General features: G+C 33.5%; 8 protein-coding genes and 1 long non-coding RNA gene across 13 annotated transcripts; 4 read left to right on the forward strand and 5 right to left on the reverse strand.

Annotated features, from left to right (window-relative positions):
- Positions 1-4751: 4751 nt before the first annotated feature.
- Positions 4752-5282, reverse strand: LOC120200097 (probable RNA-binding protein 19). Its single transcript, XM_039201017.1, has one exon. It carries the CDS (start codon positions 5280-5282, stop codon positions 4752-4754), a length of 531 nt encoding a protein of 176 aa, XP_039056948.1.
- Positions 5283-8365: 3083 nt separating this feature from the next.
- Positions 8366-12517, reverse strand: LOC120204547 (protein ACTIVITY OF BC1 COMPLEX KINASE 3, chloroplastic-like). Its single transcript, XM_039204607.1, has 7 exons — positions 12072-12517; positions 11755-11982; positions 11194-11529; positions 10315-10870; positions 9734-9920; positions 9272-9638; positions 8366-8556 (listed from the first exon to the last, which is right to left on the reverse strand). The coding sequence occupies exons 1-7, from the start codon at positions 12348-12350 to the stop codon at positions 8431-8433; spliced, it is 2079 nt and encodes a 692-aa protein (XP_039060538.1). The 5' UTR covers positions 12351-12517; the 3' UTR covers positions 8366-8430.
- Positions 12518-15480: 2963 nt separating this feature from the next.
- LOC120198859 (uncharacterized protein At5g39865-like) lies at positions 15481-16287 on the forward strand. Its single transcript, XM_039200108.1, has one exon. The coding sequence runs from the start codon at positions 15481-15483 to the stop codon at positions 16285-16287; it is 807 nt and encodes a 268-aa protein (XP_039056039.1).
- Positions 16288-26103: 9816 nt separating this feature from the next.
- LOC120204598 lies at positions 26104-48233 on the forward strand. The gene is made up of 4 exons (XR_005523956.1): positions 26104-26118; positions 38011-38020; positions 45595-45599; positions 48106-48233. It is a non-coding gene; the product is annotated as an uncharacterized LOC120204598 (long non-coding RNA).
- Positions 41275-43908, forward strand: LOC120204574 (probable mediator of RNA polymerase II transcription subunit 26c). 2 transcript variants are annotated; one of them, XM_039204643.1, is made up of 10 exons: positions 41275-41972; positions 42066-42134; positions 42225-42307; positions 42395-42468; positions 42553-42599; positions 42695-42728; positions 42835-42956; positions 43308-43401; positions 43504-43617; positions 43716-43908. In XM_039204643.1, exons 1-9 carry the CDS (start codon positions 41595-41597, stop codon positions 43611-43613), a joined length of 1011 nt encoding a protein of 336 aa, XP_039060574.1. In that variant the 5' UTR covers positions 41275-41594; the 3' UTR covers positions 43614-43617; positions 43716-43908. The 2 variants fall into 2 exon arrangements, with proteins under 2 accessions (XP_039060574.1, XP_039060568.1); XM_039204637.1 differs by having other exon boundaries at positions 43504-43908.
- On the reverse strand, positions 46839-49696 carry LOC120204590 (F-box protein SKIP5-like). Its single transcript, XM_039204654.1, has 5 exons — positions 49543-49696; positions 48304-48448; positions 48144-48222; positions 47572-47630; positions 46839-47269 (listed from the first exon to the last, which is right to left on the reverse strand). The coding sequence occupies exons 1-5, from the start codon at positions 49655-49657 to the stop codon at positions 46924-46926; spliced, it is 744 nt and encodes a 247-aa protein (XP_039060585.1). The 5' UTR covers positions 49658-49696; the 3' UTR covers positions 46839-46923.
- A 7922-nt stretch (positions 49697-57618) lies between these two features.
- Positions 57619-66429, reverse strand: LOC120198869 (BTB/POZ domain-containing protein At1g01640-like). Of its 2 annotated transcripts, none has more exons than XM_039200123.1 (6): positions 66293-66429; positions 66039-66099; positions 64563-64584; positions 64316-64462; positions 63766-64223; positions 57619-57721 (listed from the first exon to the last, which is right to left on the reverse strand). In XM_039200123.1, exons 1-6 carry the CDS (start codon positions 66402-66404, stop codon positions 57703-57705), a joined length of 819 nt encoding a protein of 272 aa, XP_039056054.1. In that variant the 5' UTR covers positions 66405-66429; the 3' UTR covers positions 57619-57702. The 2 variants fall into 2 exon arrangements, with proteins under 2 accessions (XP_039056054.1, XP_039056049.1); XM_039200118.1 differs by lacking the exon at positions 57619-57721 and adding an exon at positions 62688-62976.
- Positions 66430-134183: 67754 nt separating this feature from the next.
- On the reverse strand, positions 134184-136069 carry LOC120198884 (BTB/POZ domain-containing protein At3g56230-like). Its single transcript, XM_039200131.1, has 3 exons — positions 135873-136069; positions 135508-135684; positions 134184-134573 (listed from the first exon to the last, which is right to left on the reverse strand). The coding sequence occupies exons 1-3, from the start codon at positions 136017-136019 to the stop codon at positions 134184-134186; spliced, it is 714 nt and encodes a 237-aa protein (XP_039056062.1). The 5' UTR covers positions 136020-136069.
- Positions 136070-137610: 1541 nt separating this feature from the next.
- Positions 137611-141441, forward strand: LOC120198894. Of its 3 annotated transcripts, none has more exons than XR_005523405.1 (4): positions 137611-138016; positions 138326-138461; positions 140610-140751; positions 141032-141441. XR_005523405.1 is itself a non-coding variant. In XM_039200139.1 (4 exons), the coding sequence occupies exons 1-4, from the start codon at positions 137683-137685 to the stop codon at positions 141057-141059; spliced, it is 561 nt and encodes a 186-aa protein (XP_039056070.1). In that variant the 5' UTR covers positions 137611-137682; the 3' UTR covers positions 141060-141441. The 3 variants fall into 3 exon arrangements, 2 of the variants coding, with proteins under 2 accessions (XP_039056070.1, XP_039056077.1); XM_039200139.1 differs by having other exon boundaries at positions 140689-140751; XM_039200146.1 differs by having other exon boundaries at positions 138362-138461; positions 140689-140751.
- Positions 141442-144179: the final 2738 nt, after the last annotated feature.

Genomic DNA, 144179 nt, shown 5'->3' on the forward strand with positions numbered 1-144179 from the left:
AACAATTTATTCCTACATAACCAAACAGACCACATAACTGCTCCTGGAATAAATTTTCAAATATCAGAATTCGGAACTAAATCAGCCCACATGAAAATGAAATCAGTAGCACAATTGGGCAAAGTTGAACAAACATTCCACATCCTCAGAAATCTCATCCATACCCCCCCCAAAATATTCTGCAATAAAAGAACAAATGACTAACCAATTCGACATTCGAACCACACAACTGGCAAAGAGGATCATCGATTCCACTAATACCCCGCCTAATTAAGGCAGACTTAACTGTCATCTTCTGGTGAATAATCTGCCATAGAAAAATTTTGACTCTAGTAGAAGCCAAACCAGCCCAGATAAACTCTGACCAAAGCGAATTCGGAACCGATGATCTTGATACTGGTTTCATGCCTGATTTTACTGAATACACTCCTTCACTATTCCCTCTCCACACTAAGCAACCATCATCACCTACTCGAACACTAACTTTGTCCAATATCGAAAGCAATTTCACCCAAAGATCCACCTCCCAATCCAACAAAGTCCTCCTCAACTGAATATCCCACACCCATCTTCCATAAATAAGCGACCCAAATTCTGCTATAACCCCATATTTATTAATCGATAAAGCAAAAAGCCTATGAAATCGTAACCTCAGATGAAAGTTTTCGATCCATACATCCTGCCAAAATCTAATAGAATTCCCTTTCCCTAGTTGCAGCACCAAAAGATTATGAAGCTCTATGCTAAACAAGTCCTCTGACTAGAAATTATTGAAAACTCTCTTCCAAAGCCAAAAAGATTGGGTAGACAAACTACTTGTCAACCTTATCTCCTTTCTATCCAAATCGTACATAGAGCAAACCATCTTTTTCCACCAGGTTTCTTTCTCACTTCCAAATTTTCAAACCCACTTACCTAAAAGAGCTTTATTCATAAGCTTTAAATCATTGATCCACAGCCCTCCAAACTCCTTTTGTTTACAAACTTGCAACCATTTAACCCAATGAACTCTATTCTTCTATGATGAACTACCCCATAAAAAATTTTCCATAACCGAATTCAACAATCTAGAAACTTGAGAAGGAATTTTAAACAAAGACATATAATATATTGGAAGCGCCGAGAGGACAAATTTCACAAGCACAACCCTTCCAGCAAGTGAAAGCGTTGAAGCTTTCCAACCAGCTAATTTCTGATAAAAGTTGTTAATAATTGGCTCCCATAAAACTGTCGAGTTTCGCTTATATCCAAGAGGTAGCCCGAGATACTACGTTGGAAAACATATGCTCTACACCCAATAGACATTGCCCAATTTTTAACAATCGATGTCTCTAAATTAAACCCAAAAATTCTATTTTTCAAAAGATTTAACTTTAAACCTATGCACATCTCAAAAACAACTAAAATCCTTTTAACATTCTTCAATTGACCTTTATTCACACCACAAAAAATAATTAGATCATCAGCGAATTGTAGATGAGATAACTTAAAAGAATTCTGTCACAACCAATCTGAAAGCCATTGAACAAACCCAACTCAACCGCCTTTGACAACATCAGATTAAGCAACTCTCCCACCAAGTTAAATAACATAGGCGAAATACTACAACCTTGACGTAAGCCCCTCGATATGTTAAAACTTTCTGTCGGAGAGCCATTTACGAGGACTGAAATAGTGGAAGAGGAAATACACTCGAAGATCCAGGAATTCCATTTCTATCCGAAACCCATTTGCTCCATAATCTTCATTAAGACATCCCAATCAACTGAATCATAAGCTTTCTTAAAATCCACTTTGAAAGCGATACATTTCATACATTTTCTCCTCCAATAGTCGATGGCTTCATTTGCAATAAAAGAGCAATCGGATATTTGCCTACCTGGTATTAATGCGAATTTTTGAATGACCAATCAACGAATCTAAACACAACCTTAGCCTCATTGAAAGCACTTTCGACAAAATCTTATACATTCCTCCCACCAAGCTAATCTGCATGTAGTCTTCTATTCCAACCGGATTTTACTTCTTCAAATCATAGTGATAAACGTATGGTTCACACCTTTTCGCAATTTCTTACCCAAGTAAAAATCCTCAAAGAACTTCAAGATATATTCCTTTAGTGAAGGCCATATATTTTTTTAAAAATCTCATGTTCAATCTATCCAGACCCGGTGCCTTATTACTATCTGAGGAATTAATAGCCTCCCAAACTTCCTCCTCTGAAAACTTCCTTTCCAGCAGTGAGCATTCATTCTCGGATAAGTACTTGAAAGGCAAATCAAAATTCAACACCTTCAACGTTGGCTTCAAATTGTAGTTTCTCTTGAAAAACTCACAGACATTAGTTTTGATCTCTTCCGGATTCGAAATAATCTTACCATTCACTTCCAATATCTTCATACCATTTATTCTTCTCATATTTGTTGCGCACTGATGGAAATATTGAGAATTCCGATCTCCATCTTGAATCCATTTTGCTCTAGAGTTTTGAAACCAAATATGTTCCTCTTTTTTGTATAACGACCACAACTCCTTCTTTGTTTTCGTAATTGATTCCATCGACACCTGAGCAGACCCCTGTTGCACTGCTTCCTCCATTTCAGAAATGGAATTTTCCATCCTCGTAATCAAATTCGGCAACTTCAGATAATTATTAGTGGACCAACATTTAATTGATTTCTTCAATTCTTTAAGCATAATTTCAATTCATCTGCTTTTAACCTTCTTTATCTCCTTAATCTTTAACTGCATCATGTGTTGGAACCCCTCCTCTTCCATAAGGTAATTGAACAATTTAAAAGGCTTCAGACCTCAATTAACATATATTCTCTCCAGTAGTACTGCATTATGGTCCGATAAGGACTTCGGAAGGAGGAGTTGATCAATATCTGTAAACATCGACAAAAACATTGCATTCACTAGGAACATGTCCAATCGAACAAAAGTAGGATCATCCCTATTGTTGTTCCACGTGAAATTACCACCCATCATCGGTAAATAGACCAATTTTGCCTGAAATACAAAATCCTGAAAAACTCTCATCGAATACAAATTCTGTGATTTACCTCTCTTCTCCTCCCGAGATAAATACGAGTTAAAATCACCACCCATACATAATGAACAGTCCACATCGCCTAAAAAACTGAGCAACTCCTCAAAAAAGACATTTTTCTCCGATTCTATAACAGGTCCATATACGTTCACTAAACATACATTCTCATTAGCATCCATGAATTTCCCTTTTATTTCCACAAAATATTTCGAAAATTCTATTTCTCGAGACTCAAAACAGTTTTCATCCCAAAGGCTCATTAAACCTCCTGAAGATCCTTCTGCTGGAGAAAACTGCAATCCCTGTAAGCATCTTCCCCCTAAACGTCTAACCAAAGCTAGTCTCACCACTAAAACTTTCGTCTCCTACATGAATAAAATCTGTGGCTTTCTGTTAACAATCATCTTTCTTACTGCCCTAACCTTTTCTTTCCTCCCTAAACCCCTAATGTTCCATGTAGCACAAGAAAACTTACTCATACTTTTAGTAGATTATACACCAGAAATAGGGAATGAGACTAAGTCTCATCCTCAATCACCTTGCTCATTTTCGAATACTTCTGAGCAAACTCCTTTTTTCCACCCTTAAATTATACACCCAACATCCTGCTAACCTACCAAGTAGAAACTAATTCATTATTTTCTGTCGAAGCATCCAAAACAAAAAATCCCATATCTGATTATTCTGCAGGTTTTTTCCTATTCGATCGGTTGTATACTCTGTCACAAAAAACAGTAGCAACACTTCTCGATCTTCTCCGGTTCGAAGGTAGGGATGATGAACTTCTTCTGGTTCCCAATTTCTCTGACATTGCACCACTACTACCCTCGTCAGCTAAGACATTTCCTCGTTCAATTCCCATTGGAGCGGTATTATTTAATTCTCCTGAAGGATCCACCCGTATCTCATTAGTTTTTCTAAAATCCATTTTTGCAATGTTTAACACAGACCCAAACTGTACTATTCTATAATCTGTGTAATTGGGCTTACTGTTATCTTCTGAGTGGGCTCGATTATTTCCCTCTAAATTGATTGTTTTCCTTAACCCTAAATTGATTATTTTCCTTAACACAGACCTCCTCTGTTACAGTTCCTTCTTCTTCTTCCTTTAAAGCTGCAACCTTCCTGAACACGTCCTCTGCTGCAACTTCAGATGACATTTCAGACATAAACTCTTGTCTTCTATGAACCGAACCCAATTCAACTTTTACTTTGAAAGATCTTTCGTAAGATCCCAACGTGATTATTTCAGGTACATCAAAAGGACTCTTCACCTTTAACAGACACATTGCTGCTGACATGTCCTTTTTCTTTTTTGTCGACTCCTGGATGTTCATCAACTTCCCCCACCGACCAGCAATCTTTTCCGAAAATTGGACATTCCAACATAACAAATGAACACCGATCAGTTCTACCGAACAAAATGCCATAGGAATTTCATCCTCATTCAACAAAGGTTCTAGCCATTAGAACCAAAATAAAAGTTCCTCATTTTTTTCAACCATATCTCTGCTTGTTCTTCAACCAAACTGAAAGTGACAATGCAGGAATTCCAAGCATAGCCCCAGCTGGCTATCCTAACATTAATTCCATCACTAGCCAAACCCTTTTCGACCAGTTCCAAATCGAAGAGAGGTTTGATGATCCCTGTTAAAGACCTTTTTACCCAATCTGATTCCACCGAAGGAATGTGCATCTCCTACACATTTCTTATCCCAGAAATCTTCCCCTTATTACCGTCACTTTTATCTTCAACCACCAGATCATCCCTCATCCTTTCATTTAATACCAGAGCATCTTTGTATGATATTTCATCCCTCAAACTGCCTGAAAGCTCTGCTCCCTCATCCCTTCTCCTGAATACGCCCTTTTTTGAGTTATCTACTTCCTTTTGTTTATTTGAAGTAACAACTAAACTGGATTGATGACTCTGATATTTTGCAACCCCAACATTAATTCTTTTACCATCTATCCATGTTCCATTAATATTCATAATCGTCTTCCTTAAACCTTCCTCCTTCTCGAACTGAACAAAAGCAAATGTATGGTTCCTGTATTTTGGCTTATTGGAAATATTCGGAATATATACCCGTAACACCTTACCTTGACAATGGAATAGTTCCCTGATCACTCTCCTAGAGACTCTCTTGTTAAGATTATCGACAAAAGTCGTACATTCCTCACCGGAGGACTTTTTACCTTTCAGATTTTCTCTCACTCTTTCACTCATATTTTCTCTCACTTACCAAAATTTGGAAAGAAGAGACTGATGTCTATCACTCAATAGGAATCATAGGAATTCAATTGTTTTCGAGAACCAGGTTTTGGATAGGTCTTCTCTCTTCTTCATTGTAAGATTTAGATTAGCTAAGTGGTTTCTAGCCAAGTTTCATCAAGTTTCGATCTCGGTTGACTCGTTAATGGTTGATCACTCTCTAGCAAACGGTTTTAACTGCTCAAAGATTTAGAGTAGGGTTGTACAGAAATCGCTTCCTCCTCTTGCGGATTTCTACAAGTTCAATGTAGATGGTGTTGTTAGAAACGATGGGTTAGATGGTGGCATTAGGGGTATTCTTAAAGATTCAAATGGTTCCACTCTAGCGTCGTTTTCAGAATGTGTTGGATCTGGCCCTCCTCCATTGGCAGAATTGAAGGCAATTAGGAAAGCAACTGGAATTTTCATTTCCTCGGTTAGGTCTAAAAAGGGAGATTGATTCTGGAAAGTGATTGCAAAATAGTTGTGGAATGGATCCAGACGACTTCTTCTGCCCCTGTGTATTTTAGTAACCTAATTAAGGAGATCGAGTTTTTTGTATTATCTAGGGTGTTGATAGTGAAGTTAATTCCTAGGGGTTGTAATTGGGAGGCTGATAAGTTAGCAAAATAAGGGGTTGGGTGACTGTGTAGTTTTATTGAGGATGTTTTCTGCATTTTTAGGGGGTAGTCTTTTCTATTGTAATGTGAAGGTTTATGGTTGTAAGAATTTTATATCAATAAAATGAGGTACTTTTTTCCTCCTTCCGTTGGTTGCTTCTTTCCTCTTGAAAAGGGTCAATTATGAAGAGGGTTTTTAATGAGACATCCTACTTTTATCAACAACAACAAAACATGACTCATTTTATCTATTATCTTCAAAAAAAAAACAATTTCCTTTAGTAATCATATGCACTTTCTTCCTTTTTATTTCGCATCCGGAACTAGAAAGTAGAAAGCAAGTACCAAAAGCACAAAATAAATGGATCCTAAAATCTTGTTCGTTAAAAATTCCAGTAGCAATTATGCTTTCTTTAGGCATCTTTAAACGAACCCTAACCTACATGTGACGCCTACTGAACCTCAAGTACACACTCTTTTTTACAAAGTTCTAGACGTGTTTAAGGTATGAAATCACCAAAACTATGAATTTCTAGAATTTAATAACTATTTTTCAAAATTATTTTTTTCATATCATTTGAATTGAAAAAATACAAAATAAAAAAGAAATTGATAATTATTATACTACCTTCATAAGGCGGAATCTGAGGAGGAAGACCAGGGCGGTGATACTCTGAGTTAAGAGTAGTGGAAGAAGCATAGATATATTGGTGAGTTGTGTATTTTTTAATGTCTGGAACGTTGTATTGATGACCATAGTCGGAATTCCTTTCTCTGGCAAAATTTGAAAGGTTGGATCCAAGATGGGTGACCCAGTTCGCGTGTATTATTTGGAAACTATGGACAGAGCGATGCAAACGAGTTATGGAGCTTCATGTGTATGTTTATGATGAGTGCAGTTTATGGCATAAAATCAACTCTTCAACAGAGGAAGTCTTGAGGGAATGGATGTACTTCGAAACCCCTTGCTCTTGTTGCTTGGTTACCTCCTCCAAATGGACTTGTAAAACTGAACAGGTGAGTGGATCCTTGGTTTTGCTTCAAATTTAGGATTTTGTTCGAGTGTAGCAGCAGAACTCTACGCCATTAGAACGGGACTATTCATTGTGTGGAAGTATGGTTATGACAAAATCGTCCTTAATTCTGGCGACGCCTCCTTACATCCGTTGGGGTGTCATTATTGAGGGTATTTAAAACTTGAAAGCTCGCAATCGGAATTTATCCTTCCACCATACATATCGTGAAAGTAATTTTTGTGCTGATACACTCTCTAAGATAGGACTCTCTAAGATAGGATGTAATCTCAACATAACTTCGATTATCCACCTTCGAAGGTCGTCTCTCTCTTAGAAACGGATGCAAGGGGTATATCTTTCTCTCGAGGCTTCTCTCTGCAGTAGTTAATGTTTTTTTTTTTTTTTTATCTTTTGTAACCCAAAAAAAAAAAGGTTATGGGGACATGTTTTTGTAGAAGATTGTAACATCTCATATTTAACCCGAACATAAATAAATAGAAGATGCTAACTATTGATATATAAACAATTATTAATGTAATCCTGATTTTATTATAACTTTTAGATCTCAAAATGTAATGCAAGGGCAAAATATCAGCAACTGACATATATATGATTGATTTTAATTAAGTTCATACGTTTTAGTATTTTGAGAAAATATTGGGAAAAATATATGAAATTTTATCAAACCTATTGGTAACTTCTGATAAATTCTATATTAAAATTTTATCAAAATTATAATATGACTTTAAAATTTATGTAAATTATATTATTATTATTATTATTATATCAATTTATTATGATATAGATTTGGATTATCATATGAATTTGAATGTTTAGTGTTTTTGTTTTTAAAGAAATATAATGATTAATTTATTATTATAATTTATTTTTTATAAAAAATTAAATGATTATAAACTAAGTTTTTAAAGTTTATGATATTTTTTAATGAAAATTCACGTTCAGAAAATTAAAAATGGGTGAAATAAAAATTTTAGGTCCAATGATCATCGATAAAAGTGATCATGACGACAACCAAATGTGATCAACCACGGTGATGAACAATAATCGACGGAAAAAACTTCAACTGGATTCATAGATTAAATTAGTATTTTGTCCAAAATTTGGAAATCAAATTAAAATCTAAATATTCTTACTGATGTGTCACGTCATCAAACTAACAGGCAACTAATGATCAAAATAAGACATAAAAAATAAAAATGATCGAAACATAACTCTTTCAAAATTAATAACCTAAATAAGACAAACCAAAATAAAAAAGAACCACCGTCGTAGTTGAATAACCTAAACTTCTGTTATTCATTTGATAAGATCATACATTCCCCAAAGCTTATTGTTTTTGTCATAATTTCTCTATTCCTTTGAGTTGAATAACTAATCCGGAAAAGAAAAAAAAAAAAAGAAAAAAAGAATGGCTGTAGATTTTCAGGTTTACAACATACATTTATCGGCTTACCAAGAGTCTAAAGCTCATAAACTTGAAGTAGGAGCCGACGGAATCTGAAGTACTTGTTGCAGTAAGCGAGCTGCAAGACGCTGGGTGATCTCACCAACTACACGGCCTCCTAGACTGCGTGCCTCGGGTTGTTGAAGTACCTGCTCAAGAACCAGTAGTCAGTCAGTTGTATTGGATATAATTATATTTGTGTAAAGAGAAATGGTTTGAGACTAAATGAAACATCAAGAGTTGGTTCCTCATTCAATTGCAGGGTATTTGTATCTTAAAAAATGGTTCCTGCAAATTCAGGATTTTCCACAGGTTAAGGTATGCACTGCTAAACCATTGATCCGTACTGGAATTCACACAACTATACTGCTCAATTCACCTAGTAACAGCATACGTTCTGAAAACCTATGTTGCTTTGACTCTTCATTTTTATTGAAATATCCGCGTTTGTCATATATTTGGACATCGAACAATTTAGATGAAATTAAACATAACTGCATCAAACAAATACCTATGTCCAACACTCGCACAAAAATCCAAGTAATATAGCTAAAATAAATACCTTCCACTGCTGGATCCATGAAAAAGGGTTCATGGTGAAGACCCAAATACTTTTGCACCTTATGCAATTTTAAACTATATGTTAACAATTAATCTTTGCAATCAAATAAAGCATGTGTATCAACCATCCAAAATATTTTGGCAAAAATAACTGATATAAGACACAAAAATCAATAAAAAAATAAAGAAATTATAACAGTAGCTTGTAACATTGGTGCTTTGATTATGACTTCTGTATTTGCGTCTGTGTATGTTCTTTTCTACCATTATCACTAAACTATGCCACAAATAAGGTTTACTTACTTGTAAAATAGGTTGCAAAAGAGATGGATCAAAGCTTTTAGAGGATTGCAGAAGCCCCCAGATTCGAAAGACTTGGTTCCGAAGCTCCATCATGCCTTGCAATTCATCACTGCTCATTGCAAGGGCTCCGTTTCCATTGCCATTGAAAATTAGAGTACGCATAAAAGATGGTACGGCGTTGTATGTATCAACAACTGAGCCTAGAATAACAGCTTCAGTAACACGAACAGCCTCTTTAATGACCAAAGTCCTAAGTTCTTCACCATCTGGTCCCAGTAGTAGCTTTAAAACGGGTTGCAAAGCATCTTTTGCAGAGAAATCTCGGTCCTTGCTTCCCTGAACAAGAAGGTTTTCTAGTCTATTCCACCTGTAACAAACCAAAATTACGTATTAACTTGACAGATTTCATCAAGAACTGAATACACAGAAAAAAAAGAAAGAGGATGTACAAGTTATTTGTACCTAAACCTCCCATCCTTAAAGAGCAACTCTATAAGAGCATCTCTCAGATATGGATTTGGATCTGTTAGAAGCCTTTTAGCAAAGTATGGGTATGAGGCAGCTAGCACCTTAAAATTTGGATCGGCATAAATGGCCAATCCTTCTAGCACAGTAAGCGACCGCAATATCAGTGCATAATAGGGAGGCACTGCATGCAAATTAAAAATCATACCATTAGACGACATAAAAGGAATTCAGTCCATATCCTCCGCTCCATCCTCACTCGGGCTCTAGAGGCATGTTAAAAAGAACGGAGGTTTTTTAATTAGACATTGGAATTTGAAGATATAAAATGATGATAGTGGTCGAGTGTTTAAACAAAACTACAACGACATATATATTCAGTTTATATCATCTACTTCCATGTATTTGGAGGAACACTGGAAGATCATATTCTTATACCCGTGTTCGAACACGGGTACTCAAAAGAATGATCAGTCAGGAGCAATATAGACTATAGTAAAAATAATCCATTTAAGAAGCATACACTAACTAAACTAGAGGATAAGGCTCCAAATTATATGGAAAAAATATCAGCTCACCATTAAATGGGTATTGGTATAAAACAGTACCCAAACCATCAACTATTGTTTTGAAGTTCAGTTCGCTCACGGTGTAGCTAAGAGCGTCATCAAAGAAGTCCCTAAGTGCTGGCACAATTGGGGAAACATCTACATCAGTTGACAAGAAATTCAAAGCATAGTAATCATGGGCCATAGCTTCATAATCCCGATTAACCATGTGTACAACATGACCGATTATAGCAAATCTTGCTTCCTCTGGGGTCTCACTCATCATTCCGAAATCTAGAAAAGCAAGCTTTCCTTCAGGTGTTGCCAAAAGATTACCAGGATGGGGATCCGCATGGAAATATCCATACTCTAGTAGCTGCCTGAGGCTGCACTGGATACCTGCGGTCACTAAATCCAAAACTTTCAAACCTTGCCTTTCAATGGCAGCTTGTTCATTTAGTTTCACTCCATCAACCCACTCCATTGTCAATACTTTGCCACTCGTATAATCCCAAAAGATATCTGGAACGAGGATATCCTCCTTGTCAGCATACAACATCTTGAATTTCCTTGCATTTTGTCCCTCCTGCAGACACCTGTCAAAATTAACACTCATACCTCCAAAATTGGCATGGAGAATAAGAGAGAGAACTTCTTTTTTGTTATTTTGTTTCACAAATTCAGAAAAGATGAGTATATCAATTCTTAACTAATTTGTATCAAGCATATGCATTACATTCTCAGAATTTATATAGCAAACTAAATCTAAATCCACTTCGGACTTCCTCAAATTAATTTTCCCGAACATACAGAAAAAGGGAAGCATGTTTGTGGATAGTTCTGTTTTGAAGAAAAAGTGGGGAAAAATTGCATTAGGATGTAATAAGATCGGTGATAAAAAAAACTAACCTGCACATAGTTGAGCTCTTGAAAAACTCGACCTGCAAATTCATCAATGACGGCAACAGCATCGGTAGTGATTATGTCAACATACTTATTAATGAAAAATCCTAGACCTCTTATGAGGTAAAAATCAAGTCCGATGACCTCTTCAATTCCAGGTCGTTGCACCTTGACAGCAACAGTTTGACCCGAAGTCTTAAGTCGAGCTTTGTACACTTGACCTAAACTAGCAGCCGCAATAGGAGCAGGGGATATGACAGAGAAAATGGAGTCCAGTGGCAACCCCAACTCTGTTTCGATGCATGAGAATGCATCAGCATCAGGAAATGTAGGCAAAGAATCCTACGAACATATCAGACTTAGTAAAATTGACCCAAGGAGCAAAACCCCGAGAAAAGTAGATCTCGCAATATCAGACACCACACAACACAATTACATGTTCACTGACAAAATAATGCAAACACGAGTACATGAGTGTATCAAAATGCTCATATTATTAACATATCAACATTTATACAAATACAGAACATCTAAACATGATTATGAGACAATAAAATACACCAATACCTGCAGCTGAGCCAGCTCCTCGAGATATTCCGGTGGGCACAGGTCCGGCCTAGTGGATAAACCCTGACCCAATTTTACAAAAGTAGGGCCTAATCTGGTGAAGATAGTCCTCAATTCAGCTGCTCGTTTTCTCTTGTTTTGATCCAATGTCCGGTACTTTTGATCCAAAAACAGTTTGAAAGCAAAAAAACCCAAGGCTACCAAGATTTCCAAAGTCCTTTTCACTGCCTAAATCACAGGTAATAGAACTTAAATCCAGACAAAATTCGCTTCTTTTATAATGATTAAATCATAAATTTCAAAAAGCAAATCATCACCTTGACGGGTCGAGACCCATACTTGTTGGCAAGCAATTCGGGACTATAAACAGACGCACCGGCAGCTCGAGCAAGGGCCCGAGCCTCCGCTTGTAGGTCTTCCGCTCGGTCAGCTGGTAACAACCGCATAGACATGGGCGATGGCGAACCGTTGACCCTGGGACTGGCTTCCACCAAAGCAGCTCGAGGACCCAATTTGTAGCTCTGGGGTTTGGATACTGAAAACCCTTTACCGGCCAGTAAATAGGAGTGGCCCCCGGCTGAAGCAACAAGACTCATGGCGGCCACTGCAACTACTTCACCCCCTTCAATCAATGGTCTCTCCCTCTCTCCCTCTCTCCCTCTATATCTATATACTTTCACCCTTTTGATTGCCTCAATGAAGGTTGGAACTATTATCTTTTTTTTTTATTAAAGGCTCATAGAGAGAACTTCCATAAATGGATTTCGTTTCGATTTTCGATGGCCTTCTCAAATTTTCTGATTATTTGCCATTTTATACATGAGGGCAATGCTTAAGTGAATAAAAACCGCCATTTGTCGGTAGTCCAACCCATTTCTGTGGGAGGGATTATAAGAGGGTAATGAATCAAGTTTTTTTTAAAGATGTTTTATGTTCGGTTTATGTTCGTTTAAATTTTTAATATTGTATTCGTGTTTGTTTATTTATTTTTAAAGGTGTTCGTATTCGTTTATTTATTGTTCAGGAACATATTCATTTAATATTCACGAACGTGTTTATTTATATATCCATGAACGTGTTCATTTAACGTTCATGAACATATTCGTTTAGTGTTCGTTTATCACTCGTTTATATGTTTGATTTTTAATTTTATCCTTTCATTTGTATGCTAAAGAAAATGGTAAAATTATGTCACTAGTTCTTAAACTCCTTAAAATTTATAGTTTATATTTCATTTTTTACAATGTGTACAATTTAATCTCTACATTCAACAATATTTAAAATGTAACAAAATTACCAGAAAATGAACTAAAATTTTTTTATAAACAAACTCATAAATGAGCACACCTCTGTTCGTGTTTATTCGTTTATTAAAAGAACATAAAATTTTTTGTTCATATTCATTTATTTAGCTTATCAAACGAACGTTATACGAACAGTTCACTAAACGCTTTATTCATTTATACTGTAAGTGAAAAGATGTTTTGGAAAGTTAATTTGATGACTGCTATGTTTTTGTTTTTTTTTATTCCACTCAAGTAAAATAAATAGTTAAAAGGTGACCGCCTAAATTTTATTATCCACATGTTATGTGATAAAAAAAATAATGTTTAAATTAGGTATTTAATTTTTAATGATAAAAATCAAGCATTTTTTATAATTCTAGAATAAATATAAGGGATATTTAACAATATTTGTTTATAGATTTCCAATAATTTGATAATGAAAATTCATACTCGTAATATAAATAATGTTTGAACGTGAAATTTTAAAGGATAATAACAATCTCTTAACTATTGATATTGGATGATTCGTGTAGTGTTTATCTTTTTGAACGGTGTAGTTAGGTATTAAATTTTTTCAAGGTGCATACTTTTAGTTTCTGATATAGTTAGATATAATAAATTTTCAATCGGAACGTTTTGATTTGGTCCATACTCAATCATTTATTTTATGGTGTCTAAAAAGAATTCACTTAAATGATATATTTTCTGAGATTTTAAGATGCACTACTAAGAGTCATATTGATGATTTTCTACACCTCTTCTTAACATGCAAATACTTTTATGCTACTTCTAAGAGTATGTATGTATTTGTAAATATATTACTCATCTTTAAACTTTTATTTGCTAATTTTTTGATTATTTTTTCTATAATTTTTTATTTGGATGTCAAATCTTTCGGTATATCATTAAAATCGTTAAATCAGATGCGTTGATCATCAAGATCCTAAACAGATTCAAACAGTAAGAAATGAAAGATTATATCTATTACATTTTATATTTCACATATCATACACGAAGTTCTATCTGAACAATGATGTTGATATTACTAGGGTGATTGACACATAGTGTGTCAATTTCTTATCTAATGTGGAGTTGCGCATGTAGTTGGTTGAGGTTGAGGTTAGTTGTTCAAGTTCAAATACTAAACTAGTACACATCGGTGTCACAAATAAAGCAAACCTAAAAGGATTGTTTCATGAGATGTATAAGAAACTAGAAGAAAAGGGATAAGGGGTTGAAGAACTTAATATAACTTCTGACGAGTCTACAAATTATGATGACTAAAGTTTTTATATAAGAGTTATGTGTTTATGACTAAGTAGAGTGTGTTATTTTCATCTTCTTATGTATATAGATAGAGAACTCTTTTAATGTAGTATGTTAGTCTTATCCTTACTCAACAACAATTTTTGTTATGTTTTTCCCTCTAAGCCCACTGATAGAAATTTATTTGGTCTCTCAATTGATATTTCTCCTCCATTCAATCTATAATTTGTTTTTTTTTTTACAATTTAAACATTTTATTTCAAATTAAATAAAACATTTAAAGTATTCATATATTCTTTTCTACTTTGAATTACATGGATAATTTTTAGTTTAAATTTATCTTTCAATGATCAAATCATAATTAGTAGGTTAACGTCCATCTTAGACAAACGTCAATTTTTAACAGAAATCTGTAAATATAATTGAACAAAAAATCAATTGATGATCCGTAAAATATAATCAAACAAAAAATCAACTGATGACCAGTAAAATATAATTGAAAAATAAATCTAACAGAAAATTGGATTGAGAAATTATCGGTAAAAATAACATTTTTTTAACATTTTTTGTAAATTTTAACCTTTTTTTTGTCGTATTGACTAATCTGAATATACTCGTGTCGTACACCTAATTTTAATAGATAAATTTTCATTTTTTACATACACAGACGAGAGCAATTTTAGATAAAAATAACAAAATTTGACCATTTTTTTAACTTTTAAACCCTTTTTTTTTACTTCCCATTAGTTAATAAAAACAAAATGTTACTTAAATAGCGTAGGGTCAATATTTACCCAGCAAAAAAGTATGGTAAAACAATCCTTCCATATCCAACCTTCCATATCCAACCTGTGCAAAAACAATTTCAAGTAATGAAATTTTTTAATTCATATAAAAATATTTTCAAGTCATTTTAAAATATTAAATTGCAAATTTATCCTAAATAATTTATGTAAAATTAATTTGGAAGTGAAATCCTTGCTTTGAAGTTTTCCCTGCAAAAACCAAATCTTTTTCTTTTCCCTCCATTTTTGTTTCTCAACAAAAACAAAAGGCAAAGGACAGAATAAATCCATTGAACCCCAATAAAGATTCATTGCAAAATCTGAAAATTTTGGTTTTTTTTTTGTCGGTGAAAGCAAAAAAAATTTGATTTTTTCTTTGCTCTGGGTCGATGGCAGAAATGAGGAAGAACAAGGCGAAATCATCATCTTCATCTGGGTTTTTAAATCGTTCCTTTACGATGCACGCTCCATCCAAAGTTGATTCCAATCATCCCAAGGTTCATTTGTTCCTCAAGAATCAACACTCTCAAAATCGACCGGCTCCGATTCCCAAATTTCACGATTCAATGGATTCCGTCAAGGGTAAAGTTCAAAAGCTTCGGAGTTTGTTCGAATCAGGAAAATCTTCATCGTCTTCATCCAACTTGCCTAGTCCTAAAGAACATGCCTCTAAGCCCGTTTTAAGACCCACAAAATCGATGATTTCATTGGGATTTATTAACCCTTCGATAAGATTACCCGAGACTGAAGATCGCATCGTTGTTTATTTAACCAGTTTACGAGGAATTCGAAGGACGTATGAGGATTGTTATGCGGTGATGATGATTTTTAGAGGATTCAGACTTTGGGTTGATGAAAGAGATATTTCTATGGATGTTGCTTATAAGAAAGAGTTGCAGAGCATCTTGAAAGTGAAGAATGTGACTTTGCCCCAAGTTTTTATCAAGGGAAAGTACATCGGTGGTGCCGATGTGATCAAAAGCATGTTTGAAATGGGTGAATTGGCTAAGATTCTTGATGATTTTCCCAGGAGAAAACCTGGGTTTGCTTGCAATGCTTGTGGGGATGTCAGGTTCGTGCCATGTAGGAATTGCTGTGGTAGTCGAAAATTGTTCGACGACGATGAAGGCTTGATCAAGAGATGCTTCGAATGCAACGAGAACGGCCTGATACGATGCCCTGCTTGCTGCGATTGAAGCTTTGGATGCTACAACAACGTGTTAAAGGTACACAATGAAGCTCCTGATCTTCATCTGTTAACGAATATCGATAATGTGGACAATGCATTATATGCTAAGTAATGAAGCTCCCGTTCTTCGTTCATTCCATGTCTTGGATATTGGCAATAATAGTATGATGTAATCAAAATGTCATAGCATTTTAATCGTCGAGGAGATTGTTTCTTTCTTTCTTTATGGTATTGTAAATACTTAGTGTTATCTTAATGTAATATGTTGTAAGTGATGGATTGGGATGAGAATAGACTATTATTTATGCTTTACTTGTGTTCTTGAATTCACTTTTGTCATCAAAGAAAATTAAGATGCATATTTGCCCAAATTTTCATTCTTTCATAGGGAACCAAGAATTCAGGAACTGTTCCTAGTTCTTGGGTTTAGGGTCTATTTGGTATGCTAGTGCAATCAATGGTTTTAGTATTGACCGCTTATATCGTTTGATTTACGTGCTTGTAGAACAATACAACTTAATCATGATTTATGAGAATGATAGATAGATAGATTCTATATTTTATATTAGCAACTTAGATAGGAGTTTTCAGCCAAGACAAATAGACATCTAATTCTCTAAGGATGTTTTCTTTGGTCGGTATAGAAAAACACTTTAATGTCTCACAACACAATTAGATCTACGCACCCCTAAACCTTAAATCATAAACTCTAAACCCTAAACCCGAAACAAAAATAAGATAAAATCTCGAACCAAAAAATGAACTCTCTCAAGAGACTTGGAAGAAAGAAAACTCTTGTTGATATGTGAACTGGTTGTTTGGTGTATTTTCGTAAGGAAAGTGCCTATTTGTAGGTTTCAAAATTTTTTAAAATAGAAAAATCTAATATGTTTTACATTAATGTTAGATATACTTGAAAAAAATAATGCATTTATTTGAGCATAAAATAAACATAATTTTAACTGAGTAAATAAATTATAAAATAAAATTAATATTAAATATTACTTAAATTATTTAAAATAAATAATGAAAATACCAATAAATTTGTTGGTCTAGTGGGACGAGGTATTATATCTCTTAAGCAGAGTCAGGAGTTCAAATCATGATGTTTGCGAATAGAGCAAACTGGGTTGGGAGGGTAACCCTTGCCTCTGCAGTACCCGATCCGAATTAGTCGATTAATAAAATCAAAAATCGGTGATTATACCAAAAAAATTAATAATGAAAATTATTAGGTTGAATTTATTTATAAATAATTAATAAAATAATTAAAATTTTGTAATAATTTAAAATTTTTATATTGGACTCATTTAAATTTTTGTACATACTATCTCCGCTAAAATAGATATATCATGAGTTATTGACATTCGAATGAAGTATTTTAAGATGCATTAGAAATATAATTGAAAACCTTCTATACGTAAAAAGACAACTAGACAAAAAAAAAAGTGTGAACCCCATTCAAAAGGCATGCAAGCTAGATTATATATTTTTAACAAATTCTTGTAAAAAAAACAACACTAGTGATATTTGTATTATAGTTAATCCAAAAGAGTCTCTTTTTCGTTTTTCATTTTTGCACATCTCTTGTATTTTTCTCTCATTAATATTGTTCCTTAATTTTCTAATTGTCCCCTTCTTTTGATTCATTCTCGTTAAAATACTATAAGGGTGCGTTTGGTTCACGGAATGTAAGATTACCAGTGGGAATAAAAGATAATCAGGGAATAGGATTACTGGGAATGTTATATTTTGTGTTTGGTTGGTTTAGCAGGAATGTAAGATTACCGTATTTGGTTAAAGGAATAAAAGATTATTGAAATATATATTTGACCAAATTGTCCTTATTATATATTTGTTTTTAACAAGTTAGAAAATATTTATATATTTTCTTTAAAAAAATTAAATTCATAAAATTTATATAATTTTTTTACAAAATTAAAAATATAAAAAGGTTTAATGAAAGGGTAAAATTTTATTTTAACCCCTGAACCTTATAAAATTTTAATTATAGATTTTTTTTTTGTAAATCTAAAATAGTTTAAGGATAAATTTGTAATTTAACATTCGTAGAATTTTTATTATTTAATGATAGAATAATGATAATTTTTAAAGAAAAAAAATTAAAGGCATTTTAGTCCAAAATGCCGGTAATCCAACAATACCTAAGGAAAGGGAGGTAATGATATTCCCTATAATATACCCCAAAAAATCTACTATTGGTAATGTAAGATTATCGGAAATGACATTCTCGGCTAACCAAACGGGGGAATGTGTATTCCATTCCCGAGGGAATATGTATTCCATTCCCATGGGAATCTCACATTCCTGGGGGAATGTGTATTTCATTCTCATGAGAATCTCACATTACCTCAACCAAACACACCCTAAGGGTAAACTATATTAAATGGTCACTAATTTTTGAATAAGTTTTCATTTTCTCTACTAAAACTTCAAAAGTAATAAATCGATCACTAATGTTATCGATTTGTAACAAAATGATCACTCCATCATCATTCTGTCAAATTGATGACGTGACAACATTAACAAAAAAATTAATATTAGTTTTATCCTTAAATTATTGTTAAAACATTAAATAGGTCTTTAAACAATGATGTTATATCTAATTTAACCCTTAAAACTTTCTAATTTTATTCAAATTTACACCTTATTTTCATATCTCATATCGCTTTTTAGAGTATTGAAAGTGAAAATCAAACAAAGAATTTAATTTCTCCCATGGTTGCTCCATCACCCTTTGATTCTAAATTTTTTAGGGATAATTCTATGGCTTTTATATTGGATTGTATTATGCGATAAGGCTTCATAACGTGTAAACCTCATAAGCCTTTTTGAGAAAAAGAAAAGTGAGCTTTTGACGGCAAAAAGAGGAAGAAAGTCCCCATATTCATCTTGCTCATCATTCAACATCAATGATTAAATACTAGTGATCTCGGTGGAAAAATAATTATTGTTAGTCCTTAAGGTTTCGGGTTCGAGCACTGACAATGTCATAGATATGAGCGTTCAATGCCAAATGATTAAGAGTTATCTTTAAACATATTCTACCTTATACTTACCCTCAATTATTCAAAAAAATAAAATAAAAATCATCCTTTTTTTCTTCCTTTATTTATTTTCTATGATTAATTTTTTATTACTTTTAAAATGTCCTTTAAATCTTAAAAAAATCAAACTTTATTTATGTTAATATACAACAAGACGCTATTTTCGGTTAATACAATTACGTTGATATTAAAAATAGTATCCTTTAAATCTTCCATGAACTATATATTTTTGAGAAAATAACTTAAGTGACCGAAAATGCCTTATAATATACGATTTTAACCAACTTTTTTTGGATTTGCAAAAATAACCAACGAATTCGCAACGCGATTTCAAAATCGCAACACGAACTCCAATTTCGCAATACAGTTTCCAAATTCGCAACACGAATTTAGAATTCGCAACACAGAAGTAAAATTCGCAACTCGAATTTGACAATTTCGTAACACGAATTTCTTTTTCGAAACACGATTTTTAAATTCGCAACACAAGAGTCCTTTTAGCAACAAGATTTTATAATTCGCAAAGCGCGTTTCAATTTCGCAACACGAATTTTATTTTCGAAACTCGATTTTCGAATTCGAAACACGAATATTAATTTCGTAACACAAATGTAAATAGTATATCCCGTAAATCGCAACTCAAAACATAAACCTCTAAATCGCAACTCAAAACCTAAACCCCTAAATCATAACTCAAAACCTAAACCCCTAAATCGCAACTCAATCTCATCTCCATCTCTCACTCTCTACGGCGACATCCGTCCCCATCTCCGACGACATCCGTCCCCATATCCGACGACCCCACTCCATCTCCATCTCTCACAGCCACCCTTTCACAACCATTCACGGCTACAAATGGAAAATCAACCACCGAGGGTTAGTTTTTTCTCTTATTTTTATTTTTAAATTTTTGTATTATTATTAGATAATTAATCATTTTCATATTTAAATTGATGTTAAATTTACTCATAATTTCAATATATAGATTAACCATTTCACTTAGATTGCTTAGTAAATTCATTGGGTTGTTGCCAATACTGCTAAATAGTTTAGTCTTTAACCCTGTGAAGTTAGTATTTGTCTTTTGGTTGAAGTAATGCAATTCATTCAAGTTTCAATTTACAGAAGAAGAGTAGTTTATTCTTGAAACTTAAATTCGTAACACGAAAATCGCAGCTCGAAAATTAAAATTCGCAACGCGAAAAAGAAATTTGAGTTGCGAATTCAAAATTCGTATTGTGAATTTCATTTTTGAGTTGCGATTTTCGTGTTGCGAATTTAAGTTTCAAGAATAAACTACTCTTCTTCTGCAAATTGAAACTTGAATGAATTACATTACTTCAACAAAAAAACAAAGACAAATACTAACTTCACAGTGTTGCGAATTTAAGTTTCAAGAATAAACTACTACTCTTCTAGAATGTTGTCCTTGAACCTGCACTAAACCTATATGTTATCCTCTTAAATGTTTATATAAGTGCTTACTTCTGGAATGTTATCTGATGCATTTTGTGAACTATGATAGAATAATGACTTGGGTGAATACCGGGTTAGTTTGAAACATATTTGGCTATATTTTCCTTGTTTAATATCATGTCTATTTATTGTGTATAATTTGTAGTTTTTGGTATATTATTTTTATATCTAACTTGATATTTTTATTGTTTTTGTTAGGAATTTTTTTCGGCTGCATTGACTTTAAGGAATAAATTAAGCCTAGTCACTACAATTGCGTCGACACTTACATATGTCCAAAGAAATTTGTTTGAGAATACTTGTTTCGGGCCATGGCTGAAAGTACAACATCCAAGTGGAGATGTTTTGTTGACTCATTTGTTTCTACAGACCATGACTAACGATCTACCTGAGGGGATACAACATGGCGATGAGGAGATATGGTTTCATTTTCCACCGACGTATACTCGTTTTGGGCGGGAGGAGTTTTTCTTGGTCAATGGTCTACGTTTCGGATGACACGATGAATTAGGTCCGTACACTAATCATATCGCTCGCCCATCATGGTTATTTCGGGTTTTTTGTGAGCTGGCAAAGGTGAAGGCCACTTTACACATCGATGATTTGAGAAGATTACTTCTTAAAGATGATTTTACTCGAATGGATGACCTTGATGTTGTCCGAGTATGCCTTTTGTTACTTTTGTATGCCAGTTTTTTAGAAAAAAAGGATAGATAACCTATTTCCCAAGATTTAATATTATTAGTAGATGACCTAGATGCATGGAACGTGTTTCTGTGGGGTTCATATCTATGGAAAGCTACTTGGAAAAAATTGTCGTCTGCCTTTGAGGACCGTCGTAGTTTGCGTGGGCATGGTTCCAAATACACTTTGGTAGGCTTTATTTGGGCCTTCAAGGTAATAATTTCTATATAATGTTTCCAAAATTAATTATTTAATAATTACTAAAATTAATGTTTGTGTATTATATTGTAGATTTGGATATTTGAGCCATTTCCTAGCATGCGTACTTATGCCATCAAGAATTCAAATGATATTCTTATAACTATTACTTGGAAGAGGATCCGTCTGTTGGATTGGGAAGATTTACTACCATATATGACGATCAATGATGTAAGTTACCACAAATACTACCATATATAAACAACTTATTACTAGTAGACGTTTGACTTTGTTTGAGCTTTTATATTGTTAGGAGGTAAACTATCCATTACAGACATTGAGACCCACAGAGGCTGAGGTTGCCACTGATTGGTGCCAAGCTAGTAGGCGTTTTTTATGAGATGGATGATGAGCACCCCCTACTTTTTCATCGAGTCGATTCTTCACTTTGACACCGAGATCCATCACCTCATCGAGTCGATTCTCCACTTCGACACCGAGATCCATCACCTGATCGAGCTGATTCTACACCTCGACACTGAGAGCCATCACCTCTAGCCGACTCTACACCTCGACACCAAGAGCCATCACCTCTAGCCGACTCTACACCTCGACACCGAGATCCATCACATATTCCATCACATCATCGAGCCTCTTCTCCACCATCACCTCATGATAGGCGACCGACAAAGATGCCACGATATTTATCTCCCCGTTCTCCACCTTTACGGGATGAGTTAGGTTCTTTACGTGATGAGGTCAGTTTTACGTGATGAGGTCGGTGATTTACGTGATGATAATGGTGCATGGCGTGATGAGGTAGGGTCTTTACGTGGTAAGGTAGTTATTTTACGTGATGATAATAGTGCTTTACGTGGTGAGGTAGCTGCTTTACATTATGAGGTAAGTGCTCTACGTGAGATTATTTCATCGTTGCAGAATAAGGTTCATACTCTACGCAATGAGGTAAGTTTGTTTAATTTTATAAGAAATATTATACTAAAAATGCAAATAACCTTTTTTCAACATTATTTATTTATTTATTTACTGATTTATGTATTAATTTATTTTTAGCGGCCCGATGAGGTAAGTGCTTTACGTTAGGTTTTTCTTGTACGACGGGGTTCACGCATCAGACGTCGTTGACCTGCCATTACGTCTCCTTTCACCCCAATAGTTCCAAGACTGCGTAAGAAGAAGCCTGATCCACCTACCATTGTTCAGGATCCACCTCCCATAATTCAATAGGCCCCTTCCATCATTCAAGAGGCCCCTCCCATCGTTCATGAGGGCCCTCCCATCGTTCACGAGAATCCTCCCATCGTTTAGGATCCACCTCCCATCGTTCAGGGCCCACATTCTATACTATGTCAATATATTGGTAAACCCCCTCTTGTGTCCGGTATGATGGATCAGATATGGCTTTCGTATCAGTTACTGGCCAGTACCATTCCTCAGCACGAGATATGCACACTACCAGACACAATTAAGGATAATACCATTTGGGCTAAGACAGTAGTTGATTTTTATCTACATGAGCAGAGCCAGAGGTGCTTCACCGACATATGCTAAATCAACAATACACATTTGTTTCTTGAGCGGTCTTGGTGGGATGTTTTATTAGGGGTTGAAGAGAATGACTATTTCAAATGGGGGGTAAGTATTATATTCTTTTTATATTGATTTTGATTATTTTTTTTAAATTTATTAAATTCACTAATATATGTATTTTTTATAAAACAACATATTGATGCATGGGTAACACAACTTATGATTTTAAGGAAATTGAAGAAACTCTAAACGACGCGATGAACTATTATGCCTTCGTCTTTTCACGCAGCTTATTTGCAGGATCAGAGAGACGCTTCATATGCGTTAGGTAATGGAAAAGCTATCATTTATCCTGCGTGGTGGGAGGTCGATAAGGTTAGTATTTATTTTTGCATATTTAAAGGTGTTCATAAAATTTATTTGATGTGCGCAGTTGAAGTATTATTTATTATATTGCAGGTGTTTATCCCTGTTATAGAACGTCGTCATTGGTTTCTCGTCGAGCTTCAGCTCCCATCCTTGAAGACGATAGTATATGACAACATGATGAATTACATACCATTGTTTGATTTGAAAGATATTATTTGATTTGAAAGATATTATTTGCAGGGATGGATCGATCTTTTGGCTAAATACTTGGATGTGATTTCTTATTGGACTAATTCAGGAAACAAGAAGACAAATAAGTTAAAAGTTACAATGATGAGAGACGAGACAACGCCACAACAAACATCAATAGCCAAAGGGGATTGTGGTCTGCTTGTATGCATGTGCTTGGAACGTATGACGAGATGAGGTAAATAGTTTCTACCTCTTACAGATAGAGATAGAGGTACAGTAGGGTTGTAGTTTTGACATTTTATGGTTAGAGAGATATATGCAAGACGTGTCCTACCTGCATCCAGTGGTTGATATGCAATAGTATGACCATGTGAGAATTTCCTTTCACTTGTATATATGACTTTGAACTGTGATTAGAATGTACATGATTTTCACTTGTGATTTTTATGTATAGGTTTGAAGCCGAGAAATATTGAGATGCTTACAACCTCACCAGGTGCTGAAAGTGTGCATAAACAACCATTTGTTATTGGTAAGTTTGAACAAGGGTTGTTAACCTGTTACTCTTTGTTTAGATGAAATATTGATCAAAAGTAGTTTGAAAATGTTTGGTTAAGTACCTAGAATTCAATAATTTCAGCTCATATTTGTTGGTTTTGGATGTGTAGAAAATCTCATGGCCATAACATTTCTACAGGTTAATCCTTCCAGATGCTATAATTTTGGAAGGGATTCTCATTTTTCATGACCCTCGTGTCAGAGAGTTGATGAACATGAAAATATTTGTTGATACAGGTTAAATAATTAAATTTATCTCAGTTCATTGGCTGATCATATCCATTTACAAGTTGTATATAATGATTGTCAACCTAAATTATGTTGTACATAGTGAACTGTGGTATATATATTAGTTTTCTGACCAATGTCTATAAGCTCCCTATTGTTAGGAGCATTTTAGGTTGGAGGTACTGTCTGGGGCAAATTGATGTTAATGTGTTGTAAAGTGTAAATAATTTTTTTTTGTTTAATTGATTTGTTTAATTTCAATCAGCATTATGTTGAAGGCAAAAAAGACCTGTTGAAGGCACACTATCTTTAAGAAAAAAAAATCGCAACGCGAAAATAGCAACTCGATATTCAAATTCGCAACTTGCAGTCACTGGTGCTCAAATCCATGAGCTTTAGAAACAATAAAGATTCATTTAAACATTAAGATAAGTTGGTTCGTGCTTCTATGAACTAATTTTGTCCCCCTACTATTACAATAAATTTCATGTGATTTTTTTGTTTCCATACATTTTATTCTTGTATTATAAACTTGACAAAGTCTAAAAGAAATATAAAATAATTTTTAAGAATGAATGATTTTTTTTATCTAAAGTAGTTTTCATTCTTCTATTTTAATTCTTTATAATTATTTTGCTTCGTTCGATTATATAATAATATTTATTTATTATTGTTATTTTTATCTCGGATCAACATTTTTTTCTAATAATCTTAAGACGTATTCCTTTTATTTTTTAATCCGAAACGAGATTCTTTAAATTTAACGAACGAAGTAACAAAAATCAGAGATTATTTGTGAGTTCGAATCAATTTGCATGTTCCAAAAAGAAGCAAATTGCATGTCATTAGGAGGAACCACACCAAAGTGAAATTTCTCAAGCAATTTGTCGTTTCGAAAGCAAACGAGTCTTCTTGTTGACTCCAAAAACTCACGTTGATTCCAAAAACTCGCGTTGATTCTAAAGTGAAATTCGTGTATTGGAGATGGAATGTACAATGGCGCAGATTTCCAAACTTTGATAAAGTGCACATGACTTGTTTTATAATACCATCTTAATTTTGGAGAAAGATGCATATCTATTGGAGTTTAAGCCATATTGAAAATTCATTAATCTATTTATTTGTTGGTGTTATACGGATTTACTCGAGGAAATAAATGTTTGATGTTGATGCCCTTCTTAGAGTTTGATCATGTAACAAAAGAAGATTTCTTCAATTGATATGAGTTTTCACTTTGGGATTTGATCAAAAGCAAATTAACCATGAGGAAAAGTGTGATCTATTGTGATCCCGCTCTGATGAGCCCGATGACCACTCAATAAGGAAGGAATCTGTGCAAATGTTTTCTAGTCAAGGGATTTCCTAGTCAGTCTGCAATCCAAGTTCGAGAACCCATTGTTCACTCCGTTAATTGGCACAACCATACCAAAGAATCAAGAAAAGTAAGCCACTTCAAAGGACAATTGACAAATCAAAACAATACGGGGTCCTCCATTAGTAAAGAGGAAACATATGTGCAAGGTATGTTGAATCGATTGTTATTATTATTTTTTAATCATACGAACAATGAAGGGTAAAATTTTGAATTTTGTATACGAGCATTGGAATCGATTCTGGAGTACTAAGTTATTTGAAGGTAACGAAAGTCCGACACTGGATTTTTAGCAAGGCTATGGCCATAACAATGTTGTTTTTCAAGAGAATAATTATCTCTAGATTGATGATGATACACTAAACGGAGAAATAACGTCTGTGGATGTATCAACAGATGAACAACCTTGTAGAAAACAACTGTTTCACATATCAATGTAGGCTCCAACCATTACGAACTAGTCGAAAATGGTGGCTCCAATACAGAAGTACTGCAAATGTATATGCATAATTAATTCATTTAAGAATTTATCAAATTGTTTGCAACCAGTGGAAATAATCCATTGAGGCATATTTATTTGTTATAATTATTGCCTAACAAAATGTTTTGTTTTGCATTTGTTTCGTAAAATGCATTGATCACAAGCCAACTTTTGATGAAAAGTTGAGCAAAGTGAAACTTTGGTGATATAGATCAAGGCATCAAAATTTTAATTTTATTAAATCATGCTATTAATAGTTTCAACAGAATGATGTTGATTGTGAACTTCTGTTTCGGGTTTAAGTTATACTAAATTCCCACCGTTTAACAAAAATTACTCAATTGTTGGATTTTAATTTTGACTAAAATTTGTTGCGATAAATAATGTACCGAACAAAAAATTTTGACTAAAATTTGTTGCGATAAATAATGTACCGAACAAAATTATGATATGTCTGTGAACAAAAATGGGGCTATGATTCTGTTTCAAGATTTTAATTTCTAATTATATTTTGTTTAACATAAGCAAATGGTATGAATTAACTTTTGTAAACACTCATTTTTGTCCGGGTCTTGAAAAAAATATTATTATCATTATTATTATATTATTATTATTATATTAACAAAATTACATTTTTTGTGTAGGCCAAAATGGAGCCCAATTACAACAATTATACCCAGACCCAATTACAAGCAAGCCTCAACCCAGCTGCAACCCGAAACCTGAAGCCCAGATCCGAACCGGTCCAGAGAGAATATTTGACCTGGCCCCTAGGGTTTCTAAAACCCTAACCCTAGGGGTATGATTTGTTGCCGCCACTGCCCTACTCTGCTGCTGCCGCCACCTGCACCTTAGTCAGCCATCATTTCAGCATAAAAAAATAGAGAAAAGCATATTAGAACAGTAGATCTAGGATTTTATTTTAAAACTTATGTAAAATACGGTTATAAAAATCGGACCATGTAACAAGCGAAGGAGGTCTCTTCCTCTCGATTTTTTTCCAGAGAAATACAAAGTAATATTTGAAGGTATATTTTCTTGTGTTATTTTTTTGGTGTTCAAATTACAAGCAAGCAAGTTTTTTTGTGTTCGAAATATAAGCAAGAAAATTATAAACAAATAATGTTTTTAACAAGTAAAAAAACCATGCGTGTTATCTAATCTAAGAGAGAATAGTAAGGATTTTTACCTGAACGGGTGTCGGTTCATCACCACGGTGGTTGGAGTGTGAGAAAGCCTAAACGTCTAAACATAGTTTGGTTAGTTTTCGAGTGATTTTTGTTGTTTCTAGCCTCAAATAGGGGTAAAAGGGGGTAGATCTAGGTTCGGAGGAGGATTTGGGTTAGTTTGGAGAATTCCAGCCACCGTACGCGGTGACCGGACGGAAGCCGGAGGCTGTGCAGGGCGGCCGACAGTGGGCTGGCCGAGGAAGCTCTCGAGAGCTCTCGACCTTTTTTCTGATTTTTGGGAGAAAATGAAACAAAAACCAAAAGATTGATATATATATAGGAAAAGTTAATGGTTAAATTGCATTTTAAATACCTCCATTTTAGTCGTGTTTTTACATTTTTGTTCTTGTAGGGACCAAAATTGATATTATACCAATTTTTATGCATATGTTAATTATTTGGTAAATTAACTATTTTAGTCCTTCAAACTTAGCCGTATTTTTACACTTTGGTCATTGGACCTTTCATTTTTTCATTTATTGTAATTTTATTACTCAATTTTATTTTATTTTCAATTTAGTCCCTGTTAGTTTTTTTAATTTAGCCACTGTTATTTAAATTTTTACATTTTGATCCTTGTTTATTTTTTATTTAGTTACTGTAGCATCCTAAACTATGGGTTAGTGACTAAATCGTAAAGTTTTAGAATTTGGTGACGAAAGTAGAAGAATGGAATAGTTTAATGATTATTTGGAAATATTACTTGAAAGATATTAGTAATTATTAGATGAATTGAAGGGCAAAAGGGTCATTTACAGGGAAAATAATTAAAGATGGATATATATTAAACATGTGGAAGAAAAGAGGAAAAAAATTGGTTTCTAGAGTTCTCTTCATCTTTCTTCTTCCTTCACGCGTGAAAACCAAGAGCTAAAGGTGGGTTTTCTGATTTTTGAGTTTCTGGTTAAATTTAAGGTTGAGTTTTGATTATTAGGTGATAATTAAGCTTAAGGAGAGCTTAAATTGTTTTTAAACAATAAGATGAAGAGAATAGAGGGAATTAAAGAAAATAGATGAATAAGTGAAATCTTGAAAGAGGGTTCTTTAATAAGGTTTAAGAGTGATTTGACTTGTCATCAATCTAATTAACATGTATGAAGTGTTAGAATTGGATTTGTAACATGTTAAAATTTGGGTCTGATTCTTGAAATTCATAATGAGGAGAGGATATGGAGGTTAAAGAAACGATTATTGAGTAGAAATGAGTGCAAGTATGTGTATGAAAGTTAGGAATATTAAAGGAGGTGAAAGATGAGGATTTGAGCTGAAAAGAGAGTGAATTTCGTGCTCAAGATGTAATTTCTGGGTAGTGTGCATCGATGCATATTCAATGTGTATCGATGCACTCTCAAATGAATGAACATCGAATGCAATTAGTGCATCGATGCACCCCATTAAAATACAAACATCGAATGTAAATTGTGTACCGATGCAGGGGTAGTGCATCGATGCACATGTAAAGGGATGCATCGATACACTGTAGAGTGTACCGATGCACTTCAATGGAAATGGAATAAATCTTTATTTAAGTCTAAGAAATGATAGATTATAGTATATCAATTGGAAACTGATAGTATCAATACATGATTTTGTAGACATCGATCGAAAGCAAAGTTCGAATAGGTCGGTAGAGTAAGATACGCAATGAAGAACAAGAGCTCATAAGTATTCATTGAGACCAGGTGAGTACATGATATTAAGTGTACGTTATATATAGGGAATGAAGTATTGCGATGAGTCTAATTCCAATATTATGTGATCAGGGGTACTAAAGCACAAACATATAGTGATAATTGAAGCATAAACATGTAATGATATGGTGCTAAATGTATTGTATATGAGTAAATGCATATGTTTAATTTATTGAATTTATCTTTATATGTGACCTATGTAAATGTATGTATGTATGATAGGTTATGTGATCCCGGAGATAAATATATATGAAAGTGATATGACTTATGTTCTACTAGAATGTTACATGATATGTTATGTATGCTAAATGAGTGTTGTGAACATGATAGTGTAATAGCTAGGTTAAATGTTATAACTGAATGAAGGGATGTATGAGAGCATGTATATGCGAACATGTGTTATGATAAGAATCATGACTATGAAATATGTGAAAAAGAATACAAGTAAAGTAAGAAGCTATGTGATAAGAATGTGAATTACATGGAACTACGCTACGTGAAGTAAACTATGTGTCTACGTGAATATTTTAAAAGATATAAAAGGTAACGTCTATGTAATGTGTTATTATATGCGAACATGTGTTATGTGATAAGAATCATGACTATGAAATATGTGAAAAAGAATACAAGTAAAAGTAAGAAGCTATGTGATAAGTGAATGTGAATTACATGGAACTACGCTACGTGAAAGTAAACTATGTGTCTACGTGAATATGTTAAAAGATATAAAAGGTAACGTCTATGTAATGTGTTATGAGAGTTATAGGTATAGTTTTCGTGCCAAGAGTCGAGGGTTCTACGTGGTCCTACGGGATATAGTAGTCCTACGAGACATATGTGTTCTACGTGGTCCTACGAGACATATGTGCTCTACGTGGTCCTACGGGACATAGTGGTCCTACGGGAAAAATTCTACGCGCCACTAATGGGAATTATACGAGCTGTGGTGATAGCATAGTGCACAACCTCTATGTACTCACATACCTTAAGTTCTCAGTAGTGTGCATGGGCTAACCAAAACGATAACGATAAAATGTGAGTTGTAATGAGAAATGTGTTACATGTTTTATATGATGATATATGTGAATGTGTGTATATGTTACAGGAAAGAATGTGTGTTATGGGTTATGACATTTGTTATGGGATATACATGAATATATGTTAATGTATATATATATGAATGAATATTAATGACTCATATGATGATGTAAGAACATGTTATAAGATATAGAATATGAAAATAAGAGATCATATGAACAAGAGATAAGAGATAGAAAGGATAATCATATAAGAGTATGAGAAAATATAAATGGTGACATGCATGTGTGTATGTAATTGTTACATGAAAAAGTATGTATACCAGTATGACGTTGTATTACATGATATGTACATGCATTTGATAATTTAAATATGTATTTATATGTCTCACTAAGTCTATGACTTAGCGTGTGAGTGTTTCACACGTAGGTTCAGGAAAGCAGGAAGAGGAGCAAGACATGTTAGTTTCTCCTTACCGAAGGTCAGATCAGAACCTAAATGAATAACATGTATTTTTTATAGATAGAATCTAGTTGGCATGTAGTTAAAAGATTTGTATTAGATACGCTCTGATCAGTTTTGTAAAAGCATATGTTTTATATCATAGAAAATAAATGGTTTTATTAGAAATATCAAATTGAATCTTGGGTATTTTGTAAAAGTAAATGTTTTGAGAAGTCAATATGACACCTCAGACTCGTATTCGGGTCGGGTACGGGTTGGAGGTGTTACATTTAATGGTATCAGAGCTAAGGTTTAGTCGATCCTAGGCTTAAACCGAAGGTAAAGGAATTTTAAAAATGTATACATGCCAACATAGAGTGAAAAAAATATGATCTGATAGTTTAAGGAGTATGTTGTCTTGCTAATAGAATAAGAATAATATGATATAGTAGAAATCTGATTGCAATAGTTTCGAAATGAAGTGAGAGGTAATCCTGATTGTGATAGCAATTCACCTGCCCTGGCCAGGTAGGATGAAGAGCGGATACATCAGGAAGTGTCTCGTAAGATTAAATGTTGTTTTCAGAAAGTTGAAATCATATCAGAATAATGATAGAATGTATTCATTGTTTCGAATTATAAAAGTGATATGGAATAATTTTGTTATTTTGTGGATAATATAGAATATGGTGAACGAGTGTCACCATAAGAGCATTAAAAGATCAAATGATGCAGTGAGAATTGGTAGAAGAGTTCAAAAATAAGTGTATTAGTGACAAGCGTATAAGATGTATAAAGTCAGAGCTTATGGGTTTGAAACGAAGGGATAGTATTATGTATAAGCAAGAGTGTGTATATGATAAGGATTTGCAGTTAAGATGGAAAGAGTTAGTGTTGGCTAACAAGACTATGTGACGAAAAATGTATTAGAGTTATAAGATTTTAAGAGATTGTCAGGTTGTGATAACTAAATATAAAGTGAATCTGAATACAATTGTATATTTGGATTATAACAATGTGATATACTGAAGGAAGTGAGGATTAATATGTTTGAGTAAAGTTAAGGATTGATAAGAAGAGTTTAAGAATAAATACATCAGTAATCAGTTTATGAGGCAAAAGGATCATTTGCAGGGAAAATAATTAAAGATGGATATATATTAAACACGTGGAAGAAAAGAGGAAAAAAAGTGGTTTCTAGAGTTCTCTTCATCTTTCTTCTTCCTTCACGCGTGAAAACCAAGAGCTAAAGGTGAGTTTTCTAATTTTTGAGTTTTTGGTTAAATTTAAGGTTGAGTTTTGATTATTAGGTGATAATTAAGCTTAATGAGAGCTTAAATTGTTTTGAAACAATAAGATGAAGAGAATATAGGGAATTAAAGAAAAGAGAGGAATAAGTGAAATCTTGAAAGAGGGTTCTTTAATAAAGTTTAAGAGTGAATTTGACTTGTCATCAATCTAATTAACATGTATGAAGTGTTAGAATTGGATTTGTAACATGTTAAAATTTGGGTATGATTCTTGAAATTCATAAGGAGGAGAGGATATAGAGGTTAAAGAAACGATTATTGAGTAGAAATGAGTGCAAGTATGTGTATGAAAGTTAGGAATATTAAAAGAGGTGAAAGATGAAGATTTGAGCTGAAAAGATAGTGAATTTTGTGCTCAAGATGTAATTTCTGGGTAGTGTGCATCGATGCATCTTCAATGTGTATCGATGCACTCTCAAATGAATGAACATCGAATGCAATTAGTGCATCGATGCACCCCATTAAAATACAAACATCGAATGTAAGTTGTGTACCGATGCAGGGGTAGTGCATCGATGCACATATAAAGGGATGCATCGATACAAGAATAAATCTTTATTTAAGTCTAAGAAATGATAGATTATAGTATATCAATTGGATACTGATAGTATCAATACATGATTGTGTAGACATCGATCGAAAGAAAAGCTCGTATAGGTCAACAGAGTAAGATACGCAAGGAAGAACAAGAGCTCATGAGTGTTCATTGAGACCATGTGAGTACATGATATTAAGTGTACGTTATGTATAGGGAATTAAGACTTGCAATGAGTCTAATTCCAATATTATGTGATCAGGGGTACTAAAGCATAAACATATAGTGATAATTGAAGCATAAACATATAGTGATATGGTGCTAAATGTATTGTATATGAGTAAATGCATATGTTTAATTGATTGAATTTATCTTTATATGTGACCTGTGTAAATGTATGTATGTATGACAATAGGTTATGTGATCCCATGAGATGAAATATATATGTGAAAGTGATATGACTTATATGTGTTTCTACTAGAATGTTACATGATATGCTATATATGCTAAATGAGTGTTGTGAATACATGATAGTGTAATAAGCTAGGTTAAATGTTATAACTGAATGAAGGGATTGTATGAGAGCATGTATATGCGAACATGTGTTATGTGATAAGAATCATGACTATGAAATATGAGAAAAAGAATACAAGTAAAAGTGATAAGCTATGTGATAAGTTAATGTGAATTACATGGAACTATGCTACGTGAAAGTAAACTATGTGTCTACGTGAATATGTGAAAAGATATAAAAGGTAACGCCCATGTAATGTGTTATGAGAGCTATAGGTATAGTTGGCATTCCAAGAGTCGAGGGTTCTACATGGTCCTATGGGACATATGTGTTCTGCGTGGTCCTATGGGACATAGTGGTCCTACGGGACATAGTGGTCCTACGAAACAAATTCTACGCGCCCCTAGTTGGAATTATACGAGCTGTGGTGACAACATAGTGCACAACCTCTATGTACTCACATACCTTAAGTTCTCAGTAGTGTGCATGGGCTAACCAAAACAATAACGATAAAATGTGAGTTGTAATGAGAAATGTGTTACATATTTTATATGATGATATATGTGAATGTGTGTATATGTTACCGGAAAGAATGTGTGTTATGGGTTATGGCATTTATTATGGGATGTACATGAATATATGGTAATGTATATATATGAATGAATATTAATGACTCATATGATGATGTAAGAACATGTTATAAGATATAGAATATGAAAATAAGAGATCATATGAACAAGAGATAAGAGATAGAAAGAATACTCATATAAGAGTATGAGAAAATATAAATGGTGACATGCATGTGTGTATGTAATTGTTACATGAAAAAGTATGTATACCAGTATGACGTTGTATTACATGATATGTACATGCATTTGATAATTTATATATGTAATTTATATGTCTCACTAAGTCTATGACTTAGCGTGTGAGTGTTTCACACGTAGGTTTAGGAAAGCAGGAATAGGAGCAAGACATGTTAGTTTCTCCTTACCGAAGGACAGATCAGAACCTAAATGAATAACATGTATTTTGTTATATATAGAATATAGTTAGCATGTAGTTAAAAGATTTGTATTAGATACGCTCTGATCAGTTTTGTAAAAGCATATGTTTTATATCATAGAAAATAAATGGTTTTATTAGAAATATCAAACTGAATCTTGGGTATTTTGTAAAAGTAAATGTTTTGACAAGTCAATGTGACACCTCAGACTCGTATCCGGGTCGGGTACGGGTTGGGGGTCTTACAGTTACTATTTTTTTTCTAGCATTTTAATCAATATAATTAGATTTTATTACAATTAGGTCCTTGTATTTTTTTTATTTTATATTTCTTTATATTTTTTGTTGTTTTTTATTTTAATTATTTTTAAGTTTATTGTGTTTCATAATTTTAATTTTCTAGATTTAGTTTTTAAATTAGGTATCAGGTTAGAAATTAGGTGGACACTTTACTTTAATTAGGGAATAATTCGATTCGAGTTTTCGCACTAAAAATGCCAGATTATTCGAATCGATTATTCGAATCCTTAAAATATATTAATATATTTCATTTATTTAAAAAAATATTATGACTTTGAGTTGAATTAATCCTTTAAATTTTAAGATTTATAGACTCAGGTCCTTAAGTTTTAGATTTTTACATTTAGATCTCATAATTTTAGTTCTTTTATTTTAATCCTTTGACCATTTGGTCCCCAAGCTTAATTAGAACTTTATCATTTACATAATCAAATAGGATTAATATTAGAGCCTACGTTTTTAGATTTGAGCCCCTAAGTTCCTTAATTTTCATAATTTGACACCTTAAGTTAGAAAAAACCTTAATTTACCTTAGATTAATTAGGATTGAATAAAATTTTGATTGATTGCATTTTATCTTAACTTTAAGGAACTGTACACTTATTCAAGGAATTAATAGTATATCTCCCACAATCATGCTCAGGGGGTGACTACTGGTAATTCCCTAAATAGGTAGACATCCTTTTTAAAACCGCATCATATTTTTCTAAAAATGAGGCAATGTTTGGTTATTAGGCACAATAGCTAATCTCCCGCATTTACGCTCGGGGACGAATTCTATTGGTCTCGATAAACGGATACCATTTTCAACTTTGCATCTTTAATGATTTTTAAATTAAATAAAGATCGAACCCAAGATTTATTATTTTAAATATAGGGTAATCAATTAGGTACCAATTTTTGGGCGCTTATGGGGGTGCTAATCCTTCCCCACGCATAATCGACTCCCTAACCTGATTTCTGGATTTTTGTAGACCCTAAAACTTGATATTTTATTAAAATAAAATGTTTTATTAAAATCACCCAGTTTTTACGGTGTTCCAATCGCGCCTTAAATGATTGGTGGCGACTCCTCACATTTCAAAACACTTTTCAAAGAGAAAACCCTCAAGTCGGTATTGGTCTTTCCCGACCTGGGAGAAAAATGATGTCGACAACTTTCAATTTATTGTTAGAATATTTACAAATTTTGGTTACGTGTTTCAAATGAAATAATGGTAAACCCACTGATTCACCTAACTCATGATTTGAAGTATTAATTCCTATTCAGACTTGGAATAAATTCAACGATGTCAGTGGTTGTGAGCCACAATGAGAAGCATGTGAATTCATGACATAGCGACATAAAATGTTATATTTAATAATGCCGAATATGGTCAAATATAGGATGTTTCTCCTATTTATAGAGAAGATGAGATATACATTATTGTCATTAAAGCTTGAAACCATTCTAAGTTTTTATGTCAGAATTACATCTTGAATGGATTGTCAGATACACCATATGAAGTGTATAGTATCTATAAGATTACTAAAGAATTATGAATGACGTTTGACCTCGTTCTGAGTTATCATAGAACATGTGGAGGAAGCTATTTTATTAACAAATTACCTTTAAATAAGTTAACTTACAAGAAAATAGGCGAGACAGTTCCTACAACTACATTAAAGTGTGGGGTAGGTGCCTTGTATAAGTATAATGGTAAGTCGAGACACATACGTCGTCGACATAATATCATTAAACAATTGATCTCAACTAGAGTTAACTATATTGATTTTGTAAGATCAAAAGATAACATTGTGGATCCACTAAATAATGTTAAATCGAGATCAAGTTTATAAACATCAAAAGGAATGTGAATATAGCCCATTAATATTTAAGGCGCTATGTGAAGGAAAACCCAACCTAGTTGACTGAAGATCCCAAGATCTAGGTTCAATAGGACAACCTACTTGCATAGACCTTGTGAAGTCACTGTAGGAGTCATTATCCCAAGTTCATTCCTATGATGAAAATAGTGGCTAAAATGTGGAAAAGGTTAAGTAATTCTTTTAATGACCACTATATATTTCGTTGAATTAAACAACATAAGTCACGTATGTGAGAGTGAAGTGGGGATGCTTCAAAGAGACTATTGGGGCATAGTTCTCTAAGATCTTGCAGAATCAGGAGATGTCCACGGCTATATGGACATAACCATGAGAACCAAATTCTTGTCAATGAGATATTTGTGTGAGGTATGTCATCGCTTACACCAACGGCAGGACAATTCAAGGACATCACGTCTACTGGACTATAACATCCCAAAAATAGGGCTAGTGATCGAATGAAAGTTTTTGAAATTCGATTATCAATTTAGGAAAAATTAAAAAGTTGAGGGACTTAAATATGAATATTTTGGTATTGGATTAAATAACAAGGAAGGAAAGAATGAAGGGTAATGTGGTCTTTTTATTTAAAGGATATTTATCTCTTTATTAATAGATAAGTATGTGGGGTGAAAGTTATCTGGAAGCTTATTTCTCTTGTCTTCTTCTTCTTCTTCTCGTTAGCCTCAAGTCAAAGGTAAGTTTAATTGTAGTTGTTTATTTCTTGAACTTGTAAGTTGGTTTTTGTTCTTTAGGTGTTATATAAGCTTAAGGAAAACTTATATAATATTAAAACATCAAGAGAAGAGAATTAGAAAGGAAATTGTAATAAGGGTGTAGAAGTGAATTGTTAATAGGATATAGTTTTTGAAGTTTTGTTGATAAACTTGACATGTCATAAGAATGATTAAGAAATCTAAAGTATTAGAAATGAGTTTGGAACATATTGAAAGTTTAGTAAAATTCTTAAATTCAAGAGTTACAGTAATATATTGAAGATAATGAAGTGTTATAGTGCTAAAATATGGTTTAAGTATGTATAGTTAAGTTTAAAGGCATGAAGAGAGTTAAAAAAGTAGAGTTTGGGGTAAAGTGTTGAAATTTTCGGGTTTAAGGAAATATATTTTGGGTAGTAGTATCAGTACTGGTTGAGTTAGTACCGATACTATAAGGTAAATTTTGTGATAATTATACGTAGGGTATCGATACTGTATGAACAGTATCGATACCATAAGGAAGAAGAGTGATAAATCTTCATAAGGTATTGATACTGAAGTGATAGTATCGATACCAGGGGTATCGATAACAATAGGGAGGTATCGATACCAATTTTGCAATGAAATTATAGAATAGAAAATAGGTATCGATACCATGGAAGGGTATCGATACTACAAGCATAGAAGTATCGGTACTGTGCTTGTAGTACTGATACTACTTAAGTTGGAAAGTTAAAATTAATGTTTTATTTAGTTGGTATTGGTAAGAATCTTTTCGAGTAATTCGAATCTCGATAATCATTGGATTGTATATTTGTGTAGATATCGATCGAAAGCAAAGTTCGGACAGGCTGTCAGAGTAAGATTTACGAGAGGGAGTTAAGAGATTGGTATTGTCAAGTGAGACCAAGGTGAGTACATGATATCAAGTATAAGTTATATTAGGGAATTAAGATTTGCGATGAGTCTAATTCCGATATTAGATTACATGAGTAGACTCAATGAGAATTTTACATGATATATACGATATGAAGCTATGAGCTTATATGACTATGTGATATGAAGGTGTATATATGAAAAACATAAATGATAATGCCCATGTTATGTGTTATGAGAGCTAGGGGTATAGTTGGTATACCAAGAGTCGAGGCTTCTATGTGGTCCTTCGGGATATATATGTAATCATTTGGAACATATATGCGGTTCTTCGGGACACATATTTGGTCCTTTGGAATATGTATGTGATCCTTAAGGAGTGGTCCTTCGGGACATCTCTACGTGGTCATTTGGGACAAAATCTATGTACCCCTAGTGGGAATCAATGTACTCACATATCTTTAGTTCTCAAAAGTATACATGGGCTAATAAAGAAATAAAACAAATACATTGAATGTGAGATATAGATGATGTTGTGTTTATTAATTGGTTATTATACGATATGATTATGAAGGGTATGTATAAGAGTATATAATTATAAGGACTAATGATAAGATTGGTAATAATGAAAATGATGGTACACGAGTATGTGTGAATGTGTATATGATTTGGTATGATATTATGGTATTTAATGTACATGTATTTTTAAATAGTGAAAGTTTTCATAATTCATTTATATGTCTCACTAAGTCTATGACTTAGCATGTGAGTGTTTCACACATAGGATCCGAGAAGTTCCAAAGAAAAGATAGGCAGTGGAGATAGCGTAACTTCAGCAAAGATCAGATCAGAAAAATTATAGTAGGTTTCCATTTTGTATTATAGTGTTGGCATGTATTTAAAGAATTAAATTGTATACGCTCTGAACATTTTTTGTAAACTTTTTGAGTTGATATATGTAAATTATTCAGTATGTTTAAATTTTAAATATAAATTTTTCCTGTATTTTATATAAGTAATGATTTAAAAGGTTGATGTGACATCATATACTCGTATTCGGGTCGGATACAGGTTGGGGGTGTTACATGGATAGCCAGTAAGGTAAACATATTTTCACAAAGGAAGGTTTAAAGGGGGACTCCTGTCTATCCTATGCAAATATCAAACGTATAATCTATCACCATATCGAGTCAGTGTTTGAAATTATCAATTTCATTCATGTGGAGGATTGTTGGAAAAATAATGGTATAATTGAATAAAATTGATGCTATTTATAATAAGTCATGTCACTTGGTGAATAGAATTATTATAATAAGTCATCTCACTTGGTGAATGGACTTAATTTTAGTTGCATCCATTCAATTATACTTATTAGCTTTTAAACAATTTTTTTAATGAAATGTTTTAACTATTTATCAAAAGATCCTAACCTTTTTATTCATATCCCATTGCCTATAAATAGGTTAATTGAGGCACAATCTTAGACACAACTTTGAGATACATTTCACAAAGTTGAATTAGGAAATCACTTAGAAAATTTATTTCAAATTCGTTCTTTCCAGTGATAGAAAAAGACAAGATTGTGTTCGATTAATCACTACGGTTGTGCTTACTGTTGTGATCATTAGTTGTTGTATCTTGGGAGACCGACACCCAACGTTACTCAAAGTACCTAAGAGATGACGATTCTGTCTTAACGAAACTGTTCTTACATGCCCCAACAAAATTTTTCTTCGATTTAAGTTACTCTACTCATCCGATTCAGTGTCTAAATATGAATAAATTAATTTATTGCCTCTACTTTAAGTTTTATTTATTTTGCATTGTTCGATTATATAATAATAATATTTATTATTATTATTATTATTATTTCGGATTAACATTTTTTTCTAACATTTTATCTAAAATAGTTGAATTAATAATTTTTTGAGTTGATTAACTATATCATTTTTATTTGAAACTACTTTTCAAATAAAAATTATTATTATTTAGGATTAACATTTTTTGAAAAGTAGTTTCAAAAGTACATACTGCATTAAATGATTTGCTAGAGTTTGGATGTGATATTCATGAATTATCTTTTTTAAGGAAACATAATTTATATTAAATTGATTAATTATAAAAGTTTTTTTAATTAATCACTGATATTCGATTTATTGACTGACTAATTCAGATCGAGTATTACAAAGACAAGGGTGATCCTCTCAACCCAATTTGCTTCATTCGTAAACACTAAGATTTAAACCCCTAACCAAGTGGTTGTTGGTTATAAAAGTTCTTTTTAAATGTACTTATCGTTGAACTTTATGAAGTGTATTATTTATATGGTTGAACTTTTAATTACTTTAGTTATAATATCAAAATTTAATTTTAATTATAACATTAAATTTTCAAAATTCAAATGATGTAATGATTTAGACAAACTAATATCATCTTGATGTGACTATTAATGTCTAAAATGAAGTCGTTTCAAACAACAAACTTTAAGGATGTATCGATTTTGTCATTATACTTTTAAATAATTCACTTAGGCATTAAACTTTTTTGTCACCGGTAATAATGAATCAACATCCTTCACTAATTATAAATTGTGACAAGATTGATATCAAAATGTTTATATTTCACTCTTTTTCTCTCATATCGGGATTGATTTTTGACAAAATCTACCCAAAATCGATAAAATTAAATAAAAAAAAGGAATGGCATATGAACAACATATCTGAAAACTTTAGATGATTTTTCATTGACTTTGAGTGAGTTTTGTAGAAAATCAGCCCGACAAAAAGAAAGAGGAATGACATATAAATATTTTAATATTGACTTTGCCACAATTGGTGATCAATGAAAGGAGACGATTAACTGTCGGTGATTAAAAAAAGCTAAGTGTCTAAAAGTAAATCTTTTTAAAATTTAATAGTAAAATCAATATACCTCTAAAATTTAATGCCTAAATGATATAGTTTTAGACATCATTACAACTATTTTATCTATATCATCGTAATAATGAAAAAAAAATCATTTATCATAATACTATTATAATTTAACGACTAAACATTATAATTAAAGTTAAAATTAAAAATTAATTTTATAATTAAAACAATTGAAAATTAACTGAAACAATGATCTAATTATTTTTTATTAATTTAAGATAAATATAAAATAATATCTATTTTAAGATAAATTTTTACGACATAAAAAAATTCACTCATGTTTAATTATTATTTTTATTATATACGAAAAAGAATACACTTATCTAATATTCTCTTCCAAATAAGAAAAATCATAGTCATTTCATCTTAAAGTAAGAAAGAAAGAAAGCAAAAAAGTGTTTTCCGTTCATTTGGTTTATTCCAATTCCCACACAAAAATCCATTTCCACTAACAAACTCAAAATCATCAAGTTGTTCAATAAAAAAATAAAAACCATTTCAGCTTTGACTTCTAAGAATTCTTTTCCTTTTTGTCTCCTGAAAGTTTTTGCAAAATTCAAGCTTTGGGTCTTTCTGTTTTCAATCAGATCTGATTATGTTGAATGTCAAATATTGATTTGATACCTTGAAAAACAGGCCCTTGGAATTTGCAATATAATCAACAACTTTTTGTTTGAATTGTAATGGATTTGGATGATTTCAGATCAGTTCTTGAAACCGCTGGTGTTGATGTGTGGACTTTTATAGATACGGCAATCCTGGTAGCTTCTTTGGATTATGGCCAAGAGTTGAAGCAGAGGAGAGATGGGATAGTGGAGAGGCTTTATGCTACTTCCATGGTTACCAGGTGTAAAAGCTGTGATTTTGGTGATAGATCAAATGGATATCAAGCAAATAAAGAAGATAGCCCACATGAAGCTAAAGGAGGAAAAGGGTCACCTTTTACTCCTCAATCAGATAAAGATAATGAAGATGATGATTTGGACCCTTATGGAGGCTTGTTTGATGATGAGCAAAAAAGGGTTCTTGAGATTAAGGAGCGTCTTGAACTACCTGATCAGGTCTTTGATTTTTTCTGCAATTCTATTGTTGATTTGATAAATTGTTTTGGATTTTGATTTGAATGGATACATGTTTTTAAATTGGTTGTACAGTCTGAAGATTCTTTGGTTGATTTACTTCAGAGCTTGGCAGACATGGATATAACATTTCAAGCTCTCAAGGTAATAATCATGTGGAACACTTTTTGTGTGTGATAATTTCCTGTTTAGTTTGATTTTAAGACCATTGCCATGTTATGATTCTATCTTCAGGAGACTGACATCGGGAGACACGTTAACAAATTGAGGAAGCATTCATCAAACGATGTTAGAAGATTAGTGAAGCAACTTGTCAGGTTTTATTGGACTTACGGAAATCACATATATGTTCAAAAATTTATCAATGGAAGTGTGTTATATGATTTGATTCTCTGTTTCTTCAGGAAATGGAAAGAGATTGTAGATGAATGGGTAAGGGTGAATCAACCTGGAGAACCTGAACCTGCTGGACTTATGGGTAAAATTGTTATCTAAACTGTAATATGAAGAATTTTGACATGTCACTAAAGTTAAACTGCCTATGAATATTGTCTACCAGCAGATGGAGATTCACCGCAACAAAAGCTCCCTCAAAATGGTCGCCAACAGGTTAAAGAAGATGTTTTTCCATGTGAATGTTGTTTTGGAATTCTGCCTTATTTTTCCCCCTTTTTGTATCTTTCTAATATTCTTTTCTGTTATAGGTTCCTGATTTTGCATACTCTCCAAATCCACACAGTAAGTATAGTATCTGATTCAAAGTTGGATATGATATTTGTATCTTTCTTTTTTGCTCCAATTAATCAACCTTCTTTTTAATGCCTTTCCATATGACAATTGACAGATGGGAGTTTTGTTTCAGACAAGAATAATTCCGAACCTGAAAGGAAGCCAAATCCGATCCCTCCTCCCCGAAAGGAGCCTCCATCAAGATATACTCACTCAACTCCTCCACGAAACATACAGGTACTAGTACATAACTAATTGGAGCTTCTCATTGAATCATTGCTTTGTTGACAGACTTGGAGATCTGATACCAAATTTAGATAGCAAATGCTTTCCAAACGATTTGTTGACGCGGAACTGGTGTTTTTACAAATTCCCATGATTCTGAGTTTTTCGATTCTCAAGGAATGAGAAGTTATTGTTACTTACCACACCCAAATAGTTTATGTTAGCCGAAAGGCCAAGGGAAACCTCAACTTAATTTAACCATTTTAGTGTAGCTGGTTGTCCAAAGGGTTTGGCTTGATGAGCTTATATTTGTATATACTTTTTCATGCTATTTGTTGAATCACCTTTCTGAGGGTTTCGTAGAGGCAGAGAGAACAAAAAGAAAGCAATTTTGACTCTGAAAGGCTGGCTTCTGCAAGGAAAAGGCTTCAAGAAAGTTACAAAGAAGCTGAAAATGGTTTGGTTTCTTCTCCTCTTCCACAATTTACTTCATCTTGAATCACTCACTTTTGGTTCATACTAAATGTGATTGTCTGCACCTTTTGTGTGCTTTTTGAAGCCAAAAAGCAACGAACGATACAAGTGATGGACATTCACGAGCTACCAAAACCCAAGAATACCTTCTTTGCCAAAAACAAGGGAGGTGGTTCTCAAGGGAGGCACTGGTGATTGGGTGAATGAATTCAGATTAAACAACATCTTATCTTTGGCTGTTCATTTTTATGCTGTGAATGTTGTATAAGATGGGTGTACTCTTCCTATCTTTTATAGGTTATCTTTCCATGTTCTTTCACGGATATGTACTGAACTATTTGTCAATCATTTGAAATTCTTGAGGGCCATGGACATCCATAACCATTCTATTGGGGGTGAACAGTGCTTTTTTGTTTGACATTTGTTACCCTTTCCTCCACCCCAAATGTTCAATGTTTTTGATTTGTAATATATTTTAGTTTTCTTAGAAGGTATCTCGTCTTGGAAGTATGTTACTATCTTTCATTTTTTATCAACTCAAGCTGACTCGACCTTGATGATAATAGCTGATATAATAGGCAAACTGATTGTTCAAATTAATGCATACTCCTGGCAGCAGTACTTTGTGGAGTATGGTTACAAGGAAGTTTGACTATTTATTTGTTTATTTTGCTCTACCTTTTAAAAGTTCTGTAAGATACTCAGGAATAAGGATTTTGATTCAATTGCGAGATACCATCTATCATACATTGATAGGTTGCGCAGAGAAACTTCTTTTTTCGAAAAGTTTTCTGCCACCATGTTTATGTTTAGAGCTGTTTTTCTCGACTTCTAGCTAGGATCCTCAGGTGGCAGGGAAAATTTTTGGACTTATTATATGAAACTTGTTATGAAAATGGCATTGGGCCAACTAACTCATATATTCAGATTTTGTGACCAGAAACCTAATTAGATTGTTTATAGAGCCCGACTGATGTTGTGTTTCATTTTACTGTTAATCCTTGCTTGATATATGATAAGGCTACTTAACTTGCATCTGTAGAGAGGGTCAAGGGGACTCTATGTGGTTAATACAAATTTATAGGAACAGTGAGGTCAATCTATTGTATGTGACCTCTCTTCTGTGGTCATGCATTTTCATTGATGACTTTTAGCTTATTTGTTTCCAGTAGTTGTTTGTACTTATAAGGATGCCTCAATCAAGCTTGTTATTACCTCTTTAACTGGCATATTTGCAGTCATCCTAGTACTTTTGTTCCCTATTTTGCTTGGACTCACTGGTAGGTGTTGGATATGGGTATTTGTCCAACAAGAATATGCTCAAAATTTTCTACTTTTCCTTGTATTTGGAAAATCATACCCCCATAGCGTTGTCCGAATATATGTCGGATACGGTTTTTGGACATGGGCACTTTAGGTGAAAATGAATATTAGAAGCAGCATAATTTGTTCCCCTTTCTGCAATTTTATTCTTTTTATAGGTTGCAAACATTTTTCTCAGTGATCTCATTTTGTGAGATTTTTCTCACTTGAAACTGAATGCTTAGGAAAACATGGCTTGTTTTCCCATCCACAAAATCCAAACCATAGTATTCCCCTGGAGCAAAACAAAAGAAAAAGAAGAAATATCAAACATAGTTCCGCTTCTCTCCGCCTTTCTGTTCTCTCTAAGATGATGTTCCGTTAAACCATTTTTCTTGTTAGTTTTGCTTGCAGGTGGTGCAGATTCAAATGGCCATCCTTCACTATGTTTTAAGCAGAGAAGAGTAATAAGGCTCTTTATAAGTGCTTTGCATCTTGATGAATTGATCAATTGTGCTTCGACCCATGTTCTATGACCATAACTGACTAGAAGTGGCCTTCAGCTTGTTATGCTGGTTGGTGGATGTAATCGATCAAATTCTGTGGTACTCGCTGTAATCACAGTAAACTTATTTTCTTTAATGAAATCTTGTTTTGTTTTAAGGTAAGCACTACATTTTGCTTAAACTATAAACATGCATGAACAAGATATGTTGGGGAACCTACGGCTATGGATGACATCCATGATTTATAGATTTTATGAAGTTCGATGCATAAGATTGTCGATGACTTGAACTTAATTACATGAATCATCTTCTATATCTCCCTTCAGGTTCTAATGACTTGCATTGAACTGATGATTTTGCACAATGAGCAAATGTTATGACTTTCTAAGAAATTAAAGTTCTAATATAATATCAAGTTCTCATGTTCTTTTACAAGAAATATTACTCAATAATTTCCCCTTTTATTTTTCTTTTTCTTTCCTTATTCCCTACAAATTTATTTTTGCAGGTTAATCCCTTGTCAAAGTAAAGTTCTATATAAAAATATATTTCTTTTTGACAATTATATCTACGTGCAAGTCCATCTATGTTACTTGGACTCGATCATGAGTGTCGGACATAGGTATATGCGTCCAATAAGTTCAATTTTTTTTTCAGGACTTTTATGTATTTGGAGTCTTTGGAGGATCATACCCTGACAATCATGTCAAGATGCGTCAGTTTGCTCTTCATAATAAACCATAACTTTTTTTTTACATTATAAAGTACTAGCACCTATTGTTGAATGTCTGATAGGATGCAGGTATGCTCATCTAACTCTGGGTTCGAAGCATGTTTATTTCGCATTTCTTTGAAGAAAGTGAAAAAGAAAACGCCACGAGTTAGATTTTCTGAATTGCTATACTGTCACTCTTTTGTTCCTCGAGTTTTCTTGGCTTGCAATTGCTAATTGTTTCTTGTTTAACAGTGAAGCCCCAACAGGTGCCCATTGTTCTTGCTTAGATGTGTCTACTGGATCGACTCTCAACACTTGCTGGATATCGATACCAGCAGGGAACGAAGCCGTCCCTGTTTCTTATATGGATCTACTTAAGTGTGTACCACGTATTTAACATACGACTAAACCCGTTGCAGCGACGTAGGGCTTGGTCGAATCGTGCTGTGCTTTGTTTTCGATGTTTCAGGAAGCTAAGCGACATTCTATATGGACAAATGATTCGAGCAGAGATTATGGAATTGTGCTTAACATATTAGTATTACTGAGGGTTTTGATTACGGAATCAACTTAGAAAAATAAGGGGATGCATGTGCAGATGTTGAGCAAACTTTGCTATGGTTTTGTTGAAACTTTAGAATTGTTGATATTGAAACTTGTGCAGCATGCAGGACTTGAAGTATACCAGTAATTACATAGGGTAATATATGTAAATGTGTTGTTCTCCGGATTCTTTCTTCTGTTAATTGTATAAATATAAGTATTATAAATATATATTATGTTATTGTCAAGATCATGTTGGATTTCTGTAGGAAAAGATAAACAACAACGTTTGTTGCGAATGGTCTGATGGGAAAATAACAGAGATAACATACAATGCCTTTGGCTCCAGACATAAAGCAAACAACATTTAGGAATTGAATTGAATTCCCTAATCTGCATAATGTGTCTGACAGACATAAAGAATCGAAGTCCAATCCAGTTATTTACAGTCAACATCAAACCAGAAATAGAGACAAGTTCGAGCATAAATCACCCGAACTCGCTGTAGTGCCAGATCTCCACTGGTCAAAACAGCCTTTGCACCTCCTTCAATCCGAGTGTGAGATACAGAAACGCAATCCCCGCTGCTCTTTGAGTTGGACGGGAATGTCCCACTACCAGCCGTACTCACAATCGGGCAAGATAGATAATCCAACGGGTTCGACTCACACTGAAGTATGCATTCATCTATAATTAGCCTTCCGCTCCTATGAAGCAAGCAGCAACCTAGCTCCACCTTTACCGTTAAGTTCGCCAGCTTGCAGGTTGATAGAAATTCCAATGCACTGCTCCAGCAAAATGAAAAGCACATACACATGGTTGTTTTGCTCGATAAAGGGGAGAAAACAGTACTTATGACCTAATGAGAGCCATCTCCAGATTGTTGAACATCTATGTTCTTTCATAGCAGCCAGACATGCAATTTGCCGGAAAGAAGATTCCTGCCGATCCATTCTTAATATTGTGGCTGATTTCCAACAATATGGAGGTGGCTCGAAACAACGTTTCTAGATATAAGATGTATCAACCTCTCAACAAATCACCATTCAATATACAAGGCAAAAACGTATCTGGAAAATTTGCAAACCTGTCTGAACCTCGCAAACAGACGAGAGTTGTTTCATCAGGAAGCTCACCTCCACCGATCTGAAGAAAGTAAGTTGAGGTAGACGTGTGACAAAAGCAAAAGGCATTTTGCTACAATAATAACTAAAAAGTTAAATATTCATTCTCTTCTCATGGCCTTGATGTCTCTTTACCAGGGGTCCAGGAGACAATTACATAGCACCGAGAAGGGGATGGGGAAAGAGACCTTTAAGAGAATTATGTCCTACAGCTCGTTCCAAGTGGCTTAAACGTTTTCTGAACATGGTCTTGAGTCATCCATTTTAGGATGATAATAGAATCTTAAACCTGAAGTTGTCCTCATAGTAAATAACGAGAAGGGTTTATAATTTAGTCCAAAAGGGATTAAAAGAATGTAGGTAGCAGTAGTAGGAAAATTACCCAAAGCCCGATAATTGAAACGAATAGGCTGCAATTGGTGTTGGACACGAGTTTTTTTTCTCAAACATTCATATTTCAAAGAGTAAATATAATTTAGTCCAAACGGGATTAAAAGAATGTATAATTAACTTTTGCAGAACCCTCAAGACATACCAGGCAGAGTGGTTTTTCAATCTGAATATTAGAGGCAAGATGACTGCCTCCAGCTGTGATTAAAATAGTGTCACCAGGTCTGAAAGGGAGAATTTGAAGATGATGGTTTCATAAATATACAAATAACCACCAAACCACAAATTAGAGATAAACGATTTACCTGGCTACAGACACAGCTTCTTCTATGTTAGGGAAGACACCAGGTTCAGAAAAATCCTTCACGGATCTATCTACTCGCAGCCACAGTCGAGGATGGCATGCCAAATAACACCATCTGTGGCAAACGAGGGCGGTGTTATACCGATCTGCAACTCAATAGCATTATGTAAAAGAGATTGCAATTGGTAATGGGGTTGAAAAGCAGAATAAATGACCATGCCTACTTAAATTCTTTCAAGTCACAAGAATGTGAAACTTCCGAACACCAATCTGAAGACAATTGGTCCTCAAAGAATGAAAATAGAGAAAAAGACACTAAGAATGCTATTGCAAAGCAAATTATTTGAGATGCATTTTTTCAGACCTTTTTGCTTCATTAGTGTCGAGTTCTCTTGTTAAACAACTAAATATCCCACCATTAGCACTGCATAACTAAAGATACAAGAATAACACTAATTTGGATGCATTCAATAAGAGAAATCTTTCGATGACAATAAAAAAAAAATCTGTACATCGCAGCCACCATTTTACCGTCCTACACTGGAAAAGTTTTGCTAAGCTTCCTCTTTAGTATAAGTAGTCAAATTCCTGAAGACCACGGGATCCATCGATAACAATTAAGTAGAAACCGAGTAAGTATATATTGAACTAGAGTAAAGATTGGTAGGTATAAAACACAAACTGAGGGCGTCGTCAATAGAATGAAAGTGAAGCGAATTTCAGGTTGTTGGTTTTCTGAATAACAGCAGCATTCTGAATCCAACAACCCTAAATTAAGGTATTTGGGATTGAAAACCAAAATGAAAGCTCAGGTTCTTAATCTAACCCAATAATCAGGCACAAACAAGATTCTGCAGAAACAAGAACTATCAGAATCAAATACATTTACACATGCCTTCCCACTCCATCATAAGAACCACCAGACTGGGGAAAAAGAAATGAATTCAACAAAGTCAACTTCACACTAATTAATACCTAAAATAGCTAGAATTAACATTCAGTTCACTTCCAATAAATCTAAAATTAACATTAATTCTTATCAACAAGGTAAAATGCCTAAAAATAATAAAATTGCTTCATTAATATACCAGGGGGAACTACAATTTTCTTAATACCCAGATATAAAAATACAGAATTGAAGATAAATATACAATCATACCACCAAATGAAGCAATCTTTTCAGAACTCAATGAAAAATATTCATTAATAAAAGGGTTTATTTGGGGGGGGGGAACCCAACCTGGAATGGGAGATAAGAAGCTGAAAATATGCATGAGGCAACCATCATCAAATTTATTAATAAGAGCAGAAGATGAAATCTTTCGGGGTTTTCTCTTCTCTTGCTCCACCTCCATGATCTACCTTTTTTTTAAGATGAAGAAAGATATTTCTCTATTTTTTGCTCTTTTTTAAAGATATATTGTGACCGAGTAACTTTATGTAATAAACAAAAAACCTACACGACAGTCGAACACGAGTTACTAATTCGGTTGATTCTTTTAGAGTTGAACTCAACGGATTTACAGGCCGAATTACAGGCCGAAACTAGCAGAAAGATTTCATGGTCTTAAGACCATGTTCTTAATGAAATGCTCAACATAGTCTTCTTAAAATAGTGAAAAAGCCCACCATGTTTCTAATGGCGGTGCTACACTTTGTGCTCAAGTGGTTTCCCACAACGTTTGATATATGTTTGGAGTACACTAAATTGTACGAAGCATAAAGTTTTCTTTTATTTATTTTTATAAAATTCGAAAGTTTTATTAAATATGAAAAATATTTAAAATTACAATGAAAGTTATAATATAATTGTACACTAAATATATAATCAAGATTTTTTACAACTATTGACATAAAAAATAGTTACTTAAATTCATATAAGACCCTACAAGAAAAATGTTAAAAATTCATTTAATAAGTTCGAACAAAAGAGATAGATACGAAAATATTTGACTATACCGATACATGAGTCACAAAAGAGAATCAAACTATTAAAAGATCACGATAAAATAATAAATCAGAGACAAGTGATGAAAGAAAACTATTTACGAATGTAAATCGTATATCTAAATTCAATCAGAGGGTACAAAGAAGGAAAAATCAGCAAGAATATAAATAAGTGAGAATGTCAAATCCAACCCTGAGAAAAATATAAACGAAAAAAATCAATCAAACGAATTGAAAATGTGCAAAAAAAAACTGATGAAAATGCACTATAAAAACAGATGAAAACGTACAATAAAGATAACATTATTAACAGAAAACTAAAAAAAGAAAAGGAAAAGTAAAGATGTGATATAAGAAATAAAAATAATAATAAATACATATGATTGACGATCAACACTAAAATTAATATAATCGTCTGTTAGATAAGGATAAAGAAAAGAAGAAAAAAAGTATCAACGCTTGTAGAGAGAAAACCTAAACCCTTAAGATGACTAGGGTTTTTATTATGAAAGAGAAAATTACCCTTAGATATATATGATTATGTGATGTTTGTGAAGTTTATAAATAATTAAATTTTTTATAGATATAATTATGTAACGTTCACACTTTTTTGTTTAGGAATTGAACCATATCTCCTCTATCAATCATTTCAGTAACATCTTTCATTTCTTTTATATTGTTTTTTAGTTTTAGATAATTATTACTCAAAAAAAAAGTTTTAGATAACTCAATTAGGTAGTGATTAAATTAATTAAATAATTGATCGTTTAAGCAAGATCTGAAGTTCGAGTCCTTGTGTATGTATAAAATCTCTGCTGAGAGATTTATCGACCAAAACCATATGTGAGATGCGAGTCGTTTCGGATTAATCAAGACGAAACCTTATAATCAAGAGGACAATAAAAAAATACTTATTAATTAGTTGATCATAGATGAAAAATGAAACAATGGCCAAAGTCATTGTGAAACGATTTTTATTATATCACATTGACATTAAAGTGGATTGAAAATTTTCATATGATTGGACTTTACAAAATGTTTTAAACGTGGATAATGTAATATATTTGTATGAAAATCTAATTATTAGAATACACTCTCATATAAATATATATTTTTTTAATTCTTTAAATATATTTGACTGATAAAGTGTAATTATATCTTAATATCATATCATATTTGATAGCACATATTATAATTATACAATCACATATGCTTACATTTTAAAATAATATTAATTATGCACGAACCAACTTACCTCAGTGGTTAAAGGAAACATTGTTATTCCCAAAGGTCATGGGTTTGAGTACCAGCGACTGCAATTGTGATTGAGCGTTCATTGTCAAATGATTGAGAATATTTAGAATATATACCACTTTCTAATCACCTTTAGCTTTAACAAAAAATAAATATTAATTATAGAATTGAAGATTGTAAATAGCCCCGTAATTACATATGAGAGAGAACCATCTATAAATTTGCAATGATTGATTAAACATGTCACGTTTATATAATAACATATAATTACACTCAATTTCAATTACCAGGTGATTTTTTTAGACAACCAGTGAATAAAAGATTAAATTAAATCCAAAACAAAATTAATAAAGGCTTTCCTTCTATCCCCATTAATATTGTAAGAATAGGACCACTTGTTGGACCGATCAAACTAGAGGTATAATATAGATGAGTCAAGTTCAATTTAAAATTCGAGAGGAATTGTTACTATTTTTGAAGATTCGAGTTCGAGTATCATAGATGTCAGGGATGTAAGCGTTCAATGTCTAGAGGTTGAGAGTTATCACAGATAGTGTCTTATATTTACCCCAGATTAATAAAAAAATCGAGACATGATATTTGACTTAGTTTAATCAAGCACTATTTTTTTTTAAATTTGCATTTGACTCGACATATAATTGAACTAAGTAAATCTTAGTTTAACTAAACTCTTTTAAAAATATTATATTTAAATGATAAAATTTTAAATTATATTTAAATTATAATTTTTAAGATAAATAGGTGCAAAAAATAAAATAACAACAATAAATAAAAGATATATTTTATATTTAAAATAATACTAATAACTTTTATTTTATACAAAATATTAATTAAAATCCCGGTTCTTAACTAATTTGATTATGTAACGTCTCAAAATTTGAGTTAATATAATCAGGTAAGAAATCGAGTAGCTAGTTCAAATCCTCTTAATTTGTTTTAAAAAAAAAATCAAGTCAAAGTAAAATTTCATTTAAGACTAGTTTAACCTTAAATTAAAAATAGTTGAAAAGGAAAAAATTAGAATTGGATTTTTTTAATAGAAACCATTAGTTTTATTAAAAAAATCTAAATTACAATAAAGTTTTATAACTATAACTGTAAACTAAATATATAATAAAGACATTTTCCTATAATCAATAACACAAGGAAACTAGTCACTTAAGATCACAAAAAATAAACCATACAAGAAAAATGTTAAAAATATAACCAAATAAACTCGAACAAAAGGTAAATACGAATAGATCTGACCGCATCAACAAACGAACCACAGAAGAGGATCAAACTATTGAAAGATCACTGGCAAAATGAAAATCAGAGTCGAGTAACGTGAAAAGATATCTACGAACGCAAATTCTATATCTAAATCTAATTCGAGGGTCTAAAGCAGGGAAGATCAGCATGATAACATATAAGTGTCATATTGATCAGTCGTGACGATGTCAAATCTAACCCTGAAAAAAAAGATAAATGAAAACAACGATCAAATGAATGAAAACATGCCATAAAAATAGAGAAAAACGTGTCACAAAGACAAAATTATTAAAAACTAATAAATAAATAAATAAATAAATATATGATGTAATAAAATAAAAGAAAATTAATAAATATCAGCGGTCAACGACCGACACCAAAGCTGATGTCACCGCTGATCACAAAAATGAAGAAAAAAAAAGACTAACGGTGACAAAAGAAAGGAGAGAAAACTAGGACAAACCCTTTTGTAGAATATAATCAATTGAAATATTAATTAAATACTTTAATATAACTAGGTATTTGCTTAAATTAGAAAACTCTGTAAGATTAATTTAGAATTAATTTTAACTAGGGAAAAATTATTTTATAAAAGATCAAGAACTCTAAGTCTCCAAGACAATTATAAATTAGAATTCCAACGGTTGCTAAAACAATAAATTATCTCACTCACAACTATCTATCTAACTTTCCATATTTTTCGAAACTTTCAAACACCCATTTCTGTCTCAACTGTCTTTTAGAATTATCTCAAATTTCTCCCTACTTTCTCGGTTTTTTTCTCATCATTTTTAAAGGATTTTCAATAAATCATCCTCCATTTTTCATATTTTTTAACGATTATGTAACATTTTTATTAATCTTATATGTTCTAATCTTAGTTCTTAATGATTTCTAAAGTAGTACGAACCAACTTATCTCAGTGGTTAAAGGAATCGTTATTATTTCTAGAGGTCAGGGGTTCGAGCACTAGCAACTACAATGATGAATGAACATTCATTATTAAATGGTTAAGAGTACTTAGAACATACACTGTTCGAGCACTAGCAACTACAATGATGAATGAACATTCATTATTAAATGGTTAAAAGTACTTAGAACATATATTGTTTTGTAATCACCTTTAGCTGCATCATCAAAGATCGATGAGTGTCTTTAGTTGGTGCATTCATTTCAATGCAGGGAGTTAATTGAGGGCTTAAGGTTAGGTTAATAACCTAAATTAAATCCAAAGTATATGTAAAGTTATATTTTTGTTTAATTTCAATTGTTTTGATTCATTATAGGTATACATGATGTTCTCTATTATGAAAAGTTAGGATGTAAGCATGTATGTTCGATTTTTTTGATGCACAAATTTTAAATTATATCAATATGAATGAATATGATATAAAACAAATCTGGCACTCATTAGTGCATATTTATGAATATGAAAGCATGTTATATAAATATGATACATGTTAGAATATGAACAATAAATAACCATGACATAATTGTGATTATATATTTATTTTATCAAATTTATTTAAAAGATATTGTCATTATTGTTTCAGCTTATTTTTCTATGCATCAAAATAAACTGATTTATAATAAAATCATGAGAAATAATTATTCTTAAAAGGTTTTTAGTCCATTATTATTGTGGGCTTAGACACATTAAGATTAATATTTAGTTTATTGATGACAAAACATTATCATTGCATAAGAATATGAAAACTAATGCACGAATATGTGTTAAAGAACACGTATTAGATTAACCCACTATAAGTATATTTTTTGGATTATTTTATAACAGTCACAATATTACTTACGATGATGATTATATATATATATTAATATTATGATCATTAGTCACAACATTACTTACGATGATGATTATATATATATATATATATATATATATATATATATATATATATATATATTAATATTATGATCATTTGACTTGAGATTAGCATCATTCTAGCACAGCGAGTTGCATATTTTGACTCAGTCAAACGTTTATCATAATTGATACTACTATAAAGATTGATGTATTATATATCATAATCTATGTAGTGAAATATTATTAATCAATATAGAATTTGTCCATTCTATGTAATGAGAACTATATTTTTAGTCACTTGATTGAATGAGACTAAAAATACATAACCAGACAAACAAGTATGTAATAAGTTAGAATGGGATATTATACTTGTTTACTTATTATAATCTATCCAAGATATAAAAAAAAAAACGTGAGATAAACAATATAAAATATCGTATAACTTCATATTTTATACCCACAAGTTATAGAATGAAGATAAATACAAAAACACCTTTCACCCATTCCACCCAATTGACAAAATATCGTACGTATTCACGGTGGAATCTTAGTTTTTTTTTTTTTTATAAATTCGAGATGAATACAAGATAATATATGTTCAAAGACACTCAACATTTTAACAATAAACATTCATACCTCGCATATGCGGTACTATCCTAATTTAAATATCTGAATTTGGTCATTTATTACTATACATGTATGTTCATCAAACAACCATGTCATGAATGATTATCTTATAGAATTCCAACGAGATTCCTATTACTATATGTCGGAACCGTCTTTCGGTTGGGCCCCGGAATTGGGCTTCGACTTGAAAAATGTGGATTGGAGTCGCCACCGATCATTTATTTAAAAATAAATGGGTTGATCGGATACCCTATTTCTTACCTGATCTGCGTCTTACCAGAAATATGTCGGGTTCGGGAGTCGGTTACGGTCAAGGAAGGATTAGCACCCTTGAACCGCCCTTTCGGTACTACGTAATTTCCAGTTGTCTTAATTAAGAAAAATTGTAACTTTAAATTAAAAGGTAAAATAGTGATCCCTAAACTTACCTCTGATTGGTTGAAACTCTTATTAAAAAGGTCAAAAATGTTAGATAAAAATAATAATAGTAAATGAACATTAAATAAATCAAGAGGGAAAAAACATAAATAAAATATATTTCAAAAAAAAAAATAATAATAATAATAATAAATCCAAGAAAATATGAGGGAGGGAAAAAACAAATAAAGTAAATCACAACTCTAACATTCAAACCAAATCCCAAATGTGACCTTAAACATCTACAAGATTTTAAAATAATAATGAAGACAAAGTCAAGCATTCCAAAAATAATCACATGCAAATGGGGAGTAGATTAAAGCGTACAACATGCACAGAATTAAACATGTAAATTCGAAGATCAAATAGGAGAAGAGAAAAAAAAAAAAAACCTAACCTACTGACTTTAACTACCACCTTACCGAAACAAACAAAAGGAAAAATTTAGTCAAAAAGAAAAAAACAAAGAGTACATGCAGACAAAAGAAAGGCCTAGGGGATAATAAAATATAAATAGATATATATATAAAAATATAATATTAGTAAGATAATAGTAGGAAATTAAAAATAAAGTCAAAAACGTATAGAACAAAATATAATAATAAAAAGCATAGTAAATAAAAAAAATAATACATTTACATACCTATATATAAATAATGACATGTAATATATAATAAAATATAATATAAATAATAATAACAAATGTAAAGATAATAGGAAAATCAATAAAATGAAAAATATACATATACATAAGATTAATAAATAAAAATAATTAAGTAATAGTAAAAAATATATATATAATAGGAAAAGATAACTAAATATGTACATAGACAATAATAATAAAGAGGAAATTAAATAAGATATATATACACACGTTAGTGAAAATAAATAAAAATAAACAGTATATTTATATAAAAAAGTATAATAAGATACTAAAAAAGTATAATAAATACAAAAAACGGAAAGGATAAAAAGGAAACAAAATAATAAATAATAAGCGATATAGTTAAATACACATAACAAGGACTAAAATGTAAAAAGAAAGAAAATTGTGGGCCAATTTAAAGAGAGTTTGAGATTTACAGTCAAATGTGGGGGATTGAATTGAAAGGAAAATCGAATTACATGACCAAATTAAGAGAGAATCAGGGCTTAAATTAGGATTTAGGGTCAAAATAAATGCATTAAATCTGCGAGGGACCAAAAATGAGATTGCTCCATTTGCGTTTTAAAAACACGCGGGTCTGAGGGAACACGCGGGTCGGGTCACGGTCCAAGCGGGTCGAATGGGCTTAATATATAAGCCAAATTTTTTTTCTAATTCTCTCATTTTCCATCTCAAAACCGACTCATCTCTTCTCCTCAAAGCAAATGCTCTCTTCTGTTCTTCATTATGAAGAACCGGCCACCGCCTGGGTTCATGAAAACCCAGAACACGGCCACCGGCACCGGCCGCCATTCATCTGCGGCAATACTAAAAAAAAATTGATTTTTAAAGAGCTCTTCGTACCCTCAGTTTAAAAAATGTTTTGTTTTTGCAAAAGAAAACCTCTGGGGAACGTAGATCTGAAGTCAAAAACTTCGAAATCTCCCTCTTGGTCATTGGCTCAAGACGTTTTTTTTGGAGTTACTCTTGAATCAAAACACAAAAAAGGCACGAAAATAACATGCAAAGGTACGATTTTTACCTTTTTTTCGAAATATAAGTGCTTCGGAATGGCTATGATTTGCTTGTAATTTCTTCTCTTTATTGCCTATCAACTCTGTAAAAATTACATTAGGGATTACATGCTATTTATAATATTCAAGCCACCCTATTTTTGGGAGTTTGATTCCTAGTTAAAAACTAACATTTGCTATTGGTTTGTTGCTGAACCGAGATAATTGGTTGTGGGTTGTTATTGAAGGATCTTCGTGCTCTCCTTGCGCCGGAAGAGTCGGGATTGGTGGCGTGTAGCATGGGGAACCTGGGTTACTTGGAGATGCGGCGCTGGTGAGAGAGAAACTACTAGGGTTTGGCTTGGAACGGGCCAACTTGTTTGGGCTGCTGTTGGGCCATTATATTTGATTTTGAGGCCTGTCAAAAATGTAAATAAAGTTAATAATATAATCATACACTATGGTTTGTAATATTTCATAATAATATAATAATATTAATAACAAAAGACAAAATTGAGTGTCTTCAGCTGCCCCTCTTTGCTCATTATCGTGTAACGAAAATAGAGCAAAGATTAAAAGACACGAATTTCGGTCATATCGAATGTCTTCCATCATGGAATTGAAATCCGATATTAGGACTGGTTTGTCAATCTGGATTGAAATATAAAATGACTCCCTCGTTGTGAAGTCGAGTTAAACTAGAGGCTCCTGAGTACGAAATCCTTTCGTCGTGAAGTTAAAATCGAACTCGAAGCTTCGGTATGGTTGTGCTACAGATGACCTATTCGTCACGAAGTTGGATCAATCTATTTGTGAAGTTGGTATTGTATATGGCTCATTCGTCGTGAATTTGAGCCTGAGAATTGGAAATCCTTCGTCGTGAAGTTGAAATCCAAGTATTGTTCCGAGTCCAATATCCTCCGCTGTGACGTTGAAACTGGTTCTGGAACTGGGAAATTGCTTGTTGACAACCAGCGGTCCCTTCGTCGTGAAGTTGAACTTACGTTGTCTGGAGTCCAATATCCTTCGTTGTGAAGTTGAAATTGGCTCTGAAATGGAGAAATGTTTGGTGACAACCAGCGGTCCCTTCGTCGTGAAGTTGAACTTGCGTTGTCTGGAGTCCAATATCCTTCGTTGTGAAGTTGAAATTGGCTCTGAAATGGAGAAATGTTTGTTGACAACCAGCGGTCCCTTCGTCATGAAGTTGAACTTGCGTTGTCTGGAGTCCAATATCCTTCGTTGCGAAGTTGAAATTGGCTCTGAAATTGAGAGATGTTTGTTGACAACCAGCGGTCCCTTCGTCGTGAAGTTGAACTTGCGTTGTCTGGAGTCCAATATCCTTCGTTGGCACAGGGATGTTGTCATTCTTTCTCAATCTTCGCCACTCCACATAATCCGGAGTGAGCATGCTTCTGGCAGCTACAACATCCATCCGGAATACTTTCCTCCACGAATCGGCTGCTTCTTTGATCATCTTCTTATAGCTGTCGCCGTGATACTCAAACTCTGACCTAGCCAACCCGCACGTTGCTGGGACAAACTGACGTGCTCCATACTGTCTAAGTGCTAAAAGCGGAGCATACCCGACTGCTCCCCAAAGTCCAAGTAAGGTCACAGTGTCGGAGTCACCACATCGAAAAAGAACATCACTGAGGAATAACCAGGGGGCTCTCCAGACAATATCTCGGTCTTGAAGATGCGTAAAGACCTTCATCCACTTTTCTTTGCGCCTTCATGCCATTTTAAGGTGATAAATTCACCTAGAGGTGAATAGGTGGTGCTGAAACGGCGGTAGGCAACCCCGTCAGTCTTCCAGAAGTGGCTGTGAATCCAGACCTGAAGGAGCTGAATGCACCCGGTGAATCTTCCTCCGCCAGTTCTTCGGCAATGGTTGAGAGACCGAAAGGTCTCGGCCAAGATGGCTGGTGCTGGGTTAACTCGTTTAGAAAGTTGCTCAAATAGTTCCACCACGGCAGCGTCAATGCACCCCAAAGCCTTCGGAAATATGATCAAACCGTACAGACCCAGTGCGAAAAGGTCTATAGTCTTCCACTCATCAGGGTGGTTTTTCATTAGTTGCTTTATGTGAATCCATTCAATTCCTTCTCCATTGCCTCTACGCTGAGTCCGATCGATTACCCATTTCTCATCTACTCCCGCAACTTTGGCCAGTGCATTCTTGAAGGGCTGGCTTTTGATGTGTTTAATGTAGGCTCGCTCAAGCTTGATGCTTTCACAATGCAGCAGTGTAGTGTATTCTTCGATGGTGGGTACCATGTCCTCTTGGTTAAAAGTGAAGCAACTATATCCCGGGTTCCAGAATTGAACCATGGCTCTGATTAAGGGCTCATCGGTCTTAACATGAAGCAAGAGTGCAATGTCACCGTACCGTTGGCTGAACTTCTGTCTCCGATCATTCTTCCAACTATCCCAGATATCTCGAAGCTCTTGTACATTGTTCTGTTTTAGGCTGATAGGGGTGTAGCGAACCAACTCTGACACATAGCTTCCTTGAAGACTGTCTCTCTTTTCACTTTGAGTCTTCTCGGACCATAGTCGTGCCTCAGCGTTTTCAATCTCTTGTATTACAACACCTTTGTCCATGAATTCAGATTATTTGAGTTTTAATAAACACCTTTTTAGGGATCAATGGCCTCTTGTTATGATGCAAATGCTAAAAACAAACACAAAGGCAAAAAGGTTAGTAAAATAGAAATAAATAAAAATAAATAAAAAAATAAATGGTAAAGGAAAAAACATAAGGACACAAAAAAAAAGTTAGGAAAGAAATGTCCTAGGTTTTGGAATGTGGGTTTGGGGTAGGCTCTATTTATTCAAAGTCTCTCGGTTTAGGTTCTAAAAAAATGGTACCCGAGTTCTCCTTGCCGGTGCCCCCTTGGGCTTGCCAGACCCTTAGTCCGAAACCCATCACAGGCTTGTGTGGACTAAGTTAAACTCGAGAGGACACATTCCCTTATGCCCATACGGAGAATAAATTCACACGAAGGCATAAGGTATATGAATCCCGAAGGCTACTTGCTAGGCCCATACGGTGAATAAATTCACACGAAGGCGTCGCTTTCACCCCCACTTAAAACGGGTTCGGAGCTCGGGTTTAGAGCCTTAGATGAAAAATGTTTGGAAAGCTGAAATCATTAGAAAACGGTCAGTCCAACTATTTACTCGAAAAAATATAATCAAAAATAAGTAATAAGGATCAAAATGTTATCTTAAAATTTAAACTTACCTTTTCATTAAAAAGACAACTGGAAATTACCTTAGCCTGACTCACTTACCTGTGTCCCCAGCGGAGTCGCCAAGCTGTCGGAACCGTCTTTCGGTTGGGCCCCGAAATTGGGTTTCGACTTGAAAAATGTGGATTGGAGTCGCCACCGATCATTTATTTAAAAATAAATGGGTTGATCAGATACCCTATTTCTTACCTGATCTGCGTCTTACCAGAAATATGTCGGGTTCGGGAGTCGGTTACGGTCAAGGAAGGATTAGCACCCTTGAACCGCCCTTTCGGTACTACGTAATTTCCAGTTGTCTTAATTAAGAAAAATTGTAACTTTAAATTAAAAGGTAAAATAGCGATCCCTAAACTTACCTCTGATTGGTTGAAACTCTTATTAAAAAGGTCAAAAATGTTAGATAAAAATAATAATAGTAAATGAACATTAAATAAATCAAGAGGGAAAAAACATAAATAAAATATATTTCAAAATAATAATAATAATAATAATAATAAATCCAAGAAAATATGAGGGAGGGAAAAAACAAATAAAGTAAATCACAACTCTAACATTCAAACCAAATCCCAAATGGGACCTTAAACATCTACAAGATTTTAAAATAATAATGAAGACAAAGTCAAGCATTCCAAAAATAATCACATGCAAATGGGGAGTAGATTAAAGCGTACAACATGCACAGAATTAAACATGTAAATTCAAAGATCAAATAGGAGAAGAGAAAAAAAAAACCTAACCTACTGACTTTAACTACCACCTTACCGAAACAAACAAAAGGAAAAATTTAGTCAAAAAGAAAAAAAAAAAAGAGTACATGCAGACAAAAGAAAGGCCTAGGGGATAATAAAATATAAATAGATATATATAAAAATATAATATTAGTAAGATAATAGTAGGAAATTAAAATAAAGTCAAAAACGTATAGAACAAAATATAATAATAAAAAGCATAGTAAATAAAAAAAATAATACATTTACATACCTATATATAAATAATGACATGTAATATATAATAAAATAAAATATAAATAATAATAACAAAGGTAAAGATAATAGGAAAATCAATAAAATGAAAAATATACATATACATAAGATTAATAAATAAAAATAATTAAGTAATAGTAAAAAAATATATATAATAGGAAAAGATAACTAAATATGTACATAGACAATAATAATAAAGAGGAAACTAAATAAGATATATATACGCACGTTAGTGACAATAAATAAAAATAAACAGTATATTTATATAAAAAAGTATAATAAGATACTAAAAAAGTATAATAAATACAAAAAACGGAAAGGATAAAAAGGAAACAAAATAATAAATAATAAGCGATATAGTTAAATACACATAACAAGGACTAAAATGTAAAAAGAAAGAAAATTGTGGGCCAATTTAAAGAGAGTTTGAGATTTACAGTCAAATGTGGGGGATTGAATTGAAAGGAAAATCGAATTACATGACCAAATTAAGAGAGAATCAGGGCTTAAATTAGGATTTAGGGTCAAAATAAATGCATTAAATCTGCGAGGGACCAAAAATGAGATTGCTCCATTTGCGTTTTAAAAACACGCGGGTCTGAGGGAACACGCGGGTCGGGTCACGGTCCAAGCGGGTCGAATGGGCTTAATATATAAGCCAAATTTTTTTTCTAATTCTCTCATTTTCCATCTCAAAACCGACTCATCTCTTCTCCTCAAAGCAAATGCTCTCTTCTGTTCTTCATTATGAAGAACCGGCCACCGCCTGGGTTCATGAAAACCCAGAACACGACCAACGGCGCCGGCCGCCATTCATCTGCGGCAATACTCAAAAAAAAAATTGATTTTTAAAGAGCTCTTCGTACCCTCAGTTTAAAAAATGTTTTGTTTTTGCAAAAGAAAACCTCTGGGGAACGTAGATCTGAAGTCAAAAACTTCGAAATCTCCCTCTTGGTCATTGGCTCAAGACGTTTTTTTTGGAGTTACTATTGAATCAAAACACAAAAAAGGCACGAAAATAACATGCAAAGGTACGGTTTTTACCTTTTTTTCGAAATATAAGTGCTTCGGAATGGCTATGATTTGCTTGTAATTTCTGCTCTTTATTGCCTATCAACTCTGTAAAAATTACATTAGGGATTACATGCTATTTATAATATTCAAGCCACCCTATTTTTGGGAGTTTGATTCCTAGTTAAAAACTAACATTTGCTATTGGTTTGTTGCTGAACCGAGATAATTGGTTGTGGGTTGTTATTGAAGGATCTTCGTGCTCTCCTTGCGCCGGAAGAGTCGGGATTGGTGGCGTGTAGCGTGGGGAACCTGGGTTACTTGGAGATGCGGCGCTGGTGAGAGAGAAACTACTAGGGTTTGGCTTGGAACGGGCCAACTTGTTTGGGCTGCTGCTGTTGGGCCATTATATTTGATTTTGAGGCCTGTCAAAAATGTAAATAAAGTTAATAATATAATCATACACTATGGTTTGTAATATTTCATAATAATATAATAATATTAATAAAAAAAGACAAAATTGAGTGTCTTCACTATATATATATACCCAATTCATTAATTTGCTCCTTATCATTGCTTCCATGGCGTTAATCATCATCCCCGTTTCTCCCATCAATAGTAAGCTCAAATTTTGGAATCAACCAAAAATTTTATAGACTGAACAATATAAATATAACAAAAAAATTTATCTAATATACTTAATATATATTTTTAGTTTAAAAATATATTAAAATTTATATATATATATATATATTTTAAATCTAGAAAAAAATATATATCGGAACAGTATAATTTTTTTAACATAATTCATACATTTTTTAGGGTAAACTACCTATTTGGTCACTTGTTAGTTGTTACTTAATCTATTTTTTAATCATTCAATTATTTTTTTTTCAAAATCATACCTAAGATTACATTTTGATTCTGTTTTGGTCAAATGCCATTAAGATCTTAACGATGACATGACATTTTTTTAATTATTTTTTGATCCTAATGTGGTGTTATCTTATGATGACATGTTAACATCACTGTTAATTTTTTAAACACAAGTGACCAAAACATAACCAAAATATAATGTTAGGTATGATTTAAAATAAATAATAGTTGAATGACTAAAATAAAAACAAAATAAGAAGTGAGTAACTAAATGAGTAATTTATCCTATTTTTGGCCATAGGGTGGGCCATGGCCTAGGAAGGATGCCCCGGCATTACCTGGGCCTAGATACGCCACTGGCATCAACAAACGCCCTTGTAACCTCAACACAGAGACATGGATTGTTGGAAGCGAAATCTTCATATTTCTGCGATGAAACTATGCTCTTCATGTTCTGCACGATGAAGTTCAGAGTCGTTTGCTTCATATTCTTATTCAGATGTGAATCTGAGAACTCTAAAATATCGAGAGCGTTCGATGCGTTCAAGGAATTCAGCATGTAACGCTCGCACGCATCTTGTAAATACCGAATCTCATACTTATCAGCTGCGACATATAATGTGAAAACATGCTCCTTAAACTTATCCTCAGGCAAATCCCCAGTGTAAAGAAACTCTAGGAGGGCCTTGAGCTCTTCGATGTTTAACTCCGGTAGAGTGAGAGTCTCAGCATCACTCGGTGAAGCTTTGTAGTTGTCTGAGCTTAATATATTTTTAAAGATCTCTGATCTTGCTGCCTACACATAAGTAAATTTGTGATCAATGTTCGGTCGAAGCAACATAGACAGAGAGAAATGATTCAATAGAAGCATAGGTAAGGTGTTTTTACCAGTAAAGATTTGTGTGCGGATATGGAAGGCCCATTGTTAGGCCTAAGCTTGATATCAGTGTGAATTTGTTCCTTGAAAGCCACCATAAATCCACTAAGAAAACTTATCCTCTTTATCAAATCTTCTTCGGTATCAGTCGATGGTTTCTTGAGACGTAGACAGAATAGGAGGAAAACAAGATTTATGACGACACGAATGAGAAGGATATTAATCTATGTCGAGAAATTTAGAAAAGACGAGACTTACCTTGTTTGCTGGTGTAGTGTTACTGAGAAAGTCAAACAAAGAAAACAGCATGAGAGGCAGAAAATCATGGAAGAAATGCACACATGTATGGACTCCATGGGGCCAAACATGACAGTTTCAGCCTCCCATGACATCAATTCTAAGGCAAAATGCATCATTTCTTTTATTTTTCCCATTTTTGGTTAAAAACAGTTTACATTTTTGCTAGCCAACAAGCAATTCAGGAAGCTTAGCAAATATAGCAAAACAAAGGGAACAGATAACAAACATATGTGAAGCAATAGAGCAACCAGGCAATGTCAGTCTCTGTTACTGAAACTTGAGAATGATGACTGATTACATACATGTGCAGGACATAAGTTCATATTATTAGTTCCATATACATATAAATCACCATTTCATGTCGGTTATATGTATGTGCCTGACACGAGCACATTCACCCTGTTTCTAACATTTTCGAACTATAAGATGGTCGGATTTGAACCTCCATATTCATGTCCATCGAATATATGTCAAACACAGAAACTTCAAGAAAAGTCATCTTATTAGTCCCCAATATACATATAAATCTGTGTCTCAATATGTGTTTGACACAAGCATGTTCAACTTAGATTTCCATATTTTTAGGAGGTCGGACTCCGACCTCCTCCATAGTCCATGCTCAGTTCCACCGCACATGTGTTAGACACAGGTAAATCCCCGGAAGATCACCTTCCCTTGTATACACATAAAATCTCCATTTCTTAGTGCATCAAACTCCCAAGATTCTATGAAAACAACAAATACGGAAATAGCCAAAGTGAAGAACAAAACATTCAAAAGCAAGCAACGGGGGGATAAAGATGGTTGTTTCGGTGTTTTTTGGGAGTAAAATATACAAATAGTCTCCGGCAATAGAGTATTACTTTGTTAAGTCCCGACTATTGAAAGTTATAAAACATCCCCTAACTATAGAGTGTTGCTTTATTGAGTCCCAACTATTGAAAGTTATAAAATCGTCCCCTAACTATTGAAAGCTACATAATGATCACTGACTATTTATATGTTTCAAACTCGTCTATTTTTGTTAAAAAATTGACGACTGTTTGAGATAAATGTTAATCTGTTGACTTAGATATAATAAAAACTAATCTCAGAACTGTTTCAAGTGTATTTTTGTAGATCGAATATTCGTTTACATTATACTGTCGAGTGTCAAGCAAAGGTGGTGATAGTAAACATCGTTAAAATATAATTCTATCTTGTCCCAATCAACATATTAAAGTAACTTAGACAAATGGCAATTTTTGAACGGAGATTAATAAACGTTCTATAGTTGGGGAGTTTTTTATAAATCTTATTAATCGGATTCTATAGTCGAGAATCATTTGTGTACTTTTAATTTTTTTTTTAAAACAAGAAACTTATGAACACTACTGATTTATAGACATGAAACTTGCAGAAACAAAAGTTACAAGTGCAGAACCCTATAAATACCTTCTACTTGGTGATGATGAATAGGAAAAAGTAGAAAACAAACTTGGACCAGACGAAGATCCTGCAGAAAGACAAATATATAGCTAAAAGCACTACTATATTCACTATTTACTAAATATTTTCCAAATTATTAAAAGAAAAATAATAATGATAAAATAGAACACTAAAACTTCAAAATTCATGAAGGGTTTCCCAAGAGAAACCAGAGAATCATGTGATGCTGTAAGGCAAAATCTAGTAAAAGGACCAGGAACCTGAAGTGGGACCGGAGGAGAATGTTGAACCGAAGGAATCTAAAGTGGGACCGGAGGAGAATGCTGAACCGAAGGAACCTGAAGTGCAACCGAAGACGGCTGATTGAAACATGTCTTCTTTAAATTGTTTTAAGGTTTTTTAAAAACAACTCTCTGTAGTGGCCACTGCGGTGGTGGGGGGTTTTATAAGCGAAGGGTTGGAGATTGAGACTATAGGCATGTAGACGAGCCGAGATAATTTCGAGGGATGTGGAGTTTAATTTGATTCGAAAATTTTAAAATGTAGTTTGAAACTACTCGAAAGTTTGTGAGTCTTAAATTTTTAAATTTAATTCGAATTTAAAATCATGTATTGAAACTAAAAAAAAAGCTTAAAATAAAAAATATTTTTAAACTTAACTCAATTGAAGTTCGAAATTCAACATGTTCATTTAAGTATAAGAAAATCTTATATATTTTTTTAAAATAACACATAAATATTAATATTATTGATAATTTAAATTTAAAATAAATTTTAATATATTATTTTTTTCGAGTTGTTCGTAAGATTTTCGAATCGAGTATCAAATAGCTCGTTTCGACTTGTTAAGAACTCGAGTAGAGTCCATTTGAGCAAAGTATTTATCAAGTTTTAACTAATTCGAGCTTGAGTATCTCACGATCTTTTTCGTCTCATTTACAGCCCTAATTGAGAGGTGTTGTATCGCTCGTAGCGCTTTTTTTACAGTCGAGTCGAGCTAGAGTATTGCTAAGCTCGACTTGACTCAAAAAGTGAAATTGAGTTCGACTCGACTCGAAAATTCACAAGCTTAAAATTGCCAAACTCGAAATAAAAAATTAAAGCTCGAGACTTAAAAGCTTACGAACTTGAAATTTTCAAGCTCGATCCGAAATAAAAAATTTAAACTCAACTTGAGCTCGAAAAAACTTAAACTCAAAATATTATGAGACTCAGCTCAATTGAAACTCAAACTCGAGCTCAAACATGAACCTTAAGTACATGAAAACCTTATATTGTATTTTTTTTAAAAAAAGAACAACATATAAATGTTAATATTATTAATAATTTAATTTAAAAAATCTAAAATTTTAATATATTATTTTTTGAGTTTCTCGTTAGTTTTTCGAAACACGAACTTTAATTTAGAAAAGAATAACATATAAAAATCTAATAAAGCTTACCTCATAAGATTTTTATGATTATCATACATATAACATTATCATCACAATATTACCGAGTCTTCATTATCTAGCATTCACCATATAGCTAAAAGTCCAATTGTACACCATTAATTATCACATTATTAGTCATTTGCAAGTATCATTAATTTTCTCATCATTAGTCAATTACAACGTTTCTAGGCTCCTCACTTGAGTATTACATCATCATTCTATTTCTTTGCAATACAAACTCTTATTAGAATAGATTATTTCATTTAATTAGGCTCATTAGGATACTTAGTTAATTTCAACCATCTAAGGATATTTTAATAGTTTCCCCAACTCTCAAGCCAAATGCTAGATCTCAATCGCTATTAAACTCTTCACTCTAAGTCTATTCAACATCTCAAAAACTACTAATCAATCATCATTGTCGGTATCGATACTTTTAGATAGGTATTGATACCAACCTTAGGATGTTGATACTTTGTCGGTACCAAAAATGACCTCGAATATCTCCCAAAACACTAAGTATCGATACCATACATGTAATATCGATTCAATTTATTTAAATTTAATAGTATTTTGTGTCTTTATCAATCTAAATTTAAGTAAAATCATACTTTTACCTCCTTCAATTTTTTTAAAATTAAATACATAATAAATCCTTATAATTTTAAACTTAAATACCTTATCCTCTTAACATTTAACCCTAACTCCATTCATCCGCTTTCTACCTTCTTTCTTTTTTACCATTCCCTACTCCACTCCAATGTTGTTAGTGTATCCAACTTTTCCTTCCTTGCTAAGAAACGCTTATAAATAGTCTTTTCTTACTTTTCTATGTGAAAAGGGAAAAAGATAATGAATAAAATATACTTTTATTATAGCCAAAAGGTTATCTCCATAAGAAATTGTTTCTTAAGCTCAAGGGTTTCGACACCATATTGAAATATGTGAAAGTATAATAAAATGAAGGGTGAATTACGCATTTAGTATCTAAACTATTAGTCTTTATCCGTTTTAGTACCTAAACTTTTAATTTTTTTTCAAAACCATACATAAAATTTACTTTTTGTTTCATTTTAATACCCTTCGTTAAAAACTTAACACGTTTAGTACACAAACTATCGGTTTTGATCCGTTTTAGTACCTAAATTTTCATTTTTTTCAAAACTTAAGTATGATTTAGGTACTAATTTTTTCATTTTTTTTTCAAAACTTAACGGCAGGGTACTAAAATGAAACAAAAACTAAACTTTTGGAATGGTTTTGAAAAAAATTAAAAGTTTAGGTACTAAAATGGATCAAAATTGATAGTTTTGGTACTAATGTGTAGTTTACCCTAAAAAGAATTAGTTTTATTAATATATTTAATTAATAAAAGTAATTACATAAATAATTATACTCCATTGATTTGAATTCATTAATTACAATGATTATTTATTCAATTTCAATTTAAATGTTCACAACTTTTCCAATTGTGTTAACTATTTAAAACCATTGTTTGGTTAACGCAAAGAAATAAATTATATAAAAAGGAGAAACAAATCTATAAAACTATATACAAGTTGCCCCCTTAGCTTTTTGAGAGCATAATCTAAAGTTGCATTCAATTTGAACCGTTTGTAAGCTGCAATCAATTTGAGCGTTGAAATGCATTCAATTTGAACGTGAGTTCTGCATGCCATATTTTGGATAGGTTGGTAGAAGTAAAATTGCCTCATCACTCTATCCCCAAATTGGATCTTAACAAAAGCAAAATTGATCAATGATGTAACAGCACACCAATATTGAAACCCATCTAAAACATCGTGCGACACCAACACCAAAATTTCCTCATTCATGTATGGTCTCCAATTAAACTGTAAAATTAAAATAACAATAAAATTGATTTAAATCAAATAATATAATTAATTTAAATAATAATTAATAATAACATATTATACATACCTCATTTTTGGCCTTAATATCGATCTTCAGCCTGAACTCTTTAATGTTGTTGTGCACCAACCTCGTGCCTTTAATTTTAAGCCTCCATCTGTATATCAATCAAAACAAAAATATGGTCATTTTGTTCAATAATTTTAATCAAAATAAATAATTTATAATTGATATTTTATATTAAAATAGAGAATTCATATTACTTTCCGACAAGTGGAGTCACCAAGCTGTCGAAACGATTTTTTCTTCAATAGGTGAAAAAAGGTGAGATTTTGAAAACCAAATTAATTCTTAATTATCTCTTTTTAATTTAAAAACAAATGCGATTTAAAAGACCTCTCATTTCGAAAATTTGTGGATTTCCTTTACGATAAAAAAATCGGTTCAAAGAGTCGCCACCAATCTTTGATTAGGGTGTGATTGGGCACCCAAAAATGCTTTGTCATTTTAAATAAAAATTAATTTTAATTAAAAAAACAAATTGAGGTATGCGTTACCAAAATCCGTGTTCGGGAGTCGGTTACGTGTGGGGAAGGATTATCACCCCACAACGCCCTAAATCGGTACCTAGTCGATTAATTAACGTTTTTGCAATGAACTTTACAAATTCGAACTTAATTTGATTTTTGATCCCATAAAAGAAAGATATAAATTTAAAAACATTCAACAGCACTCAAACAAATTAAATTAAAATTACCAAGTCATTTTAGAAAGATAAAGAATGTCGATTATTTACAAATATCGAGACCAGATCTTAAAGATATAACAACCTTTTCTCGATATATTTAAATAAACGAACATTTCTTTTTCTCTCATTCCCAAATTTTAGGTGACGAATCAATTTTTTAGTTTCACTTTCGGGATACACTTTTATTTTAAAATCATTAAAAGCGGACCTCAAATCAGTTATGACTGTCCACTTAAAAAAATTTTAAATTAAAAGGTATTACCCTTAATCTAATTATGTAATATGTCGAGTTATGCAAATGAGGTTATCATGCATATTATGCAATAATGTCATGCAAAAATTAATTAAAAAACATTAAAAAACATTTTTTCTCTCATTCCCAAATTTTAGGTGACGAATCAATTTTTTAGTTTCACTTTCGGGATACACTTTTATTTTAAAATCATTAAAAGCGGACCTCAAATCAGTTATGACTGTCCACTTAAAAAAATTTTAAATTAAAAGGGTATTACCCTTAATCTAATTATGTAATATGTCGAGTTATGCAAATGAGGTTATCATGCATATTATGCAAAATAATGTCATGCAAAAATTAATTAAAAAAACATTAAAAATATCATACAACGTAGCATACAAAAAATTATATACGTATATTTTAATTACAAATTATAAACTATGCCTATTAACATACAATGTACAAATATGACTCAAATATAAAAACAAAAACATAACATGCTAAACTAAAAATTTAAAAAGTATATACATAAATGTAGTGACTAAATTTGAAGAAATGTAAAATTCAATATACTACACAAATTCAGACCATTTTAACATTAGTAATTAAATTATACATAATATTTACATGTTATCATGAAAATATGAAGAAACAACATAATGACCTAAATGAATAAACACATAACTCTTAAGGCTAAAGTCATAGAATAGACAAAGTTCAAGTCATAGAACACTAATAATTACATTTCATGTACTAAAATCAAAATAAAATCACAAATGTATGCAAGACTAAACTGTAATCCTCAAAAGAAGCACGTCAAACAAATAAAATATCAAAGTAAGTGAATTCCAAGATTAAAATGAAACATGCAACAACATGAGGTTCAAATGTCTAAAACAGCAAAAAAATTAAATAAACTACTACTTGGGACTTAAATTAAATACGGGAAAAATATAGAGACACAATCAGAAACTCTAAAACCATGATTTAAGGATCAAAACGTAAGACTCTGAAAGTTCGGATGGGCCCTACAATGGATACCCACACGCAAAATGGACACTCCAACTCCACTGAACGCTGCCGTTTCATTAAGCCATTATGCATATAATTTCAACTTTTAAAAAAACCTTAAATTCCTTTCCTCTTTCCAGCCGTAACCCCCATATTCTCAAACAACACCTCTTACCCATCTCCTTCATTTACAGCGACGTTCCTCCTCCTCTCTCTCTCGATGAACTCTAAACCAAGCCTCAAAAGAGAGAAAGCAAGCTCAAAGATTGGCCAAGAACTTCGACGATGCGACCCTGACAACCAAGGTAACGCTACCATTCCCTTTACATCATGTTACTTATGGAAACTCTATAAAACGAAAGGGGAAAATGAAAATCTCTTGAAGTCTCTTGCTTTGCTATGATTTCTGTCTTAGAAAAGTAACAGTGAGAAAGAATGATTCTGCTCGTCACTTCTTGTTGATTCGACTGTGTGGTCGATTTTAAGAATAGCCACTTTTTTTCACAACGTTGATGGATGATTTCTTTCTTTTACTATTTTTGAAATGATGCAAACACACACAAAGAAGAACTAGAAAACGAAAAGAAAGCAAAATCAGAATACCTTAAAATTCCTTGTATTTTATTGCTTTCTCTGGTTTGGAATTGTGAGGATACACTGTTGTCTCTCTTTGTATTCTTCTACAATGTGGAATTGTTGATGACTAATGGAGTCTTCGGCTGGTAGTCCCTAATTGTTGTTTTCTTCGCTTATGGTATGAAAAATCCCCTCTGACTCTCTCGATTCCAAATTTTTCTCTGTTCGTGTTCCCTCTCCTTTCTGCTCTGTGATCTCTAGTTGTTTGATAGTGTTTTTTTTTCGTTTTCAGTGGTTCATCCCCATTAAAAAATTGACCCCCCTTTTTCTTTAACTCTTCCCAAAAACTGCTCTTTAAGTCGTGCCCCCCCACTTACAAACTATTTTCTTCAGTTTTTACTCTCTTTTTCCATAACTGTTTGCCTCATTGCTTCTTACGTGGCTCCAAAAAAATCTGACTTGGTTATTCACTGGGTGTTACAAACTGTTATACTTATTTTAGTCCTGCAATCCACTTTGAATCTTGTATTGGACCTCGGACAAAAACGAGCATCTACAGCTGCCCCTCTTTGCTCATTGTCGTGTAACGAGAATAGGGCAAAGATCAATAGATGATCAAGTTTGTCCGGCCATTAGAACTTCAAAAGATTAATCCGCTTCTCTATTACTTCAGGATAAGCAAGACTTGAAAAATCTTCGAATGACGGGTCTGCTCCCTATCCCTTCAGGGAGTATAAGACTCGACCAATCTTCAGTAAACGTGTCTGCTCCCTATTCATTCAGGGAGTATAAGACTCGATCAATCTTTAATAAACGGGTCCGATCTCTATTCGTTCAGGGAGTATAGAACTAAAACAATCTTCATAAAACGGGTCCGCTCTCTATTATACCAGAGAGTATAGAACTCGAACAATCTTTAACAAACGAGTCCGCTCCCTATTCTACCAGAGAGTATAGAACTCGAACAATCTTCACCAAACGAGTCTGCTCCCTATTCTACCAGAGAGTATAGAACTCGAACAATCTTCATGAAACGGGTCCGCTCTCTATTCCTTCAGAGAGTATAGAACTCAAAAAATCTTCAATGAACTTGTCCGCTCCCTATTCTTTCAGAGAATATAGGACTCAATCTTCAACAAACGAGTTTGCTTCACTACTCTTCCGTGAAGACTTATAGATGATTGGCTTCACTACTCTTCCGTGAAGGCTTAAGTTTGAATTGTTTCAAAGGTCCAACCTGAAAATCAAACATTACCAATCATTAATGTATGTTTGAAAATATTATACTCAAAAATTTAGAATTTGATAAAATTTCTGAAAATCCATCTCAATCGCGAAAACTTGTCTGGAAACCATTGGATACGTGAATCTGCTTTGGCGCTCAGTTTTCGTATAAACATCATTCTTTTCAAAATCTCAAAACCAGTTATGTTCATCTCGATGCTTCAATATCTTCAATCTTCAACTATCCATGTGAAACCTGTAAATATTTAAGTCATCATGCAATTATGAATGCCATGATCCTATTCATGCCTAAAATGTATGCCATTATGCAATTTAATGCATTTTCTTCTTCGAAGGAACACTATCTCCTTTTGATCTCAATGGAACTCGGCTTCATCTTGGGCACAGAACGTTTGACCAGTTCACCCCAGCTAACAATCTCAATTCCATATTTCTCAGCTTAACAAGGCCTTGACTTCTTTCTTTCCTGAAAACCCACCAGTACCCAAAACCAACTTCTTAATTAATAACGATCTCTTTAGGTCTTCTTCTCATGGCTGAGATTTTCCATGAATTTCAAGATTTCATTTTCCCGTAACCACACAAGCTTACATGTTAAAACTATCATCAGCTTCAGAATACCTGCATTTTCCAAAACCTTTTGCACAATAATACAAAATGATCTCATGTACTTCAAGTTAAGCTATATGTTTTAACATTTCAAAATAAGATGTTTACAAGAGGGAAACGAACAAGGAAAGACATCTCTTTATTTATATAAATGTCGAGAATTTTCAGGTAACTACATGGCAAACTTTTAACTCGAAACAATAAAAGAACAAAAGAGTAGGCGTCTTCAAATATCAATAATGCAAATGCTTTTGAACTGGCACGCCGTTAGAATGTCTCGAGTTTAGCTTATGTCAAAAAGATCTCCAAAATTGTGATGCTTAAGAGTATGAAGCTGCTTCTAAACTCCCAAATCTCTATCATTGGATGCCCTAAACCAGTATTGAATCTCATGTGCATTCAATTTCTCTTGGTTATTTCAATCGAGACTCATTAATCTTTAGTCTCATCCCTGATCACCAACTGTCATTGTTACTATCCATATCAGGAGCTCTTTCCACTTCCAAAATTGATTCAGAACCTCCACCATGCACGAATTCTGAATTTCAAATTCAACTCAAGTCGTCCTTTGCGGGTTTTCAACTTGAGACCTCCTTTGGTTCCAAGACGCCCTTTTCGGGTTTTCATCTTGAACCCTCCTTTTATTTCTCTTTTTTTTTTTCATTTTTCTCTTTTTTCATTTTTCATTTTTTCTTCCCTTTTCCATTTTCTCATTTTTTTCTTCTTCTCATTTTTATTATTATTTTTTTCATTTTTTCTCTTTTATTTCTTCTTCAAGCGAAATATCTCTTAACAGCGTCGGAATTCACTGGATATGGTAATTCTGATCCGTCCATTTCAGTTAGGACTAGAGCTCCCCCAGAAAAGGCCTTCTTGACAACATAAGGTCCTTCCCAATTGGGCATCCATTTTCCTCTGAAATCATTCTGAATAGGCAAAATCCTTTTAAGCACCAAATCTCCCTCATGGAATTCTCGAAGGCGAACTTTCTTACCATGTGCCCGTATCATATGTTTTTGGTACATCTGACCATGACAAATAGCTTTCAATCTCTTTTCTTCAATCAAATTCAACTGGTCATACCTAGCCTGGACCCATTCTGCCTCATTGAGCTTTCCCTCTGACAAAATCCGAAGTGAGGGAATTTCCACCTCAATAGGTAAGACAGCTTCCATCCCATATACCAGAGAAAATGGAGTTGCCCCAATTGATGTTCGTACAGAAGTTCGATAGGCAAACAGAGCAAATGGCAACTTCTCATGCCAATCTTTATAGGTCTCAGTCATCTTCTCTATGAGCCTTTTGATGTTCTTATTAGCCGCCTCTACTGCCCCGTTCATCTTTGGGCGATAAGTGGTGGAATTAAGATGCTTTATTTTGAACTGTTTACAGACCGAGTCCATCATCTTATTGTTTAAATTCAACGCATTATCGGAGATAATCCTCTCTGGTAAACCATATCTACAAATGATCTCCTTCTTTAAGAATTTGCATGCGTAAGAAGCCGCTTCTACCTATTTGGTGAAGTAATCTATGGCTACCAGAATAAAACGATGGCCATTTGAAGCTTTGGGTGAAATTTGTCCAATAACATCCATGCCCCACATTGAGAATGGCCACGACACTGTCATTACGTGCAACGGATGAGGAGAAGTATGTATCCTATCTCCATAAATCTGACACTTGTGACATTTTCAGGCATAATTGATACAGTCTGTTTCCATAGTTGACCAATAATACCCAAATCTCATAATCTGCCTAGCCATAGCATGCCCATTAGCATGGGTACCACATATTCCCTCATGCACTTCTTCAAGAATCAATTTGGCTTCTTTCGCGTCCACACATCTTAACAAGACCTGATCTAGACTTTTCTTGTATAGAGTCTCACCATCAAGCACATACCCTGATGCAATTCTTCTAATGGTTCTCTTATTATTCTCGGTGGCTTGTTCCGGATAACTCTGATATCTTATATATTGCAAGATATCATAATACCAGGGGTTTCCATCTTCTTCCTCTTCAATATTACAACAATGGGCTGGATACTCATAAGCCTTCATTTCAATGGGCATCATATTTGAATGCTCATTCATCTTAAACGCTGCTGCCAGTGTGGCTAAGACATCTGCCATTTGATTCTCTTCTCTTGGGAGGTAATTGAAAGTTACTTCTTCAAATTCTTCAACAAGTTCCATAACCAACTTACGGTGTTCTACAAGCTTAGGATCTTTTGTCTCCCATTCTCCCCTGAGTTGGTAAATTATCAAAGCTGAATCCCCATACACCTTGAGCCTTTTTATTTTGCGATCAACGACAGCTCTAAGACCCAAAACACAAGCTTCATACTCGGCCATATTGTTAGTACAATCAAAATTAAGCTGACTAGTGAAAGGATAATGCTCTCCCTCTGGTGAGACCAAAATTGCCCCGATTCCATGTCCCATGGCATTTGAGGCACCATCGAAGTTCAACTTCCAATATTTGCTAGTGGATGCAACTGCTTCTTCTACCAAAATAGCCATTAAATCTTCATCTGGGAAATCAAAGCTCAACGACTCATATTCTTCTGAAGCCCTGCTTGCAATGAATTCCGCTATAGCACTTCCTTTAATTGCCGTCTGGTTTACATACTGGATGTCAAACTCAGACAATAAGATCTGCCAACGAGCTAATCTTCCAGATAATGCAGGCACACCCATTAGATATTTCAAGGGATCAAGCTTGGATATAAGCCAAGTAGTATGATACAACATATATTGCCTAAGCCTTCGGGTAGCCCATACTAAAGCGCAACATAACTTTTCAACGGGTGAGTATCTTGTCTCACATTCAGTGAACTTCTTACTGAGATAATAGATAGCCCTTTATTTTCTTCTCAGTTTGGTCACGTTGCCCCAGCACACACCCCATTGAATTTTCATAAACCGACAAATACAAAATCAATGGTTTGCCTGAGATAGGTGGCGCCAAGATTGGAGTGCTCGACAAATATATTTTCACTGCTTCAAAAGCTTTTTGACAATCCTCACTCCATTCCCCTGAGTTATTCTTACGAAGAAGGCGGAATATGGGATCACACTTTTCCGTCAGCTGTGAAATAAACCGAGCTATATAATTCAATCTCCCCAAAAATCCTCTGACTTCTTTTTGTGTTCGTGGGGCTGGCAAGTCTTGAATAGCCTTTACTTTATCTGGGTCTATTTCAATTCCTTTTTGGCTTACTATGAATCCCAACAACTTCCCAGATGTCACCCCAAAAGTACATTTATTTGGGTTGAGTTTTAGTTGGCATCTTCTTAGTCTTTTAAAGAGTTTTCTCAAATTCACAATATGTTCTTCCTCTGTCTTAGCTTTGACAATCATATCATCGACATAAACTTCTATCTCTTTATGCATCATGTTGTGAAATAACGTCACCATGGCCCTTTGATATGTTGCCCCGTCGTTCTTCAATCCAAACGACATTACTTTATAATAAAACGTTCCCCACATAGTAACGAACGTCATTTTTTCTATATCTTCAGGATTCATATTAATTTGATTGTAGCCAGAGAAACCATCCATAAAAGAGAACAAAGAATTTTCAGCAGTATTATCCACTAGCGTGTCTATATGTGGCAAAGGAAAATTATCTTTTGGACTAGCTCGGTTGAGATCCCTGTAGTCGACACACATTCGAACTTTTCCATCCTTCTTTGGTACTGGGACAATATTTGCCACCCACTCAGGATATTTAGCCACTTTAAGAAACCCGGCATCAAATTGTTTCTTCACTTCCTCTTTAATCTTGAGCAGCATCTCAGGTCTCATTCTTCTCAGTTTTTGTTGTACCGGTTTACATTCAGGCTTTATTGGCAGTTTGTGAACAACCAACTCTGTATCTAAACCCGGCATATCTCTTCGTATGACCAAGCAAACACATCCTTGTATTCTTGAAGCAATTCTATCAAATCATGTCGACCTCCAACTGACAGAGTGGTACCAATCTTTACTTCTCTCTTATCCTCATCTGTCCCCAAATTCAAAATCTCAGTAGGCTCTTTATGAGGTAGAATCTGTTTATCTTCATTCTCCACCATTTTCAGTAATTCAGAAGGTAGTTCACATCCCTCATCATCATCACAATCCTCGATTTCTCCTTGACATATAGGCTTCTCGAAATCAATCTCCGGGTCAGAGTCATTGTCATTCATATTATTGATATCTGAGCTCCTGAAAAAATAATGAAAGAGAAGATATATATACATATATACATATGGGAGGATCTTTTCCCATATAAATAAATAGAAAGAAATAAATACATACATATATACAACAAAAAATGAATGAATGAAATGCATGGGAAAATGTTTGCCATTTGGAACTAACAGAATGCATCTTTTATTGAAAGCAAGAAAAAACAAACAACTTAACCCTTTACATAAAATCACCTATTGCCCCAGGGTATGAACAACAGGGAGAAAGTTCCAGTGCATTACTCTGTAAAAGATTTGTAAACTACAGGCAGTTCTTCCGTGGTCCAATTATTTAACACGAAGCCCGGCGGTGCAGGATAAATGCCCATAACTCTCATTTCCTCAAATTCATCATCAGTTATAACGTTAATGCTTAAATCTCTCCCAAGGCATCCTCAACCATCACCTCAGTGTTCCTTGAATTCCCTTGAAACATATACCCTCCAGATATGAAAATGCTGCTTAACGGCGGGAAGGTCATGGGTTCCCAGCTAAGGTCTTCACCAGCCAATCTGGCCTTTCTCATTTCCTGACCCTTCTTAATTCCCCTCAGCTTATCCCTCGGAGTTGGCTGATACCCCAAACCAAATCGATCTCTTTTAGTAACAAGGCATATTGGATTCACTGGTCCTTGTAACTGACTTCCTAACCCTTTCCCAACTTTTACTCCTCTTCCAAGGGTCAGCTTGAGTCCCATTTTGATACAATTTAACAGTCTAGGCTTTGGTATCTTCCTGCCTTCAGCCACAAACGTAGCATTGATAAACTCCAACGATCTGAAAGAACACTCGACCGCTTGCTCATCCACTTCAATGTACGGAGCAGTAGTAGAAACAGAAGCAATAATATCCTCTTCAGCATGAATACATACCAACCTTCCATTGATCACAAATTTCAGTCTCTGGTGCAATGTGGATGGAACTGCACCGGCCTGATGAATCCAAGGCCTTCCCAACAAACAATTGTACGTAGGCATAATGTCCATTACGAGAAATTCCACTTCATAAGTTGCTGGACCAATATTTAGAGGAACATCAATCTTGCCCAATACTTCTCTTTTAGTCCCATTGAAAGCTCGAACCACACTTTGACAGGTCCTCATAAGTGTACTATCTAATGGAAGCTTCTTTAGAGTCACTGAGGGCATCACATTCAAAGATGAACCATTATCAACCAAGACCCGGGACAACACATACCCTTTACATTTAACTGTAATGTGCAAAGCCTTCTGACTACCAATCATCCCAGAAGGGATCTCATCCTCAGAAAAAGATAAAAAATTATCAGCTTGTATATTGGAAACTAACTGGTCCAACTTTTCAATGGGCAACTCTTTTGGAACAAAAGTCTGGTTCAAAACCTTTAACAGAGCATTCCTATGGGCCTCTGAACTCAAAAGTAATGATAAAACAGAAATACGGGCAAGCAACTTGTGTAACTGTTCCACAACACTGTATTCACTATGCTTCAGAAACTTCAAAAATTCTACCGCTTCACTCTCGGTTACTGGTTCATTGATAACATGCTTATCTTCTTCTATCTGCACATCAACCTTTTTCCCCTTATCAACTACAACCTTTTTCTCAGACTCTTTAGGTGGATTAAGAGAATAACCTACCGCTTCTAGTAAAGCGTCCCACCTCTCTACTTCCTCATTTCTTTTGTTACATCTCCCATCTGGCAATCATATCTCCAAGGCACTTGTTTATTATCCCGATATGGGAATGGATATGGAGGTGTAATAACCACTTTCGGGGCTACCTTCTCAGCAACTCGATTTTTGGGAGTAATAATTAGGGGACAACTGGCATTGTATACCCTTTTAGATGATCCTTCTGAAGCGTAAACTTCCGCTTCCTCTTCTTCAGCAATCTCTCTAAAGAACTCAATTTCTTTACTGTCCATCATGTCTTGTACCAAAGATAGGAAGTCAGGACATTGCTGAATACTGTGTCCTTCACTGTTATGATACATACATACCTCTCCACTGTTAAACTGTTCACCCGTCAAACTGGGCTTCAACAATCCTACCTTGACCATCTGGCACCACACCCAACTCATGGGTGATACCACCTCACTAACATTCCTTACAATTCTTTTTCCTCTCTCTTCAGTAATCGCGTTAACTCCTGCTCCTGCATGGCTTGGCAACGGATTCTGAGCTATATTCGGCTGCTCACTGTCACCAAAGTTGATGACATTCCTCATTCTCAAAGCTTTGGACAACCTTCTTAAAAGCAGTACAGTTCTCAATGGAATGCCCGGGGTTCCCTGCATGGTACTCACACTAAGCACTAGCATTATACCATTTGGGAAAAGGAGGTTGCATTGGTGTCACGTGCTACGGTGAAACCACATGTCGATCATACAAAATCTGAAACAATTCCTTATAAGTCATCGAAATTGGATCAAATTGAGGCCTCTCTCTCCTCTGGTCCCTTGCCCCTTGTCTATTATCATTTTGTGTTGATGACCCTGCTCCTTGAGGACGGGAAACAGTGATGTTATTAGAATCGTACTGCCTCACATTACTGACTTTGTTTTCCTTTTTCCTCGTTGGTGGCCTCTTACTAGACTCTCCTCCCTCGAGCTTTCCACTCTTAACTGCCATTTCAATCATTTCTGCCGTAACTACATCACCGATAAAATGCGAGAAAAAAGGAGCCTTTAAGGTGTTGACAAAAAGCATATTTGTTTCCTCTTCCAATGGCGGGTGGACTTGCACCGCTACATCTCTCCATCTTTGAGCATATTGTCTAAAACTCTCGTTAGACTTCTTTTCCATTCCTTGCAACATCATTTTGTTGGGCCTAACATCCTTTGCATGTTTGTATTGCTCAAGAAAGGACTTAGCCAAGTCTTTCCACGATTTAATATTAGCTCTACTCAGCTGGTTATACCATCAGATTGCCGAGCCAGTTAAGCTTTCCTGAAAATAGTGAATCAACAATTGATCGTCCCCTATGTATCCGGTCATCTTCCTACAAAACATTGTGATATGAGCAGAGAGACACCTGGTACCATCAAACTTCTCAAAGTCAGGAACCTTGAACTTTGGAGGCAAGACCAGATCAGGAACTAGACTTAACTTTGCGTCAAACCATAGACACTGGTATCTTCCTTCATGGCTCTGACCTCTCTTTCTAACTGCTTCTATTTCTCTTCCAACGGATTGTTTTGGTCCTTCTTGGCTTCTTCATCAAGGTCTGGAACTTGATGATATTGATGTTCTTCCTGATATGAACTAGATCCAGGCTGTACGTTAATAGAAGCACCGACTGGATTAATGTGCAACTTCCCGACATGAACAAGGGTCACTTGAACGTTCTGAGATTGTTCTGGGGTTAACCCTGGATGATGAAGTGGGTCCTCAGTTACACCTTCTGGCATAGGGCTTTTCTAATGTTCTAGATTTCTTCCTTCCAATATACTCGCAAACTTGGCAAACATCTCCTTTTGGGCATTCATCATATCTTCTTGCATTTTCTTGATATTATCTTGTAACTCCAACTGAGCCTTTTCAATTTGGGCAAGTTTATCCTCCATAACTTTCTTCCTGGTTCTGTAGATATGCTTGGGATTTTCCAGAATTACTCTGTCACAGAGTCATTTTGTTATCGAATATATCATATGATGAAAATAAAATGCGATGCAAAAATTTAAATGTATTAAAAATGCATATGCAAAATGCAGGGTATTGATCCTGGAACGACTCATTAGAACAACTCTTTATATTAGAACGCTGTTCAATTACAAAGTTGAAACATATCACAAATAAATCTGCATCATCTCTCCTATTTACTGTACATGTGCTAGCAACTCCACGATCTTCTGGTTTTCTTCAACCTCGGGATCCAGTTCTTCAGTCACATCAGCGGCTTCCTCAGATAGAATGACCAAATATTGAGCTATTCTCCGCGCGTGTCCTAGGTAACAAGCAATAAGGTCTTCTCTTTGCTTAACTCTCGCCTGAGCTCGCTTTCATCGAAAACGCCACTGTATATCCCCCTCATAAGGAACTATCGATAGCTCACTTGGTTGCCTCTGAAAATTTTGAACCATGGCTTCAAGCTCACTCACTTGTTTTTTCAGACTTTCAACCTCCCCCTGGCTCGAGCTACATTCCCTGTTTCGGTTTCGTCGTAATGTAGTCTCTAAACTTGAAATTTTCTCCTTCAACTTCTCATTCTGGACTTGACTCTTTTGTAACCGCTGCTCTAAAGAATCCTTTTCTTTCGATAAAATATTCACTTGGTGCCTGCTTTGCTTGAGCTCTTCTTGACTCTCTCCGGCTACTCTTTTGAGGCTCGCCACCTCTTGCCTCCATTCGACAGATGACTTACTCGAGCTAGCTGTCTGAGCTTTTACCATTCACTGATAAGTTGACCGAAGATCGTCAAAGTCTAGCCGAAGTTGTTTCTCTACTTTTTCAATTCGATCTGCTCTACTCTTCTGAATGTCAATCTCCAATCCCTTTTGATACACTTCATCTTCTAGCTTCTGTAAAGTCATTCTCCATTGTCTCCGTTCTGCTTCGAAATCGCACTTGGCTAACTCTAATGGAGATGGCACCACTCTCAACTGTTCCTCCACCGGCTGAATATTTTCAGGATTCACCATCGGGATGTTTTCATTTACTCGACCGCTTCTCCACTGCTCGTACTCTTGAGATAACTCGAGATCATAAGTGAATAAATTCACGCGACGAGTTTGCTTCCAGGCCTCAGCAACCCTTTTAACTTTACCCTTATACTGATCTCATTTGAATGCAAAATCCGATCCTACCAAGTCCCACGTGGCTGGAATGAACTGCCTCGATCCATACTGTCTGGAAACTAGTAGCGGTGCATACCCAACAGAACCCCATATACCTGGCAAAGGAACCCAATCTCGCTCTCTACATCGGTAAAGTATATCCGAAGAGGTATTCCACAAAGCTCGCCACAAAATATCTCCATCTCTAATATCCTTAAAGATGACCATCCATTTTTCTTCGGTGAAGCCCCCAGGCCATTCTTTAGAAAAAAAAAATCTTTCAAAGGCGAAAACCCCTCTAGAAACACTCGTCCTGGTGCTCTTTCGACATGTTTGAAATGACTCAGAATCCACACCTAGCAGTAAAGGCGCACATCCTATAAAGCGTCTTTCTCCCTCGCGCCTACAAGAACTCAAAGACCGGAACGTCTCAGCTAAAATGGCTGGAACAGGATCCACATGCTTGTCTAATCTTTCAAACAGGTCAACGACTGATACGTCTACATATTCTAGTACTTTTGGAAAAATAACGAGCCCATAAATCCCTAAAGCAAACAAGTCAAGCTTCTTTCTCTTATCAGGATGATGAGCAATTACTTCTTTCAAAGCAGACCAAGAGATGCACTCACTGTCTCCCTTCTTCTTGATATTTCTAACTACCCAATCTTCACTCATTCCGGTCATCAATAGTAATTTCTTCTTAAACGAAGGAATGACTGGCAGCTTGGTATATACTCTATCCATCTGGGACCTCGAACAACGGACCAAAGCTTGATACTCCTCTATTGTTGGTGTCATATCCACTCTACCGAATGTGAAACAGCTGTAAGCCGGATTCCAGAATTGCGCCAACGCTCTAAACAGATTTCGGTCAATAGGAACATCCAGAAGATAAGGAATATCGCCGTACAACTGATAAAACATCTCCTTATCAGCTACTGTCCATCTTCCCCATATCTCCTTTAGCTCACTTAGATCATTCTGACGCACTTTGATGTGAGTATAACCAAATAACTTCGACACATATCCAAGCATCACGCTATCTCCATTGGTCAGTTGGGACTGTTCCGACCACCTCAAAACATCTGCATTGTCTTCAACCTCTTTCTGAACCGTTCGTTCCATATTACTAGCCTTCTATATGGACATCGATCCCAAATCAACACCATGTAATGGATCATGCAATGCAAAACAAAAAAGAAACAAGGCAAAGTTAACAAAAGATCGGTTAGTAAACATAAAGCAATTAAGTCGGGATAATAATTTATTCAAGAATCCTACCCACACATGTTGGCTACCCAATCATGCTTTATTAGATCCTACCCAACATGATATCTACCCCCATGCCTCGTTATTCACAAAAAAAAACCTAACCGCATGATATCTAATTCGCATGCTTGTTCGAAAAATAAACCTAACCGCATGATATCTAGTTCGCATGCATTTATTCGAAAAAACGAAAATAAATGACTCAAAAAAGCTTTTCCTTGTGTACCCTCCTCACGGGATTCTTAAGGTTCGGGTTTGGCTCAACCTAAGTTCAGGCTCTACGTTCACTATATGCCGGGTTAGGTTCTAAAGTAATAGGTTCTCGAATTGTCCTTGTCGGTGCCCCCTTGGGCTGCCGAACCCTCAATCTTGGCCCATCACAAGCTTTAGGGGATCGAGTTCAATTTCGAGGGAACACACCTCCTTATGTCTATGCGGAGGTGAATACCATCACGAGGACCATAAGGCGTAAGCTCCAGGAGCGATCCACTATCCCATGCGGAGGTGAAAACCACACGAGGGCATAGTCTCTCACTCCTACTTAATTAGGACGGAGCGGGGTTTTAGCTCATGTCATGAAAATGCAACTGTGCAGTGTGTGAGGAAAAGCGAAAAAACACAATAAAAACACTCAAAATTTTCTAAATTTACACAATTAATCTGAAATCATTAGCAAACAAATTAGTACAACTATTTAATTGTTAATCGAATTAAATTAAAAAAAAATCAAAATACAAACAAAACTTATTAAAAACCAAACAAGGGATCAAAAATCAAATTAAAACAATTTTGTAATTTTCAATTGCAAAGACAATTAATTAATCGACTATCGGCTTGACTCTGTAAAAAAAATCCCCAGCAAAGTCGCCAAGCTGTCGAAACGATTTTTTCTTCAATAGGTGAAAAAAAGGTGAGATTTTGAAAACCACATTAATTCTTAATTATCTCTTTTTAATTTAAAAATAAATACGATTTAAAAGACCTCTCGTTTCGAAAATTTTTGGATTTCCTTTACGATCGAAAAATACGGTTCAAAGAGTCGCCACCAATCTTTGATTAAGGTGTGATTGGGCACCCAAAAATGCTTTGTCATTTTAAATAAAAATTAATTTTAATTAAAACAACAAATTGAGGTATGCGTTACCAAAATCCGAGTTCGGGAGTCGGTTACGTGTGGGGAAGGATTATCACCCCACAACGCCCTAAATCGGTACCTAGTCGATTAATTAACGTTTTTGCAATGAACTTTACAAATTCGAACTTAATTTGATTTTTGATCCCATAAAACAAAGATATAAATTTAAAAACATTCAACAGCACTCAAACAAATTAAATTAAAATTACTAAGTCGTTTTAAAAAGATAAAGAATGTTCGATTATTTACAAATATCGAGACCAGATCTTAAAGATATAACAACTTTTTCTCGATATATTTAAATAAACGAACATTTCTTTTTCTCTCATTCCCAAATTTTAGGTGACGAATCAATTTTTTAGTTTCACTTTCGGGATACACTTTTATTTTAAAATCATTAAAAGCGGACCTCAAATCAGTTATGACTGCCCACTTACAACAATTTTAAATTAAAAGGGTATTACCCTTAATCTAATTATGTAATATGTCGAGTTATGCAAATGAGGTATCATGCATATTATGCAAAATAATGTCATGCAAAAATTAATTTAAAAAACATTAAAAATCATACAACGTTGCATACAAAAAATTATATACGTATATTTAATTACAATTATAAACTATGCCTATTAACATACAATGTACAAATATGACTCAAATATAAAAACAAAAACATAACATGCTAAACTAAAAATTTAAAAAGTATATACATAAATGTAGTGACTAAATTTGAAGAAATGTAAAATTCAATATACTACACAAATTCAGACCATTTTAACATTAGTAATTAAATTATACATAATATTTACATGTTATCATGAAATATGAAGAAACACATAATGACCTAATGAATAAACACATAACTCTTAAGGCTAAAGTCATAGAATAGACAAAGTTCAAGTCATAGAACACTAATAATACATTTCATATAAAATCAAAAATAAAATCACAATGTATGCAGGACTAAACTGTAATCCTCAAAAGAAGCACGTCAAACAAATAAAATATCAAAGTAAGTGAATTCCAGGATTAAAATGAAACATGCAACAACATAAGGTTCAAATGTCTAAAACAGCAAAAAAAATTAAATAAACTACTACTTGGGACTTAAATTAAATACGGGAAAAATATAGAGACACAATCAGAAACTCTAAAACCATGATTTAAGGATCAAAACACAAGACTCTGAAAGTTCGGATGGCCCCTACAATGGATACCCACACGCAAAATGGACACTCCAACTCCACTGAACGCTGCCGTTTCATTAAGCCATTATGCATATAATTTCAAGTTTTAAAAAAACCTTAAATTCCTTTCCTCTTTCCAATCGTAACCCCCATATTCTCAAACAACACCTCTCACCCATCTCCTTCATTTACAGCGACGTTCCTCCTCCTCTCTCTCTCGATGAACTCTAAACCAAGCCTCAAAAGAGAGAAAGCAAGCTCGAAGATTGGCCAAGAACTCCGACGATGCGACCCTGACAACCAAGGTAACGCTACCATTCCCTTTACATCATGTTACTTATGAAAACTCTATAAAACGAAAGGGGAAAATGAAAATCTCTTGAAATCTCTTGCTTTGCTATGATTTCTGTCTTAGAAAGTAACAGTGAGAAAGAATGATTCTGCTCGTCACTTCTTGTTGATTCGACTGTGTGGTCGATTTTAAGAATAGCCACTTTTTTTCACAACGTTGATGATGATTTCTTTCTTTTACTATTTTTGAAATGATGCAAACACACACAAAGAAGAACTAGAAAACGAAAAGAAAGCAAAATCAGAATACCTTAAAATTCCTTGTATTTTATTGCTTTCTCTGGTTTGGAATTGTGAGGATACACTATTGTCTCTCTTTGTATTCTTCTACAATGTGGAATTGTTGATGACTAATGGAGTCTTCGACTGGTAGTCCCTAATTGTTGTTTTCTTCGCTTCTGGTGTGAAAAATCCCCTCTGACTCTCTCGATTCCAAATTTTTCTCTGTTCGTGTTCCCTCTCCTTTCTCCTATGTGATCTCTAGTTGTTTGATAGTGTTTTTTTTCGTTTTCAGTGGTTCATCCCCATTAAAAAACTGACCCCCCTTTTTCTTTAACTCTTCCCAAAAACTGCTCTTTAAGTCGTGCCCCCCCCACTTACAAACTGTTTTCTTCAGTTTTTACTCTCTTTTTCCATAACCGTTTGCCTCATTGCTTCTTACGTGGCTCCAAAAAAATTTGACTTGGTTATTCACTGGGTGTTACAAACTGTTATACTTATTTTAGTCCTGCAATCCACTTTGAATCTTGTATTGGACCTCAGACAAAAACGAGCATCTACGCAACCGCATTCTGACTAATCGATGTCAAAAACGGAAGTTATGCCAAGCCCATGATTGTAGCAACAAAAGACATCCATCGATTTCTGATGTATTATTATCATCCACGACTAATGACGCCTTACACATCTCATGATACAAGAACGCCAATATCACCGATCCCCAACTATATTACCTACTATTCTCAAAATTTATTTTAAAAAAAGATACTGAGTGCGAACATAACTACCAGATTTATCCGGCATCAAAATTCCCCCAATCAACTGCAATATATATGCTCGTGTTGCATATATAATTTCGTGCTCCGTACTATTTGGTTGAAGCTGGAATTCATTCTTCAACTATGATAACTTCACACGCCACCCTTTACACTCTGGTGGTACGGGCGTTTTCCCAAGAAACAAACTGCAAAGTTGTCCCACATTATTAAACTCATGTGTCAATACCACCGACATCCCATTTGTTTGGACCCCGAGTTGCATTGCCACATCCTCCAGAGTTATCGTACATTCGCCACACGACAAATGAAACGTGTGCGTTTTTGGTCTCCAACGTTCAATCAACACACTGATCAAACCTGAGACCAACTTGTAATATCGCACAAATGTTACATACCAAAATGCAGCCTCTTGCAAGTTTTCTTCTATCAATCGGTGTGGCTTGGGCACTTTATGTAGCCGATGACGAAGTACTCGCTGCTCGTCCTCCTGCAATTAAATATTTCAAAAAATTTATCACAATCATAAAATAATATTCAAATATTTATTAATATAATTCATTAAACAAATATTTATTCACCATTATTCCCAAATGACTTGAAATATATTCATTCTCAAGTCTCAACAGTGAAATTTGGTCAGCCATTGGAATGAATTTAAAAAAAATATAAACAACAATATTTAAAAAATCATTTAATATAATCTAATATAAACTAACTAACTAACTAATTTATAACACAACAAAAAATTTAATATAATAACTTATAATATATTAAACTAATAAACTATTCTTTAATAAAACTTTAACTAATAAATGATTTTTTAAGTATAATTTACTACTAAAAAACTAATTAACTAAATTTTTTATATAATATAAATTCAACAAACAAATATAACTTAACTATTTAACTAACACAAACTAATTACATATTTTTTTATATATAACTAACGACTAACAAACTAACTAATTATTTTATTAATATATAAATCAAACATAAATTAAATAATTTTTTATTTCTATATGATAACTAAACTAACAATAATATAACTTAAAATAACAAACTAACAAACCAATAACTAATTTTTGTTTACCCTAATTTATAATAATAAACTAATAAACTAATAATTAATAATTATAATAATAAATTAATTTAATAATTTTCTTTAGATAACTTAAACTAATAAATATTTTTATTATATAAAACTTAAACTACTAATAAACTAATAAACTAAATTTTGTATATAATATAAATTCAACAACCAAAATATAACTTAACTATTTAACTAACTACAAACTAATTAAATATTTTTATATATAACTAACGACTAACTAACACACTAATTAATTATTTTTTTAATATATAACTATCAAACAAACTAATTAAATAATTTTATATTTATGTATGATATAACTTAAACTAACAATAATATAACTTAAACTAACAAACTAATTAACTAAAATTTTGTTTTACCTTAAACCATAAACTAACAAACTAATAATTTAAAATAATAAACTAATTTAAATAATAAAAACTTACTCGATGTTGTGCTCTCCCTTTCTTATTCTTCCTCTTTTCCCTTGCTCTCTTCTCCCTTTCTTTCTTTTATGTTTCACTCATTAACCCATCCAATATATAATACAACCACCCATCCCGTTTGCTTCAATTATATCACCCTCAAATTATCATTCACGTGCTGCTGAAGGACTGCAATAATGCAACAATAAGGGCTGATATAATGCATCAATAAGTGTTGCAATAATGTAGCTGAGTTCACGTTGCTCAAATTATCATTCACGTGCTGCTGAAGGACTGCAATAATGCAACAATAAGGGCTGATATAATGCATCAATAAGTGTTGCAATAATGTAGCTGAGTTCACGTTGCATGAGAGCAGAGGCGCAGCGGGAGCAGGCGAGCGGGAGTAGAGCACGTGAAGCCGTAGGTTGTTGGGCGTGCATGGCGACCTACCCAAGAATGCATGTCGCTCGAATGCCCTGGCGACCTACCGATTGGATGTGCATGGATGGCGACCTACCCATTGAACGTGCATGGCTCATGCAAAACACCACACAAGTCGCTCGGATGCCATGGCAACCTCCTAACTCACCTGGATGCCATGGCGACCTCCTAACTCACCCGGATGCCATGGTGACCTACGGTTGCACTATAGATTTCACCATATCTCAGCAAATAATATGGCCAAAGCATTATCTCGTGAATTAAATAGTTTGAGAACATTATCTTGTGGCTTTTTTCCTGATTTTGTAAGAGCTCAGAAAGAATTAAGTTTAAATTTATGATAAAAAATATTTGATCCTAAAATATTAGTATAACTGGACTTTATATATTTAAGGATAATTACTATAATATTTATCTCTCAATGTTTTTTTTGATTAAGTCCTTAATTTATCGAATAAAAAGAGGCGCTTTTTATATTTGAGTCATGTCAAGTCTCATCTGATGACGAATGTATGTTTCTGATGCTATGTGACCCCAAGCCTCACCCGATGTTGGAAGTACGTTTTTATATTAGGGTGTTACATTACCTATGATAAATTTTATATATCTCTTTATGTAGTCAACAATCATAAGATCATATTGTATCTATATAATTTTACTACAACCATTGCTCATCATCACAATAATATTGTTACAAGCTATTTGTAGTTTCACTTAGCAAGATTCATCATGTAAATTTTATGATCAATTATATCATATCACATATCATGTATATGTATGCATCTCACAAAATATTAGGGTTTCATGGCATCATATTTGCCGCACACACTCAAGACACATATGTCATATTACAACTTTATTAGAGTTATATTAAATCGTTTCTTTATAAGCAACGAGGTAAAAACAAATTTAATAGTCTAGACAATTTACAAGATAATATTTATTTAAAATTATTCTTAGTCGTTGACAACGCACACATCACAGATGTAGCTGCTTGAATCCATGACCTTTAGGAAGAACAATAATCTCTTTAACCATTGAGACCAATTGATAGGTTCGCAATGAGGTAAAAGTTTATTAACACGAAATATTTTTCAATTGATTAATGCTAATTTCTCACGTTTCATGCATTATAATCGATAGGGGTACTTATCGAGTAAGTCGATTGCGAGTTAGGTAATGCCCCACTCGTGCTCGTTAAAAAAATTTGTTGCTCGATTTGACTCGTTGCTCGTTAAAAAAATTTGTTTCTTGACTCATTGCTTGTTACGCTCTTTGCTCGTTAAACTTACCGAAATTTTTATCTTATTTTTAACTACAGATAAATCTATAATAAACATAATTTAACAAATTTAACCAAAAAAATATTAAAAGAGTGTATGAAACAATTTCAAAATCTAAATTGCAAATTAACAATTCACAAATATACTAAATTAACATATTAAAACCAAAGTAACAAACTAACAATCCACAAATACATCAAACTAACATATTAAAAACAATCTTCAAAAAGAAAATTCAACAATACATAATCAATCCTAAAAACAAATAAATAAACATCATTCACTCCATTCATTGTTGCTTGCAATCACAAAATGAATGCTCAAACAACCCGCAGATGTCGTGGTCAAACCCGGTCCAATTTACATTCTCATTTATCAAATTTGACGGTGCCATACGTTTTAAACTTAAAATCTATCTAAATCAACAGTTGAAATATTACTTGCCTAAGATATCAATACTTAACTTTAGGGATCGATATTTTAGGTTGTCGAAACTTATAGTCTTGTATCGATACTCTTGGTTTGGTTTTTCAACTATAACCAAAAACTTAGCACCTCTTACAATTTGGTCCTTCATAGTCTAATTTAATGCAATTAAACTCAAATCCTCATTACACTTCACACATTCATGATTCCAAAACAAAGATTAACACTCGTATATATTCAATACTCAACTTTCCGATGGTTAGTGATGATCGGTCAACGATATATTTTTATCTTCAAAATTTGAGACCTCACATTGTTGATGTTCTTACATCTAAGAGATCATGGATTCAATCGTTTCTGATTTAGAAATCAAAGGAAGGATACGGATAATTTAACATTGTAAATTGTAACTTATGAGGATTCATACAAAATCAGTTGATAATCATGTTGGATTAAAATCCATAATTATGGGCATATATTTATAATGTACAATGCTATCATAAAGTATGACACAAAATTAAGTGATCAATTATGTTACATGTATCATAGATATTAAAGTATCATGGAATTAAAGTGTATATACCATAAGTTGTATTTATAATTTGACGAGAGATATAATTAAAATACTTAAAAAATTCACCTAATATTCAATCTATATTGTAACAACCCGGAAAAATTTAGAATAATATTAAATTGAAATTTGAGGTTAATTGTGAAAATTGGTAAATTATGAGGACTAAATTGAAAGTTTTAAAAATTTGAAGTCCATTGTAGAAGTTGAAGAAAATTTAATGACCAACCCCCTGAGTTATACCTTTGAGTGTCGGCAGGTTTTTCTTTTAAAGGAAATGAATTGGTTTCTGCGTGAAAACACAGAAAACCAATTCAGAAATTCCCTTTCCCCTACACCAGTTACCAACCTCGATTTCGACGCCGTCCGAATTTCGATCGTCGTTTTGAAACCACAGTTGTGTTCATCATCGAGCGAGGAACAAACCCTTCAAATTAATTGAAGCGAAATGCTGCCAAACGTCGGGAATTTCCAGTCAAAGTCTCGACGTTTTATTTAGCTCGATCGCCGGGAAAATCTCAAATTCATCGCCGATCGTTGCTCCGTTTACGACACCTCCTGCACCATCGTGTTCCTTGTGCCGTTTCGAGTCCCCCGGTGTCAACCTTGGTCTCCGTCGACGGCGGCGCGTGAGGAGGTGGAGTAGTCAAAGTTTCGGCCAATTTAAAATCGAGCTCTCCGCCGTTCAAAAATTGGAACCGATCGTTGTAAGTATCTCGAAATCGCTCAAAATAATTTGTAGAAATTTTTCCGTGATTTTTAGAGCCCCGGAGGACGTCTCACGCGCCACACGCGCCGCCGCAGGGAGAGTGAGCAGCTGGAAAACCGGTTTTGAACGGTCTGAACCGATTTGACCGGTCTGACCCGACCGACCTGACCCGACCCGACCCGACCATTGACTTTCTTTGACCAGAACCTTAAATGGCTTTGACAGACCCTTAAACGACCGTAAATATTTTCCGAGTATACCTATTCTGATAGTTTTCGACGACCCGAATCCGTTTTCGAAGTCCGTTTCACCAAATTCAAACCCCTAAGGCCTCCAAATCGATGGTCAAAGTGGTTGACTTTGACTTTGACCAAGATTTTAAATTTTTGAAAAGACATACTTTATGTTTTTCTACGTCCTGATTCCGATTCCGTAATCTGTTTGGCCAAATTCAAACCCAAAATCCTCCAAATTGATAGTTAAACCCTGAAAATGCTTATATACTTAAGAATTTAGCTTTGAACAATTAAGTAAGATTTGGGGCTGATAAATTATTATTGTTTGAAGGTACAAGAGACTCTCCGGATCGTTCGACAGCTCGACCCAGCTCTTCTAGATCAATTAAACCACGTGTGCCAGTATTCACCCGTAAGACCCGTAAATTTTATGATTTTAGAGATTTATTTATGTTACCCATAAGTAATATAGTGTTATTATAAAATAGGTTCGAAAACTATAGCAGAGCGTGGTGAAACCAGCAATCAGTAGATCTACTATTTGAACCTATTATCGAGGTGTGTTCCCTAATTATTACTGAACTGTTTTATTGGTTTTAATATGAGGTACACTGAGTTCTTTGGTTACTCTTTTATTGATGCATCAATTTAATGTGATGATTTATGGAATTTGTGCACGGTGCAATTGAACTTTTGGATTGAATTACAATAGTATAGCTCTGATCAAGCTAATAAACAGAATGAGCCCAATGTGACTCTTGGGGCCCCAAGATACATTAGGTTGGCTTCCCTTGCTGTGTGCTTAGGGTAAGCTATATGGACTTGGACTTACGGGCCTAAGGATACAAGCTCTAAAGCTTATCCTTAGGTTGGCTTTCTTTTTGCTGTGTGCTTAGAGTAAGCTATATGGAAAATAGTTTTGGAAATTATGATGGTGTACAAGAAAAGAGTTAAAACTATGATTTTCAAAAGTTAAAACTCTTTTATGAATTTATGAGATTTACTGGACTATGATTTGTTTAATGTACCTATTGTGTTTAAGGTAATATTGGGAGACTGAGCCTAGCTCACCTTTCGAAAATGTTTTTCCCCCTTTCAGATACTGTTGGTTAGATACATCGGTTCGAGCAGTTGGAGGATCAACATATCTCTTGAAGTATATCTGATTTTAATGTTTTATCTTGCTAGTTGACTTTATTTTGGTGACATGGACCTTATTTTAAAGTATCGTATTTTAGGATGATGACACTTTTTCCATTACTGTTCGGTTTATTGTGATTTTGATTTTAAAGACCTGTTTTAAATTAATTTATTACTTATTGGTATTATATTTACAAGTTGGGTTTTGATGGTATAATTTATTTCATGACATTTATAATGTGATTTTACATTGATTGAATAACGGTTTCAGAAAATGTCTTTAAGAATCATAATGTGATCCACTAGACTTAGTCGAAACGTATAGGCCGGGTCTAGGGGGTTACATACATTGGTATCAGAGCTTTTGGTTTTTAAACCGCGGACTGTGTATGAGTCCACATTGAAAATACGGTTTTAGAAATATTTTACAAAACAAGTTACTAAGGCCATGTCACAAGTTATTAAGATTTTAAATGTGTTCGAGACTCCAAGTGCTTGTTTAACCCTAAATTTTATCTCCTGTAGTAAACTCGAGATCCACCAAAAAATGAGTGCTAGACGTGGTCGTCGAACTAGCCGTGGATGAGGTCGAGTGGCTAGATTTGTAGACCCGATCGATGAGATACGAGTAGATCCCCCACCTCCGATAAGTGATCCTGCTCCTACGACCCCAACGAATCTGCCTCCTACAGCTGGTATTGGCATGACTACACTGATCATAGGAGCGACCAATATTGAGTCAGAGTCTACCGGAGTTGCTTTGGACGAGAATTTTGGTAGACAATTTCTGCAGTTGATACAGGGAACAGTCAAAGCTACTAGTGTTGTATCAGAGGTTCCTATTTCGTAGACTTTGATTGCCAATGGAGTTAGAACTTTTGAGGGACAGATTGGTGGAGCTCCTACTGAAGCTGAGGATTGGCTCCAGGATACAGAGAGACGCATGGATCAGTTGGGTGTAGACTCAACTAAGAGATATCAGGGTGTTGTGGCGATGTTAGATGGCAATGCCTACACTTGGTGGGAGTCAGTGACCAGTAGTGTTCCTACCGATCGTTTGACATGGAATTTCTTTAAGGATCGCTTTCGAAGTCATTTTCTGGGAGAGCGCTACTTAGCTCAGAGACGTCAGCAGTTTCAAGACCTGGTTCAGGGAGACATGACTATTTCTGAGTATGATATCGAGTTCTTGAATTTGTTGAAGTATGGATTCAGTATGGTACCTACTGAGAGAGATCGATGTCGTAAATTTGCCCTTGGACTCAGATACGAGCTGCGTAGGCAAGTTGTAACCCATCAGGAGATATTTGATGTGCTGGTGGGCAGAGCCAAAGATGCTGAAGAGGTGGAGGTTTTAGCTTCTGGTAGAGAGCATGTTAAACAAGAACGATCTAAGAAATTTTCAGGCCCGATGGAGTCATCAGCACAGTCCGGGAAAAGGACTCGTACTTCAGTCTCTTAGAGAAGCAATACACATTTCAGGCCTGCAGCATCCTCACCGTTAGTTGGCAGTCGAGGTGGTTTTGTGGTAAACAACACATAGGAGAGTGTCGTAAGAAGATGAGTCTTTGCTATCAGTGTGGATATAGTGGTCATTTTCGGAGGGATTGTCCTCAGCTAGCTTCGTTTGAGCAGACCGCTACCCAGACTCCTGTGCGTTCTCAGACTACAGTACAGACCCCAATTAGAGATCATAGTCAAGGAAAGACTCAAGGATCAGTATCCAGGACAGACAGTAGAGCCCGACCTCAATAAAATAGAGGGCCAACAGTTTCTGAGGCTAGACAACCAGTTTTGGTTTATGCCACTAGACGTCGGGATGACAAAGATGAGCCTGAGGTTATTGCAGGTCATTTACTATATATTCCATTCCATATTTGCATACTGGACAATGGCTCCACTCACTCCTATGTATCGAGCTCGGTATCTCGAAACCTTCAGATTCCGATCGAGAACACTGAAAATAATGTTACGGTTACGAGTCCAGTAGGACAGGCGATATTAGTGAATAAAGTATTTCGGCGTTGTCCTCTGGAGGTTAAGGGAGAAATTTTTCTCACTGATCTTATGGAGCTTCCTTTAGAGGAGTTTGATCTAATTCTTGGGATGGATTGGTTGACTAAACACAAGGTAAATCTAGATTGCGAGTACAAGAGAGCTACTTTGAAAACTTCTGCTGGTCGGACTGTTGTGTTAATTGGTGAACGTCGCGCGGCTATCTCTCCAATATAGTTTCAGCGATGGAAATTGATCGTATGATCCGGAAGGGATATGAGACTTTCATTGCTTGTATTTTGAACACCAAAGGTGCATTATCCACGATCGAGGAGATTCATACAGTTAGCGAGTTTCCTGATGTTTTTCCCGAGGAGTTGCCTGGGTTACCTCCTGATAGAGAGGTAGAGTTCGAGATTGAGACTTATCTGGGATCTGCACCTATTTCTATGGCACCTTATCGCATGGCTCCAATAGAACTTAAGGAGTTGAAGGTCCAATTGCAAGAATTATTCGATCGAGGATTTATCCGACATAGTACCTCACCCTGGGGAGCTCGAGTTCTGTTCGTGAAAAAGAGGATGGGGCTAAGATTATGTATTAATATCGGAAATTGAACAAGATGACGGTCAAATAAATATCCACTACCCAGGATTGATGACTTATTGATCAATTACGAGGAGCTACGTATTCTCTAAGATTGATCTTCGTTCGGGGTATTATCAATTGAAAGTTAAAGGATATGATGTTGCAAAGATGGCCATTCGCACTAGATATGGTCATTATGAATCTTAGTGATGCCTTTTGGTTTGACGAACGCTGAGCTTTCATGGATTTGATGAATCGGGTGTTCCGACCATATTGGATCAATTGTGGTGGTCTTCATTTGATATTCTGATCTATTCTCGTACTGAGCCAGAGCATGACAAGCATTTGAAGCGTTCTGCGAACTTTGAGAGCATCGTCTTTATGCCAAACTAAGCAAGTGTGAGTTTTGGCTTCAAGAAGTGTCGTTTCTGGGGCATATATTCAGGGCGAGGTATTCAGGTCGATCCAAGCAAGATTGAAGCTATTGTGAATTGGAAACGACCCAAGAATATCTATGAGATTCGTAGTTTATTGGGCTTGGGGTTATTATCGACGTTTTGTTGAGGGCTTTTCGATCATTGCTTTTACTCCCGTCAGCTGCTGAGTGTAATTATCCTACTCACGATTTGGAGTTGGCAGCAGTAATTTTTGCCTTGAAGATTTGGAGAAACTATCTTTATGGAGAGAAGTGTTATATTTTCACGGATCATAAGAGCTTAAAGTATCTTCTGACTCAGAAGGAGCTTAATTTGAGACAGCGACGCTGGTTAGAGCTTTTAAAGGATTATGATTGCGTGATTGATTATCACCATGGTAAAGCTAACATTGTAGCGGATGCTTTGAGTCGAAAGGCGGTAACAAAGTTGAGATCTTTAATGGCCAGGATGAATTTATATGACGATGTCACTCTGTTAGCAGAATTGCAAGTTAAGCCGACCTTGGTTGATGAGATCAAGGCTAAGCAGCCCCTTGATAGCTCCTTGTTTCCCATCTTTGAACAAGTAGAGCAGGGGACAAATTCAGATTACGCAATTGATCGGGATGAAGTTTTATGCTTTAAAGGTCGGTATTGTGTGCCGGGTGATGCTGAGTTTAGGCAGACTATCCTTATTGAGGCTCATATTAGTCCATATACTATGCACCCCAGTGGAGATAAGATGTATCGGAATTTGAGAGAGAGGTATCATTGGGTCGGCATGAAGAATGACATCTCGAATTTTGTGGCTAGGTGTTTGACTTGTCAGCAAGTTAAGGCAGAACATCAACATCCATCAGGTTTGTTACAACCTATGAGCGTATTACTATGGATTTTATTACTGGTTTACCTATGACTCCTTCGAAAAAAGATTCAGTTTGGGTGATTGTTGACAGACTTACAAAGTCAGCTCACTTCATTCCTGTGCGGGTAAATTATACTTTGGACAAGCTGGCGAGATTGTATATTTCAGAGATTGTCCGATTACATGGTGTTCCAGTGTCTATTATTTCTGATCGAGATCCGAGATTTACTTCGAGATTTTGGAAGGCACTACATACGGCTTTGGGAACAAGATTGGATTATAGTACATCCTTTCATCCATAAACTGATGGTCAATCTGAGAGAGTGATTCAGATACTGGAGGATATGTTGCGGGGTTGCGTAATCGATTTTCATGATAGCTGGGAGAACTTTTTGCCTTTGGCTGAATTTGCTTACAATAATAGTTATCAGACCATCATTCGTATGGCACCTTACGAAGCACTCTATGGGCGTAAATGTCGCACTCCGATCTGTTGGACTGAGTTGCGTGATAGGAAAACGTTGGGACCTGAGTTAGTGCGTGAGACGGAGGCACAGTCAGATTGATCCGTGACCGTCTCAAAGAGGCATTTGATAGGCAGAAGTCTTATGCAGATCAGAGAATGAAAGATATACAATTTGAGGTTGGTGATCAGGTCTTTTTAAAAAGTTTCACCCTGGAAGAAAGTATTGAGATTCGGGCGTAAGGGTAAATTGAGTCCAAGATTTATTGGACCATTTAGTATCTTGAAGAGGGTAGGACCTGTAGCATATCAACTTGAGTTACCTTCTGAGCTCAGTCGTATTCATGATGTCTTCCATGTATCAATGTTGAGGCGATATCATCCAGATCCAGATCACATCATTCAGGTTGAGGATGTAGAGCTGAGACCTGATTTGTCATATGAGGAGGAGCCCATTCAGATCTTAGAGAGAGATGAACGAGTTCTTCGGAATAGGCGTATTCCAATGGTCAAGGTTCAGTGGAGTAAACGAGGCCCCTCAGAAGCTACTTGGGAGACATTGGAGTCAATGGAGGCTCAATTTCCTCATATATTTTCATAAGGTAAATTTCGAGGACGAAATTTCTGGTAGAGGGGGAGAATTGTAACAACGCGGAAAAATTTAGAATAATATTAAAATTGAAATTGGAGGTTAATTGTGAAAATTGGTAAATTATGAGGACTACATTGAAAGTTTTGAAAATTTGAAGTCCATTGTAGAAGTTGAAGAAAATTCAATGACCAAGCCCTGAGTTATACCTTTGAGTGTCGGCAGGTTTTTCTTTTAAAGGAAATGAATTGGTTTCTGCGTGAAAACACAGAAAACCAATTCAGAAATTCCCTTTCCCCTACACCAGTTACCAACCTCGATTCTGACGCCGTCCGAATTTTAATCGTCGTTTTGAAACCACCGTTGTGTTCATCATCGAGCGAGGAACAAACCCTTCAAATTAATTGAAGCGAAACGATGCCAAACGTCGGGAATTTCCAGTAAAAGTCTCGACGTTTTATTTAGCTCGATCACTTGGAAAATCTCAAATTCATCGTCGATCGTTGCTCCGTTTACGACACCTCCTGCACCATCGTGTTCCTTGTGCCGTTTTGAGTCCGCCGGTGTCAACCTTGGTCTCCGTCGACGGCGGCACATGAGGAGGTGGAGTAGTCAAAGTTTTGGCCAATTTAAAATCGAGCTCTCTGTCGTTCAAAAATTGGAACCGATCATTGTAAGTATCTCGAAATCGCTCAAAATAATTTGTAGAAATTTTTCCGTGATTTTTAGAGCCCTGGAGGACGTCTTACGTGCCACACGCGCCGCCGCAGAGAGAGTGAGTAGCTGGAAAACCGGTTTGACCGGTTTTGAATCGGTTTTGACCGGTTTGACCGGTCTAAACTGGTTTGACCGGTCTGACCCGGCCGACCCGACCCGACCCGACTGTTGACTTTCTTTGACCAGAACCTTAAATGGCTTTGATCGACACTTAAACGACTGTAAATATTTTCCGAATATACCTATTCTGATAGTTTTCGACGACCCGAATCCGTTTCCAAAGTCCGTTTCACCAAATTTGAACCCGAAGGCCTCCAAATCGATGGTCAAAGTTGTTGACTTTAACTTTGACCAAGAATTTAAATTTTCGAAAAGACATACTTTATGTTTTTCGACGTCCTGATTTCGATTCCGCAATTCGTTTGGCCAAATTCAAACCCGAAATCCTCCAAATTGATAGTCAAACCCTGAAAATGCTTATATACTTAAGAATTTAGCTTTGAACAATTAAGTAAGATTTGGGGTTGATAAATTATTATTGTTTGAAGGTACAAGAGACTCTCCGAATCGTTCGACATCTCGACCCAGCTCTTCTAGATCAATTAAACCACGTGTGCCAGTATTCACCTGTAAGACTATAAATTTTATGATTTTAGAGATTTATTTATGTTACCCATAAGTAATATAGTGTTATTATAAAATAGGTTCGAAAACTGTAGCAGAGCGTGGTGAAACCAGCAATCAGTAGATCTACTATTTGAACCTATTATCGAGGTGTGTTCCCTAATTATTACTGAACTATTTTATTAGTTTTAATATGAGGTACTCTGAGTTCTTTGGTTACTGTTTTATTGATGCACCAATTTAATGTGATGATTTATGGAATTTGTGTCACGGTGCAATTGAACTTTTGGATTAAATTACAATAGTATAGCTCTGATCAAGCTAATAAACAGAATGGGCCTAATGTGACTCTTGGGGCCCCAAGATACATTAGGTTGGCTTCCCTTACTGTGTGCTTAGGGTAAGCTATATGGACTTGGACTTACGGGCCTAAGGATACAAGCTCTAAAGCTTATCCTTAGGTTGGCTTTCTTTTTGCTGTGTTCTTAGAGTAAGCTATATGGAAAATAGTTTTGGAAATTATTGATGTTGTACAAGAAAAGTGTTTAAACTATGATTTTCAAAAGTTAAACTCTTTTATGAATTTATGAGATTTACTAGATTATGATTTGTTTAATGTACCTATTGTGATTTTAAGGTAATATTGGGACACACTGAGCCTAGCTCACATTTCGAAAATGTTTTTCCCCCTTTCAGATACTGTTGGTTAGATACATCGGTTCGAGCACTTGGAGGATCAACATATCTCTTGAAGTATATCTGATTGTAATGTTTTATCTTGCTAGTTGACTTTATTTTGGTGACATGGACCTTATTTTAAAGTATCGTATTTTAGGATGATGACACTTTTACTATTACTGTTCGGTTTATTGTGATTTTGATTTTGAAGACATGTTTTAAATTAATTTATTACTTATTGGTATTATATTTACAAGTTGGGTTTTGATGGTATAATTTATTTCATGACATTTATAATGTGATTTTACATTGATTGAATAACGGTTTCAGAAAATATCTTTAAGAATCATAATGTGATACACTAGACTTAGTCGAAACGCATAGGCCGGGTCTAGAGGGTTACATACATAAAGAGGTAGTAGACCCAAAAATTAGGTTAACTTTATTACTCTTATCCCGTCAAATAGTATTTTTATGGCAAGAGAAAACTTATCTTCATGTAAAATCACAATACAAAAATCCAAAGATTTCAACATATCAAGATACGCTTCTGTATATATTATTTTTAATTCTTTATGATTTAAAATAATTAAATCCTTAATGTAATACCCTAATTTTTTCCTAAAAAAAATATATATATCAACCGTGTAATTTTACCTTTTTAATATTTGTGTGGCTTTAAAAGAAAGAAAAAAATTGGAAATGGCCCCTCCCCCTTTTTCTGCAAGTCAGCCCTCTTCGGATTTGGGGTGAGGGGTACGGTGAGAGGGCTAAGGGGTCGGTCGCCGAAGTCAGTCCTCTTTGACTTTGGGGGCGATGGTTAGTCGTCGGTGTCCGTTCACCCATCGTTGTAGATCGGTTCGTTTTTAGTTTCAGTGAGGAGATGTGAGCAAGCTGTTGGTTCGGTTTAGTTTTTTAAAAATGAGAGGGTTGTTTTAGTTGTTGTTTTTGTTTCTTTTTCTAGTTTGGTTTTCGGTGGTCACCATAGATGGTGGCTGGTGGAGGTTTGGCCGTTCATAGGCGCCGACGTGGGTATAAATGAATAAGGGTAGAGCCTCATCGGTCGGGAGGAGGGAAGAGAAGAGGAAGCTGAAAATAGGTTGTTTCGGGAGTTTCTTTGACTACTCATGCTCCGATCTCCGGTTCAGAAAGGTAGGGCCGGTGTCTTGTGGCCGTGTAGTTCACGTGCGGTGGCCGACGGGTTGAGGAAGAAGAAAGGAAGCTGAATACAAATTCACGTGTTTTTTGGTTTACGCGGGGAGAGAGATTTTTTACTTTTTGGGTAAATTGTGCATAAGCCCCCTTCATTTTTTCCTTTCTGTACCCTGGTCGCTTATTTTTATTTATTTCGAATATGCATGCTGGTTTTGCTTTATTTTAATTTGGTCACCATTCTGATATGTTATTTATTTCAAGTTAACTACTGACTTCTATATTATTGCACTTTAACTATTGTTTATTTATTTTATTTATTTTATTATTTCTATTATTCGATTTGGTATTGTGGTGACCCGATCTAGGGTATAATCTGCATTATTATGGTTCAGACTCTGCTAACTACTATATTTTATTATATTGCACTTTATTCATTGTTATTTATTTATTTATGTATTTATTGTTTCTAATATTCAATTCGGCGTTGTGGTGATCCGATCTGGGGTATGATCCGCATTATTATGGTTAGGACTCTGCTAACTACTAACTTTTATTTTATTGCACTTTAATCATTTTTATTTGTTTGTTTGTTTATGTATTTATTGTTTCTAATATTCAATTAGGTCTTGTGGTGACCCGATCCGGGGTATTATTCGCATTATTATGGTTCGGACTCTGCTAACCACTGAATTTTATTTTATTGCATTCTAACCATTGTTTATTTATTTATTTATTATTTCTAATATTTGATTTGACCTTGCGACAATTTGCCCTGGGGTATGACTCGCATCATCTACGGTACGGGATACATAATAAAATTTGATATTAAAATTTTATTTTTATTGCATTTTATTTATGTTATTTAATTTTATTCACCTTTAATTTATGTTTATTTTAAGTTTTTTATTTACTTTTTACTATTTTATTTATTTTTTACTATTTTAAGTTTTTTATTTATTTTTTACCATTTAGTTCCCAAACTTAATTAGAGATATAAAATTAACATAATTCAAAATAGGATAGATAGAGCATCCACTTTTAGATAGATTTTAATATAGTCCCCTAATTTAAGGAATAATTCGAGTCGGCCCTCGCGTAAATGCCCAAGGGACCACCTCTGTTATTCGATTCAATAATCGGTTTAAAAATTAAATATGGTTAATATTAGAACCTAGACTTTTAGGTTTGAGCCTTTAGGTCCTTTAACCTTCATAATTTGACACTTTAAGCTAGAAAAAGCCTTAATTTACTTTTAGTTCAATTAGGTTGACTAAAATTTTGTTTGATTGCATTTTATTTTTAACTCTAAGGCATTCTTCACTTATTAAGGAATTATAAGTATATCTCCCGCAATCATGCTCCGGGGGTGACTACTTGTAATTCCCAAAATAAGTTTACATCCTTTTCAAAATCGCATCATATTTTCTAAAATTAAGGCAATGTTCGGTTATTAGGCACAATAGCTGATCTCTCGCGTTTATGCTAGGGGCGAATGCTATCGGTCTCAATAAACGAATACCCTTTTCAATTTTTGCATTCGTAATGATCTTTAAATTAAATAAAGATTGAACTCATAATTTCCGATTTTAAATATAGCATAATCAACTAGGTACCAATTTTTGGGAGCTTGTGTGGGTGCTAATCCTTCCACACGCGTAACCGACTCCCGAACCTGATTTTTGGATTTTCGCAGACCCCAAAACTCATTATTTTGATAAAAATAAAATGTTTTATTAAAATCACTTGATTTTTATGGTGTCCCAATCGCTCCTTAAATGATTGGTGGTGACTTCTCACATTTCAAAACACTTTTCAAAAAGAAAACCCCCGAGTCGATATCGGTCTTTCCCCGCCCAGGTGAAAAATGGTATCGACAGCTTGGTGACTCCACTGGGGAATTTTGTTTTTAAAACAAATTGAGAGTTGTGCCACGAGTTGGTTACCCTATATTTAGGATTCTGGAAATTATGAGTTCGATCTTATTTTTAATTTACAATTCATTATGATTTTTCAAAAGAAAAAAGATATTTTCTCTTTGGTCAATGCTTATACTTCTGTGAATTTATTTAGGACTGTTGCATATCATAGCTTTAAACCCGAGTTCCAAACCGGTTTACCTAAGTAGGGAGAAGCGTCACACCTTACGAGGAGAATTGGGCTTCTTTGTGTGTTGATGAAGTATCTCTGGAAAGCATCCTAAGCTGCTTATCCGAATATCAGTTCCGAGATACATTTTTAGTAGTGTGAATCCCCGAGCCGAATCTAATTCGCAAGTCTTTAATGGGCCAAAATCGGAGGCAGCCTTAGAAGGTTGTAAAGATGGCTTGAGAACATTTGCTAGAACCCAGCCTCATATAGAGAATTTAGTAAACCTACCCCGCTAGAGCCATGTGGATAACCTAGGAGAGCTAGAACGCATGCGGTTAAGATTATTAATTTTCTTTGTATGTTTTTTTTTCAGTCTCAAATTTGAGTCAAACTTAATTATTTCTGCTAAGATTACATTTTTGACTAATCATTTCAACTAACTTGATTCTTTTTGTCTTGTTTCTACTAACATTGATTTTTTTTGTCTGGTCTTGTTGCATTTTTGCATGAACATGACATATCATTCAAAGGTATTGATCCCTAAGTAACTGATCGTTTAGAAGGTTCTTGAAAAAAATGCCACAACAATGCCTTGGGATCAATAGGATTTCGAAGATGTTCCACGTAGATCGAGTAACGTCAAAAGGGAGTCTACCTACCAAGGAGACAAGCCAGACATTTGTCTGCTGAGGTAACAAGTTAAACTCGAGATGATTCGACGCCGAAGCCAATAATTAAAGATAACGAACCAGCTCGAAAGATTTCTGGAAGTAGAAGATGAAGTAGAAGCTTTGAAGACAATGTAGTACCCATATGCTCGCAGGGGCTAGACAACTTACAGATGGACCAGATTTTCACTCCCTAGTGTATAGAGACATTGTCGTTTTTTTAGAATTGTTCAAGGAACATTTATTTTTTGGACCAATTCATTGTTGCATTTGTATCTAGCATTTTGCACACCCATTTTGCATTTGAATGTTCATCTTTGCATTAGCATATATACATTGTACATTACATAAATTGCATCTCAACATGCATTAATAATGGATCCGGGAAGTAAATTGCAAAGAATCTTGTGATAAAAGTTTTGAGGTAAGATGAAGTCACCCCACTCGTTCCTAGAAGAGGATTGAGAACTATGAACGTGATGTTAGCACCGTCTGAAGTTTAAAGCATGTCGTCGAGATCCGTGGGGCACTTAGAAGCAATGCCCAAATTTTGTTTGACTAGAGTATTGACCTTTAACTCGTAATGAGACATTCTGGGGCCAATTACCAAGAAATTCTTTCATCAACTATAAAACCTTGTTGCACTGGGCTTGTCCTATTTGAACGTGTTTTTGTTATTTCTTTATTTTCTCAATAAATATTTTATTAATTGAACTTATGTTGTTTTCCAAGGTTAAGAGCAATAAATCAAGTTTTAATCTTGTAATTCTTTGAATATCAAATGAATTAAAGGTTCTTTTACTACTTCATTAATTACAGATCTTTGACAAGTGGTAAGATTAAACCTTTCATACCCCATCCAAAGCCGAAATAACCATTGCTAGGTTCTTTACCCAAAATAACACACATTTACTCCCAAAAGACTGAACTTTGACATCACCTCCCTTCGACACAATAAAGTCATGCCCTTATCCCCCGAGGAACCAAAACATGTACTTTTACCTTCCCAAACAGAAATAACCTTCCCATGACACTGTATTTTTCAGAATAACGAATTTAAAGTCACACATTTCCCTTCCTAGACACGAAATCAATATTCATTTCCCAACCTCAATAAGTCTTGGGGGTAAAACAAGAGCAATTACTTCAAGAAAGACAGGAGGGAGTGTTACGGATCAAATTTTTACAAGATAATTCGAATAATTTTGGCATACTAGGAGCAAATGAAAGAAGAAGAAATAAAGGGAATCATTGAAATAATTCTATCATACATTAATTACATTGTTTTTCATGTAAATAAGGTTAATCCTAAATACTTGTCCCCCTAGGGATACTTCTTTTATAAAGACTTCCATGTATGAGATGATGAACAACTTTGTTTCATTTATCCTTTCAAAAATATGTATATATATATATATATCCCTTGTTGTCCCCTTTTGAGCCTATAATTTTGTTTCTTCTTAAATAAGGTTAATCCTAAATACTTGTCCCCCTAGGGATACTTCTTTTATAAAGACTTCCATGTATGAGATGATGAACAACTTTGTTTCATTTATCCTTTCAAAAATATGTATATATATATATATATCCCTTGTTGTCCCCTTTTGAGCCTATAATTTTGTTTCTTCTTATGTAACCCTAACCAATGATCAGCCTCCACACTGGGGAAAAGGTGAATGATATTTACTCACATGAGTGAAGATAATCAATTCAGATTTCGCTACAATAGCAAGTTATTATGAAATAAAGTGAGAAACAACAAGATGTCGTGAGGTAGACCAAATACGAAGCGCTCGAGGATCAAATCAAGTTGATAACATAGAGAGAAAGAAGAAAAGATATAGCAAAAAAAGAAGAAAGATAGAAAAAAAAAAAAAAAAAAAAATGAAAAAATGAAAAAAGAAAAAAAAAAAAAAAAAAAAAAAAAAGAAAAAAGAAAAAAAGAAAAAGAAAAAAGAGAGAAAAAAGAAAAAAGAGAAGAAAGAAGAAAAAAATGATCAAATACTTCAAGACGGGCGGTTCAAAGATCTAGAATTAATTTGCCAGAAGATCAGAAAACACCAAGGGAAAATAAGAAGGGAGTAAAATATGCACGAGCAGATTCAAGTCGAGCAAGACAAGATTGAAGACAACATGATGAATTGATCATTGGTTCGTTAACCCTTAAACATTTGTTTGGGCATATTTATCCATTTCTTTCATAACCGTGAGCCCCATCCTACGTTACGTGCCTGAAAAGTCCCTTCTAATCATACACGGATTTCTAAGTGGAGAGACTATCTTCAGATTTCATTCCGCCCCTCAGGGTTAATCTTATTTGCAAATGGTTTTCTAAAATCTTTAATACATGATAGGAAAAAATAATAAAAGAATGGTTCAAGACATAAAATTTTAGATGACGTCTTGAAACCAAAGGAGAATTCGAGTTGAAAACCTGAAAAGATGGATCGAATACAAGATTGTCAACCACTGTACAGAAGACGATCTTATACATCTCTTGATAAAGCATTGCACACTCCAAAGGCCTTCACGAGGGCTGAGAACTAGAAATATTTCCAGAAGAAAAACATGATGGTTGTTTCATCAGATCAATGAAAACCAGAATCAAGAATGCAAGAAGCTAACCTGAAACACATTACCTCCCCAAATTAACATGAAACCATTACCTTCCCAAGTCAGCCTAAGTTTTGTATCAACATTAATCTTTACACTTTTCAAATGTATATAATTTTTGGAGGGTTAAAAGAAAATTTGACTTATTTGATATTCAATGAACTCTTGTTTTACAATTTGTTTTGATTGCGAGCAGAAAGAAAATGAAAACATTTTTGAATTTTATTAAAAAAAATTCACATTTCTAAAATAAAAGAAAAATATTTTCAAACAGGACAATCTCAAGTGAAAAAGGTCCTTGAAGCTGGTGAGGCTCATTCTGCCTCTACCAGAGAAAAAGAACAAACGATGCCAAAACCATGAAACATTTCTTAAAAGCAAATAATCCGAGAGATAGAAAGGACTAGAGGACAGAACTTTTAACACTTCATTGTGACGTTGTCAAGAAGAAAACGATTGCCTTAGTTGAAATCGACACATATCCCATCTCATGAAAAAATAAAAGACATTATTGATCACTTCTTAAGTGTCAATATGATTGTGGCATCACGAAAGGAAGCCCTCAAGTTATTCAATAACATTATTGATTAGCAATTCAAGAGTGAGACCATTCGAGATTAAGATTTTGGCACGAAAAGAGACACGAGTACCCACATTGGGGCATTACCTAAATCAGATGTCATTAAGATCACAAGATTCAAACCAAACAAACCATGGTTAATGACCCCCGTTGCCTGGAGTGCTAGGGTTGAAAGATGAACAAAAAAAGATCTTACCTTGAGTTGAACCATTCATGCTGCAGTTGGCAAAGGACTCTTGAGGAACAATTCTGATTGAAAAATCGAGTCAAAGATGTGTAAGATGCCCAGTCATCTATCTTAACGCAACAAGAATTCAAGAGAGGTAACACTTCTTCCATTGTTTATTTATATTGAAGAAGCAAGACAAAAGATAGAAAATGAGAGGGACGTCATGGTTCCAAATGATTAGTTTGACCATGTTGATACTGGGGGCAGACTCCATACAAGAGTGATCAAGTGAAGAATGACATAAATCTTCATTTGGAAGTCAAAAGAGGGTTACTGATAAACATTTCTGCATACAAAAAGTCATGCATTACATTTAGATACATATCCATTGCATTCACATGCATCAAAGCATATCTTTACTGCTTTTTTAAGAAAAGAAGAGAAGAAAAATAATAGAATTCAAGCCTTGAATGAATTAAATTATATTTTTATTGGAAGAACCTCAAGAATTGAGGAGCCCAATCCAAGAAGAATCATTACTTTGATGTGGGGGCACGTTACCCAAACAACATGATATATTCAAAAGATTTTTTTAAAAAAACTAAGCCTAATTATCAGGGGTTTCTTGATGACCATTTTCAATGATTTTTTATAAGAAACTAAGCTTGATTTTCAAGGTTTTCTTGATGAGTAAGTCCTTCGGGCCATCAGTAAGTCTTTCGAGCATGATACTTAAATCCTTCGGGTCATCATAAGTCTTTCAAGCAAGATGATAAGTCATTCAAGCCATTCATAAGACCTTTGGGCAGAATGATTTCAAATGTGTTTTAAAGAAACTAAGCCTGATTTTCAGGGGTTTCTTGACGATTATCTCCAAAGAGTTTTTAAAAAGGAAGCTAAACATAATATGTAGAGGTTCCTTGATGACAACTAAGAAACTATGCTTGATTTTTAAGGCTTTCTTGATGAGTAAGTCATTCGGGCCATTAGTAAGTCTTTCGAGCATGATGATAAGACCTTCGAGCCATCCATAAGACATTTGGGTAGGATGTTTTCAACATTTACAGTACTTGAGGGACCAACATTGCCAATAGAGAATTCATAATTGAAAGAGCTTGTTCAACTTTTTGCTCGATTCTATCACAGAAAGAGGTAGACCAGTACCGACATCTCGTTTGATTCTATCACAAAAGGAGACGAATCAACATTTTCGTTTCACTCAAATCTAGTGCATAAGGAGTTGGATCAATATCAACTTTTTGCTCGATTCTTTCATAGAAGGAGATAGATCAGCATCGACATCTCGTTCGATTCCATCAAAGAATGAGGTGGATTAACATTTTCATTTCACTTAAATCCAGTGCATAAGGAGTTGGATCAACATCAACTTTTTGCTCGATTCTATCACAGAAGGAGGTAGATCAAACACCGACATTTTATTCGATTCCATCACAGAAGTAGGTGGATCAACATTTTTATTTCGCTCAGATCCATTGCATAAGAAGTAGGATCAACATCAACTTTTTGTTCGATTCTATCACAGAATGAGGTAGATCAACACTGAAATCTCGTTCGATTCCTTTACAAAATGAGATGGATCAACATTTTCATTTCACTTAAATCCAGGGCATAAGGAGATAGATCAACATCAACTTTTTGCTTGATTCTATCATAGAATAAGGTAGATCAAACACCGACATTTCGTTCGATTCCATCACAGAAAGAGGTGGATCAACATTTTTATTTCGCTCAATCCATCGCATAAGGAGTTAGATCAACATCAACTTTTGCTCGATTCTATCACAAAATAAGGTAGATCAGCACCAACATCTCGTTCGATTCCATCACAGAAGGAGGTGGATCAACATTTTCATTTCACTCAAATCCATCATATAAGTAGTTGGATCAACATCAACTTTTTGCTCGATTCTATCATAGAAGGAGGTAGATTAACATCGACATTCGAATCCATCACAGAATGAGGTGGATCAACATTTTCATTTCACTCAAATCCAGCGCATAAGGAGTTGGATCAACATCAACTTTTGCTCGATTCTATCACAAAAGGAGGTAGATCAAACATCGACATTTCATTCGATTCCATCATAGAAGGAGGTAGATCAACATTTTTATTTCGCTCAAATCCATCGTATAAGGAGTAGGATGAACATCAACTTTTTTCTCGATTCTATCACAGAAGGAGGTAGATCAGCACTAAAAATATGTTCGATTCCATCACAGAATGAGGTGGATCAATATTGTCATTTTTGCTAGATTTCATCACAAAAGTAGTAGATTGACATTCTCAACGAAGAGTTCATAATGAGAATAACTCTTCCTATCATAAGAAATTGGAGCTCCATATGCGAAGCAAACATCATAGCTAGACAAAATTAGGCCATTATTTGTGTTTACTTCGTCATTGTTTACACAATAGACGAGCAAAGAGAGGCAGTTGTAATACCCTAATTTTGTCTTAAAATAAAAAAGGAACAAAATATACTTTTACATCGACTTTTCAAAACATTTACTTTTACAAAAGAGTGAAAATTCTAACTTTTATCAAAATCAAAGTGCATAATTTATACAATTTCACTAAATAGGTTTACAAAACTTATCAGAGCGTATACAATTAAAATCTTTAATTACATGCCAACTACATTCTACATAACAAAATAAATATTATTCAAATACTTTTCTGATATGATCTTTGGAAATGAGAAGCTGACCTGACTTGCATATCCATGCTACTCTTCTTGCTCACGGAACCTATGTGTGATACACTCACACGCTAAGTCTATGACTTAGTGAGACATTTAAACTTATAATGGAAACTCGAACTACTTAACAATGCATGAACATTTTACTGTAACACCCCCAACCCGTATCCGACCCGAATACGAATCCAAGGTGTCACATTGACTTTTGAAAACGTTTACTTTGATAAAATCTCTTAAAATTTAAAACTTTTATTAAAAAAACAGTACAATAATTTAAATTAATATTATTAAAAAGATTACAAACATCGATCAGAGTATTTGTGATTTAAACCGTAATTACACGCCAACATAATTCTTATAACAAAATAACATACTGCTTAAAGCACTTCTGATCTGATCGCGGCAAAAGAGATGATGCTTCCTGGAATTTAATTCTGGTCTTCTTGCTTTTTGGTGCATATGTGTAAACTACTTACACGCTAAGTCATAGACTTAGTGAGGCATAAAATAACATGTAACAATAAATTCATGAGCATACACTACTATTCATTAATCAAGACATTACTATTTACATTTATCTACAAAACTATAACATATATTATTATGATATGCGCATATGAAATTTAACTTCTTATAAGAGTTTTCATTCAATTTATCTTTAAATCCCATGTAACTTATTGAGAATATGAGGTATGTGAGTACACTGAGGTTATGCACAAATGCTGTCACAACAGCACAAATAAATTCCCACTAGGGGCACTGAAAAATTTGTCCAGAAAGACCACTATGTCCCGAAGGACCACTATGTCCCGAAGGACCACTAATAATCCTCGACTCTTGGCATGCCAATTATACCTACAGCTCTCATATCATATAATATGGGCTTACTTATGAGTATCTGTCACATTTTGAAATCACTTCTATCTTTCTCCTATAAACACATCATATGCACATATATGATCCTTTATCCTTTTATACATAACTTAGAATTATCCTTTGATGATGTCATTCATCACCTATAATATCATATTAAAGCATGGATGAATTATGCATGTAATCACTATAACCATAATATCTATATATGCATGTACATGAATAAGAAATCATGGATTCAACTATAGGAAATAGACTTATCACAAGTCTTATCTCCATACAACTCTATCTAAGGTATGAAATCACCTTAGCCTTGCTTGAATTGAATCAATTCTAGAACTTTATCTCTCTCTTGACTGTTTCTAGTTCTTCGATTGTTTCGGAACAGAGTTACGTTTAATATCTACATAATCATACATTGATACATATCAATATTCTAATTGGCATACTCTAAAATTTCATTTCTTAAACAAAAGGAAAGGAGAAATTCATTTTCTATTTAAAGTAGGTATCGGTACCCCCTATAGGGTATTGATACTTCCCCCAACTGAGGTATCAGTACCATGCCTAGGAATCGATACCCATATTGCATTCTGAAATTTTTCGTTCAAGATGGTATCGATACCATCCTGAAGGTATCGATACCCTTGGTATCGATACTATTCTCCAGGTATCGATACCCCTTGAATTCCTTCCTTAATTTTACTCTTGAAGTATCGGTGCCTGATGAATGGGTACCGATACCCCTTGCCCAAAAATCACTTTTCAGCCTGAAAATTACTTCATTTCAGCTTAAACACTCCATGTTTCATCCCCTTTTGTATTCTTTACTCATATACACATACTGAAACCCATTGATACTCATTTATCACATCTTTAACCTCAAAATCCTATTCTCTACATGGAGTTCAATAATCATACTCAATTTTCAACATGTTCTAAATCAAATTCTAACACTTCATACTCCTTAATTCCACTAATGACAAGTCAAATTTAGTCTTGAAATCTCATTAATAACTTCCTATCAAGATTTCACTTATTCCCCTATTTTCTTTAATCCCTCATAACTCTCTTATCTTTGACTTTTAAGGTAACTTAAGCTTTCCTTAAGCTTAAGTATAATCTAAAGAACAAAACCAAACTTAAATTTCAACTAATAATCAACTAATAAGAAATATCAGTTTTTTTAGGCCTTCATTCATGAAGAAGAGAGAAGAAGAAGAAAACTCTGGAAGCTTAGATTTTTGCTTTCTTTCCTATTCCACGTGTGGGTTAATATAACCTCATCCAAAATTTATTTATTTCTTTACCAAAAGACCATTTTTCCTTTAATTCCTCATTCTTATAAATTCCATCCTACACAATATTTCCCATATAAGTCCTTGAACTATTCAATTATTCTACTTTAATCACTAAATTCTAAAATTTTACACTTTAGTCACTAACCCGGTGTTGAGGATATTATACATACACTTCAAATAAAACACTTCACAAAGCAATACACATAACATCACATACTCTTTATTTATTTAATATCTTTTAATGGCCCATGTACACTTTTGAGAACTAAAGATATGTGAGTACATTGAGGTTGTACACATATGCTATCACCATAGCTCGTATAAATTCCCACTAAGGGCACGTAGAATTTGTCCCGAAGGACCACATATATGTCGCGAAAGACCGCATAGAAATGTCCCAAAGGACCACATACATATTCCAATGGACCAAATAGGTGTACCGAAGTACCGCATATATGTTCGAAAGGATTACATATATATCCCGAATGACCACGTAGAACCCTCGACTCTTGGCATGCCAACTATACCTATAGCCCTCATTTCATATAACATAGGCATTATCATTATGTTTATCACATATTCACATATTCATATCTCATAGACATATACTCTTATAACTTCTTATCATATGGCTTATATCTTGTGATCATGTAATTACATCACTTATTTTCACATAGCTCATAGTCATATGGCTTATCTCATAGGCATGTATTCACATACTTTATAATCATATAGCTTATTTCACTTTTCTCATATATTTACATAGTTTATTATCACATGGTTTATAGCATAATCACCTAACATATGTTCACCCAAATCATATAACATATATCACATATATTCATAGCAAACGCATGTTTATATTCACGAATTCATGCATTCTAATATAGGAAATAGACTCGTCGCAAGTCTTATTTCCATTAAACATCATAAACTAACTAGTATGCACTCACCTTAGCCTCACTAGTCTAAGTTAACTTCTATAACTTTATCTTTCTCTTGATCGCTCCTAACTCTCTGATCATTCCGGAACTTGCTTATGCTCTATATCTACACAATCATACATTTGATATGCATATCAGAATTCTAAGTATTATAATTCGATCCTTAATAACCCAAGCTAAAAGAAATGCTTAATACAATTTTCCACTTTGAGTAGTATCGGTACCCAAGGTATATTACCGATACTTCCCTAGCTATGGTATCGATACCCTTTCCCGATTCTATAAATCCTTATTTCAAAATGGTATCGATACTTTTCTTATGGTATCAGTACCCTTGGTATCTATACTACCCTTTAGGTATTGATACTCATTGAATAACTTATCCAATTTTGGCTTAAGGTATCGATAATGTTCAACCAGTATCGATACCTACTCCAATTATCAATCGTTTACCTTTGAAGTATCGGTAGTGGATAAATCAATACTGATACTCCTATCCCAAAAGTTACTACTTAAACCCAAAAATTTACTAGAACCTACCTAACTTTCTATTTTGAGCTATTTTCATGCACTTAAACTCAACTTCAACTATTCAAACCATCTTAAATCTATATTAAACATCATTATCTTCAATATCTCATTCAAATTCTTGAAACCAAGAATCTTACTAAATTTCTAACATGTTCTAATTTCATTTCTAACACTTCATACTTCTTAATTTAACTGATTACAAATTAAATTTAGTCTCAAACTTTACTTACTAAATCTCTCCCAAGATTTCACTTAGAAACCTCTTATCTTTAATCATTCCTAACTCCTTCATCTTTTGGTTTTAAGACAACTTAAGTTTTCCTTAAGCTTAAGTATCATCTAAAGAACATAAACCAAGCTTAAAATTAAGAAATTGTCAACCAACATGGAACTCACCTTTACAACTGGGGTTCACGGCTGAAGGAGGAAGAAGACTCTCGAAATCTTAAGTTTTGTTTCCCCAAAACTCTACGTGGTTACTATATAACCATAGCAAAATAATTTTCTTGTTTGTCAAATGATCATTATGCTCTTTAATCTTTTCATCTCTACAAATCAATCCTCCTAAATAAAATTCCCAATTAAGTCCTTAAACTTTTAAATTTTTATACTTTGATCACTAAATTTCAAAAACTTCCATTTTAGTCACTAACCTGATTTTTGGGATATTACAAACCAACCGTGTAATTTTAATTTTTTAATATTTGTAGCACTTTAAAAGCTAAAAAAACAAAGCTGGAAAGGGCCCCCCTCCCCCCGTTTTTTGTAAGTTAAAAAAACAAATAAAGCTTGTTATCTTCATGTTTATGTTTTTTATTGTTTTTTATTTTTCTAGCGTTAACGTGTAATGGTACGGTGAGAGGGGTGAGGAGTCGGTCATCGGAGTCAACCCTATTCAACTTTGGGGGTGACAGTTAGTCGCCGGTGGCCGTTCGACCATCGTTGTAGATCAGTTTGTTTTGAGTTTCGGTGAGGAGAGGTGAGCAAGCTTTTGGTTATGTTTAGTTTTTTTAAAAATGAGGGGGTTATTTTAGTTGTTGTTTTTGTTTTTGTTTCTAGTTTGGTTTTCGGTGGCCACCATGGATGGTGGAGGCTTGGTGGTTCATAGGCGCCAGCGTGAGTATGAATGAATAACGGTATGGCCTCATCGGTCGGGAGGAGGGAGGAGAAGAAGAAGCAGAGAATAGGTTGTTTTGGGAGTCTCTTTGACTACCATGCTCCGGTTTCCAGTTCAGAAAGGTAGGGTCGGTGTCTTGTGGCCGTGGGGTTTACGTGCAGTGGCCTGCAGGTTGAGGAAGAAGAAAGGAATCTGAATACAACTTCATGTATTTTCTGGTTTATATGGGGAGGGATATGTTTTTAATTCTTTTGGGTAAATTATGCATAAGCCCCCTGCATTTTATCTCTTTTTGCACCATGGTGGCTTATTTTTATTTATTTCGAATATGCATGTTGGTTTTTATTTTAATTTGGTCACTATTATGATATGTTATTTATTTCAAGTTAACTCCTGACTTTTATTTTATTGCACTCTAACTATTGTTTATTTATTTATTGTTTCTATTATTCGATTCGGCCTTGTGGTGAAGCGATCCGGGGTATGATCCGCATTATTATGGTTCAGACTCTGCTAACTACTAACTTTTATTTTATTGCACTTTAATCATTGCTATTTATTTATTTATTTATGTATTTATTGTTTCTAATATTCGATTCGGTATTGTGGTTACCCAATCCGGGGTATGATCTGCATTATTATGGTTTGGATTCTGGTAACCACTAAATTTTATTTTATTGCACTTTAATCATTGTTATTTATTTATTTGTTTATGTATTTATTGTTTCTAATACACGATTCGGCCTTGTGGTGACCCGATCCGGGTATGATCCACATTATTATGGTTCGGACTCTACTAACTACTGACTTTTATTTTATTGCATTATAACCATTGTTTATTTATCATTTATAATATTTGATTCGACCTTGCGACAATTCGCCCCGGGGTATGACTCACATCATCTACGGTACGGGATATATAATAAAATTTAATATTAACATTTTATTTTTGTTATTTAATTTTATTCACCTTTAATTTATGTTTATTTTAAGTTTTTTATTTATTGTTTTTTACTATTTTTTTACTATTGTATTTATTTTATTTTAATTAAGTTTATTATTAATTGTTTTATTTCATGATTTATTTTCTTAGATTTAGTTTTAAATTAGATTAATATTCAAATTGAATTTAGAAATTAGAATGACACTTTAATTTAATTAGGGAACAATTCGATTCGAGTTTTCGCAATAAAAATGTCTGATTACTCGAGTTGATTGGTCGAATTCTTAATTTGTTAATCTTCGAATAATTTTAAAAGTTAGTTTAATTTAGTTCCTTTCTTTTAATAATTATTAGGGCTTTAATTTGTAGATTAATCCTTTAAAATTTAAAAATTATAGACTTAGATCCTTAAGTTTTAGATTTTTATATTTAGGTCTCATAATTATAGTTTTTTTTAATCAATTGACCATTTAGTCCCCAAACTTAATTAGATATTTAGTCCCCAAACTACTATATTTTATTTTATTGCACTTTATTCATTGTTATTTATTTATGTATTTATTGTTTCTAATATTCTATTCGGCGTTGTGATGATCCAATCTAGGGTATGATCCGCATTATTATGGTTAGGACTCTGCTAACTACTAACTTTTATTTTATTTCACTTTAATCATTTTTATTTATTTGTTTGTTTATGTATTTATTGTATCTAATGGTGACCCGATCCGAGGTATGATCCGCATTATTATGGTTCGAACTCTGCTAAATATTGACTTTTATTTTATTGCATTCTAACCATTGTTTATTTATTTGTTTATTTATTATTTCTAATATTTGAGTCGACCTTACAACAATTCGCCCTTGGGTATGACTCGTATCATCTACGGTACGAGATACATAATAAAATTTGATATTAAAATTTTATTTTTATTGCATTTTATTTATGTTATTTAATTTTATTCACCTTTAATTTATGTTTATTTTAAGTTTTTTATTTATTTTTTTACTATTTTTTAATGTTTTTATTATTGTATTTATTTTATTTTAATTAAGTTTATTATTAATTGTTTTATTTCATGATTTATTTTCTTAGATTTAGTTTTAAATTATATTAATATTCAAATCGAATTTAGAAATTAGGATGACACTTTAATTTAATTAGGGAACAATTTGGTTTGAGTTTTCGCACTAATAATGCCCGATTACTCGAGTTGATTGTTCGAATTCTTAATTTATTAATCTTCGAATAATTTTAAAAATTAGTTTAATTTAGTTCCTTGCTTTTAATAATTATTAGGGATTTAATTTGTATAAACTTTAAAAATTATAGACTTAGATCCTTAAGTTTTAGATTTTTATATTTAGGTCTAATAATTGTAGTTTTTTTAATCATTTGACCATTTAGTTCCCAAACTTAATTAGAGATATAAAATTAACATAATTCAAATAGGATAAATAGAGCCTCCACTTTTAGATAGATTTTAATAAAGTCCCCTAATTTAGGGAATAATCCGAGTCGGCCCTCGCGTAAATGCCCAAGGGACCACCTCGGTTATTCGATTCAATAATTGGTTTAAAAATTAAATATGGTTAATATTAGAACCTAGACTTCTAGGTTTAAGCCTTTAGGTCCTTTAACCTTCATAATTTGACACTTTAAGCTAGAAAAAGCCTTAATTTACTTTTAGTTCAATTAGGATGAATAAAATTTTGTTTGATTGCATTTTATTTTTAACTCTAAGGCATTGTTCACTTATTAAAGAATTATAAGTATATCTCCCGCAATCATGCTCCGGGGGTGACTACTTGTAATAAGTCTACATCCTTTTCCAAATCGCATCATATTTTCTAAAATTAAGGCAATATTTGGTTATTAGGCACAATAGCTGATCTCTCGCGTTTATGCTAGGGGAGAATGCTATCGGTCTCAATAAACGAATGCCCTTTTCAATTTTTGCATTCGTAATGATCTTTAAATTAAATAAAGATTGAACTCATAATTTCCGATTTTAAATATAGGGTAATCAACTAGGTACCAATTTTTGGGAGCTTGTGGGGGTGTTAATCATTCCCCACGCGTAACCGACTCCCGAACCTGATTTTTGGATTTTCGTAGACCCCAAAACTCAATATTTTGATAAAAATAAAATATTTTTATTAAAATCACTTGATTTTTATGGTGTCACAATCGCTCCTTAAATGATTAGTTGTGACTTCTCACATTTCAAAACACTTTTCAAAAAGAAAACCCCCGAGTCGATATCGGTCTTTCCCCGCCCGGGCGAAAAACGGTGTCGACACTGATTAATTTTCATATTCGTTATGGTTTGGTTCTAACAAATCAAACTCCAATAATTTTTTTGGTTTTGGCATCCATTAAAAATGCTCTTGTAATCTGCACCCCAAGATGAGGATTCTTGGGTGCAAAACCTTCGTACTTTGCCGAAAACACAACATCCTTCATGTTCTAACAATCAAGTTCAACGTAGTTTCCTTTAGTGTTTTGTTGGAACAAACATCGGAGATCTCTAGAATTTCAAGAACATTGGTGGCGTTCAATGAGCTTAACATGGTTCTAATAATTAGGCACTGAAAAAGAATAAAAATAATTGTTTATGTACTAAAGTTTAGTAGTACCTATATGATTATTTTTATTCTGTTTTGATACCTAAACTTTATTTCTTTTTAAAACACACTTAACTTTTAATTTAAGTTTTAATTTGATATTCACCGTTATAAAATTAATTGAACTTTTAATATGTTAACTTTTTCTTTTACTTTTTTTAATATTGGTGTATCATTACCTTACGATAATATTTTTTAAATGTTTTTCTTAAAACTTTGGTAATCATTAATAATTTCTTACTATACTTCAGGGTTTTTAGTTTTTGTGTATTTACGTGCCCATCATCACAATTATAAGGGATTTTGTAACCCCAATTTAGGGGCTAAATTTTAGAATTATAAAGTGGTGGATTTAATTGATATTTAGGAAGAAAATTGAGGATTAAATTGTAAAATCGTAAAGTTAGAAAACCATTTTAAGACCCCCATATGTTCAGCAGAAAATTTCCCAGTTTTCCTCCTCCATCAACCCTCCTTTCAACTCCGATCTATTCGACGTCCGACCTCCGATCGATGAAACGAAACCACCATCGTGTTCGTTATCGACCGATGAACAAAACCCCTCAAACTTCTTGTTGTGAATCAGTGTCGTTTGTCGTTAATTTTAATCGGAAATATCATCGGTTTTAACTCAATTTCAATTGGTTTTTCGTCGATTCACGATGATCCAACCATCCGTTTTCGACACCTCCCACACCATCGTGTTGCTTGCATCATTCCGAGTCCACCGGTGTCCTCCGTTTCTCTGTCGTCGCCGGCGCGTGGAGGGGTGAGAAAGTCAAAGTTTTCGATGTTTCAGAATCGAGCTCTCCGCGGTCAAAAATTGTGAACCGAGCTTGGTAAGTGTCTCAAAATCCCTTAAAATAATTTTTAGGAATTTTTCCGACACCGTATCATTGTTCCTGCACCGCACGCGCTGCCACAGCGCGTAGTGGGTGTTAATTTTGTAATTAATTTCTGTTAGGGTGATATTTGAGTAAAATTCGAGTGTTAGTTTTGTAAATATTTGTAGTAGGTGGCTAATTTTGTAATTAATTTATGTTAGGGTGATATTTGTGTAAAACGGTTGATTGTTGACCGTTGACATGCATTGAACGTTGACCGACATTGACCACTATTGACCAAAACTTTGACCGGCATTGATCGGGAGTTGAACGACCTTTTACTTTGACCGAGTATACATATTCTGATGTTTTTTGACGTCCTGAATTTGTTTATGGGGTATGTTTCACCAAATTCAAACCTGGTAAGTTGTTTTTGACTGATTTATCACCCGATTCGATCCGTTTTTCGGAATTAAGCTTAATTTTTATGTAATTTTTGTTGATATGCATCTGAAGAATTATTAGAAGTTGAATTAAGGATCGAGGGCATTTGAATGAAATTTTTATGGTCGATCAGTATGGCACAAAAATCGAGGTAATACTTTACTACCTCTTTATGCTTTATGGAACATGTTGATATTGGTTAATGCATGAATAAGATAACGTTGGTCACTTTTGTGGAGTTGATTAATTTATACACTCGATATGAATGCGGTAAAAATTCTGTAACTGAATACGGATCGAATGACTAATATAAGGAATTCGGTAATACAAGTTTTGTGATTAGTGATAAATGAATCAGCCCTGGATTTGTAACTTATATTTTATATCAACAAAGGTTAAATACTAAAAGTACTCAGATGAGAAATTATGAGAATACTCTGGTTGGGTAAAATTATGAAAATACCCTTATGTTGTAATATGACAAGAATTGTCCTAGAAGTTGATTAATAACTCTGAAAAGACTTATTGATCTGATAAAACTACAAATGTGTATAGAAACTAGAAGTCTGTTAAGGAATTATTTCAAGATAAAAGAATGTTCAGGAAAATAATTAAATATAGGATCTCTAAATTATAGTTATTTTCTTTAAGAGTTAATACTGAAACTAATTGGTTAAGAAATTATGAAAATGCCATTGAAAGGTAAAAATAGTCCGAGTTAACCCTGAATGAGAAAGTATTTTGAGAGTTCGTATTTAACTCGATAAATTACGGATTTAATTGGTAAGATCATATCTTTGTACAGAAAACTCCTGATAACATGTTGGTAACTTTCGAGAAGATAATTGACCTGAAAATCTCCGAGTTAAGAATAAATTATCGAGGGTGAACTTTTATCAAAATTTTTAAAAGGGTCTGGAAAAGATGATACGTTTGAATTAATAAGATCATATGTAAGGAAAGGATTGAACTACACCAGATTTATAAAATGACCAAAATACCCCTGGAATGGGAATGACCAAGATTATTACCAAGCCCATGAATGAACATATATCCTCAAGCTTTGAAATGAATAGAAAAACATTGAGCACCAGAATGACCAAAATGCCCTTATGGTCTAGACTAAGTAAATGTTTTGGATTAATTAAGGAATCCAAATAAATAAGGGTGTTGAACTATCCTTAAAAGTTATAGAATTCAAATTAAGTGAGTTGACCAACGCTAATGATATGTGTTGGCATTTTCGGAAGATCGAATCGACAACCGGAACGGTTTATAAAGAGGGGTCGGAACGGTTTTGTGTTTAGGGAGTAAGGAGATTGAAATATAGAGAATTGCACAGTGATTTATAGTGGTTCGACTTTCTCAATCAAAGTCTACGCTAGAACATTTCCCCTTTACAAAAGGATAAAGATGTAAACAGAAAACCTCTCTAAGGTAGGTTCTTACAAGATTGAGCTCACAAGAACAAAATATTTACAAGAGAAAGATGAAATAAGAATGAAAAACTCTTCTCTTGTGTTTGATTGCTTGGATAGTTTTTCTCTTGCTTCTTCAAGTGTCATTAGCTTGTATTTATAGCTTGGAATGTGTTTGAAGTCATATATAGTCGTTGGGGATGTTTTGGAGCCGTTTGGGCATGAGAAACAATTAATAAAATAGCTTGGAGAGTGGGGGGAATCGGTACCCCCTCATGGGGAATCGGTTCCCTAAGTGTAATCTATTTTCGACCGTTAGACAGGGGGAATCGGTACCCCCTGGGGGGAATCTGTACCCCCTGAACAATCTGATTTTCCTTGAAACCTTTTAAAAAGAAAATATTTTTGGCTCGATTAAGGCTCGAAATACTTTGTAAAATTGTTTTTAAAATAGTTTAAGTATAAAACACAATTTTACACTTTAGTAAGGATTAAAATGAACTTTTAAAGACTTAGAGTAATATTTTGATATTTGAATAATTACATCGAATATACTTAGAAAATCTCTTGTAAAATCTTAAAATTCATTTAACTTAATTTGTTATATCGAAACATCAAATGTTTTCAACAATCTCCCCTTTTTGATATAACAAAACATTTGAGTAATTTTAAGATTTTGAAATAAAGTTTGAAATTACTCCCCCTTACTTTAACACTTCTCACTTCTCCCCTTTAACACCTTAACACTTCTCCCCTTTAACACCTTAACACTTCTCCCCCTTTTTGTTAAATCAAAAAGACTCTAATCTTTGAATTTCAAAATAACTTTGAGAGTAAGTAGTAATTTGACATTTTAAAAATCATTTGAAAAATCAAAGCTCCCCCTCAATAATGCATTCCAAATAAAATTTTGCTTTTAGGATCTTGACACTTAAACAAAATTGAATTTCAACACAGAATAACAACATGTTAGTAGCATATGAAATTCAATATATCCAAGACTAAAATACTTTATGCAATACAATTGTTGAATTTTAAGATCATATGCATAAAGTTTTCTAAAAATGTTATGTATTTGAAAAATTTTGATATCAATTATTAGAGAGATATCATTTTTATTTAAACCACATGCATAAACATTTAAATTTAGGTCAAATATTTTTAAAGATTTATAAAATCAATTTATTTGAAAAGTTGATATCAATTGTTAGAGATATATCATTTGCATTAAAACAAATTTTGACAAAAATTTTATTATGATGAACTAAAAATTCTGAAAATCATTACAAGTTTAAATGTTCATCATAATCATCTTTTCAACATACATGAGATTAAACAATGATGCATAATCATTTTAAAACCAAACTCATGCATGCTTAAAATCAAATGAGCAACCAAATAATCCAAATTAAAATTATTAGAGGTTACCCATTCCTTTTTCATGTATGGCTAGAGCATCTTGAATACCATCATTTTCATCACAATTGCTTCCACACACCTATAAGAGACATTTAAGTAGATTTTAGTATCCAAATTGCTTTGGTTCCTTGAACGTTAGTTACAATACCCCTTGTTCCTTTTCGAACCCATACTTGCCTAATTTTAAAACGTTTTCCTTTCTTCAAAGGACAAGTATGTTCCATATGACCATGATAATGACAATGTGAGCATATTGTCATTATTGAACTAAATGAATTATTTAAAATGATTTCTTTTTCTTTTGTTAAGCATTCAAGCTTAACTTTTAAATCAAAATTTTCTTTTTCAAAACTTTCGATTTTTATTTTTGAAAGCTCTAAATCAATTTTCAAAATTTCATTTTGGCTTTCAAAATCTATTTTTGTTTTCAAAAGAAAATCATTTTCGATTTTAAATTTTGAAATCATTTTCTTATATTTGGAGTTCATGGCCTCAAACTCCGAATATAACCTATTAAAAGCATCTTGTAACTCATCAAACGTATATGAATTAAATTCATTTGAGTTAGAAGATACCTCGGGCTCTTCACAAAGCCATTAGAGACACCACCTTTGTTGGTTCTTCTTTCTTATTTCCATGGATTTCCTCGAGCTTATTCCAAAGCTCCTTGGCACTTGAATATGAAGAAACCCCTTTATAGATTTCATGACCAAATGCACAAAATAGCATGTGCATGGCCTTGGCATAAAGTTGAGCTTTCTTTCGTTCTTTGTCACTCATCTTCTTCTCCTTCTTCTTTGGAGAAGAGTAGCCGTTCTCAATTATCTCCCATGCATCAAGATCATTGGATTGGATGAATACCTTCATTAATTTCTTCCAATGATGATAGTTGACTCCATTAAAGTATAGAGGTTAGTCGGTTTGTAGGGAGTCTTCCATGTGGAACGAGCCGGAGGTAGAAGTCATCTTCTCGGTTGTGTCAGGAATTGGTAGAGCTTCTTTGAGGATTGTCTCAAGGTGGTTAAACCTTCTTAACGAGTTAGGCTCTGATGCCAATTATTGGGATTTTCGAAAGATCGAATCGACAATCGGAACGGTTTGCAAAGAGGGGTCGGAATGGTTTTGTGTTTAGGGAGTAAGGAGATTGAAAGATAGAGAATTGCACATCGATTTATAGTGGTTCAACTTTCTCAATCAAAGTCTACGTCCACTACCTTAGCTCCTCACTAAGGATTTTCCAACAAATTCACTAATTTGTTCTTTCTTTTGAGGATAAAGAGTAACCTTACAAACTCCCTAGTTTTTCTGGGCAAAACTAGAACCTTTCCCTAGCTTTTATACGGGCTAAGCTAGAACCTTTCCCTTTTACAAAAGGATAAAAGATGTAAACAAGAAAACCTCTCTAAGGGTAGGTGTTTACAAGATTGAGCTCACAAGAACAAAATATTTACAAGAGAAAGATGAAATAAGAATGAAAAACTCTTCTCTTGTGTTTGATTGCTTGGATAGTTGTTCTCTTGCTTCTTCAAGTGTCCTTAGCTTGTATTTATAGCTTAGAATGTGTTTGAAGTCGTATATAGTCGTTGGGGATGTTTTGGAGCCGTTTGGGGGATGAGAAACAATTAATAAAATAGCTTGGAGCGTGGGGGAAATCGGTACCCCCTCATGGGGAATCGGTTCCCTAAGTGCAATCTGTTTTCGACCGTTAGACAGGGGGAATCGATACCCCCTGGGGGGAATCTGTACCCCCTGGACAATCTGATTTTTCTTGAAACCCTTTAAAAAGAAAATATTTTTGGTTCGATTAAGGCTCGAAATACTTTGTAAAATTGTTTTTAAAATAGTTTAAGTATAAAACACAATTTTACACTTTAGTAAGGATTAAAATGAAGTTTTAAAGACTTGGAGTAATATTTTGATATTCGAATAATTACATCGAATATACTTAGGAAATCTTTTGTAAAATCTTAAAATTCATTTAACTTAATTTGTTATATCGAGACATCAAAATATTTTCAACAATATGTCAGTACTTGAATGGCATATGTATCATTTGAATGTGTGTTCGTCTTCTCAAGTTTGATTCGATGATAATTTTGGAAGTACTCAGCTCAGCTCAACGCTAGATCACATTTGATAGTAAGAAATGGGTATATGTAAGATAAATCAACCATAAATACCAGAATGACTATAGTATATGAATAAATTGAACTAAAAGGAAATGCAATATGTTTTTAAAATTCAGAAACGTCTGAATTACTCTGGAAAACTCTGAAGTAACCGTGGTAGTCATGATTGCTAAATGAACTAAGGAACTTTAATGAGTGAGGAATAAGTAAGTGATTTGGATAAGTCTGGAAAATATGATGAGGTACATAGTGCACAATTCCTATGGGTTATGAACCATAAATCAAGTACGTTGACATTTCCTAATATAGTTGAAACATGAAAATGAAATAAAGACATTTAGAATATTTGTTCGTATCCTTAAGATCTATTCGGTGATGATTCAGAAGTTGATCAATGGACAAGAATTCTTAGTGTTAAAGAGTGAATACACTAGAAGAGTATTGAATGGACTTGTCGATATACAGTAGTCTGGGAATTGTATAACTCAAGTTGTTTGATAATCCGATCGATTGATTTAAATATAAATGTCTTGAATCTTCGTTTCTATATCTTCATCTCACATCACTTCGGTCAGGTCTTAACACACAAGTAACGTTAAAGGAAAAGATTCTGAATACCCCATTTGGTTCAATTGGGCTAAAATCTTATGAATTCAAAGTATATTCTTGAATACCCCTGATTGTTTGGGTAATGGTATCACACTCAATAAATCTGAATCTAGAATTATTAAGTATAAAGGTTCCTGAACATTTTTTATGCACATGAAAACATAGTGGAATTCTACAGTATCAATCTGAAATGTCTGATTAGATCGGTTAGAAATCGATTCTCTTCAATAAGTTCTTGCTCTTGTAATTCGATCAAATTGCACAAGTTCATGTTATCCATACTGATAACTACAAAATGCCTCTGATAAATATTGGGATTTCTCTAGTGTGTTCCTTATATTTTAATATATCGTTTTAACATGAGGTACACTGAAATCTATAGATATGTTTTATGGATACACCGCCTTAATGGTGATGGCTTATAGAATTGTATCATTGTATAAATTGTATCTTGGAGATATAGATTTGTAAAGTAAAACTCTGATCAAGCTGGAAAATTTTTATGGACCTAATGTGACTCTTAGGTAGGCTCTGCGGCCCTGAGATCATTCTCGGGTAGGCCCTCCGGCCCTAAGATGTTTTCTTAGGTAGACCCCATGGCCCCAAACTTTCTTGGGTAGGCTCTCAGGCCCTAAGATGTTCCCTTAGGTTAACTCTTTATACGATGGTTTTAAAATACGAGTTTAAAAAGCTCCACTATAGTATGGTTTATGGGATTTACTGAAATATCATTTGATTAGTGTACCTATTATGATTTTATCGTACTGTTGGAACACACTAGACACCCTATTCGATCTCCTGAAAATGTGATACTATGAATGCTTCCTATGAACTGAGATATTCATGGATTCTATTCGTTGAACTACCAGTGGAAATCTAGATTATTCCAAAAATCGGTATACGTTTGATTAAATAAGAAATGATATGGCTTTCCATTTATTGGCATGTCTTGCAACATCATCTGGTAGTTCTGTATTACTGAGCTTTTCAAAGCTCACTCTATTACTCACCATTGCAGGTTAAAAGAATCATACCAGTGCAACTATCAACATCAGTAAGGGAGTTCTTCCGGCATTGCTTGCAGAGTATAGTACATGTGATTAGGGGGCATGTAGATTGTATTTTGTTTTATATATGAGTTTGAAAAATGTAACACCCCAAACCCGTACCCGACCCGGATACGAGTCCGAGGTGTCACATTGACTTTTCAAACTTTGACTCTTGACAAAATTCAAAGAAAATTTAAAACTTTCATTAAAGTAAAAGCAATTTAGTTACATAATTTGACCACAATAACCAAAATCGATCAGAGCATATTTAACTCAATCAATTAGTACATGCCAACTATATTCAAAATAACAAAAATCACTTAACTCATCTATTTTCTGATCTGAAATCTTGTAAGGGAGATGCTGACCTGTATTGTTCCTTACAGCTTCTATATTCACTTTCGGTAACTTGCGGGTGAAACACTCACACGCTAAGTCGATGACTTAGTGAGGCATAAAGAAAACACATCTAATGGAATTCATACCCACTAATCATGCATGACTGTTTTATGCTATTAAATTATACAACTCATTTACATATACATCAACATATATTCATGTATATTATGTAACAGATACCAAAACCCTATCCACATATCATATCATGCAATTCATATCACACATCATATACATATATCACATACATGTTCTCATATCACCAACCTGTTTATCCTTACTAATTCCCTTGTCATTACTTCAATTCGTCATATGAGCATATAATAATAAACATATTATATATATTTTAATATGCACAATACATACTAATTTCTATATCAATATATACATAAACGCATAGCATCATATCACCATGACATATATGCACTTCTACCATGTCACGAGAAATACACATATCATTATATCAAATTATGTTCTCTTTTCAAAGCCCATGTACACATGTGAGAACTATAGATATTTGAGTCTATAGAGGTTGTGCACTATGCTGTCACAACAGCTCGTATAATTGCACCGAAGTGCCACGTAGAATTGCACCGGAGTGCCGCGTAGAATTACACCGTAGTGCCATATAATAATGTCCATAAGGACCACATATCATTCCTTAAGAATCATATACACATACTAGGGATCAAGTATGTGTCTCACCAGACTTCACACATGTTCCAAAGAATACATATATGTCCCGAAGGACCACATATCATTCCTTAAGAATCATATACATATGCCAAGGATCAAGTATGTATCTCACCAGACTTCACACATGTTCCAAAGAATACATATATGTCCCGAAGGACCACATAGACCCTCGACTCTTGGCATGCCAACTATACCCCTAGCTCTCATGACACATAACATGGGCATTAATGTTAACATACATTCACATATACACATAGTCATGTAGTTCTTTCACATAGCTTATCGTCATATATATCACATATCCCATATTCATAATTTTCCTTTAGGGGGAATCGGTTCCCTCCTGTGGGGGAATCAGTTCCCCTATGAGATTCTGGAATTTTTGGTTCGTTTGAGGGGGTATCGATTTCCCTTGAATGGGTACCGATTCCCGTAGCCCATAAATCATATTTTCAACACGAAATTTAATTCATTTCATCTTAAACACTTCATATTTCAACCTCTTTCATATACTAAACTCAAACACACATACTTAAGCCCATTTGTACTCATTTAACCCATCTTAATTCTCAAAACCCTCTCCTCTTAATGAAATTCAATAATTATACTCAAATTTCAACATGTTCTAAATTCCTTTCTATCACTCCAAATCTCTTAATTCAACTATTAACAAGTCAAATTCAATTTATCAACTTTATTTCAAGATTTCATTCAAAAACTCAAAATCTTTAATCTCTCCTAATTCCACCATCCTTTGTTTTTAAGATGATTTAAGCTTTCCTTAAGCTTAATTATCATCCAATAATCATAACCAAATCCTAAATTCAGCTAAATATCAACCAACAAGAGATCTTACCTTTGCTTATGGCTTCACGGTGGAAAAGAAGAGAATGAAGAAGAGAAGTCTGGAACTCTCTCCTATTTCCCACGTTTATATAATACTCAAAAAGGGAAGATAAAAATCTTTCCCATGAAAAGACCATTTTGCCCCTTTAGTTCATCTATCTTTGCTATTTAATCCAATATTAAAATTCTTTACTTAAATCCCGAGACTTTTAATTTCATTTCTAAATTGAACACAAAACTTTCAAAGTTTGCAATTTAGTCACTGACCCTGATTTGGGATGTTACAAAAAACCTGTTTTATTTCTGAATAATAATAAATCATTTTATGATTTTACATGTTTTAAGAAAAGTTTTAAATTTTCCGCTATTTTTACAGTGAGTCGCTCTGGTGGCCCTAATGTGACACTCCAGATCGGATCGGGTTATCCGCATCGGTCTGAGGGGTTACAGATTTTCTTTTAATTATAGTGGATATCAAATTATGAGATTAGATATTTTCCTTTAATTGTGACATTTTTTAATCGCATGATAATAGAGGAATTGGTTGCTGATTCAGTTGATTTAAGGCGCATGATTGTTAATATTTTCTTTGGGGTAATTGTATAATTACTGCAGTGGCGATTTAGTGTAATTGCTAACAATTATTTTTTAATTGTGATATGGTTTTGGTTTCTTGTATCATGTTTAGTTTTAATCGGATGAATCAATGATTAAGAAATAGTTGAGAAATATTAAAAAATTTAAAATTTTGGTTTCTAATAACATCATTTAAATAATCTTATTATGAGTTACTTTAAAAACCATGACATGGTTAGAAAATTCAATTTTGATTTTCCACTGTTATGGATTATAGAATATATATTTGATATTGATATAATCGAATCAATTTGATTAAAATTTTAATTCATTAATATGTATTGACTTTTAGAGATTGTAGTGCATTAAAAATTTCATTTTTAACCTTTGATTGTTATAGAAATATTAAATTTGAATATTGATATTTATTTTTTAGATGATTTAATTGAAGCAATAAGTCGTTAATGTGACCTCAGTTAAGGAAAATATTTTATTTTATAATATAAAGGCTTTGTACATGTAACTTAAGATATGTTAATATTGATCGACGTAAAGGAAGATTCATAGTTGACATAATTACATATACAACTTTGGTAATAAGCATGTGATAATTATTTGGTTTGATATGTGAGTAATAAATCGGATCAAAGGAAGTGCTCTTCATGTTCTTATTATCAATGTTTGATTACCACATCAGATATCACTTAAACTAAATATTTCATCAAAAGATAAAATATTAATGATGTATATTATATCTTGAAATGAGGTTTAAGTTTAATCAAATTTATTGTTATTTTAGTTATCTTTTAATTTAATTGAAAGATAAAATTAAGAGAAGTTGATTGGTTGACAATATTTATATGGTTTTATATATTGTTAATGCAATCTATGAAATATTACTTTTGATCAATTTGGTTTGCTCAAAATTTTAATTTTGATTGTTCATTATTAATGAAATTATTATAAAACTAATAAATTCATAATTTGGCTATGTCTGTTATTTTAATGAATTTGTTGAAACAAAATATTGCCAAAGTGACCTCTTTTGCATAGATTAATTTCTTTAAATTATCAAGATAATTATGTGTTCTTGTATTTCATGTGTTTATTAATTAGCTCAAAGGAAGTTTAATAATTGGTTGAATTTCCAGCGATAACTGTAGTAATAATATGTGACAATTATAAAATATTTTATGTGAGCATTACATTAGTCCAAAGATTAATCTCTTGTTCGAGTTTATTGTCAATGTTGGATTACTACAACAAAAGTATTGTTTACTATTAATATTAATGTCCAAATACTTGATATTGATGTAATGATTGGTATCTTGAGATGGAAATTAACAATTATTTAATTCTAAATATTAATGTGAGCTTTATTTTTATTTTTATTTTGTTCTATATTCAACTAATTTACTTATTTATTTTTGCTACCATAATATTTGCTAATATATAGTTTATACCCATGCTTAGAAAAACAAATCTCAAGGAATGAAAAATGAACTTACATAAGTTTTTGGTTGTATGAACATGGACCTGCCACTAAGGAAAAAATAATTTGCACCTCTCATGGAGAATATCATCCTTAATTGGTAGAAGAGATTTTATGAGGTGTCATTTGCATGAATCTAGTGGTTATGAAGCACAACATTTTTAGACGCTTTTAGGGGCGCATAATCTGAAAAGATTACTTAGGCCAATGGTTTCTTTTACGAAATTGAGAATTGTTTTTCAAAAAATAATAAGTTTGAAATAACATTGCTTTGGACTTCTTTGATGTCTATAAAATATAAGGGTCAAGGAAACGCAAGGGGGTACATTATGAATATGTTTCATATTACTTTAAGATTTAAAACACTTAAGATTGAGGTTTTCTAAAGAATTATTTGTTGTTACGATTTTAGTATCACTTCCAAACAGAGTTCAATCAACTCAAAAAGAAAAATGAATTCTATATGAGCTCATTTTTCCTTGTGCGCAAGAGGAAGAAAGATTGAAGCATAATACATTTGAAAGCACTCATTTGAAAAGTGCATATAAAGATAAAGACAAAAAAGAAAAAGAAAAAAATGTAGTTGTTAAAGGTCTAACTCAAAAGAAATAACAATATTTTACAAAGGGTTTGTTCTCTTTGTAGTAAGTTAGGATATATGAAGAGAGATCAAGCTCTAAAATAGAAAACAACTACTTTGGTTGTTTTGAACGATCTAAGGGTTACAAGTTTTGTGATCTCATAGTTTAAAAAAATTAAGATGGGATCTATAACATTATTTTTTAGGATATTGAGTTTGGAGGGAGAAATAAGGTTTTAGGCATTATTTTTTAGGATAAATTAGATTACAATTCAATTCTCATTATCACTTTTGATGATATTCATGTGTTTATACAAGTCATTAATCTAGAAGTGAATCTAGAACATCAACAAGATAATGTTGAACAACTCACTATTTAAGATGATAAAATGTTCGGGAAGAACAAATTCAAAAATCTTAAAGAACAAATGTCATTAAGAAGACTCACGAGATGAGAGAAATGTTATTTAGATGATTATCTTGTATTTCTCCAAGAAATAAGGATGAAAATGGAATGATGGAAAACAATCCAATCAACTTTCGAATTTCATAAAAGCTTTGGCTCTTAAAAGTGGATTGATGCCTTGTAAGAAAAGTATAAGTCTATACAAGATAATAAATTTGAGAACTTATCTCATTACCTGAAGGTGCAAAGTTGATTGGTTGTGATGGATATTTAAACCAAGATGGATGCAATTGGTGACGTTGAGAGGTATAAGACATGTCTTATATTTAAATGATATACTCAGAAAGAAGACATTAATTTTACAAATACTTTCCCTCTTGTTTCATTGAAAGACTTTTTCAGGATAACCATGATAACTTTTACTCACATTTTACCTTAAGTTACAAAAGTATGGGCTTAAGTATGACTCTCTTCAATGATATAACAAATTTCATTAAGTGATTATCTCGTTTGATTTTGAGATGAAATTGGTTGATGATTGTATATACTGCAAGTTTAATGGGAGTAAACCAAGTGATATCCCTTATTGTCAAAAGAAATAAATTTAGTTTTGATCAGTGCCCTAACAATGATTTTGCAACTAAGGAAATGTAAAAGGATTTCTTATGCTTCAAAAATTAAATGGCGAGTTTAATGTATAATCAAATTTATACGCATTCAGTCGTAGTGTGTGACTTTTGGGATATTAAGTAGATAGTTAAGCAATTTGGGTATGAATAATTGGATAGCATCCTAATGATTTGTATGATACATTTTAAAAAAAAATATTACATGTTCACATATTGAAGGTCTATTAAGTAAAAGATCATCATGTTTACGAACTGCAACTTATTAGAATATGGATGAAAAAAATTATCACATGGACTGTTAATTATGGATTGAATAAAAAATTCACTTAAATTATTTTGTGACAATAAATTTGCAATCATTTATTTCATATATAACATGAACATCTTAAAGTTTAAGCACATAGACATTATGATTTTGTTGTTAAAAAACATTCATAGTGGTTATATGTTTATAGGGCATATTGATACAAACTCATGATTGCACGCTTACTATGGAATTGTCACCCTAGGTCTTTCATGAACACACTACTCATATGGATGTAATTTCATTTAAGGATATTCAAATTTTAGTGGGAGTTTGTAATTTTAATGCTTGTTTGTTATAGACACAATTTCAATTACTTCAGTTTAAAGATATTTATTTTAAGGTTATTTTCTACGTAAATAAAGTTTGTTTTAGTTTATCCATGCTCTAATTTTGGTAAAATTTAATTTCACTAATGTTTAAAGAGGATCAGTTGGAAATATGCATGTCTGGTTAACATTGCATGTAGTTTTCATGCTACACTCCGTGATTGATTTATGTCATTTGATTATGTTTATATACGTGTTCATTGATGAGTCTAATCATGAGTAATACGACGAAGACCGCTCTGATCTTATATGGATATTGTTGACGAACGAGATTGTTATAGAATACCAATTATATGATAGCAAATTTTGAGATCATAAGGTTGTATATTTGTTAGTAAACATATATATATATATATATATATATATATATATAATATAAAATGCTATCATAATTGTGAGAGATTGTTGGATTAAAATTTATAATTGTGGGCACATATGTATAATGTACAATGCTATTATAAAGTATGACAAAAAATTAAGTGACCAATTATGTTACATGTTATTAAAGTGTCATGAAATTAAAGTGTAGATACCATAAGTTGTATTTATAATTTAATGAGGGACAGAATTATAAATATTTAAAAGATTGACCCAATATTTAGTCTATATAAAGAGGTAGTGGTCCCAATAAATAGGTTAACTTGTATTACTTGTATTCAACAAGGTACGTTTCTGCGTCTAGTATTTTAATTCTTGATGATTTTGTATGATTAGATCTGATTAATTTTTTATATTTATTATGGTTTAGTTCTAACAAATCAAACTCCATTAATTCTTTTGGTTTTGGCATCCATTAAAAATTCCCTTGTAATCTGCACCCCAAGATGAAGATTGTTGGGTGCAAAACCTTCATACGTTGCCGAAAACACAACGTCCTCCATTTTTCTAACAATCGAGTTCAAAGCAGTTTCCTTTAATGTTTTGTTGGAACAAACATCGGAGATCTCAAGAATTTCAAGAACATTGGAGGCGTTCAATGAGCTGAACATGTATCTTTCGCAGAAATCTTGCAAGTTGGGAATATCGTACTTGTGGGACGCCTCGAACAACGAGTACGCATGTTTCTCCGGTAGAGTAATTGTATCACTTGGTGGAGCTTTGCAGCCGTCTGAATCTAGCATGTTCCTGAATATCTCTGATCTTGCTTCCTACAATTTCTGTAAATCAGTAATCGATGAAATAACGATTGTCAATTTGTAATTCTATGTGAGATAATTAAAGTCATAACGAGGGAAGTGATAGAAAAAGAAAGTCTTTAATCCCTACTTAGTCATGATAGAGAATTATTTATAGTGATTCTTAGTTGATAGCACCATATATAAAGATTAAGGTAATTTTTAAAAAAATAATTATGTACTAAAATAGAACAAAAATAACAGTTCCTCTGTTCTAAACTATTATTTTTGTTATAGTGATTCTTAATTGATAGCACTGTATACATAAACTATTATTTTTGTTCTATTTTGATACCTAAACTTTATTAAAAAAAACATACTTAACTTTATTTTGGAACCTAAACAAAACAAAAATAACAGTTTCTCTTTCCTGAATTAGACAGACAATCGCAACCAATAAAAGAATAATCGTCATCCATAATTCTCTATGAGAGAATTGAAGTCATAACAAGAAAAGTGGTGAAAGAGAGAAGTCTTTAACCCCTGCACAATCATGATGCGGAAGTATTTGTAGTCATTCTTGGCTGATAGCATCATATATATATATATATATATATAAAGATTAGGGTAAACTTAAATTATTTTTTTTTTTCTGTTTTGATATTTAATGTTTTTTTCAACTTTTAAATCATCACCGGAGATATAAATATATATATTTTGGTAAATCTCAAACCACTCTAATCTTGGAATTTAAATGATAAAACTGATTTGGCGGCCCTGAAACATGATTATCCGAATAGCATTTAGGTATTAAAGAGTATTAAAATTTTTAGATACCCATTTCTAAATTTCTAGATTTGCCACTAATATACAGAAGCATGGAGTGGGACAGAGGAATTCTATTCATGATTATCCTAATCTTCTCATATATTAAAATATAAAAAGAAAACAAAAGAGAGGGAAATACAAGTAAAGCCCTGTGAGCTGGCATGGAAGGACCGTCGTTGCCAGGTTTGAGCTGAATATCAGTGTGAATTTGATCTCTAAAAGCCACTATAAGTCCACTCAAGAAGCTTATTTTCTTGGTTAGATCTTCTTCCATCTCCTTCATGTTTGCTATCCCCTTGCTAAGATTCCCAAGTGGCTGTTGCTATCACCCAAAAACAAATCACACACATTGAATTGCAGTAGGAAGAGCACATAAATAGACCTATTGATCCGTAGTAAAATTTGTAACAGGAACATGAAAACATCTATTGACCCGTGGTCCGAAATGATCGAATGCTTGAATAAATAGAGTAGGAAGAACACATGAAAGAAGGTGTTGCTTGCCTTGCAAGAATTTGGTGAAGAAGATGCTGAAGTTGATTTACAATGATGATCAATTTCGAGCTTGTTCATCAAAGTGATTACATTTATGGCACCTTCGTAGCAGGCCCCGCATATTGTATTCCTTGGAGGCCTTAAAATGAATGGCATTGAACTACAGATGAACAATATTAATCCATTGTTGCCTTGAACAAAGTTGCAGAGGAGGAGGAAGAAGAAGAGATTTTGCAGAAAAAGTTTATTATTTGTTGGCTGATAATGATGGAAGTTTGTTATACCATATTTAATTGATGTTGATTAACATGATAAAGCAACTAACATATGATATGGGGGCTTTTGATGTTTTTCTTTTTAATTTTTGAATCAAATGAAAAAACCATCCTTTCAAAGGAAGAATCAAGTGGATGAATGATTTTAGAATGCTAGGAGAGATTTGTATTCAATCGCGAATGGATGGGGAAATTGGTTGGAAATGTGTTTAGAGTGAGTTTCAACCAAATAGTATTAAATTGGTTGGGATTGTTGTTATATTCAATTGAGCCAAAACTATATATTAGGGGTATGGAGAAAGTTTGTCATTCATGTGGTTATATCAAGATTTAGATATCAGTTGGTGAGGTAGAAGTGGAGGTCTCTGCTTGGCGTGATTTATCATTGAATTTATTTTCTGTTATACATAATGATGATGTTGCGGATGAGTGTTGGGCATAAATAGTTAAGATTCAAGAATTTGAATTTGTATGGTTAAGTTCGAATCTTATCAGCGTCATTTTTGGTGGACAATCTCTAAATTCCTATGTAAATCTCAATTAGATCTTAAGTATTCCCCGACTCTGGATTGGGGAACCACCTGACCTAAACTTTTATATTATAAAAATAATACATAATGATGCTAATGAATCCGATACAAATGTAGGATAGTTATTATTGAACACATTCATTCATTCTTATATCATTGCTGGTTACTATTGAATATAGGCACACTGGAGAGTGATAGGCGTATAGTTGCATGTACAAAGTATGTATGCATTGTCAATAATTTAAAAAATTATGAATATATATTTTTATAATTAAATTTATTAAAAAATATATATAAAACGATTGTTTGTTAAACTATGTTAAAATAAAATTTTCACAGTTAAAATTTTGAAAATTATAAAATAATTATTAAATTTATCAAATTACTAAAAATATTATTAAATTATAGTTTATAAGTTTTAATTATCATTTCATATTAATTTATCAAAATTTATAAAAGAAAGGAATTGAATTTTCCCTACCAAAAATTAGGGGAAAGCAAAATTCAATTCGAAAAAACTCGAATCGAATTGAATTCGATTTAAAACTTCATAAATTTGACTCGATTCGATTAAAAAATATTTCAAGTTCAAATCAAGTTATAAAATATAACTCAAATAGTAACTCAAATAATTCAAAATTTTAATAATTAATGGACTGATTTTTAAATTTAAATCGAGTATCTCGATTTGTATGATATATATATATATATATATATCACATATAAAAAAGATATAAAGATATATATATGTATTGTAAAATCATTTAAATTAAAATAAAATGATATTATAATATTATAAATATTTTTAATTAAATTTAAACAAAAAAAAAATTGAAAAACTTGACTCGATTCATCTCGAAATTTTTTTAAATCAAATTTAAATTATAAAATATAACTTATTAACTTAGTAATTCTAAATTTTTTAGTCGGCTCGATCCAAGTGTCACCCCTATCCAAAACCAGCTTATCACTGCAATCTACAGAAGGGAACCGAAGCTGAAGATTTATCAGAGAATGGAGGCGATGAAATCAAGACGAAATGCCAGCAAAAGGAAACCCTTCACTGATCTCAGCAACACAATCCCGCCATCTTTGCCTTCTTCACTCTTATCTTCTTCAATCAAACCCCAAACCAGACCTTCACACTCTTTGCCTCTTAAACCCCTTCTCAACCACAACCGCAGTGCAGATCTTAGTTCTAACGCCAATATAACTACAACCAGACACCCCATCTATGATAGTGTTCACAATGACAAGAATTATAAGAAAGACAAGGTAAAAAGTCAATGTAACAAGTTAAACCCTAGCTCAGCCCTGTCTCCGCCGCCCAAATCGCCTTCTGTTTCAGGTGATTTTGATAGGTTCTCGGATTTTTTTTCTGGGTTTTGATTGAATTTAAATATAGTGTTTTGGGTTTGGAGTTATGGGCTTTCTAGGGGTTTTTAGTTCCTTCATTTTGTTTTGATGTTTTAATTCTAAAAAATTGATTAACAGTTTCTCATCAATGGAGCTAAAAAAGTTATTCTTATTAGAAACCATAGTTGAAAATACACTATGGTTGGTGATATGTGTTTCCTTAACCTTTTTTGATCTCTAGATTTATGAATTATGCTTGTATTATTGGTTGGATTTATTATATACATAGTTTTGATTTTAGGTGATGGCGATTCTGTAGTTTCTGAGCTGTCTACAGTTTACAGCAGGAGACGTACTGCTGAAAAAAGGAAGAATAAAGGGAAGGAGATTATGGAGCCTTTGAGTTGCTCTCTTGAAACACGAATGTCAAACTTCAGGTGATTTCCCTTTAATCAGGCTTTGTACTTAGTCCTTGGAGAACAATTAGTCTTTGATGACTCTAGAAGGCGAAGGATGATTAAAATGTGTTAGCATGGTTTTTTTGTTTTAAGGAGCCATATACTAGCAATTACTTAACAAAGTTTTGTTGATCAAATTACCAATTTTTTTGGGGTTTTGATAGGTTGACCATATTGGATAGTAGAAAGTAGAGAGATAAAGTCCTGGCTTAATTGTTAAATTGGTTTAGCTAATTTAATTTAATCTTTTATCTTCCATATCTTCCTTTCCATGTCATTATTATCTCTCTCTGGAGATATTGGCTGATGAGCTGAAAGTCAGTTTTGTTTTAGATGCCTGTGTTTTCCTTGTGTTTTTTAACATCTCTTTCTGTAGGTTATGCGATTGATAAGGATAATTAGTAAGTATTTTAATATAACACTAACTCTTAGAAAGTTAGATAGATAAGGATAACTAATAAGTAGTTTAGTTTAAATTAATTACTTGTTCTCACCTACTGTATACATTTATTAAACTTGTAACTTGTTTTTGATGAATGTACGACAGTGAAGTTTTTCACTTTTCCTTACTTTTGTCATTTAATTTATTTCGTCACTTAATTCCTTTTACTTCACTTTACATTAGCCCTATTTTCAACATGTTATCAGTTAGGTGACCGATCCTTCACCTAAATCTAGCTGATTTTTTTACCCTAAATCTAGCCGCCGATCATGAATTCCGCCACTTCTTCATCGGAGGTCACTTCGGAATTCCTTGTTAATTCGCCCCATTCAAACCTTTCTGATGTTTCTTCAGCCTCTATCACCTGTCACCGATTGAATGGTGACAATTATATCGCTTGGTCCCAATCTGTCCGCCTTTATATAACCGGTCGGCGCAAACAACAATATCTTTTGGAGACCACACCAATTCCCGCTGTGACGGATCCTGAATATTCAACCTGGCTAAGCGAGAATACCATGATTATGTCATGGCTCATCAATTCCATGATTCCTGCTGTGGGGAAAACTTTCTGATGTATGAAACAACGGCTGAAATTTGGAGTGCTGCAAAGACGATGTATTCGAATCTGGAAAATACTGCTGCTTTATCTGGAAAAAGATTTCGGACTTTTATTGACAAACAAATGTGGAAACAATTTTGTAAGATAAAAGAAATTGGGATGTCCTAAACGAAAATGCAATAACATAACATCGGTTGAAGGTTCAAGTAAAGGAAATTGTTGTATAACATTGAAGGAAGTAGATGGGTGGGAAAATAAAGTTGCTGGAAGTAGGTAAATTAACGGATAGAAGATCTACAACTGGTTATTGTTCATTTGTTTGGGGAAATCTGGTTACTTGGAGAAGTAAAAAACAGGCGGTGGTGTCTCGAAGTAGTGCAGAAGCAGAATTTAGAGCAATGACACTTGTAATTTGCGAAGGAATTTGGCTTTAAAGAATGTTAATTGAGCTTGGGTTATGTGGTAACAAATGGTTTGAACTTCAAAGTGACAGTAAATCTGCAATATGTATTGCAAAGAATCCAGTTCATCATGACCGAACGAAGCATGTGGAGATTGACAGACATTTCATCTCTGAAAAGGTGAATGGTGGAACAGTGAAACTCAATTATGTTTTAACGAAGAATCAGTTAGCAGATATTCTCACCAAAGCACTTCCCAGAATTACCTTTGATGAGATTATATCCAAGTTGGGTCTTTTCAACATTTACTCGCCAACTTCATGGGGAGTGTAGGTTATGCGATAGATAAGGATAATTAGTTAGTATTTTAATATAATACTAACTCTATTTCGTCACTTAATTCCTTTTACTTCACTTTATTAGCCCTATTTTCAACACTTTTCTTTTAAAGTCAATTTTATTTTCTAAACCAACTTTTATTTGAGCAGTGAGATAATGACTTTCGAACAAAATGCTTCGAGTAACAAAGTTAAAGATCTTTGAATTATTGTATGTTTTGATAGCATGTCCAATCTAGCTATTTAAATTACAGTATTGCATATTCAAATATTTTATTTCCTTGACTCATTTATTCATCTGTGATACTTTCTGTTATCAATGTTAACCACTATGTTCCCTGTTTCATTAATCCAGAAGATCTCTGTTGCTTAATGTTTGATCAGATTATGATGATCTTCCGTTGAATGCTTGCTTTCCCTTGGTTTCCTCTATCAATGGTGTTTCTCCTTGTCTTTAATGTAGAAGAAAAGATATGGAGAAGATGATATTGGTCTCTCCAAATCATGCCGTATGCCATTTAGAAAGGTTCGTTTAAAGATTCCCCTAGTTTCATTATCTAATTTAAACTGAATGAATAATCATGCTACTGATCTTCGGTTTGTGAAATTTTTTACACTATGGTTAAGAATGGTATCGAGAGCATTTTTGCTTTAGTTACATTGTTACTAATAGTAATTGTATGTTGCTGTTTACTTTTGCATCAAGTCATATTGCACTTTTTTCTTCCATTCGCATATGCATACCCGAAAATATTATTATTAATATAACATTGAACCAAGCTCGTTGGTTTATGTCATTATCACAGAAACAACACCGAGAGAGGGCTGAGGTAAACTTGCTCCAAGATTTCATTGACAAGCAGAGAGCCTATTTTGCGGAGATCGATGCATTAACTTGAAGAGGAGGTAGCATCAGCTGGTGAGTCAGAATAGATGGGAAAAAAAAGGTATATAATTGAATGATTTAGGTCAATAGAATTTAGGTGCTCTAACCCTATAGTCTTCATCCGCCTGGTTACCGACAATTTTCATGTGATAACCAGCTTACCTTACCAAGCCATATTTGATGCTTGAGTAGTAGTCTAGTTTACAGCATTGTTAAATTGTAGTTGACGGTTGGTTAATCTATGTGAAGCTAAATTGAGGTTCTTACAAAGAGTTGTGTGTTGATGCCATGTTTGATTTGGAACTGTGAATGATTGTTATCATGTTGTTGAGAAACTGGTTGTCAAATAAAATCAAACAGCAAAGATACAACAGTAATTCCATGCATTTCTTATGAAGATTTTGGAATTTTGACCATTTCTTGTGATTGTTGATAAACATTGAATTGTATTACCATTTATTTTTATTCCTTTTTTGTTTTAAAGCAGCCTCTTATGCTCTTTTGGATCCTTCTAGTGATTTTACCCCTCTAGAATATTAGGAAATTTTATTTATTTATTTTAGGATTAAGTGGTATTTTAGCCCTTTAATTTGTACCGTATTAATATTTTGGTACCTGAGCTCTTTTAGTTCATGATGGCCTTAAACTTTCCTTCCTGAAGCATGTTATTTCGATATGGTTTTCCGTTATAAAAAATGCCATGTCATATTTTATAAATGTACCATCTGACATATAATATATTAATTTCGAAAAAAAATTAAAATCATAAAAATTATAGATTTAAAATGTTTTAAAATTTAGAGAAATTTTGTATTTTCCTATTTTTTTTTGTTTTTTTAAAGATAATTTTATGGAGATTTTGAACGTAGCATGCTAGATGACACGTTCCCGAATTTCATATATTTTTTAAGGTAAAATACATAAATGGTTATCAGATTATAGAATATTATTTTATTGAGTTTCTCGACTATTAAAAGTTGTAAAACAGTCTTCCAATAATAGACTTGTTTTGTTGAATTCTTCAACTATTAAAAGTTACAAAATGATCATCTGACTATATATTATGTTACAAACTCGTCATTTCTCATTAAAAAATTGACGGTCGTTTGAGTTAGATGTTAATATGTCGATTGAGACATGATAGTTGTTTGAGATAATAATATTAGATTTTATTATATCTTAATCAGCAAATTAACGTTAGTTGAGTATGTCGTTAATTTCTCAACGGAAAATGATAGGTTTGAAACATAATGAATAGTTGGGTGACTATTTTGTAACTTTTAATAGTCAAGAGACTCAACAAAGTAACTTCATATAGTTGAGGGATTATGATAACAGTCGTTTTGCTATCAAAATAATTCTAGCTTCTTAAATAAAAAGGAAAAGGTAGGATAGAGAAGCAGAGTCGATACACAGGTACTGATTTTTTGTGATTTAGTAAAACTTTTTGATTTAGAGGAGGATAGAATTCCAGATGAAGTTAAAAAGATATAATAAAATAATTAATTATAATTTAAAAAGAATAAAATAAATAATAATAAATAAAAAGGGAAAATAATAAATAATAGTAGTAAATACAAAAAGAAGTTTTTAAAAGTTGTTTTTTTTAAATAAAAGATAAAAATTAAATAAAAGAAAATAATTAAATAAATAATCTAAGAGATTGAGATAAAGAAAAACTTATAGCGAAAGCTGCCTCAGACTTCAGCTTTGCCTCAAATTTCTCGGATCATCGAAATAGATTTTTACTTCAAGATTCACGTCGGCTTATAAGAACAATTCTTCGTTGCCAACTCGGATTGTGTCGTTTCAACAATAACTGATTTCGATCTCAGTTTCCTCTTAGCAAACAATTTTGCTAAGTGTATTCTCGGGAAGTTGAATATGCTTCAAGAAGAAAATCTTTCTTCAAACGTTAACCATAACAATATCCGAACAAATGTCGAAATTGTTTTGATTTGAAAAGTAAGCTAAAAAAACATAGAGAAATTCTGAAGCGATTTAAGTATCTTACACTTCTCACGTTTGGAATTGAGTCTTCCCTTTAGTCTTCGACTTGAAAGAAAATTAGCTAAGTATGTCATACTTAGCATAATTGAAAAACATGCGAAAAATAGAGAGAAAGCTTGAGAGAAAAAGAAGATTTTATTCTCATATGAGAGAGATATGTTTCTAGGCTTACCCTGAGAGGATATTTATAACCTTCAAATTCCTAAAAATAAGCTAAAACATCTTAAATCCTAATTAAAACACTTAAAACTATTTAAACTAAAATACCTAAAAAATAATATTTAAAATAGTATTCTAAATCCTAATTAAACTAAAATACCTAAAACAAAGATAAAATATAAAAATAATATCCTAAAACTTAATTAAAATACTAAAACCTATTTAAACTAAAATACAAAGATAAAATATATTGTTTAAAATATTATCCTAAACTTGAGTTTAATTCAAATCCGAATTCCAGCCAACTTTGATTCCGAAAATAAAAAAATGCAGAATTCTGTCATTTTTTTGCAATTTCCAGAATCTGACATTCTGCACAGAAAATGAATCAAAATGAACAATTAAGCCACAGAAACCAATGATTAAAGAGTAATTTAAAAGTAAAATATTAACTAAATTAAACACTTATCCAATTCCCTCTCACTTATTCAATGCTTATCCTCAAGCAATCATCAAATAATACATCAAAATCACAAGTTGCCATCTTCAATTTCAATTTATTCCTTAAACTTCCAATCGAACTAAGTCCATGATATTTTCCGAATTCAAGTAACAATCAAGCAAAGGTACAATCAAGAAAATTTTAAGTAAGCAAGATATCTCAATTAATTGCTAACTTCAATGAAACATGACTCAATACCTCACAAAGATTAAAACATATCCGCTCAAAGTGTTTGAGGTAAATAAAATCGCTCAAACCGAAACTAACCAAAATATTACCATAGGCTTGGAATCCAATCAAGTCTCCACTACGAAAAATGAACATAATGTAATAATCAAGTACCGAAACAAGAGATCAAAATAATTAAGAACAATCCACGAATTAACATGAAGCGCAA

Source organism: Hibiscus syriacus, unplaced genomic scaffold (genome assembly GCF_006381635.1).
Source record: "Hibiscus syriacus cultivar Baekdansim isolate YM2019G1 unplaced genomic scaffold, ASM638163v2 tig00000340_pilon, whole genome shotgun sequence".
Taxonomy (NCBI): domain Eukaryota; kingdom Viridiplantae; phylum Streptophyta; class Magnoliopsida; order Malvales; family Malvaceae; genus Hibiscus; species Hibiscus syriacus.

What these genes read in the sequence shown, in the direction of transcription:
- LOC120204590 (XM_039204654.1), bottom strand. Translation starts at nt 49,657, where the DNA reads ATGGAGGTGGAGCAAGAGAAGAGAAAACCCCGAAAGATTTCATCTTCT. An exon ending in TTGAAAAACCACTCTGCCTG is followed by an intron (nt 47,631 to 48,143) that starts GTATGTCTTGAG and finishes TACTTTCTTCAG; the next exon opens with ATCGGTGGAGGTGAGCTTCC. An exon ending in TGTTTGCGAGGTTCAGACAG is followed by an intron (nt 47,270 to 47,571) that starts GTTTGCAAATTT and finishes TTGCTGGAGCAG; the next exon opens with TGCATTGGAATTTCTATCAA.
- LOC120204547 (XM_039204607.1), bottom strand. Translation starts at nt 12,350, where the DNA reads ATGAGTCTTGTTGCTTCAGCCGGGGGCCACTCCTATTTACTGGCCGGT. An exon ending in TTTAAGGATGGGAGGTTTAG is followed by an intron (nt 9,639 to 9,733) that starts GTACAAATAACT and finishes GGTTTGTTACAG; the next exon opens with GTGGAATAGACTAGAAAACC. An exon ending in TTTTGCAACCTATTTTACAA is followed by an intron (nt 8,557 to 9,271) that starts GTAAGTAAACCT and finishes GTTCTTGAGCAG; the next exon opens with GTACTTCAACAACCCGAGGC.
- LOC120204574 (XM_039204637.1), top strand. Translation starts at nt 41,595, where the DNA reads ATGGATTTGGATGATTTCAGATCAGTTCTTGAAACCGCTGGTGTTGAT. An exon ending in TGAACCTGCTGGACTTATGG is followed by an intron (nt 42,469 to 42,552) that starts GTAAAATTGTTA and finishes GTCTACCAGCAG; the next exon opens with ATGGAGATTCACCGCAACAA. An exon ending in CTCCTCCACGAAACATACAG is followed by an intron (nt 42,957 to 43,307) that starts GTACTAGTACAT and finishes AGGGTTTCGTAG; the next exon opens with AGGCAGAGAGAACAAAAAGA.
- LOC120198859 (XM_039200108.1), top strand. Translation starts at nt 15,481, where the DNA reads ATGGCAGAAATGAGGAAGAACAAGGCGAAATCATCATCTTCATCTGGG.
- LOC120198884 (XM_039200131.1), bottom strand. Translation starts at nt 136,019, where the DNA reads ATGCCATTCATTTTAAGGCCTCCAAGGAATACAATATGCGGGGCCTGC. An exon ending in CTTCACCAAATTCTTGCAAG is followed by an intron (nt 135,685 to 135,872) that starts GCAAGCAACACC and finishes TGATAGCAACAG; the next exon opens with CCACTTGGGAATCTTAGCAA. An exon ending in CAGCTCACAGGGCTTTACTT is followed by an intron (nt 134,574 to 135,507) that starts GTATTTCCCTCT and finishes CAGAAATTGTAG; the next exon opens with GAAGCAAGATCAGAGATATT.
- LOC120198894 (XM_039200139.1), top strand. Translation starts at nt 137,683, where the DNA reads ATGGAGGCGATGAAATCAAGACGAAATGCCAGCAAAAGGAAACCCTTC. An exon ending in CAAATCGCCTTCTGTTTCAG is followed by an intron (nt 138,017 to 138,325) that starts GTGATTTTGATA and finishes TTTTGATTTTAG; the next exon opens with GTGATGGCGATTCTGTAGTT. An exon ending in ACACGAATGTCAAACTTCAG is followed by an intron (nt 138,462 to 140,688) that starts GTGATTTCCCTT and finishes TCTTTAATGTAG; the next exon opens with AAGAAAAGATATGGAGAAGA.
- LOC120200097 (XM_039201017.1), bottom strand. Translation starts at nt 5,282, where the DNA reads ATGAGTGAAAGAGTGAGAGAAAATCTGAAAGGTAAAAAGTCCTCCGGT.
- LOC120198869 (XM_039200123.1), bottom strand. Translation starts at nt 66,404, where the DNA reads ATGTTTCAATCAGCCGTCTTCGGTTGCACTTCAGGTTCCTTCGGTTCA. An exon ending in CTCCTCCGGTCCCACTTCAG is followed by an intron (nt 66,100 to 66,292) that starts GTTCCTGGTCCT and finishes GTCTTTCTGCAG; the next exon opens with GATCTTCGTCTGGTCCAAGT. An exon ending in TCATCATCACCAAGTAGAAG is followed by an intron (nt 64,585 to 66,038) that starts GTATTTATAGGG and finishes TGACTTTCTCAG; the next exon opens with TAACACTACACCAGCAAACA.